Source organism: Ammospiza caudacuta, chromosome 9 (genome assembly GCF_027887145.1).
Source record: "Ammospiza caudacuta isolate bAmmCau1 chromosome 9, bAmmCau1.pri, whole genome shotgun sequence".
Taxonomy (NCBI): Eukaryota; Metazoa; Chordata; class Aves; order Passeriformes; family Passerellidae; genus Ammospiza; species Ammospiza caudacuta.
The window spans coordinates 16,111,845-16,241,552 of record NC_080601.1 but is presented as its reverse complement, the minus strand read 5'-3'; the positions used below and the strand labels follow the sequence as shown (position 1 = coordinate 16,241,552).

General features: G+C 38.5%; 1 protein-coding gene across 1 annotated transcript; it reads right to left on the bottom strand.

Moving 5' to 3' along the window:
* Positions 1-20,633: 20,633 nt before the first annotated feature.
* Positions 20,634-117,799, bottom strand: DLG5 (discs large MAGUK scaffold protein 5). Its single transcript, XM_058810178.1, has 34 exons — positions 117,499-117,799; positions 81,975-82,043; positions 70,739-70,904; positions 65,515-65,658; positions 63,797-63,980; positions 60,294-60,553; positions 58,877-59,189; positions 54,888-55,118; positions 53,657-53,841; positions 52,915-53,040; positions 52,119-52,251; positions 49,361-49,488; positions 48,495-48,670; positions 47,875-47,978; positions 47,019-47,111; positions 45,139-46,158; positions 42,019-42,157; positions 40,088-40,235; positions 39,467-39,588; positions 38,297-38,386; positions 36,914-37,082; positions 33,822-33,899; positions 33,001-33,163; positions 31,983-32,116; positions 31,239-31,403; positions 30,680-30,863; positions 29,618-29,766; positions 29,182-29,352; positions 28,662-28,858; positions 27,839-27,982; positions 27,524-27,651; positions 26,635-26,744; positions 24,780-24,889; positions 20,634-22,483 (listed from the first exon to the last, which is right to left on the bottom strand). The coding sequence occupies exons 1-34, from the start codon at positions 117,797-117,799 to the stop codon at positions 22,380-22,382; spliced, it is 6,138 nt and encodes a 2,045-aa protein (XP_058666161.1). The 3' UTR covers positions 20,634-22,379.
* Between the last annotated feature and the right edge of the window lie 11,909 nt (positions 117,800-129,708).

Here is a 129,708-nt window from a genome sequence, read left to right as displayed (position 1 = left end):
CATTCTGTTCACTGCATTTCCAAGGGCAGAAATACCCTAACATTTCAGCTTTCCCCTGGCTCAAGCCTCGGTTGGAAGCTGAGAGGTGAGTGTGCAAGAGGTACCTTGGTGGTTTAAGGTAACACAGTCAATCAAGAGACTTACCTAAGCCCAGCCAAGGGACAGTATCAAATATTCTGAAAGCCCCAGAAGCAGGGATGTCTATCAAAGACTGCTTACTTCTGGTAAAAGGCAAAGACAACTTCTTCATGTGTTCTTCATGCTTCACAGAATGAAAAGAGGAACGAGATCTAATGGAATAGGGCTTTAACTGGCTCACCAGTGCTAATGAGACCTGCGGTAATTATCATGCTCAATAATTTCTCACAGGATTTGATGTAAAAGGTTGAGTACTTAGATTCTCCTGACATACTGAACACAGGTACCACACCGAGACGAGCTGGGCCCTAAGCAGACCACAGGACATGTGAACACAGACTGTAGCTGCTTGTTACTATAGAGAGGACAGTGTGGGAGGCAAGCTGTAGAGTTTTAAATAGGTTTTTAAGACCTAGAAAAAATGCCTGAGTCAACTGCAGAGAATAGGGAGAGTGAAGGGAAAGAAAACTGATAATGTGAGATGCATAAGCAGATTGGCAAGACTGGTGACACTTGGTGATTTCCTTAGAGCTTCAGCTTTTAGAATAAGGGACTAAAGAAAGAGATTGATTTAATTTAATATTAGAATACTTTTAGCTCCTGACCAGGTGATTTCAACATTAAATTTGTAACAGCCTCTCTGAAATTACACATTAGTGAAAACAGTGAATCCTTTAGAAAGGGGAAAAAAACATTCAGGAGCTGCACCATTTATACAACTTATCTACTGAGAAGTAAAGTGTTCTTAACATAAATAGTCTTGTTTTGTTTTGAATGTCAGTACTACTTGTTTTGTTTTGAATGTCAGTACTACTTTGACAGAATCACATGGAAGTATGAAAGGAACCAGCAAAATTTAGGAGCACAGAGGGCTAAATGAAAATAAGGTAAGAAAGTATAATGTTTTCCTTCCATTGTAGCTGCCTTGGTTTGCAATATTTAAAGGCTAGCTTCAAACTGCATAGTCCTGTCCAAAATGAATCTTGAAATCATGGCAGTTGGAGCTGGAAATTGGAAGGTGCACTATAGATATCTTCTTCCCAAGGAATAACTTCACCTTTTCTATTATAAAAACTTTTTTCTTTTAGAATTCAAAGAAATAAGAAGTGGCTATATCCATGGCTGCCTGCTGATCACTAGGACAGCTCTAAGGCTCCCGAAGCACTTTGGAAATACAAATTCTTTCATTCACATGCAGGCATTGCAAAACCAGCCTTATAGCTATGTTTCAGAAGAATAAGTGGTGGTGAGGGCGCACCACATGACAAGCTCAAGGTCACACAGTTAAGGAGGAGCAGATCTTGGAACAAACCAGAACAAGCCTATAATTCCTGGTCCCTCTTGGCTGGCATTCTTTCCTATTCCTATGCTCAAGTCTGATGACTTTACAGCACTGTAAATACCAGCCAGTCCTTCAGTACAGAAGGACAGGGTTTGCTTTAATGCTATTTTTAGTTAAGCAGATCCCACTTTTAAATCTGCAACGCCTTCATTTTCAATATCGTGATTATGTTTAATGTTCCATAGGAAGATGAGGGGATTAGTGTGAATCAGAAAGCACAATGCAGCGTAGGCAGTACCATGCTGCCTTCTGAAACACCGGCACAGAGCAAGCAGGAGCTTCGGAGGGGGCTCTGCACAAGGAAAAGGCATTAGGCAGCTGGACATGTCAGCTGGGTGCCTCACCAGGCAGCTGGTGCAAGTGGAAGGTCAAGAGCACATTTACTGTTTACTGAGTTTGTAAATTACTAATTATTCAGCTCACTAAGCAAGGCAGGCTTATTGCCTGCGCGTGATATTCCCCCTCCTGTCAAGCCTAAGCACATATGGAAGAGAAGGAAATCTCAACTATATTTTGATAGATGGAAGTCATTAAAGCACCATAATAAAGGATGTAAAGAGCTATAATGTGTAGGTCACCAGTAAATACAAGCACACTTCTGTGTTGGTCAGAGAACAGGTGTACAAGTGCAGCTGAGCACTGCAAACAGCAGTTCTGTCTCTGCAGAGAGCTCTGCAGGGGCTGCCTGGCTAACCAGGAGCTGGTAGGATTTGGTGTCTGTGTCCAAGGGAAGCAGTGGCCTAGGAGTTAAAGAGTGGTCGGCACTCACATTCCACTGTGGGAGACAGAGGCAGTAGCCAGGCAGACACTGCCTCGGAGCCAGGGAGATTTCAGAGGTACTGGCCAGCAGAAGCTGTGGGAGCTACACCACAAAGAAGGAGACTGCCAAGAAAGGAAACAAGGAAATAGTCTGCAACATGAGGGTCAGAAAAAAAATTGGTGTGGTGGGCCTTGAACCAAGAAAACAGATTTGTTCTTCCTGTCCTGTCAGAAAGAGAGATTACTTTGGAAATGAGCTACTCAAGAAATTGTAAGAAAGAGACCTGAGACAGAGTATACCATCATCTCAACTTGCAAAAAGAAAGAACTCTGATGACTTTTAGTCTGCCTACATGGGGGCAGTCAAAGATGACTGACATAAGGATGCTCGTGGCAGCTCCAACTGAATAAACCTAAATGAGAGGAAAACATGATTAGGTTAGCCAAGTGGCCAAATAGGCATGTCTTCTGCAAAAGTGTATCCTTGCACAGGGAAATATCTACCAAAAGAGGAATCAAAATGTGACACTTCTGGAGTGAGTAGGACTAAAGGATACCCTCTCCACCCAGTCTTTGGGTATATGCAATGTCTACCAAGACCCTTTATGAAGAGGGAACAAGATTTACCCTCTCCTGTACTTGACTGCTCAGACAAGACTAGAAGCAAAGATTAACAAGTTACCAGATCTTCCCTGGGTAAAGACAAGGAAGGTCAAGACAAGAGGAATTAAATCAGTGTTTGGCATAGAGGGATGGAAATAAGGGCCAATTATAGCAGACAAATGAGGCAGTGCATTTCTCAGCTATTGGAAAAACAGAAGTAAATACTCCAGGTGGGAGGATGGACTTGAAAACAAACAAAATTTAAAAATCCGAAAATGTTTATGCCAGTGGAAGAAAAAAAAGCAGCAATGAAAATCAGCCATTAAATCCAACAGAGATACTTTGGATGAACTGTATTATTTCAGAAGTTCTACACCAAGGCCCAAGCATGCCCCTCAATCTATACATATCACTAGAAGCCAGGCTTTATAGGCAGTGTTCAGGCACTGGTAGCAGGGGAAGTGAGGTAATGCATTGGTGAGAGGGCAGTGAAGAGTATTCTGCTAGATATGCCAAAAAGAGCTGCTTTTGTGTTGGCAGCTTTCATTTCTCAATTCTGGCTGAGATAATTCTGCATCAGAAAAGGGATATTCACCTGAGATAACTTGGAAATGACAACACTACATAGCTTTCTGGGTTTTTTCTTTCCTTATTTTTAGAGTAGGACTACTTTAATACAGACTTCCATGGAGACAGTTCAAGACCTTTTCAATCACAGTTTGATTTCCAGACCCTGCATTATCCTGAAATGCATGAAATTGCATCTGACATTCTGAAAGATCTGTTTCAAAAGCAAGAGGCACTATTGCTTCCCAAAGCACTTAATGCAGCTCAATTCCCAGTGGACAGGTGGGAGCACCAAGGGGCTGCCAAAGCACATCTCAAATCTTGCAGCAAACAGAAAATGCATATACATCTCCTGCTCTGAGTATATGTGAAGATGTCCTCTAAGCCTTCTCAGTATCATTTATTATATTAATATAATGTAATATAATATTATATTAATATAATAAATGTGTATCTCAATTGTTTTTGTAAGTGCTGTTGCAAGTTATGATCTCATGTCCACACCGGGTTGCCTACCATGGCACTGTAGTAAGTGACCTTGGCGAAGTTTAAATAGTCCTGTAAGGAGTGGATCTTTGAAGGAGATTTGAAGAACTCCCTGAGTCACGATGAGATGCTGGGCAGCACATACCCAGTTCTTGGAAAGCGTTGTTCCTACACGACTGTGTACTCGCGGGGTCACGGGTCAGCAGGACAGGGACCCCGTGTGGGAGCTGACTCTGAGGGGCTGGGAGAGGAGGCAAGGCAGTGGCTTACACTCTGCCTAAACAAAGTTTTATTTTAACTCCTACTTTAAAAGCTGTCAGGTTATAAAACAAATAATATTCCCAAAGAAATTACTGAAGAGAACTACGGGACAAATTAGGCTGGCACAACTACTGCGGAATAAATATGGTGCAAAAAGCAGAGGCAGAAAGGCAGACAACTATTTCCTATGCACAAGTATGGCTAGAAACTGCTTCTCCCTTGTTTTCATCTTCTGTCAAGCACAAAAGGGCTAGGTAAAATCTATACAGACATAAACATCACACCTAGCAGGCAGTGTCCATATACCCCTGGAGTCTGAGCAGTATCTTGACTCCCTTGTGCTTTCCACATTTGTTTCTTTCTGAAATACATTTCAACTCATATTGTCTTTGGAGCTAAAAAGAATAATCAAGAAGTGAAACTTATAAGTGAAAAGCAGATGTAGAGATCCTCAGGCTGTTAAATAATGCGATTATGGATCATCAGTTTTTGGAAGGAGCAGCAAAATGTGATGCATTAGGTTGCAAAGACTTTAGCACATCTTTTCAGCAAACTATACATGTGTTATACTTTTGATCTGCTTTCTACAGATCAGTAGACCAGTCACTCCCATCACAGACTGGAAGCTTCTTTTGAAAAAAAAGGGCAAGGGTGAGATTTGGAGTTTGCATGAACTGCTAGTGACCCCCTGTGCTGTAGTGTCAGAGGCTCTGCAGCTCTGCCTCTGTGCCTCACCCATCCCCACACTGAGCTTTCAAAGGTCTGCTAGAAATCAACTGCAGAATAATTACTGCAGAGCTTGGCTCCAGATCTAACTTGGAAAGTGCTAAGTCATCAGCTCTACAAGATATAAATTACCACTTCTGGTCAGTTTCAGTGAAAAATATGAAAGTCACAGCATCTTGAAAGAGCATCTGGACATAGCTTAAGTCCAGTCCAAATAAAATAAAAACACATGAAGGAAATGTGTAATGCTTTCTGCAGTGGCTTGTGATGCCTTTAGCACAAAGGGGCAGACAAGGATGGCTTTGAGACTGAGCAGTACTTGTGCCACCCTGTGTGTATTTATGATTTAAACCTGGTCTGAAAAGCCAGAAAGATTTTTATCGTGCAACTTCTCCATAATCCTAAAACAAAACAATCTTGAACACCTTCCTTTTCAGAGTTCCATTCTTAGTGCCTGACTGTAAGGTAAAAGTCACATCTAGAAAGAACTACTGGTCCAGGAGATTAACACACTGGAAAAAATACTTTGGTTATGAATTGCTATTGAACATTTTCTGACTCTCACAGTTACCAATATTCTCTAAGTGATTTCCGCAATAGGTTTTCAAGCTAAAGACTAAAAAATTTAACTTAAAACCCCAGTCTTGCAAACCACTTGATGAATAGCTCATGTGAGCTGTTTTCATTAGAGTGAAACCAGACTGCTTTCACAAACAATTGTCCTAGAGTTCAACATTTGCCTTCTTTAAATACGTGTATTTGTCTAAGATTAGCTCTTTCACAAACATTTTTTTGCCATGATTTCTTCAAACTTCCTTGCTAAAATACTGCTAAGATGAGAATGCTGCTCATAGATAAAATTCTCCATTTTCTTAAAACAGAGACAAAATGTACTTTCAGTTATTTGTTGTACTGTGCTAATAGGATATTAATCAAACTATTAAGAAACATTTATCCAGCTGTTTTGCAGAAGCCAGAACTAAGTACCTCACAGTCTTATCCAGAAAACATTTCTATGTGAAAAGGGTGTACCAATGCTCCTATTTTATAGCCTAAGAGCAAGGCCTGGAAAGGCTGAACAACCTTGTAAAGATTGCCCAGAGCCTTTGAGAAAAAGGAAAACATAAACAGGCACTCCACTGGAACACCCTTCCTTCCCTGAATAAAAAGGAAAACTAACTTACCAAATGACCCTCCTCAAACAGCACCACTCAGTCACAGAACACTGATGCTTTTTGGATTCTTTTAGGAATATTCCAGGCATGAGTCTTTGTTTTAGCTTCTCTGACACTTCATCTAATTCCTGAATCCCAGTGGTATCGAGGTAGGATATATTTTGGCACACCATAAAAAGTCCTAAGCTATTGTGAAAGATTTACTTAGATAACTTTCTGTAAAAAATGCAAGAGTCATTACAAGTATCCCATTTACTTCTAACTCTGAAGTTAAAAAATCACAAATGCTTTAGCTAGCTAAATATTTATAATAGCCTGTCTTTATGCATGCAATGCATAATGCCTTCCAAGTACTTTAACAAGCTAGAAATAGAGAAACATCCAAAGCTGAAAGAGCCATATTTGGGGTGAAAAATGGAAATTGTTTAAAAACATCACATTCAGTTAGAAGAGAAATGACACATTTTAATGTATGGGCTATTTTGAGTCAAGCAGGCGGTAAGGATTATAGTTAGAATTTGGCCAGAATATCAGACCAGGATATCATACTTGCAAAAGAGAGCAGCTGTCAGTAATAAAAGTAAATAAGCAATAGGAGCCCCCCAAAGAAAGAGACATCTGTACCCATGGCCAGCCTGGAGGCCGAGCTCAGGCATGACCTGTGCACAGCAATTTCAGTGCTCCTTCCTGCAGTGCCCTAGGTTTCCTGGTGAGGAAGCATTCCTTGAAATAAACACCTACTGTCCAAAATTACCCACAAGATGCCCAAGGCATACAGTGTAGTTGCACTCATTTGTCTTGCAAAGATCTTGGAACATGGATGCTCTTCTTTCAGCATAAGTTTTTCCTCACTCAAGCAGCAGTGCTCCCTTTTCTGGATTTCCTCCCTGAACACCCCAGCCCTTTGATTTTAGCCAGCATAACAACAATGGCAACAGGTGAAAGCCCTGGGTTCTTTCCCAGTCTGTGCCTACAATTGCTACAGCTATAAAACATCTCTGTGAGAGGTTCATGATGCTGGCAGGGACAGCCACAAGATGGGCATTCCAGTGATGCTACAAGCTGTCAATATTGCCACTCGACAGCAGTTGGCAGCAAAGCTTGTCACTGCAGGCCTGACCTCAGCCTTCACTGCTTGGGTACTTGCAAATCCAACTCCCACGTCACTAAATGCTATTTTCATTACTGGGAAAGAATGAAGGGGGACACATTTGCTCTGCAATCAATACATTTATCTGTGCAGTCAAAATTTTGGATAGGCACACAATTAATTGCCCAAAGTGCTTGAAAATTGGCATTAAATTCATTTATATTTATTCCATTAGCCAGTTTTCTGCAGTTTATCCATTTATGTATTAATCGTTATGTGTACCTGCAAAATGCTTTATTCTCAATAAATCAGAAACTGCATCTTGACACTTGTGCCCTTTGGTTTCTTTTCTGCTTTTAAACTCTGTTTGCCAAACGCTGTGGTTTTGTTTGCTGAAGCTTCATGATAGATGCAGACTGGCAGTGCAATGAAAATGCATTTGACCATTTCTGTGGACTCTCAAAGAGCTCAGACCAGAAGGGCATGGGGGAAGGAGAGCAGGGAGAACCAGCATTTCTCTCATGTCACTCAGCTGGGCGCTGTAAAGCACCGAACGTTCTGTGACCAGCAAATAACACTCCCTGGTTTGTGTCTCGGTTTCAGCTCCAGCAGCTCCTGCCCCCTCCTTTCACCAAACAGACATGCTGTCTAAAAGCTGTTACATGAATGCTTTCTTCCATGTATAACAGTTCTGGAAATTTTCCTATCTGGGTTGCTCAGGGGTCACAATGAGATCCTAACCTCTTTCTACAAGGTTTTATACAAATTTACTGATCAGAAGCTAGAGTCTGAAGTCAAAGGAACTGTCAAGGAAAGAAAAGTGGTGTTATTCTTCACCCAAGTGAGACAGAGAATGACACTTCTTTGGGGTGAGTCTCCTTAGCCTAGATGGCCCATGAAGAAAACATACTCCAGAAGATATAGACAACCTGGGGCAAAGTTTCTGAATTTGAGGTAGATTTATTCTAGTTCAAGGTTATTATTACTGTAATATTTTTTCCTTTCCTTTCAGCTCAGAGATTTTCACAGAATATCTAGTATCAAACCAAGCCGACTTGCCTAGGATAATAAAAGGCACCATTTCCCAGAAATGGGAGACAATTTTCTGAATCCTCACCTAGTACCTTATCATACCTTCCTTCCTTATTTCTGCATCTTTGAACACCACTTCCAGTACACTGAATGCAACCTTGGCTCTGGGGAAAAAAAAAATCTGTTGTTTAGAGACAGAAAAGCTCTATACAGGAGTCTGTAAGTGCCTACCCTACCTTTTTCTAGTCAAGATACACATCAAGGGCTCTGAAAAGGATGGAAAAAAGTACCTGATATAACTTTCAAAGCTATGCGACTGACAGAAAACTGCCCCATAATAGAAATATGATAAATATGTACAGCTACAAGCGAGCATCTCTTTGGAAGCACACACCTGACAAATCCCTTGCAATCTTCATCTAAACTATTGCAGCTTCAGATGCACATATTCATCCAAGACTCTGCATATTCACTGACTCTCAGTTAAAACAGAAAAGCAGCTACCATGCCAAAGGGAGATGTCGTGAACTGATCGCGGCTGGGAGTCTCATTTATGCAGCTACAGAAAGGCTCTGAAAAGCTGCACATGAACGTGAAACACAAATGCTAACAGGGTACAATGAGGCTGTTCTCACAAATGTCTCATCAATAAACATCATAAAGGACTTGCATAAAGAAATAGTACTCCATCTACACTATAAGCAAACCATAACAAATAATGAAAAGATAAATAGGAGAGCAATAAGGAAGGCAGGCAGAGAGTACAAATGTGACTACTGAAACACAAATAGAGCAGCAAGGTTACTGGTGAAAACAGGATATTTTCTATATAGGAAATTGTGCATATCTTTCTGCTACAATAGACATCAGTACTGGGGTGAGGATTAAAACACATAAATTTATTGTTTTATCAAGATGTTGGAGTACAGGGAACCAAGTCCTTTGTGTTTGCAAAGAGTCACTTGGGAAAAAGTAATTTGAATTTATTTGTAAGCGAAGCACTTGCACATCTCACATTGCAATGTGAATCAAAATTCAAAGAGCTTTTATTTCTGCAGTGTAACTTACTTCAAAAAGCCTCTGTTCTTGAATGAGTATATACACACAGTCCATTTTGGTTTGTGCAATCAATGTTGAATTCACCTGACTAGATTAACTGTCTGAAGCACCTCCACACAGACAGACAGTAAATAAGGAAGAGAGATGCACCATAGACAAAGAAAAGAATAAGACAGGGCTACAAATCTCATTTTATCTCATGCTGCAGGCAAAGCTTGTCTCTAAAGGTATCAGGTAAGCGCAAATGGAGTCCTTAATTCATCCAACAAATTCACAAACCACATTAGCACAGAAAATGAATAACCTAGCATTCATATGAGAAGGCTATTGAAAAACTAAGTTGAAGATAAAAATTGGAACCTATTTATTCTTGAGCTCTTAAAGGATAGGCATTTTCTTTAATTAGAAGCAAGCATCCACGTAACAAATGCAACCTTGTAACTTTTAATAGCTGGAGCATAATCATAATCAGTTGTGATGGAAATTCCAAATTGCATGCTCTCATCTCTTGACCTTGGAGTCACCATGTTTCTCCCTATCTGTAATTAATACCTTTGTATTAGGGGGAAATGACTTTGTTGGGAAGGTCAATAAATACAGGCAGTCTAACGCCCTTCACATTGTCACAAGAGCCACAGGTTGAGTCTGTGTTTGAAGCTGCTGCAGCCCAGCAGCTGCACAGGCAGGGCTTGTCGTTCTGGGCAGAAAGGACAGACCACAGAAGGCCAGGCAGGTGCACACCCCATTTGCAAGCACAGTGAGGAGGGCACTGGAGAGGTCCCCTGCACAGCTCCATGCAGCTGCTGGTCATGGACTCCCTCCTGTCAGCAAAGAAAGGGATGGGATGCTGGCACACAGAGCCTGCTGGAGATCAAGGCTGTGATTCAACTGCCTTTCAGATGTCCTGTATGTAAAACTGGAGCTACACAGCAGTTGCATAACAAATACTGATCTTCTAGCACCAAGTGGTGGTAGAGCAGAACAAACTGCATTAACAAGCTAAGAACTAACATGGTCCAGACCTTTCTCCTTCAAATTGCTCCCTTTGTTCTACACGTTTCACAAAAAGGAAAAGCCAAATATTTACATCTTGTTGGAGAGAGGGAGTTGTGTCCCTCTCTGCTCTTCTCCAGGCTAGAACTAACTGATGACTCCTCCAGCTCTGGCTGGAGGCCATGGCAACATCAATTATGTGGGACTGCTCAGGATTATACTTGAAGAGAAACTCAATTTTACTTCAAAAAAAAGTCCCACGAACTCTAAACACCCCCACAGACACAAAAAGAGAAGGAAAAAGGTTAGAAACCAAACCCCCGCAAACAACAGAGCAGTCTCTCTGCATTAAAAAAAACCCAAAAAACCAAAAAGTTTGCATCCCCTACCCCCGCATTCCTCACAGGTCAGAATTGTTGGGCCGCTGAAAAACAACAAAAGGCAGCAACAAGTTTTGCCTTTGAGCTGCAAAAGAAATGCTCTTGGCCTTCAGCATCACTTGGGCATGAGCTCAAACTCTGTTCTGAAAGACCAGAAGAAAGAGGAGCAGGATGATGTGAGGAGTAAACTCAGAGAAATGCTGATTGCGAGATACTGAAATGTTATTTCCTGGAGTAATTATTTGCCTCAGTGAGTACCCAGAAATCAGCTACACTTAAGGTAGTTTGACACTTCACACAGCTTTGTGTAGCACAGCTCTCTGGAGAAGCTACATACTTAGAGCTCTAACATGCCTCTCCTCTTTATGGCATCATTTAGAACCTTTTATTAGCCATATTTTAAAAATCCCACATGATTTCTTCAAACCTGGTCTTTATTTGCCTTGCAACTTTCTGTCTGTAAAATAGGATGCAACTTCCTATCTGTATGATATCTGTAAGAAAACATTATGCAGCATAAAAAGGATTCTATAATCTTCTGGGATAAAATACAAGCTCTTTCAAGAACCAGAGGCACTCAAACAAACCTCCCACCCCTGCCCCTGCAATCACATCTGGGAACATGGTGCTCTGCCTTTCACAGAGAATTTCACTGTTAAAGAGCTTGTTTTAATTATTTTCCTGTTTGAAGGAAGAGTTAAGCACTCTTTTACCCCCCTGCCTCATCCCTTCTCTCTAATGTGAGATTTTGTACTAATGCAGACAGGTAAGACACCTGTAAAACACAGGTAATTTTACAGCACATCCATTGGGTCAAAGCAAATGAAAAAGTAAAGTGTAGCAAATAGGGGCTCTGGGGCCTCTAGCAGGGTGATGAGAGAAGCAAGAAACACAGCCAGTGTCTCAGTCCCTTCAAAAGCAGCAGCCCAAAATGTACAGAGAAAGCACAGCAGGCAGAGCTGGAGCGCAGCCACGCTCCCCCTCGCGCAGAGCGAGCCTGCTCCTCGTGCCCTTTGATGGCAGAGGTTAGCACTGCAACAGGCACACACAGCTTCAGAACCTGCACACAGAGGTGTCGTCTGTAACCTGAATAAAGAAACTCCAAAGTGAAAGGTCACGGCCCAGCACAGCTCACAGAAGGAAAGACACGTAGAGACTTCTCGGGAGGCACTGGGACAATTTGCATGCGCTGGGTACAAGACAGCAACACATGGCAGAGGAGCTTGTTGACAACTTAATGACTGCATTGCTTACTCTGGTGGCTAAACAAAAGAAGATGCAACTCTGTAGTTTTATCAAGTACAAGGAAATTCTGTAAGTCTAACTTTGGAAGCTGGTACCTGAAAGCGTACATCTTGTCAGTGGGAAATATGCTGTTATCACTGAATTCTGGACCTTGGAAATTAAAAGCTCAAGGTCCAAGTAACTAGAAACTGGTATGTCAAACTTGTGCCTCAGAGGGCTTCCTCTGTAAATTTGTATGAATACACTGTAAAGGACTGCAGAGAGCTCTGAATGTCATAAAAGGAAAATGCTACTCAAGCTGTACATGTTTCCACAATGAGAAAAGCACTGTATCTGTGAAGGCTTATACAACAGTGACTTCTGCTGTGAAAGCCTTGTCAAACCAGCATATCAGTTATGAAGGTTAAAATTGCCTGCTATTGCTTCCATTACTCAAAATACTGAATATACTTTAGATAGAACTTCACAATATGCTTCTGACAGGGGCATTTGAAGTCTGATGGGCTTCAGCTCCTGTTCTTGCTCCTATAGCAGGGAGCAAGGTGTCTGTTTTAGTGGGACAAGGATGCAGACAAAAATCCAACCATTCACTAGTCCCAAAACAGAACCAAAATCTTTTCATTTTCATGAAATTGTGAACACTTAATTTTAGTCACAGGTGGATTCAAAAGTTTTCAGGACTTGCATCTGAAATCCTCATCGATGTCATTGCATCTTACCTGAGTTAAAAGCAGAGGCAGTTTTAGTGAGCTTCTGTTGTGCCTGCATCCTAGGAGCACCTACAGGCTTTCCTTCCAAGGAAGAGTGCAACAATATGTTTGAAAGTCTCTGCCTCTAAGAAAAAAACCAGAATATAAGTAACTAACAGGATTTGGAAGCTTGAAAAAAATCTCCTGGTTCTTCTATTTTTTAAAAAGTTTAGTGGTTTCAACAAAGAGCTTAACTTAAAATAAAGAGCTCATGAATCCTCACAAATTTTAACACAAGCTTATCTTCTGGAAAAACAATTACTAATGAAGAAAAACCATCTGTTCCCCATAAATTAAAACTGGTTAAATATTGGAAAGTATTTATTTGACTAAACAAAAGAACTCTCTGCACCCCTCTATGTTTAAAGCCAAATATTCTAGTTCGTGTATTCACGAATAGGTGGAAAATAACTGTCTGCACAGGCTATACACATTAAGTTAGTCTGCATAAACTGTCACAAAGGCTTTCCATTTTAAGTCATACCTTTTATAAGAAGGACTTGACACTAAGCCAGCGAGCCTGATGCTCTCTCATGCTTTTTGCATACTTGAGAGACTAGATTATTATTGTCTGGTCTCAACTAAAGGTCCGTGGCCATACAAGGCTTAGTATGCCTTCATCAATTTAGAGTGATTGTTGTAAAATAGCCCATAATAGGTGTCTGAATTTAACACACTAGAAATCTTGGATCTACAGATAAGCAATATGCAATACTTCTCAATCCCCTCAGAACCACCAATATTTGAAATCCCACTGATTTTGCATTATAGACTGCCACATACATTATTTTAAGATTCAGTTACTTTGTTTTTCCGTGCCTTGTCTGGCAGCTGCTGATTTAGAGTCTTCACTAGGGCTGCAAGTTCTCATCATCGATTTTGCTGATACTTTCTATCTTATGGAAGAAATTGTCTTAGAATACATACAATTTGATTTTCATAAACCTAAGCATGTTTGTGTGCTACTTTTTTTTTGTTTGAAGGTTTTTTGTTTGTTATTGAAGTACTTCATGATTTACAAAAAAAAAAAAAAAAAAAAAAAAAAAAAAAAAAAAAAAACAGAGAAGAATTTACTGCCAGGCTTGTGACCTTGAGGAAGACAGGTTGAAAACTCTGCTCTTAATCTTGCAAGAAAAACAATCAGTGCTATATCCAGCATGAATTGACTATAAATGAGATGTTGTAACTCTAAAAACGAATAGTGTGTCAGAGGTGTTTGATGTGTAAGTTTGCATCAAGGGACAGCTTCTCAGATTTTAAAAGAATAATTTGATAAATGCAAGTCATACTCCACGTGTTGCTGAAGAAATAGTTTTTAGTGCTTTTTCTTCTGTTGTAGTTTCTGCACTGCTGTATTAGCACACTGTGAAAATAAACATTTATTCCCTCTCACATACCAGAAATAATTTTTTTCTCTAATCACTTTACTTTCTGTACTACACAAAGAAAAAATCCACCAGCGCAACTTTGAACAATGAGTAATTATGTAGTATAACTCCTGTTTTCATTAGCCTGCTTGAGGCATCTTCTAAAGGGTACTTTCTTTTTCAGAAATTACTGATCTTTTCTCAGGAAAATAGTAAATACCAAGATGGAACAGAACGGCTTTCCTTTTCAGGAATGTCTCGTTTCAATGCTTATTAAATGAAGTATCCCATTCCAAAGCTTTCATTTTCCAAATGTAACTTCCAGGCTAATAACACCCTTTTAAGGCAGGTATATTACAATTAAACACATGGCTAAATATTAGAAAACAGAGCATCAGGGATTTGTGGATTTCATGTGACTCATCAGCTTCACTCTAAACTATTTTGCCATGTTTCCTTTCACAATGATTAAAAATCCATATATTGGTTAATTACCTATCCACAGCGCCGCTGATTCTCAAGACACATTCTTGAGGCGTGTGGTATCTGCAGAATTAGATTTTTAAAACTTACCCCAAAAAAAAAAAAAAAAAAAAAAAGAGAGAAAAACAAACGCTCCACTCACAAAACACAGGGACATAAATACATTATATGGGCAGTCCCACATTGGCTGGCTTAGCTGGCCTAACTTTTTTCCCCACTAAGATGCTTCAGCTTAGAGTGACTGTACAACCATGGATTCACACCATCAATCTGGATGATGGGTTATGATGGAAAAAACCCTTTATTTAAACAAAAAACCACATCCCATAAATAGCAGGGGGTAACAAAAAGTCATAAATCCAAAATCATTGAAATAGATGAGGCTTACATCTGATAAAACAGAAGTTGAAAGAAGTCTACATAATGAAGTACATACCCTGAGGCAGAGAAGCTAAAATAGTATTTTCACAGGAACAAGTATTAAGGAGCCACAGATGCTTTTGGTTTGGACATCAGATTTTTAAAAATAAGGGAGACAGATATTCAAAGTCTCATTATAAGAGCACTGAGAACAAGAAAGAAAATAACTTTGAAAACTCTGTCTTAATTGTTTCAAGCAAGGATTTATCTTTCTGAGTGGCTCCTTTTACAACTAAGAGAACTGAAAAACGATTTTAAGGGCCCATGACTTGAAACATTAAATAGTGGTTTGTTGCAGCTCTTGTTCTTTCCACTAGATTGTGTATTACAGACTACCCGCATCTTAGAAATGGCTGACATTACAGAGGGTGTAAACTAAAAGCTGGGCTTTAGGGCAAGAGTAGGGTGGAAAAGAAACAAGACAAAAATGGCTACTTCTGGCAAATTTCAGTGTTTCAGAACTCTTTTATAAACTGTCCTCTTTTAACTCCCGTAATATTCTATGTGATAGCAAAGCAGGTTAGAATTAGACTAATATTAGTTCATTTCTAGTGAAGGTCAGGCACCATTTGTGGATCTCAGTAATTTGCAGCAAATCAATTCAGCTGTATCTCCGCATGCCTTAACAGTCAGTGCTGGCTAATCACAGAATCTGAATAGTGAATGGAGAAATCCAAATCAATCCAAACACTGAAGCCTCTGTAAGCCAGCAGAGGTGACACAATCTTAAGGCAGGTTTGTGGACTTTCTCAAGCTGTCTTCTGTGGCTTACCAAGTATGTCCTGCTACAAATGTACTGCTGACACTGCTGGAAACATAGCAAGGCATCGCTTTCAGAAAGTGCAGACATGCAGACCTTGCTAAAACATTACCTGAAACTGCTGCCTGCTGAATGCTGGAGTGGATCAGCCACTGCTGCTCACGAGATCATCAACAGCGAGGACAAGAAGTGTTTAAAATCAAACCAGTGATTAATACACAACCACATAGTATGCTTTGTGACTTTACATAATGTCCCAAAATACTTCAGCATTAGATAACAGGGCGAGGAAGGGAGGGATTAGGTTGCATCAGCAATGGAAAAAATCTTTGAGAGTTTAGATGTGTAAGTGAAGCATAAAGCAAGGAATGGGGCAAACAGAAAAAGCTGCACTGGGTAAGAGACACACCTTGAAAGAAGATTTATCTACTAGAGATAGAAAGACTAGAAAGCAAAGGGAAACTAAAGCCACGTGTAACAGTAAAAGAAGGGGAAAGTTTGTGATGTATCCGTAACACAGCTCTCACAAACTACTACAACCTCACTCCTAATCTGAGAACAATTTCATGGAACACTTGATAAAACTCAATGTCTGTGTATGGTTACATAGCAGAAAAGGGACTGCTGAAAGGAAAACACAGCAATTGCCCATCAGAAATCCCATTTTGGCTCTGGAAGGCACAGAACTGCCCTATGGAGCCAGAACTGGAAACATTTTGCTAGATTTAACCCCGGCAAAGACTCAATGCTTCCTCATCCCACACTGTCAGGGAACAGCTCTGATCACTGTGCAGGACAGTAGAGTAGTGTCAACATCAGATGAACTCAAGTGAACTCATGGCAGTTCAAGACTTGCAGCTCTGAAGGAAATTGCCATGGAAAGACCAGGAGGAGGGGAGGATGTCCAATTGATTTTTACAACTTCACTTGAATTATTTTGCAGCTGTAAAACAGTCACTCTAGCAAGAAATATGTGGTGCCACCCTGACAAATGAGTTCTAAATAATTGAACTGAAAATCAGTCAGAGCAGGTTTCAACAGATCACATTATAATTGCAGCTATTAACAACACATTTTTTAATATAGCACAAGTTAGGGTATAAGTATGAGAATTCATCTGAATGCTAGAAATATATTCTCAGCCAGAAGCTCTTCCAAGGCCATACAGTTCAGCCAACCCCAGATAAAAGTGATACACATTTACCACCACGGGACCAACCCTGGCAGTTGCTGAGGACATGCAGTTTTCATCACCTTTCTAGAATTCAGCTCCATGTGTTTGGTTTCTTCAGCAGTTGCACTTACTCATCTTTGCATCACAAACCTACTTGTTACTATAATGATACGAGCAATTGCTGGCACTCTGAAATCATATTTTCACAGCAGAGGACAATTTTCTCTCTCTTACCTTAGGTTCTTTTGGCTGACTTTGCTGGAATTATCCTCTCAAAATGTTATAACTAACAGTTATTTTCATCACAAAACTATGAAACTTACAATCACATTTAAACTCTTTGCACGTATTTAGATAAAAAAACCAAAGCAGCATTTTCAGCCTTTTATTTCTTATACCAGCCAAAAAGACAAGCTTGAAACCTAATACCTTAAGTTTATCCCAGTGGGCTACAAATATCATCTCAACCTGGTTAAAAAAATCTGATGATTGAGCTAACTACTGAACTCAAATGTAAGCATTTGTGGACCAAACAGATTTGTCAAATGAAGGAATAAAGATAATTTTAATTGATTGCTGTTATTGCTAACAAGATAAGATTAATATGCAGCAAAATGAGGTACAGAAGTTGAAAAAAAAAAAAAGGGTCACTTACTCTGAAGATCAAAGTCATCATCTTCAGAAAGCTGATCATTCCCTGCCTTCAGAGGAAGGGCATAGGGAATATAACATAAGGAATGTCATGAACATTTGCACCAAAAAAAACTATAAATTAAAAAAGCTATTGCAAATATAAGTGTCATTTTATCAAGAAATAGATTTTTTTTCAAGCTGTTGAAAGAATTTAACATTTTTACGGACCTGTTTCTAATTCTGGAGAAATATGAAGTATGTTTGTGAATTAAGAGTAAACTGCTGTCTTTCATTTTATATTAAATTTTCACAGGTCTTCAGGAAGGCAGGAAGGACATGAAGTCATAAAAAAGCCAAATTGGACACTTTGGACATGGGGTTTGGTGGGAAAGAAGTTGTTTTGTTTTGTACATTGGGTTTGGCCGGGCTGGGAGGGCATTGTTGTTTCAGGCTCGGGTAGTTTCTTTTTCTTAACTAACAGCAGCAGCGCTGTTGGACACTTTAAAGTGTGAGCCAGTGAAGGAAAAGGGTCATAAATGAAGATACTGCATCTTTGAAAGCTTCCTCAGCCCTAGGTGCTATTTTCTTCAATATGATAGACACAGAAAATACGTCAGTGAACACACACATTCAGTATATGATGTACTGTTAATAAAACATATCAATGACAGATAATTCACCATAATATGAAGTAACTAGGCTATATAGTACTAAGATTTTATTATTTGATTCTTGAAACAGTTATTATATCTCTTCCACTTTCCCTCCTACATTTTTAGAAGACTCATATTTTAAAAACCTGTGTGTACATCTGTGTTAAAAAAATCACCTAGAAATTCACACTTCACACAGGAGGATAAAACCTCTTCATCTTTAACAGGTGCATTTTGTAGAGGAAAATTAATTAAAATTGCTTAATTAAATGAGATCTAAGGAAATCTGAAAAAACTTTAATATACCTCTTCTCACTGTTTTTCAAGTGAGTTAAATAATAAGATTAAACAAATATTTAAAAAAAATTAAATCATCCAAAACATCTTCCACACTGGAAGTCTACAAGATAACGGCAGAACTGAAAATGTTTTCAATTTCTTTAGTCACAGTCTGCTTCCACAGTTAACCACAGTTGATCCCCACAGTTTGCTCAAGAAAAGGATCCATGTAGACAGACAACTGATGAAGTTGTCTAAATATAAAGTTCCAGTCCTCACCTAAAATTATAGACACTGTAAAAAACAACTACTCTTACAAAAACTTGTAATGAATTGTTTGTGAAAACAGAGCTGACCAATCCCAGATTAAGCTGGTACTTTCACACTTAAGTAATAGGATCCCCTGTTCACCTGGTTTTTGGATTCATGCTCACATCATCAGTGTTGTGTTAGCAAAAGCGTATCTTTGTATTCAAAGAGAAATGATAAACTGAACAGCTAAAAAGTTTACTACCAGATGTTATCAAAAATGTACTTAAAAATGTACTTTTTCAGCCATTTTCTAAGCAAAACGACACACAAGTTTACATTGGAAAAAAACCCAATCGAATGAGTAAGAAACTCTCACACTCACGGGCAGAGCAGCCTAAGAAAACTTACAAGAGGCCAAGCACCCTTTTTCTGCTGTTCAGCTTCTGCTGCAGTTCTGGAGCCTTCACTAGCTGTTGCACAAGACCAAAGTCTGCTCTATTGGGTATCTGTACTTCTCATAGCATTCTCTTTAGTTTCCAAGCCAGTGCATATTTCTCTAGTGTCAGTCTACTTTAACAGAAGCTGTCCATGTGAAGTGCAGGCACAGAATTGTAGAAATTACATGAAGCCTTGAACCTAAGTCTAGAAAAGATTACAAGATGGTATTTTAACCACGAATACATCCACCAGAGACAGACCTAGGAGAGCCGTTCAAGACTGCTTAAGGCAATGTTTGCATTCACAACAAAGGATTAGGATATGGCCTCCAGCTTCATCAGGCACTGAAAAAGAACCCTTGTCTGAGGCAGAGAGGTTGGCAGCTGTCACAGGGTAATTTTGGATCAGGCAAACACTTGCCCTGCAATTCAGGTCAATGTGAACAGAATGTAGAGATTTGAAAGGAAGTAGATGTTTGTCAACAACAAATCATATATATGGGCTGCAGTATCTTCAGCCATTTTATGTCAGTTTAGCTGTGGAAAAATAAAGTTCAAAGATTTTTATTTCTAGTTAATTCTACCTGCAGCCACAAATGCCCAACTGTGGCTTGTAAGAATAAGGGTGAAATTTTCAGACTTTTTGTTTCTAATGTTACTATTTTGCAACTCCTTTAAAAATATCCACATAACTACATTCTTTATTTAAACACTCTTTCCAGAACAAGGGCTAAATCTATGTCTGGCATGTTATTATAAAAGAAAACAGTATATCAGGAAACTCCTGATCTGAGCTAAAGGCATCTCCTCCTAGTGTTCACTCATGACTTCACTTCTACTTGGTTGTGATCAGAAGATATGCAATGTATGGCTGTCACCTACCTGCCAGAACCTGCCTGTTCTCATTTTCTTCATCCCCTATTAGATGCTGTTACTGTGGTGTGGCTTTTTCAGGAGCAGGTAAGGTGCAAGTCCTTATGACTAAAGGCTATTACTAGTTATGCAGATTACAAGACTTGTCCATCCACAAACTGGGTTCATGCTGAAGCTGACTATCTGGCATCTGAGAATAAAGAAACTGATAAAGCAGAAAAGTTAGTACATAATTATCTTCCCTAGGCTTTTGGATAACTCAGTGAACAAAAGAGACTGGACTGTCACAAGTGTAAAAACTGAGAGCATTCTACGATGTGCCTTTGAGCAAATATCCTCACTTTTCCCCAGTGACACTCCCCTGAAAATATCAGTGATAGACTCATTCTTCAGTTAAAGCCTCCATCCAAATCAGCTGCATTTCCATTTGAAATCCTTAACACCAATGAGCCAGAACATAAATGTTGGTTTGTGTTAACATTTTTTAACTTCTCGTGTCCTACAGTCTGTGAACATCTCTGGTATTTATACATCCCAGGATAGGCAACAGCAGAAAACAAACTTGTTCTTCTCAAGGTGGGTATTCGAAACTATCAGGTGGGTATACCAATTTTAGTCAGAAATTCAAACCTCATATGAGGACTCAACTAAACAGAGTTAAGAAGAGCATGAGCTCTATGCACCCGTTATACACAAGTGAAGTTACAGAAATTGACCTTTATTTAGCAATCAGTTTCTTTAACTTTTTTTTTGATACAAAGTGACATTTTCATTTAGTACAGAAAAATCCATGTCAGAACAGTACCTGTCTGTTTCAGTTGTACCACTGGAGTCTACTATGATCTCGAACTTTAAAAAACAAACAAAACAAACAAAAAATTGAGATAAACAAAAAACAACTTCTGTCCCTCACCATGAGAAGTACTTCAACTACTAATTACCCCATTCAATTTAATATTTTTTAATTTATATATACAGTATTATAATAGTATGGTATAATACTATATATATTTTAGATGTTTTTATAGTTCAGAATACTGTATATAGTGTATAACTACATAAATACTATAAAAAGTACTTTGAACTATAAAATACCAACTGTAAAACAGAATTTAAATTTAGGACCAGATCTTTCTTGAAGAACTGTGCAAGAAGAATCCCTTTTTTAATTATAAAAGCTGCAAACAGAAGCAAAATTACAGCCCGTAGTGTAAAATTAGAAACCCTACATAATGAAATGTTAGAAACAGTGACTGAGAAGTGAGTCTACTCAAATAATATTTTAAAAACAATTAAAATACAGTACCCAGGAAACATGGCACAAGAGACAGAAGAAACAGGTACAAAACCTGTGTTAGGAACACAGAGTCAGAAGTGCAAAAAACCAAAAAGGGAACCGATATAATAGAGTTTGGTACAACAGGTAAATAAGTATTGCAACCAAAACTAAACCATCACTTATTTTTTGACAGTGAAAACACTAACAATTTAGTACCTTTCTAAAGGCTTTTAACCAAAGCCCTAAAACTGGGTCTGCTCTTAAATAAAAACAGTCTATGTGAATGCTACACACTGAAGTACAAAGCTTAAGAATTACCCTGCAAAATTGCACCAACATAAGCTTTCCATATTTACAGTATCTAAAAGTGACAGAACACAGCATGCTAGGCCTAGTTTATAACTCTACCCCACCTGTACTTAATCCAGGCCCAACAACCAAAAATTATTACTTGTCAACACATGTTAAACTTGGATCGTTTAGATACATTATGATGTTTAAATACTAGCTTCATGCATAAAACAAGAAACGATATCTTTGACAGACAAGCATTGACAGGATACAAACAGTGGTCTGCCCTGTGCAGGGGTCTACTTCCTTTTGAGCTTACTCCCAAGACGTACCGATTGAATCCCACATTATTACCTGGTTGTCAAGTCAACAATGTGCTTAGAAATGGTCAAAATTGTAACTAAGAGTCACATTGCGCATAAACCATCCACTCATTCTAAGAAATTTCACTCCATTTTGGAGAGTTACCTCATTAAGTGAAAGGACACAGAGTTAAAAAAAGAACAAAACAAAAAGACATTCAAGTAAACAGCAAGAACCAAATACTTTGAAAAGGTTTTTGTAAACGTGTCATTCTACAGGGTTTTGCAGCATTGTTAAATTCATTACTCATGGACAAGTACACACAGGTCACCGCCCTCGTGACGACCTGTCAAGTGTACACATACGATGTGAGAGACAAGCTCGGTGAAGTGATCATCTACCCTTCCCACATGCCTCGTCAGGTCCTCGTGTGTTCAGTGTTATCATTCCCCTTCACAAAACAGAAATCACTTATGGATATCTTTATAAAGACAGAAATGAACTGAGTCCGTTGGGTAGAAAGTTAGTTGGTTATTTACATCTGGAAAGTAGTTTCACAGCAAAATAAATCTACAGTGGGCCAGCTGGGATCCACAGGACCTTGTTTTGTTCTTGGTCGACAGTTGTCATAATCTGAGTGCAAATGCTTGAAAGGGCTCCTCCCTGGACAATGCCTGCAGAAAAGGAAACCCCACATACAAATGAGATGAGAGCAAACAGTTATGAGTAATTACCAAGAACAGTCTTCTGCATTTATATCCGAAGTGTTTATCAACAGATCAGAATTAAGTAAGTCAGCTCACTATCTGACAGATGCATGTCTCTATTTAAAAAAAAAATAAACAGAGCAAAGAGGTCAAGCATTCAAGGCACAGTTTCTTCTGCTAGCTCCTAAAACAATCCAGGGAAGTCAAGGAACTGATGGCTATAATCAGCTAAGACAACTGTTTTGTAAGTACCCTCCATGTACTATTTTCAGAGGCATCAGGTGGCAAAGTTTAAGTCTAAAGATGGTCAGAACCTGCTATAATAAACCTCTGTTCAACATGTGGTGCTAAGAGTTTTATATTTACGGGGTAATATACATAGAGACTATAGCTGTAGCAACTAGACACTATTTACAAATATTAGAAGTAAATTATGAGCAGCTCACAGATCGTTGAGCTAAATAAAACAGCAGTGGTTGCTACTCCAATTCTTATCGTCAACCAGATTCAAGGAACAAAACGCCAACAGCAAGCAACTCCCTGAAAATCAATTCACAAGATAAATGAAAACCTTTTATTCTATCCTTGCTAAACAAAAAGTAAAATGCCACCACTGACATATGAGAGGACAACATACTGTCCTCAATACTTAAAAACAGAGGAACTTTTTGACTTAAGAAATATGTCAGCCAGCAAAGCCTCTAGCTACAGCTAACACTAATGCTGAAAAATTATGGAAAGTCTTACACAGCTTAAGGCATAATTTTTCTTTTTGAGAAGAGAAAATAGGATGTCACACAAATATATAATGTCTGGCTCTGCAATATATACTACAGTTAATCATGTCAGGTGACTTCGGATACAGAACACAGTAACTGAGAAGGTCTATGAAAAATGACAAATGGCAAAAGAAGTGATTCAGATTACACACTGTATTCACAACTTGGTAGAGGAAACAAAGCCAAGTTGAAAGTCATTAGTCAAAAACTGAACTCCATGAAGCAGTTAAAGAGTATGACCTATAGCCCCATGACTAATAGATAAACCACGCCTATATCTATCTAGATACTATCTACAGGCTTACTTCATGTACAGTATTATAACTTCAATGTCAGTGCAATTTGAACACCAACTCTCTCTGACTACCAGCATCTGGAAGTGTTGATGACAGCTGGAGCCCACAGCACAGAGGCACCAACAGAAGACACACATAAGACTCTCTCAGACTAAAATGCCACAAATGCCTAAACAAGAAGCAGAAGATAACATGTGGTGATGTAATTTGGCCATGTTCATGTCAAGTTCTCTGTAGGTTTAGTATGCACCATGTAAGAAACATTTGTATGGCTAGTATATAACATTTGTTGAGAACATGGCTTCTCTCAGGATCCACTGAGAGAGCTCTAAACTAAAGACACCCTTTTGTCTCTCCGCATTGGCAGTTATGCCTCAAAATATTTTTGTAAGAATTCCATTGTTCAGGAGATGAAAAGTTAGGTTTTGGCTAATAGGGTGTTTGTTCTTCTTTTTAAATTTTGTTGCCACGAACATCAAGATACATTCAAAAGAGTGGGGATAAAATTCTAGGTATGTGGAACCACAGGGAAATATACTCTGAAATGAACAGAGAATCTCCAAACACTGTTGTTTTTTTTTTCTCCAGTAAAAATACTACAATCCAAGACTGATTTCATAATTTTATGAAGTTAAAAAGGCTTCTAAAGTTGAATTTAATTATTTCAAATTCCAATGCATGCTCAAGAAGCCTTGGACAATTTTTTTTCCATTGTTGAAACATTTAAAGTATGTCTCACAAATCAAAATCACACAATTACAGAAGGGAGGTTGAGTTTGGAAAGGACCTTTAGAAATCATAATTTGTTAGTTTAAACTACCAGGAGTTTCTGCTGTTTTGATTGATTTTTACAATTTAGAAAACTCTTCTACTCCTTACATGGTATAACACTGACCACACTATGTGAAATCATCAAATCCTGACCACACTTTCTATACTACTGGCTAGTAATGAAACCTTTTCAGAATCTCTTTAGATCATAAGATTCTAATATTCAGAACAAAGGAGATTTCTATCTTGACATTTCCTCTTCCGGTAAAATAAAATAAGAGAACAAGAGTTAGTCAAAAGGGAAGGCAGAATGAAAAAACCAAGCTGCTCATTGAAAGGACATTGATCTCTTGAATTCAAATGCAAATGGATTAAATTACCACTGTGTTCCTACTGAAAGTTTTATTAAATACTAACCTGTAAAGTACTTGCTATACTCCTGTTCTATTTTTTGAGCTGTCTCAAATTGTTCTTTGGAATGCTTTTGTGTAACTTTGTCCCTCAGGAAGATTGGGTCTTTTTGCTCTCTGAAAAAATAAACAAACAAAAGAGAAAAAAATAAAAAGAAACACCTTGTATGAGAGTAATGTTTTTTTATAGACTTGAAAAGAGTGCCTCTAGTTGGGCAAACAGGAAAGGCTAATTCACATGCAAGCAGACTCCTAGGCCCAGAGTGCCATCTACTGTGTCTCAGCAGCATCAACAGTCATCAGGATCATTTCAGTGCTAACAAATTTATTTGCTCTCAGACCAAGATGGTATTTCTTTAAAGTTTCAGAGACTGGGAGGCAGTGGATGAAGAAAGAATATAAGTTTTCCCATTTCATATGAATTGGATCATCATCTTATACACATGCCAGTACTCCTTACACAAAGCTGGGCACAAGCATCACTCTTCTAAGGGCTTGTGAAGTATCAAGCACCAAGTAAACTTAGTATTCTCACGTTATCATATCTATTGACACATTTTTGAGATGCCTCTTTTCTATTATACAAGCTCTTGAAAATAAAAGATGAAAAAACAGAGAAATACAAATGCCAAAATAATTATTTAAAAACATAATTACTAAACTAACCTATCATTGCTGTGGTGCATTTCAGAGAATGCCAACTTATGCTATATCAAAAAGGGTGTTTGGACAAACTTTTGGTGCACACAACAGGCAGACAGAATGTGCGACTTATACCGATGACTGCCAGAAATCCTTGCTTGACTAGTTTGACCATTATCCCTTTGCAAAAAAAGGAAACAGCTGTAATGGTCACAATTTCACTTCCAAAGGTGGTCAAGCCATGACAGTTCCATTTATCACAATCCTATAGTGGTAATGAAATACACCTCATTGCTCTATGTCCTGTTTCTACATTAAAGTAGTGATACTTATCTTCTTTATCAAATAGATAGTAGTCAAATTTACCTACAGATTAAGAATATAAGGAGTCTTCAACTTTAGATACAAAGACAGCACAAGTATAAGATTTTTTTAGCAAAATGTTCCTCAATATTCATGTTGGGAGATGATTTCCCTTCTTGCCAAATCAATCTATCAAAATATGTGAAGGCTTTTTCAAGCATCAGGGGAGAGACTGGCATTTGCACGTCCTGTGCTTTATTCCTGGCTATATTCAAACAGGAATTTCACAATTACTGAAAGAACACAGCCTGAGAAGACCACAGTATTTGCACTATGTGGCAAAAGGGGACTTCCCTTGCTTTGTTTACTGGAGAATGAAGGTGGGAAAGCTGAGGCTATGAATCAATTGGCACTGCACCCATACTCTTGGCCCTTCTAAGAAGATGAAGAAAAGCTCTTTCTCATGGTCAACATGTCAATGGACCTCACTCACATCAGTCTTGCAATGTACCACAAAGGTTAGCAGGAAAGATCCTCCTAGAGGAAATTCAGTTTGGTCTCCATGGATTTCTTTGATAGATTCACTTAATTGTCATGCAACCCAAATGAAGTTAAGACCCTATACCTCATAGTGGGTTTTATAAGGACTATTTTCCCCATTTTACAGAATCTCAGAATGTTCTGAGTTGGGAGGGACCCAGAAGGATCACTGAGCCCAGCTCTTCAGTGAGTGGCCCATACAGGGATAGAACCCACATCCTTGGTGTTATTAGCACCAGGCTCTGACCAAGTGAGCCAATCTCCCTGGATGTCCTAAGAGATTTAAAATGGCTAGGATGAAATAAACAATAAAGGTAAACTTAGACTTATTTAAAGGTAGAATAAACATCCCTGAACTATACCCCTCACAGACTTACTTGATTTGTTTAGCATTTTTGTAGCGAATAAAAATTACAATAGGGTAGATATGAACACTGTGGAGCCGTTCGATGGCATGAGGAGCGATGTCAAGCAGACAATGACAATCCTAAGATCAAATGTAAATGCAAAACACTCATTCAGTTAAAAAGCACAAGCACACATGCCAATCCCCCATTTCTTCCCCCACTTAAATCATAACCCAACAATTTTGCCAGACATATAGCATTTTGGGACTACTGAGCAAATTGTACCCGAAGGATTTATAACAAAAGATAATAGATGAAAAAATGCAAGAAATAGCATTCATAGTACCAAAAGCATGCACTGATGGAAAAAAACATACTTGAAGAACTTATAGCATGAAAACTTAGATTGAAATATATGCATTACACTTTTTCAAAGTTTAAATATTCCTATTAATTTTCTCTTTCAGAAATCATGAAAACACAAGTGTTTTCATGCAAACACAAGTGTTAATAGGACTTTCATGTGGTTTGATTGAAAACTGTAAGCAGTGAACAGACTTCAGGTAAACATCTGTCTCCAGGATTATGATGATGTTTATAATCTATAAGACTGCATTAAATGCAATAGTTTAAAAAATTAAATCCTTTTTTTTGGAGGTGATAGAGCATGGAATTTAAGAACATTATTTCTAACTTTATTTAGTAATACTGTAAAAGAATAAGAACACTTCTAGTTCCTATAAAGGTGAGCTCATTTTAAATAGTCACATGCAAAAGTAAGCTAAGTTTTGTTTTATTTTATTTAGCAACCTGCAGAACAGTTCCCTGAATATCTTAAAGGATAACACTAACATAATTTCCACCCCCCAACATAAGTATGTAAATTGTACAAAGAACTACAGCATTAAAATTGACTCACCTTTTCTGTTATCTCTTTTATTGAAGCTACAGTTGTCACATCGAAATGTCCACTCCTCCGTTTGTAATCGATGAACAGACAATCCTTCACACCCCGCTCTATGGCTTGCTGGGAAGCTTTCATAACCTCTGTTGCACAGAAGAGAGCCCCTTTCATTACTGTTCCTTAGGCACAGAACAAGGCTGAGACGACAATGTCTGCAAATCCAGATTCTTGGGATGTTATCCGTCTTTGTGTTGACATTTTGTTGATTTATACAGATGTTACTACTGTGTATTCTAAGCATGGGTAAAATAGCTGTATTGGCATACTTACCAAGGGGACACCTGCAAAATTTTCCAGGGGATTCTTTGACCAGCATGTCTTTCACAGCATCAAGTAAAGGTCCTAGAATGAGGACAGGCCTAGGGGAGGTACAGTCCACTTTCTGGACACGCTGATAAGCCAAACTTGCAGAATCTACACACACAGAAGATATTTATTTGTAAAAGCATACATTTCCAGGCATTCCTCAAACAAGCAGAAGCATCATTATAGGAATTATGAGAAGACCTCCTCCACAAGGGATGGCAAAATACAAAATATGGTCATTATGGAAGTTTTTCCACTTGACAGCTGAAACTAGAATTTTTTCTAACTGAACCTGTTGTTGAATTAAAAAAACTGAAATCCTCATCTTCCCCAGTCATCCCTAAAAGTGTAAACAATACACAATATTTGATATATCTGGCTTGATTTGTTGAGCTCTTACAAGGCAGTAAGCATTATAACTAATGTGATTTTTCTAAAGGAGTGAAGAAATAAAAGAGAAGATTTTGAGTGGTGCACAGGATTTCTGTCTAGACTAAGCAACCTGGACTGAAATTCAATAGTTGAAAGGAAGATCAAAACCATGCATCAAAAAGAATCTCTCTCTCCAAATGAAATAATAATGCTAATAGGTTCAGGGAGAAATTAGGAAAATATTTTGAAACACACTGGCCTGTAATTTAATACAAAAAAAAATTCTTATTAGAGATAATGATCACCATTTGTATTCAGAGCAATTAGAAAGTAACATTATTTGTTGCGCTGTGCTACACCTTAAAAATGAAAGAAGTAAAGGCAAAACCCTCCCAAGTATAACAAAGGTACTTGCCATCCAAGAAAGGAATCGAGTCTGTACTGATTGTATCCAGAGCCAATAAATCTTTTCCATCTTTGGAACCACTTCGCTTATGTTTATGCCTTCTTCTGAAGAATGACCTCCTTGCTGCTGCTGACAATGTCTTAGATGAACTGTTTTCATCTTTAGCCTCAGACATGCTGTGTCTCCTGTAGAATTCCTGATCCATCCTAGAATAAAACACACAAAATGGCTGGTATTTAAAGTTATATTTTTAATACTTCTGACAGTATCACAGCTGGTGATGCTGTGCCTGATGTGCCCCAGGACATTGTCATTTCTAGTTTACTATTTAGCAGCATTAAAACCAACTTGATACAGCAATATATATAATTCAATGTATATTAAAGAATGCCATCCTTAAAATGGCATATCTAAGTATTACAATCTTCCAGAAAGAACAGAAGCAAGCAAGTCTTTTATGCATCTCACTAGTCAGACTTGTAAAGACAAATACTTTTTAAAGATGAATCCTGTAACTGAGGTCACTTACATATATTTACTGGGAATCTGTCCTCTTTCCAGCTTCTGAGCATTCTCATCTAGCTGCCAAGCCATCCAACAACCAAAATTTCCCTGTGGTAGAGTGTCATCCACATACAAAATGTCATCTTTCTTAAAGCTTAAATCCTGCTCCATCTCTGCCACACGGTCATAAAGTGCTCTGGAAAGGAAGACAAACAGGCTCTGCAACTGGTCTCTATCAAATCAAGGGAAGAACACCCCTTTTTTGAAAAAAGTTAACAGATTAGTGGCATTCTCTACATCTCAGGAATACATGAGTGAAAAGTGAGAGAAAGACTTGCTATACTAGACTGTGTACTTGCTGTGAGGGAATAGCTGGATAAATCAGTAAATTTCAAATTTAAAAAAACATGGCAGTAATTCCTAACAGCCTTATGTTGTCATTACCAGTCATGCTCAAATACCTGATGTAGAATCCATCTCCAGGAAGGTCTTTTATCTTATTAAACTCTTCTATCCTATATTGAGTCTTTATTTTGATATTTTCTCCAGGCTTCAACATTTCAAGATAAGCTTCCTCAGCTGTTTTATTTCGCATGTCAATGGACCCGTACTGCAAAACACAAAAATAAACCTTTAGAGGTGAAATTGTATTCAACAAGCCATAGAAGTAGGTGAGCTTGTAAAACATGCACAATTAGTTTGTTTTTCTCACTTGCAGTTTCTATATTTGTCTTGTCACTTAAAACTCAACTACAGTTTGCACCTTCAGATGTCTAGCAAGAGACTGAGACATTATAGTGGAAAACAAAAAACTCAAGTGCAAACAGCAGACAGGTACTGTGAGAGAGCATTTCTTGAGAAAGTTTTCCAAGTGTAAGCTGAGAATCATAAAATTCATACTGAAAAAATTATTATTTTTAGGGGTAGCAAGTGGTCTGAAGGAAGTCAAACATGATTACAAAGCAAAATCTGGACACTAGAAGTTCAAAGGGAGAGTCTCGGTGCTCACTTGTATCTGGAAAGCTCATAAACATTTAACAGTCTTGACAAGTAGATAAATATTGTCATTTCAGATACAGACAGCAGAGTCAAAGACACATTACATGGTTTTCCCTAAAATCTCTTTAGAATTTCATAGTGGTAAGATCAATATTGTTCTCTGTTTCACAGTGTCTTTTACATCCTTGCCTCTCTCCTACATACAGCCATGGGATTCAAAGCTTCCCATTTAGATGAAGGGAGCTGTTGTTAGTAATTACAGGCAGACATATGTGAATCCTTTCAACTTTGAGGCATCCTGTGCCATCAACAGTGATAGTACTCCAGGCTCACATCATTGAGCTCCTCATGTTCTGCAAAGCAAAAATTCAAGTTTGCTTTCTGACCATTCTTACCTAGGTTTTGGGGCAGGAACTCCACACTCACAGAACATTCCACACTGTGGGACCGCACAGCACTTGGCACCTCCCTCTTTATGCCATCCCAGCCATTAGTCAGTGCACTGCAGACAGTGCACTGCTTACCTCAAGTATCATGTCACCCAAGACCAGTCCATCAGGTCCTTTTGCTGGGCTGTCATCATCTACATCTGAGACAAAGATTCCATACAAGTTTCCACCACATATCTGGATCCCAAGATCAACTTGGGATTTTTTAACAACAACAATTCTAGGTTCAGGGGTCCTTTTGTTTGTGTCCACAGGGCCCCTTTTGACAGAAAGAAATAGAAATAACATGTACTAGAATTGAAAAATTTGCCATGCATAAAATCAACTTGCCATCTGAAGAATACATATTTATATAAATATTACTCAGAATAGGTCACCTACAGACAGAGTATTCAAAAACAAACAGCACCTTTCCAACTAAACCAATCTTGCAGAAAGCTTTCTTCACTCCTTGCAGATCTTTCAGAAACAGTCTGAAAACATGTACATTTCTATCCTGGGGTCCACTTAACTTTTCTGCTGACTTATTTTAACCAGACACAGCATTCACAGGAGTACACTTCCAGATTTAATACCCTTCATATCCCAATCATGACCATTTATTTTCCTTTAAGACATAAGTTTCGCTCTCTACCTTAAGGAATTCCGGGGACTTGTAGTTGGAGTGGTTTGTTTGGATGGGGGTGTCATTGTCCCTTCGTCCTGCTCACTCACAGTGTCGATCACGGAATGATTGTCAGGCGTTGCAGCTCCGCTGCCTTGGGGGGTGGAATGATTACTCACAGGTTCCAAGCGAGAACTAAGGGGAAAAAAACCAGAAGAAAAGACTGGGGGGTAATGCTAAATATTTTCCACTCAAAATTTTTAATTTGGCTGTAAGTCAATTTTAGAGTAACAAGAGATAAAACCCAAACCCTATAACTCAAATGGGCATGACAAAAAACATATGTTCACCATAAGTCTATGAGAAAGACAAAGCTCTGTTTTGAAGTGTGATCACGCATCAAAATCAGATGGGTAATTTCACCAGGTCATTTGCCTTCTCTAATTAACATTGGAAATTCTGATTTTGGGGGGAAAAAAAAAAGTAAAAAATACTTGAAGTATTAAAATTTCATAATCCTAGGAAGAAGTCATCTTGGATTTTATGTTAGTATATTTAGGGATTATGCCCAAATAGAAGAGAAAATATATTTTGATGCATCCAGCATTCTTCTTTTGACAAACATGCATTCACCAATTATTTTTCAAAGCAATCACACTTTTCAGCACACGCGTGCTTGCATTTGCAAACATATTAAGTGTACAGAAGTTAGCTATCAGCTAAATAATTGTGTGGACAGGAGAGCTGTCTTTTTCCAGGTCTAGCCAGCCTTACCTTGACCGTGAGTGATTGCCAAGCTGATACATGTGTGGGTTATACTGAGCCAGAATAGTGATGGTGTCGCACTGCTGCCCAATGATTAGTCGAGCTTGTTGCTCTGTAGCATTTCTCAAATTAATTCCATTAAACTATGGGAAAATTGCACAAACCAGAATGTCAAGTTTGCAAATGGAAACCAGCAAGCTCATTCTTTCAGTGTCCTAACTAGAGTAATGTCTAAATGCTCACTTATTCCCACTGGAGAAAACAGGAGAATGAAAATGTTGCTATACAGTGAGTTCTAGGGTTTACTCCTTGGAAGTAATAAGAAAAGATATTTCAAATATCTTGTAACTTGACAAGGAGTTTAACAATACTTTCACTCTTACAAGACATACATATTCTGAGCTGTGCTATGATTTGATACAAATTGATTCAGATCACTAATATGAGTAAATTCAGAATTTAAAGATAAATTCAGATCTATTCAGGTCTATTTTAGTATCAGAAACACGCTGTGCAACAGAAGGTGCTTTAACACGATATTACACTTACAAAGCAGTTCTGTACTTTACAAAAGGCTACTCCATGTGTTTATCTAACACAGTATGCAGAAACATCATTGAGCCTACATAAATAATTGTTAACCAGGTATCTTAGCTAAGAATATGGCACAGCAACAACAGCATGAAACTTGGTAAAAGCCAGCTGCTTGAAGATGGACTCCCCTTACCAGGCAGAGCATGGGATTGGGACTGAAGTTTAAGATTAAGGATGGAAACTAACTAGCTTAAAATTTAATTACATCTGTATAAGACAAGATGAGGATATACCATCAAAAGACATGATTTTTACCATAAACCCTGAAAATGTCACAACAATCACAATTATGGACTATTAGAATAGAGTCTACCCTTGGCTACATCTCACAGTGCACAAGGCTTCACAACATACTTGTTTTGGGCAAGGCAGATATGGCTGCAGCCATACAAGCAGATTTATCAAACCTTAGCAATAGGAAGCAAACAATTACCTCCAGTAACTGATCACCATATTCAAGGCCAGCTTGATGGGCAATGCTCCCACCTGTTACTTTAGAAACAAATATTCCACCATTTTCTCCGCTCACAATGGAAATCCCGAGTGGCTCAGAACCCTTCTGCACTTTAACATGGCGTGGCTCTTCCATGTAGGGCCTTTTAAAAAGAAATTTAAAACTGAGTTGGAAAAAATTGCACTTGAACCATCACAACACCAAAGTTACATGCAATATTTATGCCTGTCTGAACTGTAATAATAAAACAGCTTTGAACAGTTACTTAAAAAGCCCCACTAATTGCCAACAGTCTTAAATGCATTCCTTTATCACCATGCAATGTACAGTGGCAGAAGTAAGTGTACACCAGGTACATGACTGCTCCAAAAATGATGGCAAATATGAATTATAAACAGAATGGTCATGAAGTTGATAGGAAAGAAGCTTCCAGATGCATATTATATCAAAGTAATTGAACCACTGTATATAATATGTCATTGTAAAACCATATTCCAGAAAGATATGTTACAAATACAAATGCTGGGGGTCTTCATTGCCAGTGAAAATAAACAAAATGAATAATAAGGTGGTAAACCAAAGGACAACAAAGCACAAATATAATATTTCATATTTGTATGCTGGGAAACACAAATTAGTAATGAAAATTAAGCAGTTACAAACTCAAGCCATTGGGACAGCAGTTTGCATGGTAGCATTACAATTACCATGCAAATTCTCCTTAGGGCAATTATCCAAACGTAAAAAAAGCACAAAGTGCGCAATACTGCTCGAGAAGGACAACCTTAGATCAGGCCAACCTCAAACTCCTTAGTGATGAGAACCTAGGCCTAGGAGCCACAGGGATTCTCAGAAAAGACCTATTACGGAACAGATATCTGAAAGATGCAGAAGATTTGAGAAGACAAGAACACTTAGAACAAGACAAACAAGTAAGACACTAGTAAGTATAACAAGAAAAAGGCTTATACAAAGAAATACCCTGATACCTTCCCCTTTTCTACCCCCATATTTGGGATATATCCACCTGTACAAATGAGGCTGGTCCATCCATGATGTGCATAAACCAAGAGTAGCCTTCTAAAAAGTCCTGGTTTTCACTATTATAAACTTTAAAATGTCTACACAGCAAGAAGCACCACCAGGCATTAACAGTTTAGCTCAGTGCAAATGAAATAGCTTAGTGGTGTATTTTTTATTTTAATAACTCTATACTGCATTTGGCATGCATTAATTTGAATGCTTTCTTTCCTAGCATTTCATTATGCCACATAGATGGTAGCTAAATTGTGCCAACTGCTTAAACTATTTTATTGTGCTAACTTCTTAAACTATTTTATTGTGCTTTTCAGAAACAAGAAGAGTTAACTGGACTTCACTGACTACCAAAGTGCACGAGGCTGAGGAAGGGTATTTTTGGGAAAAGTAGGATTTGGGGCTGGGGACAGAGGGAAGGGGACATTGTTTCATAACCATGCATATTGCCAGTCTTTGAAGGGATCTTTTTGGTAGCCTTCTGCAGCAGAGGCACAACAGTTTGCCAGCTTATTAATGCATATGAGATAAAAACTGTTGGCTGCTGACACAAATGCAAGTCTGGAACTCAGCCATCTACATCACCATTAGAGGTAATTCCCCCAGCAATTGCTTACCCATGTAGTGAACTTATTACTGATACTCACATTTTTTGCATGTAACCTAAATTAACTAAATTCTGATAACTTGCAGAAAACTGATTTTTTTTTTCACTCACTTATGAGCATGTAAGCAATATTCTATGAAGTTTCTTCTTGTCACAAAATTTACCAAGGTCTATTCCTACACTAAAAACTAAAACTGCATCTTTTGGAGCTTTGTTTATTGTATCTTTCTGTTTTTTCATCCACCACACCCATTATTAATTTGTTTCAGATTGGAGTAAGAAGGAATCAAACCTTTACAAATGTATCTGAGAATTCTAGTAAGAACAGAATGACAGATAATTATGCCTGTACAGCAAAGCACTAATAAAGTAAAAAAGGATAACATTAAAAAGGTATTTTATTTGATAAGCAGTTTTATCAAAATCAAGTGAAGCACTTCCCTATAATATTCAGACTGCCTGCCAGAATCACTAGACACGGAGTAAAAAGTCCTTATCGATGAGATCTTGTAATTTTCGTTTAAATTAAAATAAACAAATAGAAACATTGATTTTTTTAAAATCTATTTAATTATTAATTTTATCTGGGGAAAGGCCAAATGAATTATTTGTATTTTGTGGGAAATGGAAAGCTTATTACAACCCCCCAAAATTCAAAAACTTCTTAAGATAGATTTAAGTAGCTACTTTCCTAAACTGAGAACTGTTTAATAGTTTGTTTTGTTTTAAAAACCCACCACCAAACCTTAGAATTATACTATTTTTAGAAAATCAATTCAGACTATGGTTTATACATAAGCACAGCAAGAGCGATAGGGCTGGAACCCGGATGTACTTCAATAATATGATCAAGAGTAACAAAAATTGTTATTTCCCAGAGATCAGAACACGTATCTTGTGCTCTAAGACACAGAGATACAGACTGCCAAAACCCCAGCTTGTTCAGCTGAACACTCACATCATTAGTCACGAGAAAGAAAAAAGACACTCGGAATTTGTAAGTGACAATCAGAGAAACATTTATACGAGAACAGAAACTGAGTACATGTACTACAAGTGTCACACTGAAGTAAGAATATAAATACACAAAAATCTCTTTATGTTTCCCTTCAAATAAAGCTGTTCTTTGTATACAAGACATTCTATAAATGCTGCAATAACTTAGTCACAAATTCTTCAAACAAGACAAAAGTTTCAGGTAGTATTTTATGAACAACTTTTTATTACCACCAGAAAAGTTAAAATACAGAATATCCTCACAATATTATCATTCACATTTTTATGGTCAGTGTTTTTACATAAATTAGGCATACAAAAGTGTCTCGAAGTTGACATAAATCTGATTTCAACACATCAGAGCTCTTTTACACCGCCAGAATGGCACTTAGCTGTCTTACTGGAAATAAAAGTCTGATTCAAATTTGTGTCTTACTATTCTATGCTTCAAATTTGTGTAAACCTTTTCATATATTCAATCTAGCCAGATTAAGATCAAAGGAAAACAGATGTCCAAGACTTACTATAAGCAATGTAACTTTGAAATATTAATTGTGAGACATAAGGTCATTAAACACAAAGCACATGTTTTTAAGAAAGCTATCATGTTAGATTTCAATTCTGCAAGCACATACACATATACTAAATGCTACTACTAGCAGTGGTCCAGGTACAGCCAAAGGGATCAGTCAGAGCAGTGAAATTGCATCTGTATATGTTCTGTACTGTTTGCAGTAAAACTGCATCTGTACTGTTCTTCCTCAGTTATGTGCTCAATTTTTCATGTTATCTGGTTACATGTAAACAAGGCACAATGGTTGGAGCATGTTTTCTGCCATGCTAAGGCACTTGATATTTAGCTAGGTTACTACTACAATATCAAATGTTACTAGGTCTTAATTTTGTTTAGATTTCTAGAATATAGAACAAGGCTATCATAAATAAGCATGTGAGGTAGTTGAACTGAAAGGGTATATTCCAATTTAAACTGCTCTTACTTAGTGTTACCATTGGTCTAACATGGAAGAAACAAAACAAAACCTTTATGAAATTACCTATTCTTAAAATCCACAAAAAGATCTCTTACATACTTTCTAAAGAAAAAGACATTCAATAACAGGACCTGAGATGCACTTCTACATCTCTATGTTTTTCATTTAAATTAAATGTTCACATTCCTTCAGACTAATAAACAAACACACAAAATTTCCTCAGATACATTAGTATTATAAACAAAAAATGTGGGGGCCTTACCTATCTTTTCTACGTTCTCCGACAGATACGGGGCTAATGGAAATCCGAGGTAATGTGGAAAGGGAGTTCTGAGACTGGCTGCTGGTGAAGGAGGACGTTTCCAAGTTCAGAGGTGACTGGGGAGGAGTTATCAAGCTGGGACTGCTGCATTCTGAGTGTGACAAGGAGCCTAGGAAGAGGCAACAGTTGAGTGTTAGTGTCCTGCATCTGTCATGGTTGGCAGATCTACACAGACACAGTGAAAGACACCACACACACACATCTGAGACGTGAAAGAGGAGGTAATAGAGGTTCACTATCTATTAGTCATGGCTTAGGAAGACCAGGTAACTCATTTCAGACAGTGCAAACTCACTGTCAATGACTGTGTTAAACCTGTCCTCTCCAAGTGCAAACAACTACAGCCATTTTCAACAGGAGACAAGCTTACAGACAAGCTACAACATGAGCGTGTCTGAAAAGCATTTTAAAGAAAAACAAAAGACAGGAAAGAAGTAAAACAAAAATCTAATATGTAGGTTTTTTTTCAAACAAAATATTTCTGTACAGCCCTTCCCTTTACATAGGAGGTACATTATGTGACACCTGAAAAAGACAACAGAAGTCAAGCATGCATCCTACACAGAGACAGGAAAGCTCTGAAATTTCAAACAAGCTTGACATGACTTAGATTGCATCTTTACCCTGGTTGTAGCCTTCCTAAGTAATCTATAAAACAACTGCCCTGACATTTTGCTTCTTTTGAAAAGCTACAGAAAATAAACCTCAAATTATTAATCACAAATGAAAGTGATTTTTCAGAACTCTCTCAGCTCAGTAAGGAAAAGCACTGCACACAATAAATTAAGGCTGCAGAAAATTTGAGCAATGATGGCAGCAAAGAGTTGCTGATTGCTGTCAGCCAACTCCTGATTCTACAGCACTCCAACTACTGCTTGTCTTGAACCATCTTCCACTAGGCAATTTTGCGTGAAGTACTGAAATATTTTCACTGCATTTCAAAGTATAACTTACAACCAGTGATACAACAGTAAGCAAATCATATACTTAAAGAAACAAGCAAAAAAAAACCCATGTCAGCTCACTGTTAAAATTTTCAAGGCATCATTCTAGAAGAACAACTACAAAAGATTCAGCAATGCTTATTCTTACTTCTGTCTGCACTTTTACTCACTGTGCCAGTACTCGAGTCAACCACCAGAAAAAACAACTTTCACTAGGAAGTTTCTTTTCTTTTTTAACATTTCTCTGGCAAAATGTAGATTTTGTAACCTTAATAAAATTGTCCTACTTAGACTGTGGCACAACCTGACTTAACAACTGCCAGGGCTTTGTTTTGGTTCTGCTGAAAACAGTATAACTAAAATTACTAAAATAATTCACCTCTGTCAGAGCCCATCATGGACCTTGGATATCTTGGTGTTAAAGGGATCTTAATTCTTTCGGTTCTGTACTGCAAGTTAGTCGAAGAACCTATTTTTAAACAAGGAAAAAATAAAAAGACAAAAGTAAAAGCAACTACAATTAACAAAAAAGTACATTTAGATTGTACTTCTTCAATGAGCATTAAAGTGACCTCTAAAGGATCAAGATAAAAACTTTGATGATTACCCTCATAAATGTGAATACCTCAATTATAGCAAATTATCTTGATTACACAGTCAGCATAAACAGAACACAATGCAGGTACACAGTATATAGGCACTATACATTCTTGTACAAAAAAATATTTTTAGTATTTTCCTACCAAATTAAACTTCACTCCAAGTCCAAGCAAGAATCCAAAATGCCTGTTCACTAAGAATCCATGGGACTTTGCAAAGGGCATTTAAAGTATTTTGATTACATTCTGCTTGGATGAATACAGGACCACTGATACTGGTTGCAAATGGTTACATCCCTATTTGCTGTGCTTATAAAGCTACCATGCTCTACTCAATATTTGATGGAACACAGGAACACAAACACAGATAAAACCCCCAGTTATTACATAACTAAAAAATTAAATAAATCTAAAATATTAAAATGCTACCGCTATAAAGCATGCATTTGCTTTGGTATCATTAGGCTAAGCATAACAAAATATTTACATGTCAATCAACTAGACATAAGTATACTTTATTTTCCAAGAATACAATTTACATTTGGCCATTACTCATCCTTGACATTTTGTTCAAGGGGCTCTCTCCTTTCCTTCTCACCAGCTCATTGAACCTCAGCCTTTGGCCCTGTGTCCCAACTCTCTAAGGATACTTTTAAAGGGTAACAGGCATGGAAAGGAGAATCCCTCACACACAGAGACCATTTCAAAGAGACTGTAAAGAACAAATTAAACACAGCAACTTCTAGGGAACACCTTTAGTCATAAATCCACATAAAAGAAATAAAGAATATTATTTTCTTCATCAAAAAATGAAGCAAAGGAACACCGGAAGCCTTCAGGCTTTGCCAACCATGAGAATCCCATAAGAAGGGTATTTAAGGCGTTTTCCATTTATAATTTTTTCCAGTATACAGGAATCCCACAGAAAATAAATCCGAAAAGTTGGTTACCAAGTCTGGCACTAGAGGGCAACGAATTTGAGCCATGAGATGCTCTTGTACGTGAATTTTCAGGGTAGTCATTGGAGTGTTTATGACTTAGGTCCAAACTCAGGCGACCTTGATGCTGGGAACTACATCAAAAGAAAAGTAGAATAGTGCAACAGTTAGAACTGGGCAAAGAACCTCAGCAAACAGAAACTGGCCAACAAAAAATTTTGGTTAGCCCATGTATGGAATGAAATGAATGCTTCTTTCATTTACACTTTCACATTGTCCCACCATTTTATGAACTATTAGAAGCCAGAAGAAAAATAGCCTGAAGTACTATAAAACAGAAGAAAGCTTTGTTTGTTTTGGCAGTGACAAGAAAAAAAATGAGAAATTAGTTCACTAAAAAAATTAATTTCTTTGTCAGTATCAGTCAGTGGGACAGAGGAAAACCTAATCCATCAGTTACTGACAGACATGAAAGCAACTGGCACATCATTTATATGCCATAATGGTTTTCAGACCAATGGATCAAAATAACACACACGAGCAGCATATTTCAGTCTGCACTCTACCAAACTGCTAGAAGCAATTTTACCCTAATGAAAAAAAAATTTTAGGGAGACATAAATTTTAAAACACCTGGGATGCAGATGCTGATGACATATCTGGCTGGCAACTGATGGGCAATTGCTGGTGTGAACTCTATGGCTCCAGGCAGTATAGATTGGATTTCTCATGACAGCAGTCACTGCAGGACACGGTGCTAAGCTTCTTGGTACTGTCCCTGCTTCAATGATAGAAGCATATTCTTATCAACATTATTAGCATATAAAGTCCAGATTTAAAACATACCTTAATATTTTATAATTATATATTTTAACATTTACACTTATGATAAAAATATTAGTATACAAATACATTATTATGCACCATATGACACCTTTTTGATAATACATGCATGTTTAAAATCTTCTTTATAACTCTGCAATGAGTCAGTAATAAAGTGGATTGTATTACCAAAAATGAAGGCACTCACAGAATAGGATTTTAATATGTGCTAGTAAATAAAAGATTTTCTGTTTTCAAGTACAGAAGTTTTTCAGCGAGGAATAGAAATGCAGAATTTAGTCATCCAAGCAGCATGCAAGATTTCATTTGGCACTTGAACTGACTGCAGCTACAGTTATTCTGGTTCCTCTCTTTTGTTGCCTCAAAGAGTCCCACTTCTATTGTGACTTTAAAATCTAATATTTATTACTGGAATTTATTATTCAAGCTGCTTTAAGTATATTCATCCTTCAGTACTAAACAGAAATCTAACTTAAAATTTCCTCTTAAATGAGTTGGTAGCATAGAACACAGTAGCAAAAATTTCAAGACAGACTCATATTATCTAATATTGTCTATAGTAGGCTTGACTTGACTCAGTTATTGTGCAAAAGTATCATGCTAAGATAAAAGTTAACTACAAGGTTAGACATAATACTTTTAATACTATTGCTGCTGCAATTAAGATACAAAGTGAGAGAAAAGTAAAAGAAAGCACAGAAGAGCAAAAGCTTCTTGGTCTGAGCTACTCTTGAGCATGTCTTTTCAACTGATTGGGGCACCATTGCTTGAAGCTGTCCATTGTTCCAGATACACAGATTATTACCTTCATGTTCTCCAGTAAGAATAAAATCTTCCACAACTTCTAGAACTTAGAGGAGGAGTTTGGGGGGGATTTCACAAGAAGAGAGGATAAACTCATAAAAATCAGTATCACCTGACTGGAAATATAATATACTACTGCTGAAAACTGAAACCTAAAACTAGACACTAAAGACTGAGCAATCTATCTAAAAAACACATTTACCAAATGCTTGGCTATAATATCCTAATTACCTCCTTAAGCACTCCATTTAGTCAGTGCCAATTCAAAACCTGCTAACATGAACTTCAATACTGAAAACTGTTCTATCAACTGAGACAAAATGCTGTTTTCTGTTCCACCTGATTATACTGATATATATTGAGCTTCTTATGAGTCCCCTTTTCAATATCTTAATATCTCAAACATACTCACATTTAACTTTTCACTTTGATAAAGATCAGAGCCAGTCTGGGCACTCAACATTAGATACCCCAAATGCTTCAAACAGGTAGAACTTAATATGTTTCAATGCCTGAATATCAGATTTTTTCCTTGGAAGAGTTTCAGAAATAAAGCAGCTAAACCCTGGGATACCTTCATTTACTTTCAAAAATACTAAAAATCTTATTTTTCCTCCTAAAGGACAGGCTACACCTTGTTCTGCACTAATGTATTGAGAACTCCTCTGCACAGAAACTGATGAAACACGAATCCTTCAGCCAGAAGTTGCTCAGCTTCCTTAGTGATTCTTAACCAGGCTTCACTTCTTTACAGTCCAAAATCTGAGCACACCATGTTCAGACTACAACAGACCATGGAAACAGGTTTGGTGAGTCGAGTTTCTTCTGTACTCAACACAACTAATCCCCAATGTTGTCCAATGTGGACAAGTGCCTTGGGGCACTCCTCGAAAGCAGTCTGGAGTTCTGCCACTCACCTGCTGACATGCTGCCAGGGTATAAGGCAGGAGGCACAAAGCCATCGCTGTGCCTAGCAGAACGTTTGGGGGAATATGGTGCCCACTCCTGTAGCTCTGGAGACAGATGCTCCTCACTAGCTGGAGCATATTTCTGCACCTACAAGAACAGAGAAATCGGATTACAGGAAGTTAGAGATTTAAAAGAGTAAAACAGCCAAACTGTGGGACTATAAGCAACATCAACTTCCAAGCAACGGTTCCAGAATGTGCCACCAGAGTGCCTCTTAGACATTTGTCTTTCAATGATGTCCTTCTATCCATTTTTGCTCCATCCTACTTTGTTACTATTTTTTATTATTTTGTAATCTTCTTAGGCCAATATTTGCAATTTAACTGATATCTTTTGCATCAATGAAACACCCAGCATACAGTTACGTTTTTCTGCTTTCACAGGATATTTCAGCTGCTATTGTCATGAGTGGTTGCTACAGAAAATCTGGCTGAAAAGTCAGAAAGCATTTTCCTCTAAGCCTGCATTTCCAGATACATGTAGAGTAACCTCTCTTCAACAAGCAATTCAACTTGTTATTGAACAACAAGTTCTTCTTCACAACTTCTGTTCTGTATATAGCAAGTAGACACTGGTGAGTTAAGAACATATACAAGAATAGCTCAGACATTGACAGAGATGCAGGAGAGCTGCAAATGCAGGGCTCAGCACGGGGCGTTCACACATTTCACATGTATAATACAAAATATGTGATTGATGCATGAAAAAAGTGAAAAATAATTATTGAAAATGTACTTGAAGTTTTTATGATAACAGTATTTTAATTAAATGAAGAATTACTGAGAACACCAAGACTCAAAAAGGCAGAGGGGCCTTCTTAGAACAGTACTTGATCATTTTCATGTCTTCACTAGTAATTGTTCCACCTACTATTCAGGAATTAAAGCACACCTAAATTTATCAACTTATGAAAGTAGACAAAATTAGCTATGTATATACACATCTAAGAAAAATTACAACACCCACTATGGCTACAAATTTTGCCATTACAAATACTACTTCAGGAGTGAATGCATGCTGACTGGGCATCACTGTCACAAACAGCGTGATGTAGTTGACACAGACAAGGGCAATTCCACCGGAAAAAAAATTTTCAGAGTGACTAATGACTACATTTTGAGGCACAATATCACTTGTGCTCTCTGGCCAACAACTTCAGAGTTACAAAGCTCTGCCTATTTTCTGGGTGGACAGGGGAAAGAGAAGAAAAATTAAAAAGAATCATAGAAACTAGTTTTAACTTAATCCTAAAACCAAAAATTAACAAAGACAAAGTAACCTTAAGAAAAAAAAAAAGTCATTGTAATTCTATTATATAATTTTCTTTTTTACCTCAAACCAACACCTACCTTGCCACCTGAAACACAGCTTGGCAGCACATTGAAGCAAATTCAACATGTCCCCATGCACCCTTTGGGTCTCTTCAACAGTGAGTGCCAAAACCACCCACTCTGTTCCAGCTAACAAATCTCCTGGGCATAAGTCCCCACCTACATGTGTCCTTCTCACAACTGGCAACTCTTTACACATTACCACAATTATAACCAGGGCTGTGCATATGCCCATGACAATGCACTACAATGAAGAATGGGCCTATCAGTGCTAATGGATCGACCTGATATTCTATATAAAGCAAACAGCACCTACTCAAATGTGTTCAGTATCTTGATCTTGTTTTGTTGTTACACACATGCTAAAATATGAGATCACAATACGCCCTCATTCACTTCGTGCAGTGCCGTTCTTGTGACCCCTTCTCTTAGCCATAATGCTCTTCAGACCAAATCTGCTGATCACAGCTACAAAATTAAACTCTTATGCTTTTCAGTCATTTGTTGTGCTGGTTTTGGCTGGGACAGAGTTAATGTCCTTCATAGTAGCTATTATGGACTACAGGGTTTTTGATTGTGTAATAGAGGTGTGTTTCATTTTTTGCTGAGCAGTGCTGACACAGGGGCCTAAAACTCTCCGTAACTATTTTTCCCTAAAAATGTTTGGAAATGCATAAGGAATGGAAGTAGACAAAACAAAATGGAAGCAGACCAAAAAAAAAGGCATAAAAACCTGCCAGGTGTTCTCTTACACCAGTATTTTTGCAGGATATGGCTCTTATCCTGCACTACTGCCAATTCAGCTCTGCCATCTGTATTGCTTCTAAAACTCTGTGAACTGGGTGGGATTACCCAGGTATAAATAAGTAAGGGAAAAGAATATGACCTTCTTAGTCATTATGATGTAGTTACACTTAAAAAAACCCCACTTCTATAAATTTCTGTTTTCAGTTGGAAAATAAAAAAAAAAAAAAAATCTCTATCTGCCAGCTGAGCAAATCTGAGGCAGTAGACCTGAAACAGCATTATTGATTATGTCAGTTTATATAATGCACTCATCTAAATAGGACCTTCCCAGAGCACAAAAAGTTTTTCTTCCATCCGTTCTGTCAAGACATGGCCCACCATTTTCTCAGCAGGGTTCTTTATTCTAACAAATTATATGCTGATTTTGAACGTGCATCATAGCCTAATAAACAGTTCACCTTTATAGTGTAACGGGCCTAACATCCTTTGAATTTCAGATAAGATGTACAAAATTATTTTGACACATCAAAAGAATTTGAAAAAAACAATATCATGGGTGGCACACCTTAGTCCATTAAATTGTACAGTGATCTGGACAACCAATATGACTTAGTAAAACCTCAGAAACCCTATTTTCAGTTTTTCTAAACCTGATGCTTTGTGGTTTTATTTATATCTTTCCATATTGTCAAAAGTATACAAGAGCCCAGATGTTCCAACAAGCAGCATTAAAACTCCAGGTACGGCAGCCAAGCAGAACACCATCTTTCTGTGTGGTGGCCACCACTGCCTGGTAAATACTGGAACTCCACATATTGCTTTTGTATTTTGTGCTACTGCCAAGGGCCAACTGAGCCTGAGTTCAGAGGACCTGAATTCTGAGGATGGGCTATGCTTCTCCTGCTCTGGTACATAACTGGGCACCCAAAACCACACTGCTAGTACACTTCAAGGTTTCTAGTTTTGTGCTTCAATATACCAAGATGCTACCTGAGGTGCAGGATTAGGAATGGGCACAGGGGTCATTTTATGCCTCAGAGCAGGAGCCGATTTTGGCCGTGGTCTTTTGATCTCTGGCTCTTCAACTCTCTGAAAGCCAATGTCATCTTCACAGGATTTCCTTGAAGCCAGGTGAGTGCAGTCAATTCCCTCCTCCCGATAATAATGCCCAGCATTCCTGCTGCGCCCCTTGAGAGTAGCAGAGTCCTGTTTAAGTGCCAAGGAAACTGGAGCTTGGGCAGTGGCTGGGCTGGTGGGTGGTGATCCCGTTGTTACCGTAGACTCTGATGCAGAGCTTGCCTGCTGTTTATGTTTAAATTTGATGGAGTCACTTCTCTTAGGAGGAGTTGGAGGAGTTGAAGCCACTTCAGCTTTTGATGGCTGAGGTGAATGGCCTGTCACCTGATTAGGGGAAAGGTAGTCCAGTTTGGGAGGAGTTGGTGGCCTTTTGAAAGTATCAGGGTCAAAGATAGATTTCCTTTGTTTTGGCTTTTTATACACAGAGAACTTCTCTGTTTCTGTTGCTGAGATATTAACCATGACTTTTGGCCAGGTACCACCACTATGCTTGGTTCCATGTCCTTTGTCAAACGCTGTCTCAACCATCACACAGTCAGTTCCTGTTGGTTCGTAAGGCAGCCTCCTGTTGTCCAAGTCAACAGCTCCATAGCCTTGGTCCCCATAAGTCTCTGGGCTGAAGGAGCTGAGACTGTGCTCTGAATTACTATGGCAACTGTGCACTGTGTTCCTACGAGAGTCAACTCGTAATGTGTTACTAGGGAAAGGTTTGTGATCACAAAATGAAGTGCTGCTCTGATCGCTCTGCTCCTTCTTGCCATCCATGATGTCTGGATTGAAAATGTCAGTTTGGGTTGAGCTGTTGAGTTTCAGATTTCTTTTATTTTGTGCTTGTATCTCTGATGCATGAACTCTACAGTTTGACATTTTTTCTGAATCCTTCAAATTTTCAAATATATTTTGACCACTCCAAGATGAACTCTGAGGAAAAACCTAAAACAAAAACCACATGTGATCACTTTATTATTGTGTTTCATTTGTGTTTAGTATGAGTCATAGCCTAGCCTCCTTGATCTGAATATACACTTAATATCTTATCTAAATATACACATAGTATCTTACAATTCAAAACACAGAACATCAGATGAAATGAAGCAAGAAAAATTATTGTAACATTTTCAGAACAATTCCAAAAGGGCACATGGTGGCAAAAGTACTCAGTTGAAAGTGAAGGGCCTTGCATTCTACTTCTGCCTCTGATAAGTGCTGCCAATAAGATAAATTTCATTGCCCACTTCCTCTCAAACATTTCATCTTCTTACTTTCTTAAAACCTCAAGCTCTCTAGATCTGAAATTACAACTCAAAATCCATGCAACAGGGCCAGAATAATGGGATTTCAAACTCAAAAAGCAAAACAGAATAACTATTTTATAGAAAGAAGACTGAAAATCAAAGCCTTGTACTTAATCATCATGGTAGCAAGAGTTGAGCTTTGTGCACAGCTCCCTCCTGACTAAAAGAGGGAGGCAGTTTATCTTTCATGTACAAAAGTGCTGCAGCTCTAAAGCAAAACCCAAGAAGCAGCAAGCAATTGTGGTAGCACTCATTTCATGTAACCACCAAATAAATGGCAAAGAAGACAGCAAGTTAGTCTAACTTCCTACTAGATGGCACAAGAACCTTACTTTGGAAATAACTGTTGAGGAAGTGTACCACCAGAGAAATGCATCCAGATGGTTGTCTTGTTCCCATTTTGATATACTCATTCCTTGCATGTACTCTTCCTTGAACAACTACAATAATTCTGCACAAGTTCAAGAGAATTCTAAAAATTTAGCTTCTGCTACTCACCTTCATGAGTGACAGAGTAAGGGAATCCCTACAGTTTCGTAGCAGAGCTTCACATTCAGTGAGTGACTTATTATCTAGTGCAATGCCATTGATCTGCAGAAAAAAGAAACCACAACAGACATCTGTAAATCAAAGCTAATAAGTAGGGAGGATTTCAGGTAGATGATCTCTGAGACAGAGAAAACACTAGTCTACATATGTATATGTGACTCAAGTCTGGTTGATGTTTGTGCATTGTCAGAAGTGGAAAATGAACAACTCCTAAATCCAATCTGCTACTCCTGCAGGGACACAGGGTGACACCACCAGTTCACTACACCCTCTGTGCAGTTGTACCAGTAACAACCACCCCCCCTTTCATAGTGCACAAACCACACCAATCCTGTAAGGCTGCAAAGGCTGCAGGGACAGAATCCCTCCCCAGAACAGATGACAGCTATGGTACCAATAGGAACCTCTCATTCAATGAAGGGATGCCTTTTTGGAACTGACCCTTCCTAGTCAGTGTAAGAATGACAGATATATATATGTGTATATATATATGTGTGCGTGTGTGTGTGTGTGTATATACACATATATACGTATATGTATATATACAAGCCAAGTATAAAGAATAAGTTAATGCTGCTGACAAAAATTCTCATATGAACTCAGGAAATAAGCTGCACGTTATATTCATCCCTCAGCACACAAAAAACATTAATTTAGAATTAATATCCAGTGAATTTACAAAAAGGATTTAATATTGCAAAAGTAAAAATTAATTGGAACGTTTGGCATCTTAATAAGCAGCACCAATGATAACACTACAAAATAAATAAAAGTTTAAGAAGGCAAATGGATTTTTAAGACTTACAGCAATTATTCTATCTCCCACAGTAAGGGAACCCTCTTTGGCAGCTGGGCTTCCGGGCACAACAGCAGCAACAAATACTCCATTTTCTAGACTGAGCCCACTATCTGAAATAGATAAAGAAGAATTTGATTCTGCAATTCAAATATATTGCTCAAACGGCATGTCTGACATGTCTGCACAAGAAAGAAATATGACTTCCAATCTAGCTGAATTTCAATTTCTGAAAACCATTTCAAAGAAATAACAAGACAGGGAAAACAAGGACTCTGAATATCCCAGAAATTAATATCATCACACAAACATGGGGTAGCTGGGTTTAACAGACTTTTTTACACTCCCACAAACATTCCAAACAGGCAGCCAACTAGAGACAAGTATTTAAAAAAAGAATCAACTAAAACCCACCCAAGGACAAAAAGAAAACCTGTACGTACAAGATGAAGCTATTATCAATAACAGCATTCTTGGTTTTCTTAAAAAAATAATGAAAACTGCCCTCTAGGAGGCCATTAACATGTAAATGTGATTTAAGCAAAGGCTCAGAGAACATGTACCTTTATGTCAAGCCTTATTTGCTGAACAAACATATGCCATTTACATCCATTCTTTTTAGTCATTACCTTTATGTCCAGAAACATTGATGTGAAGAGGTGTTATCACTCGCCCACCTAAAGACTTCCTTCTTCGAACCACCATATTAATAACACCTCCTCCATTCACAACAGCTTTTATAACTTGCTTTTTATCCTTATTGGTAAGATCCACATCATTTATCTTCAGCAGCCAATCATTCACTCTGGTAGATATACAGAATTAGGCAGGTCAGTTATAAGCACACTTTGCTGGACACAGCACATGAATAATATTCCATGAAAAGGCATGCAACAGAGCTGATCTCAATAAAATCATCCTTCATTATCTGGAGTTATCCATTCCTGAAAAAGCATTAAACAGCAGCTAGATGAAAACCAGAACTACTAGTTTGCTCTTCACCAGGAAAAGAATAACCTCAAATCACTAATGACTACTTCTTCTTTAAAAGAAATGCTTTGTACTGAGAGGAGTTAGTAAAAAGCTTCTATCAACACCAAGAATAACAGATGCTTCCAAACGACCCCTTGCTCTACTTCCCTTTTCTCTTGCCCTCCCTCAATAACTTACCCTCATGTCTTTCCCAAAATTTAAATAAATATAGGTTTGAGGGGATTATAATAATGGAGTAAACAGGGCACAGCACAACAAAAGAACATTTCAAATTCTTTTGAGTTTTGAGTGCTGAGTCAAACAGTGTTTAATTTCTGTAATGCTTTTAGGCATCGGTCTTCTCAGTTTGATTTCCCAACCAACATTAATAATACACACATGGCAAATGATAAAGAAAAAAAGAACTTAAAAAATGAGAACAATGATGACAACTCCCAATATGCTGAGATTTAGTTTATTATGATCAAAAAACCAACAGGTATCTTCCAAAGTCAGGGCCTACCTTAACCGACCATCAGCAATACTTCCTTTGTCTACTTTGGTAACGAAGATCCCGCAGTCTCCAGGGAGGTACGGCTCGTTCACACCTTCTGCCACATCAAAACCAAGTGCTTTCAAGTCCATATCATCCTGGAAAATATTAATAACAAGTGATACCACTGCACTGTTACCAAGAGGGATTACTGCATGTTTGCTCTATGTACTTCTATTTACAGGGTTCCTGCATCAGGTAAGGTTTTATTTTTTTATATATAAATATATAAACTCCCATTTCCATTAGTCTTCTGGCATTAGAATGATCCTTCTCTCTCAGATTAAGGCTTAAATAATACAAATGGGAACTTCGCCAAGGAGGAACAGAAAAGCAGCTGAGCATGTGAAAAAGCCCATTCAGACTCATATAACCTGTTGTAAGGTACAATATTGGTTGTGTAGTAGGAAAACAAGGACATGTTTCCTAAGAATGGGGGAAAAAACAACTGGCAAGGTAAGCAAACAGCATTGTCCATTAGTGATGAACTCAGGTAGATCTCTGCTGTGGTATGACTAGAGACCAGAAATAAACAAGAAAAACAGCTCTAACATTATGGGGGACCGTTTCTAAATAGAGATTTAGAGGTGATATTCTACCTAGCCTGACCCAAACTAGATCATTCTTGACATGAAAAATTACAAAAAGCTTTAAAAGATTGATGATTGAACAAATCAGGGAAATTTTCATGTAGTTCTTGCTTTGGTAAATAATAAGGTCACTGTAAGGAAAAAAACTGATCCAAAAAATAGCACAATGGTATCAACTGACCACAAACTGAATTATTATTGCTTTTTTCACTGTTAAATAATGCACTTCTAAAAATTAGAGAACTCTACTTGAAGCTGTCAACAGGATCAACAATCTCAGCATAATGAAGGGTGATGGTACTTTAAGTTTAAAATCTAATATGAAAAAAAATCCTTATGATTCTTCAAAATGTCCCATGTAGGACAAAAACTTCATAGAGAAGACCATGAGGCTGCCATAAAATAAGGATCAAGTAGAGATCACAGTATCATTACGCAGCATCAGGGCTGAAAAGTGAGCATTATTTCAGTTTTGAGCTGAATGACTACATATAACACAAGTTTAATCAGATAGGTGAAGTTTAAGCAAAAATAAAACGACTGAAATGTATTAAACTCTATAGTCTTGACTCTGGAATTCAAATCCTGGTAGGTCAGCAAAGATTTTTCCCTATATTTGATCAAGGTTGGCACAGTATTATTACTATAATTTGATAGCTGCAAGTGTAATCCCTATGTTTAAAAAAAGGAAACACATTGAAATGACAAAGTGCACATATTTGATCTCAGTGATGCAGACATGTAGAGCAATCTTTGAGGTAAAGAAAAACTAAATAACTACACATGAAGGGAAAATTCATCACGCTGCAATGTTGTTATGCTTGACTTACTACTTAATTAAACAGACAATGGAAAAGTGAAACTACTAGTTATCAGTTAAAACTGAGGAGATGGCAAGGAACAAAACTGATGGAGCTGATCAGAAGTGCTGAAACAGCCTGGTCAAAGGGGAATTATTACTTCAGAAGCAACTTAAAGATGGTCATTCTGATGGATCAACATTGGTACTCAGTTCATCTTATCTTTCCAATATGTATTTCAAAATATAATAATACTAAATGATATTTTTTGTGTCAAAAAAGAAACATACCAATGATTTTGTAGACATGCACTGTCAGAACGTAGACAGATTGGAAGAGCATAAGAAAAGATGACCCCTGAATACCGCAGTAGAATAAAAGGGATTTAATTGGACAGAATTTAATCACTAAAGTTTGTCATTCAGGAATGACAAAGAAATTGTGGTATATACAGAAGCTATGATAAATTAATCACAATCTGGAAGACCACTGCATATTTTATATGTTCAAAAAAGTTACCATTAACAGTGGGATGTACTAACCAAGCATTTCACAGAGAAGAGCATAAAAGAATTACATACATTGAAGCAAATAAAAATTTTAGACTACAATAAAAAAAAGCAAAATTATATAGAGAAAAATACTACTAGGATAATAAGAAGTAGAGGTTATCTGGATTGCTAAACTTAAGCACCTTACTTAATATGCCAATATAGAAAAGAGATTAAATTTCCTCTACAGACAAGCAAGAGATTAGCATTTCCTTTCATCTCAGATTTTCAAACTGAACAGTAATGTTGCCCTAAAATACATGTTCACCATGAATAAGTACTTTTGATACTTTAAAATTTCTAATCAGCATATATGAGCAAAAGTAGGATAAATAGCTTAATGTAAAACATTAACTATTTTATAAATAGATTTTAAGGGTTGTTGCCAGTAAAAGATTAGCCTCTAATATCCCTGTTTCCTTCACATTTTAAGTTTTGTCTGCCTTAGCAATACCATGTCTGCACTGAATCACAAACTTAAAGACCACTATATTACATTACATGGACCTGGGTACCCTGCAATGTTAGATGCAGGAACTATTTTTATTTATCATGCATATGAAGAAAATTATAAAACTTGTATATAACAGCATGGTTTTATCAACTACTTTCACATAGCTATAACTGCACTTGTTGCCTCCACGTGCACCCATACGGTTTTTTGTCAAACAATAAAGAACTAAAACAACCAAAATCATATTTTTAATCTTAACTAGTACTTAAAGATTATAACTGGCTTCAGAGCTATCCAATACACAAGACAATGCAGTGTATGATTTTTACTTACTCTGTCTTTTTCAAATTCTACCACTTCTGTTTCCCATTCCAGAGAATCTGTGTCTATGGCTGAGTCATGGGAACTGTGGGCCATCAGTTGACGAAATCTGGCCTCCTTTTCCAATTGATTTTCCATCTTTTCCCTAGGCAAAGAAAATTATTACTTGCAGACACAGACAACCCCCTTTTCAATAAACTGAAAAATAATGGTAAGATTGTGATGGATATTATATTTGGTTTTCTAAATCACAAATCCAAGCTGTCAAAAATTTCTTTCGGCTTCTGTCTTTCCAATATTTTTGGTCTGTTCTCAAATTGACTTTCCATTTCTATATACTGTCTTAACATAGTCTTACATTTTTTGCAATATTTTTACATGACTAAGTGCACAACTAGGTTTATCACATCTTCCAAAATGCATTTAATTTACCCTCAGATGAGATTCATTAGTATGTAGGGCATGATAAATACCAATGGCAAAACATCTCCCATAAACCAGTGAGTAAACAGTTGAGAGGAACTAGGCTGCAGTTGATAAGACTTCAGTGAAAGGATACAAATATTGCTTAAGTGCATCTCCACAGCAGGAAGTTTACACTAGGAGTCTCATTAATAAGATAAAACAGATACTGTCCAGCATAATAATTTCCATGATAACTAAAAATATAGGCATTGTTTCCACACACAATAACATGAATGCATGCTGCCTACAGCTGCAACAACATATGGCTCTCTTAAGAACACAGCTAACAAACCAAAGTTTTCATCACCAACTGTAATGCAGTTTGGTCATTTCTCTAACATACTTCAGTTCCTTCAGTTCACGAACAGCATCATTTTTCTGCTTTCTCATGTCATCCAGGTTGCGCAGAGCTTCAGCCAAGTCGCTCACAGCTCGGTCTCTCTCCCTTCTTAAGTTGTCACACAAAGTTCTTCAAAAGAAAAAGGTTTCAATCTAGTTACTTAAAATCTTACTGAAGTAAATGGCTTTACCACATTGTATAGTTAATGTAAAAGTTCAAAGAGCAGTTTCAAAAGGTTTCTATCTGCAAAATAAAAAATTATAAGGAAGAAAAAATGACATATGCTAGGTGTTAATTCTTCATCCCTTTCAGAATCTTATTTCTATTTATCTTCTTTAAACTAGCAGAAAAAAAACCTTATTTAAGTATTTTTCTTAGTTCCTTAGATATATTTAGTAGCAAATTTGTTGGATACTTTTGATGCATGTCCCCACAGGCAAAGAATTACGTGCAAGACTAGAGCTACAACAGGATTATTAGTATAGCATGCCTAAAAGATTGCATGATTGGCTGGTCCTACACAGCAGTGCTGATAGACTGAAGGGTATTTACTAGAGACATTTTGGTTATGAAAGCACAGAAAATGACAAAGATCTTGTAAGGTGCCCTCAACATTTTTTAAAAAAATCACCATGTGACAGCTAATGCAGAGGAAGTGCTGGCAAAATGCAGCCATCCTAGAACTGCATCAGCTGTGCAGCCGGTGTTACAGAGATCACTCAGGTATCATCTAGCAGTTGTTTACCGTATGCTTTCCCTTTCTGCAACAATCTTATCCCGCTCTTGAAAGGCCCAATCCCTCCTACACTTGGCTACTTCTGCTTCCTGGACAGCTTCCTTTAGTTCTTGTGACATTGCCTCATATTGCTTCCGAAGCATTTCAATTTCTTTGTTTGCTCTTTCTATGTCTAGGGTAGCAGAATCTTGTATCTAGGAATTAAGAAACAGATAAGTATTTTAGGCACAATTTTTAGATACATATGCACAAACAGCTTTTGCTATCTTTATGTTGCTGGATGTATTAAATTCTTATGATTTAATGAAAAATATTAATTTATTTCAGCAACAACTTTGGGAGGGTTGAGAGGAAAGATAAAACCTGCTGTAATGCATTTCATCCAGCAGCACACAAATTGGTACAACTACATGAATAAGAATCCTCACTTGAAAGTAACATCAGTGAATGTGTCATATTTCAGAGATGGCATTCTGTGCTTCAATCTTGATCTGCTTAGCAGACAGGAGAAACCTTCAAGTATGCTTAGAAATCAAGATACACTACCATATGCAACTGCATATAGTATATATATATATATATATATAGTATAGACAGACACCACATATTTCCCACATTAACGCCTATTATTTACCCTGAGACAACAATCCCAATACTTGGAATCCATACAGGTCCCTTAATTCCAAAGCAACGAAACTGAAGAGCAATGGAATTGAAACAAAGTTTTTCTTTAATGCTTCTTGTTTTAGATAAGAATTACTTTATTCTTAAGTTAACTTGTCCCTCCCAAAACTCCCTATTTTGAATAAGAGAGATGGTGACAACAGTAAGACAAATACACAAAGAAAACTCCAAGCTTGCAGCACAATAACACAAGCCAACTACAACAGTACAGCCCATCAGAAGCTGTGGGCTTGCAAACAACTGCGTGTGGTTAATTTCAAGAATGTAAATGAAACTAATCAATCTAGACGTATTGACTTACAATTTGGTTAAAATGTAAACTTTTTCTTTTCATATTTACAAACAATCTTAACACAAAGCACAACCACATTTTTTCCAAACAAGAATTTCTGTCAGTATGTCTTGAAGAACATACATGCACATGTTTGTATTTTAGAGTGACTTGAGAAAAAGAGGGAGGACTCCCAATGTGCCCAGACCTTTAATGTCTTGCAAGTTACTGACTTAACTAAGGTAAGAAAGAAAAAGGCATCATTAAAGGCATCACTTGCAATACCTGACGGGCTTGATAATATTCCCTCAGCAGATGGTCTCTCTGGATGATAGCTTCTGTTCTCTCTTTCCTGGCAACATCTCTTTCTTCCTTCACTGTCTCTATATCCTTGCAAGCTTGATCAAGTTCCTTCTGGGCCTCAGCTTTGTCCTTCACTTCATGACAGTATTTTTCCAGTAACTCATTCCTCTCACAAATCGCTCGATCTCTTTCCACTAGAGCAGAGTTTAGCTCCTAAAACAAGATCCATTGTTTGTAGTAGGTTAAGTTCAGAAGGAAATAGTTCATCTTTCCAATTGAATACATGTCATGACACCTTGAAAGCCTAAAGATTTACCACTAATGTTCTGAATAATGGGGGCAGATCACATTACATACAAGTAAGTACTACCAAAGAATATTAAATGTGGTATTAAAAATATCACACCATCACATGAGCACAGTGCTTTGTCAGAAGTAAGCAAGATTCTGGGAGCACTGATAGGTTTGAGGAACCTAAATGAGAAAAGGTTATTAATCAGACAGACTTGGTATTTTTTAAAAAAAATGTTGTTAAATATGTCAAAGGGTAAGAATACATCACAAATATTTTTTAAAAAATGCTTCAGTTTTACAGGACTGAAATAATGTAGACAATTTAGCTACGTAAGCATCTTACAGCTTCTCTATAAATTTTAAAGGAACCTTAAAGTTATATGCCATTAAGATAGCAATGTGCTACAGAAGGTTGAAGATAAAACTACAATATTCTATAAAGTGGAATGACAGTACATCTTAAGTGTGGAATTCAACTGCATTGTAATAAAAAATATAAGGCAAATGTAGTAGTGTTCTAAAATAATATCTGCCCTTCTAGAATTATTTAAATTAGACATCCCATTAGAAGAATGGGTCATTGAAACAATCCAATTTCATGCCACTACATTTTCAAGATGGCTCAGGTCTCTAGAAGCATTCAGTCAATGGCTACAAAGCAGTCCTCCTACACATAGGCACTCCTAGCTGGAAACTACTGATGTTTTGATTGCTAAGAGCTCACCAGAGACAGCTGGCATCTCAAAAGCAAAAGAAAAAGTTGAAGTGCTTAAGGATAGAAAAACACTATGTCAAACTGATTTTAATCTTATTTTCTACTACAGTTTGCAAAGAATAAAACTGAATATTTAAAGCGCAGTTGACAATTGCATTTTGCCATACTAAGAGAATTGTTTTTGAGATGTGCACCTAAGTAAGGCTAGTCAGACTTTTAACAATGACATGAAGAGTGTCATTTCTGCTGTAGAGTGTAGATGAGCACTGAATTAATGACTCATTCTGTAGGTGAATCTCAATTACCATAACACCCAAGTGCTTTCAACACCAGTGAGACCTTCCTTGCTCAGTAATTCTGAAGAGAGAAAAATCCCTGAACTGTCTGTTGTTGCAGGCTAATTTTAGTACTGAAACCAGAATTTTGCACAGTTTAACTAGAGATTGTATAAAATCTGCATTCAAATGTGTGTATAAAACTTACACAATAATATTAAGTCTTTTTCCACAAGCAGTTGAGATAAAATTCACCAAGGCTGAGAGGAAGTTCTCACCAAGACCTCCACTAAACAAGAATTTACAGTCCTTTAAAGTGTTTGGAAAAAAAACCACACTATCACAGTTTAATTCAGCATGCTCAATATAAACTATCTGAATAGGAGCAGGCATTGCCTCTGGTGGTCAGTGATAAAATTTCACCTCTGCCTTTTTCCTAAGACATTTGCACAAAATTACAACTACACAGCACAGGGGAATGCACCACATTTGGCACTGACTAGAACAGCTTCTGCTTGATAACAGTACAGCAGTTTGAGTTGAATGATTCTGAATTTGTGAATTATTTTTATATTTTAAGGAAGTTCTCACACCTGAATAAAACATAAGGACAAACTATAACAGAATAGTTAAACTGAGGGGAAAACTGACTACCACTGAAATGAAACATAACATTCTAAGTATTTGCCAGAGTAAAAAATTATGCTAAACAAAAAACACCATTGGAGAAAAGAGAGGGGGAAACCTGTAACATCCAACCCCTGGCTTTGATTGGGTGAGTTCATTAGACCTTAATCCTAAATTGTCCATTAGCGGAAAAATACTGAGATTTCTCCTATAATTTATAAATACCAAATTTGTACATTTTAGATGTCTATTAAACCAATAAGTTTGGGCATGTGTTACTAATAAAAGCTTACATATCTAACTTGGAAATTAACTGTGTGATCTCAGCAGTAGCTGCTCAGATATAATGTTTAAAAAAAAAAAAAAAATCAACCTCTTCTCCATTTCAGTTGCTTTACAATTTCTCTAGGATACCAAAGATGCACTAGAAAATACAAGCTTCAGGGGAGAAACTACATTTAAAATTACCTAAATGAGTTCAGTGCTGTTTTTAACAATCAATGAGCACTACATTACAGAGCACTTAGAGGTGCCATGTATCACAGGCAAAGTGAAAGTCACTATGTTGCCTTTTCAAGGAGCACCAGAACAACTATGCACGGAGAGGGCAATCCCACTTACAGGGGACACACTTCAGGATACTATTTCAAGTCAATTGATGCACTGATTGACACACTTTTTTAATATATCAAACCTTTTCCTGGGAAGAGTCGTGGCTACAAGAAAGAAAAACAGGAACAACAAGACAACTCAAGTATGGCTATTTTACACCTTTCAGAATATTACAGCAGCAGTTATTTCTGATTTCTGAAGGGCCACTTCTGGGAGTGAAGAAAAGTACGTGTCTCCGCCTTGCCAGCACCACACTCCCCAGTCCTAGGTTCTTGCTGGTTCTTGTTCAAACACCCATTTAAGTCAATACCCATGCATTTAAAACTTTAATTCCCTATCCCTTAAGGCACTTTGGCAAATTACTCATAGTGCCACAATGACAGATAAAACAAATTGGAACAGAACAACTAATTGTGGCTATTTCTGTGAATATTCCTAACCTACCCAGATCCCACTGAAATCAAGAGATGTTTTGATTGGCTTAAATGCTTTGATGAAAGTAGAAGAGGTATGAAACATATTAAAACCTCACTCACTGTAGAGCTGAATTACTGAGCTGACAAATATGCAGGGCTGGAAAATATGACTTCTAAGCACCAGAATTAAGTCATACTTAGAAGCTCTGATGCCACATGTTCACTTATGTTCCTCAAAAAATAGTGTTATTTATTTAAAAGAAAGCTCCACCTTTAATTTTTTGTAAGAATATTTTGTTCAGATGTAATGCTATGAAAAGACTAAAGTAAGATTTATAGGTAACAGAATACATTTGCTTGTACGTATTTCATGCTGAATTAAGTATTTGTAAACCAAATAGTAAAGTGAATGCATGTCAGCAGAAATGAAACTCAGCAGCAAACTGTTCTGCAAATCATAACACCTTCATTCTGACATGGCTGTTAAACAAGCATTTCAAGAACATATTGGAAAGTTCCCGTTTTACACACTAATGCATGCCTAAATTCTAAAGAAAAAAAATCTTGAAAATATCCCTTTTAACTTAGAGGCAGTAGAAAGGCAAATGAGTAAGAACATGCATGTCAGCACAGGCTTTGCCTAAGCATTCAAGATTACTTGATCATGTACTGTCTTAAGTCACAGCAGAGAGTATCCAGTGGTTCCTGTAGAGGTTAAAGGTTTAAAATAATGGACATTCAGAGCTATATTATTATAGATAGTATTACTTAAGAAGATTTAAAAGACTAACATAGCAAAGGAAAAGATTTATAATATGCAGGACAGAATTAAGTGTATAGGAAATTTCAGCAGGCAGGTACTCTGTTCAAACACGGAAATTGACAGTAAAAAGGTATTGTATAGGAAAACATCAGAACACAATTCCCTCTTTGCAGTGGATCCTGTTTTCCGTTAATCAGTGATACATTCCTGGTTCCAGCATCAACAGCATACACCCATTTCCCTTCCCCACTAAGACAATAGCTTAGTACCTGTCTCAAAGCTTCCATCTCTTCACTGGCCACTCGCTTCTCAGAAGAAGTGTTCTTCAGCTTGGACTCAGCAAGCTCCAGTTCTGTTTGCAGCTTATCTACCTCTTTGATTACTTGATCCCTCTCACTCATGATGAGGCGGTACTCATTGAAAACTGAATCCCTCTCTTCCTTGTATTTTTCTGCATCCTTGGCTGCTTTCAGCTGCATTGTTTTGAACCTTGTCACCTCTGACTGTAATCTCTCCATCTCTCTCTGCAACTCTTTGTTCTGTGCTGTGGCATTGCTTAGTTCCTGCTGTACTGATTCAAACCTGAAAACAAGCAGAAACATCAGTAAGACACTTGTTACTCATTTTCGTACATTAAGGATTTGGCTGGGTAACCACACGTGTCCATGGATAAAACATAACACCAGAGGATTTGTTAGAAAATGTATTCTCTATGCTGCAAAATAACCACTGCTTTAGGAATGTTAGCGAACCTTAAGGAATAGTACAGAACCTATTTAAGGACTGAACTGTAACAATTATAAGGAACCATTTACGAAAGTGGAGAAAACCATTTTTGGCTTTGGTCTGTGGGAGTTGTGTATCACCCCTAACAGTCAATGAAACCATTCCTAACACACCCATGGATGCTCTCTGCAGTCCTCATGCGTGCTGATGTCCTTCCCACCCCATATGGTTAACTGTGCAGGCTTGGTACCAAGGAGCAGAGTGGGGGTAGGTGTGCTATGAGTGTCTGTGCCCTTGTATTTTAACATGTGTGCTGCTCATAGCAGCACCTTCTCAGTGAAGCATGACTCCCAAACACCTGCAGCCAGAGAACTCTGCTCCTCCCTAAAGCCCTGTCTCACAGTCCTCCACAGTCTGCAATTCTAACACCATGAAAAGTTAACTTAGGCTTGAGATGATCTTCATTTGCGAAACATCTGTAGAAATTATATTCCCTTACTGATTTGCTTTTAGTATTTAAATAAGGACATATATACACAGGCTTGCCATGAGTTAAAGAATTTGTTTAGAACAAAGCCTGAGGTTTAACAAAGTTCTGGTTATATTTGACTCACGTATCTACAACTAAAAATAAACATAGGTTGAAAAGTAGAGTATGCCTTCCTCACACAAGCTAAACAATGGTTAAAATTCCTCATACAATTCCAAAACTGTAAATAGGAAACCCTTTTCGTAAGAAAATTTCTCCACCAATTCTCCAAATTAGCAACCCCATCACACATTCTAGGATCTTCCAGAAAATTTTATATAAATACACATGCTTACTCATCACAGCAAGATTACATACACTAGAGGAAAATTTTAGAAAAAATATTAGAAAGGTATTTATGATTCTAGCACAACGGAAGTAAGATGCTACATTAGCATTGATAAGTCAAAGGTATGAAAATTCAGTTATACCTCCTAAGAGAGGATGAATATTGCTGCTGGAAATGAATTGCTGTGTCCCTTTGCTTCATGAGCATGTCAATCTGTTTCTGCAGACGCCGGTTCTCCTCCTCCGCCTGCTCCAGGCGGCTCAGGTCCGTGTTGTGGCTCGCGATCTTCTCGTTGTACCGTTTCCTCAGGGCGTCGTAGTCCTTCTTCACGCCCTCCAGCTTGTCCATGGCCGTGTCGTAAAGTTTATTCAGTATCTCTGATGATCCATTTTGCTTCATAACCTTAAAAAAATGCCAGGAATCAATAACCTTTACTGTTAATCAGTTCAAGAAATTTGATTTAAAATGTATACATAAGAAACAGAATTAGAACAAAAATATATAGACCAATTTCAATAATCTTTTTTTTTTAATGACTAAGGAAATACTGAACTTCTTTCAAGTGCCACTGTTATTCTAAGCATTATTACATCTGCTTTCTGTTGAGTTAAACATCTGCTTTATCACAAGAGCACAAGTGTATGAAAATCTCTCTTATGGCAATTGTTATGAACACCTATTAAAACCAAGTTGTTTTTGAAGAACTTGTAGTTTTAACAAGAGGCAATCACTACTTGATCACCAAGATAACAGTGGCAATTCAGGAGATGCCCACGAGGTGGCATTCATGATAGGTTGCCTGTACCCTCTGGCTTAATTAAATAATTAAAAGCATAATGAAAATAAGATCTACCCAAAATATGTTATACACTCGGGCATATTATTTTAATATTCATACAATATTTCATCTGAGAACTTCCCACAGAGGTCTGGGTTTCAAAAAGCATACAAAAAATTTGAACAGGAAGAGAAAAATCCATTTAAACATGAATAAAACCTGACCTGAATCTTAGTTTTAAATTAATTTACATGAACGTAGGAATCTTGCTGTAAACTGCAACACTGATGATACATGACCAGCAGCAACATAAAGTCCTAATGAGTGTCAGCAAATCTAGTTCTTGTTCATTCTCAAAAGGCAAAAAATATGCCTGAAATAAAGCAGTAAGTTTTTTGTTGTTGTTCTATGCTTCTTTTTTCTGGTTTTGTCTTTTAAATTGAAATCTGGCCCTGATGGAGCAGTGCAAAGAAACAGGAATACTCTATATATAGAGAGGTGCCAAGAATTATATAATACTGACAATTAGCTTACAGAGGTATCCCTAACTATCTGAAAATAAAATAGGATTGAAGAACTAGAAGGAAGACAGAAGAAAACATGAGCACTGTAAAAATTTGAAACCAAACATGCAGCAGCTATGCTGCACAAATGGGCTCCTCATCTTTTGTAACTTATATTTGAGTAAGGACCAGTTCCTGAACACGGAGGAACCTGGATGCCTGCAGACCAGAAGGGAAGGGGAGAGCAAGAGCCTGCCCACTCTTCACTGCCCAGAGGTGAAGGCTAACAACTGTCACTGCTAATAAACCACTTGGCTACACAGGCAAGATTACAGAACAAAAGTTCTGCAGCCTGACACTGGTCTCCTTTAACCTGCCAGGATATATAAAAGTGGCCCTGGAACAGGACTGCACTTGGGCTATTTCCACACATATCAAAATCCTCAATGGATTCAGCAGCACAACCCACACAGAGCTGGACACATGATTAGCCAGCATGCTTCAGTGAACCACTTCAGATAAGCTGAACACGTGGTAAACTGTAGGCATATGTAAAACGCAAATACATAGACTTAAACCCAAGAAAGCCATTTTCCTCAAGACTACTTCCCAAATGAGTTTAAGAATAGCTTTGGCAACAAATTATTTAGCAATTCAAATAAACCACTTTTCACTGTCCAAAGCATATATAGAATGTCTTTATGTTGAAAACACACTAAATAATTAAAGAAGACTTAATACACAAGAAATTTGATGGAATTCAGTATAAACTTGCTAACACAGACCTACCAAAGGAAGATGGAGGCACCAGTGCAATAAACATCTCCCATTCAAAACCCCAGCGAAAGAAAGCAAATAGTCCCAGCTGGCCCAAGGAACACAGCCATGGCAACATGAAACTCCATATGTGAGCAGCACAAACTTAAGCTGGTCAGCTGCTACACAGCAAATCCATGACAATCCCACACAAAGAGCAATTTGATCAAAAGCTTGTGCTCTCTGAGGCCACCAAGATGCATTTTGTTATGGCCTGACAATGAAACAACACGTCAGAGGGATCAACAGAGAGTTAGACTAATTCATATGAGAAATTACAGGGACAAGATAAGACTTTGGCACCCCTTCAAGACACCATGAATCACTCTGACAAGCTGAGAAATGGAGTTAGACGATTTTCCCACTAAGAGTCACATACATCATTTTCTTTAAAGGTTTAATCATGATGTTGACATAAGACTGGATTTCTTTAAATCAACCCTGACAATGATACATCAGCCTCCTTCTGTCCTTCCAGATAATTCCAAGCTTCAGGACAGAATGGCAAAGAAGAACAGCCTTCTCTCAGAGGTTTTGCATCCTTGCTTTGCAGACTGGGAAACTGAGGCACAGACTAATTATGGTATTTGCCCAGGATGACACAGTAAATAATTTCTGCTATCTTCTGAACCGATCCACTAAACAGTTTCACACCAGAACTCACAAGCCAGAACTCATTTATCCAGAAAAATGGATAAAAAGGAAGAACCTATCTTCACTCCTCCTTGCACATCTTCAAGCACCTCCTAAAGTACCATTCAGCACATCCAGCTTGCTTTGACCTTTGCCCCTCCTGCCCTAGCAAATAATTATTTTGGCTTGCATAGATTTTGCTTCTGAAGCCTAATGTTTGACTTGCAAGTTTGCCCTGTGATTCAGCCTACACACAGTGAACCCAGATACTCTGTTTAACCATTCCACATGCTACTGTAACAATTCTAACTAAATGAACAGACTTTTTCCTAGGTAACAGTGGACCTGATACAACCAGTTGCTCCTTAGCATTACTGTTTTTTAAATTTCTAGAATATGTGAACAACACTGACCTGTAAACAGCGTGTGATACAAATATCTGAAATGTCCAACTCTTCCAGTCCTGAAAATTTTGTCTCTTTTTGTTTCAAGTTCAAAAACATGAAACAACTTTTTGTGATTCTTCCCAAAAAATCAACAACAAACATTGCATGCAAGTTTAAAGTAAACCCTGTTCCCATAAAAATACCTTAGGAAAACAGTAATCTTTTTAATCACTTTGCAGCTTCCAGTTAGGTTTCTGATGCCTTTCTACCCATTGAAAAAAAAAAAATCATGCAAATACCATCTTCATGTACACTTTTTCATCTCTGCATTTAAATACACTTTTTTTTTTTCCAGTTAAACAAAGAAAATGAATTAGTAATCACAATGTCATTATCTCCCCAATACTGTACAAGGCAAGGAGGCTGTTTGGGACCCATTAAGACACTCTAAAGGCAGCAATGCTGCACAACCCCATTTCTCTATGGAAGGAAGAAGCCAGGATCTCTTCCAGCACAGGCCGTGGCTCACCTGCTGCTGCTGGCTGCGCAGGTCTGTTATCTCCTTCTGATCCTCATCGTGCAGCCTCTTCATCTCCTCACAGGACTGCTGCAGGTGGTTGTGCTCCCTCACCAGCTGTGTGTTCTTCCTCTTCAGGGTGTCCATGTCCTCCTTCAGCTGGGACTGGTCGCTCAGCAGCCGGCTGTGCAGCGTGCTGTCAGGGCACACAAAGAACACTGAGAGGCCAGCTTGAGCTTGCAAGGACAAAGTCCTGGAGGAATTCATTTCAAGCATGAGTTTCCTACCAAGAAAGCAGGTCAAACTAACTCAGTTCTGCATATTTGTGTATTCCAAGCACCAGGGAAAAAAAAAAAAAAACAATCAACGAAAACCAGAAACCAACAGGGGCTTAAGTGTGAAAATACACAGACATACACAGCACCCTTAAACCTCATCAGAAGAGATGATGGATTTATGCCACCTGTCAATGCCATTTCATAGCCATTAAAAGCAGGCAGACAAACACAAATGTCATAATATGATGATTCTTGAGATAATAGCCATTATCCCACCAATCATTTCCACTTTGTCTTGAGCTCCTCAGCTGAACAGCAGCTAAACAAAGCACAGATGAAAATGACAAAAATCTCCTTGTGTGCTACTGTTTCAAAAACAAAAAACCCATTAAGTTATAAAAAAAACTCCACAACCAAGAAAACCATAGTGTGTGTGTTTCAACTACACTGAAGATAAAAATTTCCTCCAAAGTTCATTATGGCAGCTATAATTATTGAAATAAATACACTCTCACTTCAACAGCTGAGAGCCACAGGAGGAGGCTATCATCCAGATTAAAATTCAAGCTGCAAGCCTAAAATTATACTAAAGCAATGCTGAAAAACAGCAGATCAGTCAACTGAATGTATTTTACTACTACAGATCAAAACTTAAGTTTTGAATACTGACAAGTATTTTTATTGTTGAAACAGAATGATTCCACTTAAACTCTCATACTTGCTGGTAAATATTTAAATATGTATTTATATATAAAAATTTGTGTTCTAAGATATGTTGCATTTCTTTCTCAGGAAATGAAGTACTAATCCTCCCTGCATAGAATGACCAAAGCATTAAAACATTTTCCTTAAAATTAGAACACCCTGCTAAAAAGAAAAGCATTTTCACAAGTTATATTCCCAATTATATTCCCACAATCAAGCAAATGTAATCTTTGCATGCAGATTACTAATCTGCTGTCATTCAGATTGCAGTGCAAATGATAAAGTCTTTAGAAGGCAAACATTTTTTTTAAAAGAACACAAAGGTTTAACAACTACTGCAGGAGAGAAGAACAGCTGAATTAAATCTGTGTTATAACTTACACAGATTGTCACAAGAACTACCACGATGTATTAAAAGAGAGTAAGAAATTCCATTCTCTTGGATTATATTCTGCTCTCTAGCTTGACAGTAAAACTGTTAGATTGCAACTTCAAATCAGTAATCAGGCTTCCTTTTTTGATCCCATGAACACACTGGAGATCCTATCTCAAACTCCTAAAAGTAAAACAGGCAGGCCATACTTGTTCATTTCAAACAGGCCAGAAATGTTTTATCTTATGGATTTTATCTATCTTGCAATTTAAGTGGAAAAACAGCATTAAAAAAATTGATTACCACATTCTAATACTGTTTGATAGGGCACAGACTGGTAAACTCTTACCTTGAACAGCTTTACTAATACTTACTGATAAAAATCTGCCTCTTTTGCTGCTTCTTCACACCTTTTCAGTGTCTTGGTGTGCTGATTCTGCAGAGACTGTAGGTCTGACATGGCCTTCATACACTGAATCTTCAGCCTTTCATAATCATGATTTGGTTTTGGACTAGGCCTACCATAGAAAAAGAATATGGGATCAAACACCAGGTACTAAAGTGAATGGAAAGCCTGGGAAATTATTATCCAGTAAAAGCGTTATCACACAACTGTTGACACTAAGGTTATAATGTGCGTTAATTTAAATACTGACCAATTCCCTTTAAGATGCAGCTACTAATAAAAAGTCACTGAGTTGAACTTACATTAATTTTATATTGCAATGTAACATCCCATAATGGGATGATTCTGTCTAATTATCACTAACATGGCCAAAAATACTGAACCTGCATGTTCCTCTCTTCTGAGCAGCAACACCAGCACAGAACATGACAAGAACGAGCTCATCACGGCACACTTGGCTTTCCTGGGCCACCAAATTCAAGTGGCAGTGACAAAGCCCAGACCTGCAGTGAGGGCAGGGCTGGAAGAGGCTGCCAAAGTCAGCTGGGTGTGAATGGAGGCCTAGGCTAAACAAAGCTTCTCAAAGGCAGCATCTAGAGGACCTTGTCTTTAACTCCCTAGGAAGGACAGTTAGACTTGAGACAAAGACTTCCAATGGAATATAAAACACAGACATCTGTGCTGGCAGAGTTTGACCAAGTCATTGTGCTGAATTACACACCTGTTTGTGTGCTACCATATTATTTTAAGCTATGATAAATCATGGGAAAACATGTCAGTATCTACCACACATTTCTATAAGATAATTATTTGAACAAAATTTGGGTTATTAGTAATCTCCAACACAATATAATCTCTGACAAGCATTTTTCAAAATAAATGCCAAAACCTATCAAAATAAATTTTTTTATTCAAATTTCTTTTGGATGATTGGGAGAGCAATTTTCTAAAACAATCTACATGGTCAAGCAATTGACAGCATAGATTATGTCTAGAATGTACAGTACTTGTACATGATACCTTTTTTGTAGATTAGAATTAATTAGATTTGTATATATGCTAGAAACTAAATTAGCAGGATTATATCTTCTTGCTTTGTAGCACTAAGCTTCTAAGAGACTGAATTGAATTGTTCCTCCTCTGTACAGTCACAGGATTTTTCACACCATTGAATTTTCTAGTTTCAAAATGAAGCTTCTGACATCTGTCCTTGTATTATCTCCTGAGTCTCTTATAACCCCACAGGCAATGAGAAAAAAAACCAAGCAAACCATAAAAAGAGGAAACTAATGCCTCCAAAAGAAAACAATTGCTTTCTAATTCAACTCTGCTTGTTCTCATATCAGATTTGCTCCATTGCTGCACAGATCACTCTTCCTCCCTCAAACCTCAGACTCCTCCAAATGGCTTCTCTGTAAGCACAGCCTGAAAAGCAATCAGAATTTTCTTTGCCTCATACAAAAACCAGCAACATGGATTCTGGAACTGAAATGCAGCTGGCAATTGAATCAAAATGAAAATGGTTTTGCACTACTGAAGTGGTAACAGTTGTTAGAAAAATAATAATAATAAAAAACTAAAACCTAAAAAAAGAAATGCCAGCCACATCTGGTTCACAGATTTTCTGGGAGTGTGTGTATGATATAAGGTACTTTTTGGCAACTCGTTGCTGAATACTGAGGCCTTCGAATGTAATTCCTCCTTTTCTCCTTTCTCTAGAGAAGTGCTTCTGGGGAGAAACAAAACAAAAACTCCCTCCTTGATTAAAAACTTGACCAACAATTAAAATCCAAAATCACATAAATCAAATGTTCAAGTCTTGCCTACAGGGGTGTCTTTTATGGTATTTTTAAATTCATTCTTGATGGGTATCAAAAACTGTATCTTGCTCATACAGTATTACACTTATCACTGCAACTAGTGAAGGGTTATTCTTTTAAAATACAGATGTAGTTAGCATAAGTTAAACTTGATTTGAAATGTTTACACCCTTGACAGAATCATTAAAACCCAAGTTACTGATTTAAATTAGACCTCAGGGTGAAATTATTGAAAGTAGATACCATCTGTCCACCACAGTCTTAAATGACAGCATTAACTGGAGTACAGTTTTACTCTCAGCTGTGACATCAAGCTTACTGCAACCTATTAACTGTTGATGTTCATATTAAACTATTAGGCCAGTCTGAAAGCTATGGTGAAACTTGTTCTACAAGTCTAACATCCATCATGTGTGTTTTATATGTTGTTGAAGTAACACTAATAGTATTTAAAAAAAAAAACCAACCAAACAAAAATCCACAACCAAAACCAACCAACCAACACCCAAACCAACATTAAAAACCCAACAAACCACCTATGAACATATGCAGACCACGAAGGTAACTACACAAGTTAGCCAACCTACACAGCGAGGAAAGACCAACAATGCCACCAACAACATTCTGCATTCTACCTCACATACAAGAAATAAAAACCACATGGATATCCTAGGCCATATGTTCCACACTGCTGTTCTAAGGCTTTATGTCTCAGCAAGAAAAACAGGAATAAGAGAAGAGGGAATATTGGTGAGAAGTCAAAAATCAAAACTGTTGCAAGACAACACTCAATTCAACTGCATGTAGTGGCTGACTCTTGTTTAAGCAAGACCACCAGAATTTTATGCTAAAATGCCCCAGAAAATACTAAAAGTTACAATTTCAATAAAGGAGAAGTATCAGTTACTACTTTGGAAGTACTTGTTCAAACATTAACAAAACTTAAAATGCTAGTGTCAAAGGCCCAAAATCCTTCATGCTATATTGGAATTACCCTGGCTGTAAAACAAAGTCACAGCCAGACTGACATTTACATATATCTGATGCTCACATAAAAGATAATGCCACCCACAGGTCCAATTTTGTGGGCACTCATACCTAACACTTTCTAAGGAGTTATCATTTACTAATGTAACTGCAACAATTATTACAGATAACACACAAAACAGTCTCTTATGAAACACAATTTTCAGGGCATTTCTTCATGGTGTGGTTCTCTTCTACTGTTACTATTATGTGAGTAATAACAGCAGGTTTAAGTCTATAAATTGTAACTTGAGCATGCTAAATTACTTGGTCAAACCTTCACCTAATCTCCAGCACACATGCACACATACAGTCACTGTCAATCCACAGGCAGAGCGTGAGCAATCCTACTCCTGGCCAGCAGGATGGCACATGCTGATCTGAATCAGCACATCACAATCCACTGCTGTGGCACTTCTGCCACTGCTCTAGACTTAGTCAACATTTGCTTTGGAAAACAGCTCTCTGTTTTGCAACCTCCTCAGCCAGCACAGTCCAGACTCAAATGTGCTGTGAGCTATTGTGAGACATCGAAGGTGACGTGCCAAGGTCTGCCTCTGCACCACCTGCGTTTGGTACAGCCATAGTTACAGCAGCACACACAGCCAGGAAAATAAAGCCAGGGTAGTAAAAGTCACCACCCACATCATCATCTCTCAGCTTTCACACTTCAGTATTAACATTTTACCAAGTCTGAGCTTGGACTCCTGGAGGGATGAAGATTAATTTTATAAGAGGAAAGAATTCAAAAAGTAAAACAAATACCAGTAAGATTTCAAAAAAAAGAGATGTGTATGCAGGTGGGAGCAGTAGTTGCTTTTACACTGAAGAAAAAGTAAGTCAATAAAAATCTTCATTCATTTCCCACTCTTGAAATGTTTGATTGTTTGGAAGCCAGCATTCTCCATCTAACACCTACTCTGTCCAGGGACTGCCCAAATGCAAGGTTTACTTTGATGGGCTGTTCTGGAAGCTGTAAACGTTCATGTTTTATACAATATACAAATCCTATACTGAAAGTAAAGGATTGATTTGAGAAAGGAAAACTAGGGCAGGCTAGAGGACAGCTCATCAGAACTTTATTAATAGCATCCTGGATTATGCAGAAGATTATTGTGAGCTATAAAATCCTCTATGCCTAAGCTCCAGTAACTTCAAAGAAGAAATCCTTCTATTTAACTAACTGGAAGCTGAGCAGAAGATGTTGACATTTGACAATCTTTTCCTTTGCCATCCCCACAATGCTTTGAGATGGCTACAAAGAAGATGATGCTCTTAAAGGAGCCCTCAGAACTCAAGGAGGGAGGAAGGGGGCATTAAGATAAGAAGCTATCGAGTTTATAAAACCTCCAGATTCTCTCTATGCCAGTTCACTGGTTCAAATCTTAACCTTCTCATACAGACAAAAAATCTAATTAACCACCTGACTGCATACAGACAGCTGATTAAGTAACAAGCAGCAACAACATTAAGGTACAGAAAAGTTACACAGGATGGCAACACCTCCCAGAAAATTTGTTCTCTGCTCTTATTTCAGACTCAGTGATACACAATTTTTTTCCAAGGTTCTATACATGTACAGGCAAAAAGTTCTCAGTGTACCCAGACACATTTAAACATTAGCAGATCCTTAACCATTCAAACCAAAATAATTATATTGCCTATCCAATAAAACCTTTTTTTGATAATTAATTCATACTTGGACTACTGTCTACCTCATAATGTCAGGCCCCAAATTAGAATGAGCTTGACAAGCCTGCTGGCTGTTAAATGACGTAAAAAGCATGTTCAATCAAGGAGAATTCCTTATTCTCAACATATTTCTGCTACAAGTTCCCCAACATATGTATACCAGAAAGCTGATCTTCTAGAAACTACTTACTCCACTCAGCAGAAATCCAAACCTCTCTCTTTGCAGGAGCATAGGAATAGCTGAGATTTTTTTTCGTCTCCTTATTTCTGTTCTCCAGCCAAGTATTCTGAGCTATTTCCCTTTCTTCACTCTTGTTTTCAAAACACCAAATACTTCATCACTGTCCTTTTTCTCTTCCTACAACAAAGCCCATGAAGTCTAAGCAACTTTTTTGCTTTCTTTTCTCAAATAGAGATGAAACCTTCTCCCCTCAGTCCCACAGAAAAAGTGCTGGACAAAGTGGGATAGGCACTCAACAGGAAGCTCTGAAACATGGACGTAGCCACTTCACCAGGATGCAAGGAGGTTATAAGCAACATGTATACATTGCAAGCTCCTTGATGCTTTCCAGGCAAGCAGGTGCCAAGGCACGAACACTATTATTTCACTGGATCAAAGCCTAAATGCAAATGCTGCATTTCCTCCCTGTTTACCTGCAGTCATCGAAGGTGGAGCCAGGAGATGAAAGCGCAAGTTGCTTGCGCAGCTCGTCCCTCTCCCGAGTCACCTGGCGGAGCTGATACAAAATCGTCTCCAGCTTCTCACTCATCTGTCTCGTGTCTATCACGGGTGGTGGAGATGATGCTTTACCAGTCGTACCTGATGAAGAGAGAAATACTTGGCAATGAGCAAACAGCTCAAAAGAACAATACAACTTCACTAAAGAAGTGAACACTAATGTTAAAAAATCCTGTCTTTCTGTCTGCAGAATCCTGTTCAAAAATGAAGCAATTGATATAAGCTCTCACCAGCGAGTTGAAAGAAGAATAACTCCAGTCAGATCCCTTGCTAGCAGAAAGGCCCTGTGTTGCGAGTTCAGTTTGCATGGGCAGGTGCCTTGCTTACTCAGGAACTTACAAGCAGCTCAAAAGGCAACGCAAGTCAGCAGTAACAATTGCAAAGACCTCAAACTGACATACTGACAGAAGTCAAGTTCCTTGAAATAAAGGACAATCCCCATGCTTAAAAAAACCCCAAAAAACAGTAAAATTGACATATCAGCTTATTCCAGAGATAGCAAAGAAACTACTACAGCACAGGGGCTCTTCTCCCCTTTGTTTTTCTAGTAGCACAGAAATACCATTCTGCCATGGGCTACAGAAAACATTTACTTTTAATGCAATTCTGTGTCTTCATAGTTCACAATTTCTTAGTCTAGTATGTGAAGTTAAGGATTTCACTTAACAACAAATCATGAAAACAGGGCTTAATTTTTAACAACACTGGCTAACACAAGCACATTACAATCACTGCAACTGGACTAGACATCAAATTTCCTCTAAGGGGCAGTCATACTTTAAAGTGTTTTGTGGGACTTTTTAATTCTCAGCTTTCCTAATATCAGAGTTGAACAATGATGGCTACTGTCCTCTCAGACAACTGTGAGAGCACAAGGTTGTCTCCTTCCCAAGAGAACAGAGTCTGGTATATCACGTCCTAACAACTGCTGACAAGTAATTCGACTCTAATTTTAGTTCTGCTCATTTAAAATTAAGTTGTAAATGTAGTTTTGCTCATGTATCTCTCAGACACATGAAAGCAAACCCAAAGATACAGGTCACAGATCTGAAAGTTAAAGGCTTAAACATATACAGGCAATTATTTTCTACCCAAAAGAGAAATTTTAGAAATAGTTTGCAAAATTATACAACTCAAACAAGTTGCTGACATATGTATTAACTTGTCAAGATGTACCTTTATTAGGCCATTTTTTAGTTAATTAAGCAACAACAGAATAGAAAAACAATGCTCTCCACTCATTGTCCTTTCAAAGAAAGAAACTCAAAATTATTTCACTGGATCAAATGCTAATGAATTGTAAGGACTGGCTTTTTATCCCTAAATCCAGTTCATGAAGGTAGTGCAGAATGTAAAAAACCCCTCCAACTTTCCAGCAAAACTACCTGTGCTTTGAAGTTCCCACACCAAAATAACTGCAGTGTCAGGACTATCATATGTACAGCATCTGCAATAACAGGATCTCTGGTTTTATACCTTCCAGCTGCTACTGTAATGACAACTTATGAGCACAGGCTGTTCTTTTAATCTATTTCCTAATAATATATGCAAACACACTAATAGCAAACTGAAGAAATAAAAAAAAGAGCAGAAAGAAGGTACATTCTGGAAAAAGACAAACTCACATCACTCTGAAGAACTCTCAATGCAGGCTGCTTTTCTTACTATTTTGTTTCATTCCTGCATCTAGACAAAGCCCCTTCGTCCATAACGACTAAGGATTTTCACTTCCAAAATGAAGTTAGCCTTTCGTTTAGATGAGAAATATTCTACATATTTTTATGGCAAGAAACCAGTAATAATACACATGATACAGGCGATAGAGAGAATAAAAGAAGGAAATAACTAAGTAGATACAAAAAGGCAGAACACAATCATTTGAAAGAGTTTAGACACATCGATGATAAAGGAATTTCATAAACAATCTAAAAGGTGAAGGCAGACAAATCAAATTCAGGTACTGAGAAGCTGCATGGTCTGATAAATTCAGCAGCAACCTGCACATCATCTCAATTGAGCTGACACATCAGAGGATGTGTAACATGGAAAAAATCCCCTTCTCATCCTTACAGAGAGGTTCAAAAGCTTATGTCATCCTGAGGCTGTTTGCAAGCAAAACAGATGAACAGGATGCAAGAGGTCAAGAGGAAGGAGGAAATGAATCAGGAAGGCTACTGTGCTATCCAGGGAGGAAAGGGCACTGGAGGAACAATGTCCATCACTACTATCACTGCTAACCCCATGGCAGTCCCATGGACAATGTCTGCTACACAAGGCCTAGACAGGCACACAAGGGCTGCCCTGGGGACCTTTAAGCACAATAAAAGCAGGCCAGAGATCTACCTCTGCTCCTCAGCCTCCCCTGACAGCTTTAACAGCATCCAAGTGACAATCTTCTTCAGGCAAGAACATTTGTGCACAGACCAAAACTGTGCCAAGAAAGAAAAGTCTCCTTTAAATAAAGACAGGCTAATTAGCCTTAGGAAAGAAGCTTTTTTCACAATTGTGAAACCATTTGTCTTAGCACCAAAAGGGGTTATTTTTCATTAACTTGTCAATTTTTACAAGTACATCAACAGATACTTTCGTCTCTAATGCAATGATATTTTTGACACGAAATATCAGCCACAAGATGTATACCTCTTAAGTGCGGTAAAAACACGGATCAATATAATGCAGTTCTTCCTACTCCTATCCTTAGAAGGAGACTCAAAATTTACCTCTGCTTTATTTCCTGACAGGCTTCCATTTTCAATAGTTGTACAAAAGGTCTTATAAAACTTAAATCAGATTTCTGAATGCTTAAAAAATAAGCACACACATTCAGTAAAATCCTTTTTCACCAGAAAAATTCCAGTCTTGGTTTCTTTTAAAGGAGCTTTTAGAGCTGAATGCTAAAATTCTTTTATTGCATCAGACATCTTGATGCAGCAGAAGAAAAGTGACCTGTGCTTCCAGCTTCATATTCTTTTTCCATTTGACTGCGTATTTAACGCACAAGTATTTCCTTTTTGTACTTCAACCCATCACACAGATCTTAAAACGCAGGAGCCTGAAGGCTAAATCTCCATTATCCAAATTGTGCCACCTTTCAGCAACTCGCCTCCTTTCTCCGACAACCTGGATTTCTGAAAAGGCATTTACTGCATATCCTGCCAAGTGTAACTCCTTCATCTGCTTCGATGAGCCCCACAACTCATTCCTGACAGGAGCTGCACTTGGGTTCTGAGGACTCAACTCTCTCAAGTCACACCCTGGCCAGTCTCCAGTGAGCAGCACTCACCAAGCCCTGGAGCAGCTGGCAGCAGGGATGTGTGGTGTGGACAGAACACACTTCACCCACAATGCAGTACAGTCACTAAGTCCTGACCATGCACTGACTTCATCCAAAGTGAGATTTTGCAGGATTTCCATCACAGGTTGTATAAAAGAAAAGCCTTAAAAACAGAAGCTGGAGCAATCCTATCTTCCCTGTTACAGCCCAAATGCTGGACTCCACAGAAACTACAAAGATCCATTACTGTAGGACATACTGAATAGAACTCTTGATGATTAATCAACAATGACTGAAGAGATGATATATCCACACAGAAACTACAGCTTAAGAAGTTAACTTCATATGTGAGGAAGAGGTAGCATATTTTTTGAAGAATAAGAGAACATTTTAACAGAAACAGGGTTGAAAAACTTAACCTGACCAAACTGTACCATAACACCAAATATGTGCTGTAAAAGTAAGTTGTGATAAGAGTAAGTTGTGATAAGAAAATGGGTACCAATGCATAAACAGCCAATTTTAAGAAATAACATAAACATATTTTGAGTTATAATAAAATCTTTGGTCTTTGAGAAATAAACTTGTACAACAGATTTAACTAATTCAGAAGGCAAGCTAACAGAATGGCTTATTTTTACAATGATTTTTCATAAACTCATAAATTTGTGCTCCTTCCCGCTTGAAAACAAGCAGGAGACTACTCATGGTACAGTCAAGCCTTTTGCATTGTTTTCTTTCATAAAAAAAGAAAATGAACAGAGATATTCAGGATATTATTTCTTCATGGTCTTGTAAATCATGATAGAAAGTGCTAAAAAATACTTGCAAGAGGTATTGCAAAGCATGATCAACAGGGTTTCTCTCCAAGCTAGGGAAGGTATTGAGAGTAAAGACTTGTGTAAGAAAACTGCATTCTAAAATATTTACTTTCTTTCAATAATTTATGAGCGCTAGAAAAGGGTTAAAATCTAAATTACATTCTAGTTATCATTTAGATACATTTCTTCAGATGTACCTTTTGAATTGATCACGGAACAGCAGAGAGCACAGAACAGAATTGCATGCACGTAAATAAAACTTCAGAAAAGACAAGCAGCAGTACATTGAGGAAAGAAAAATGAAAGGTAGAATAATGAACTGTAGAAACAGTTTCATCTGACAGACAGAAAACCTAACAGATTATGAAAGCAGTGACAATCACGTAACATGCAAGGAAAAAGGATGGGTAGCATTTCAGTATATAGTTTTAATTCAGAATATAAAAACCTAAACAAAGCCAGCAGCATCTAAAATAAACTTTCAGCCTCAATACGTTTAAGACTATAGAAAGAACTGAACAGTGGTTCTAGGAAAGTCAACATGAAAAAAAATCTACAACTTAAAACTAAAAAATAGCAGAGATGGGGCAGTGGGGAAAAGGCAGACACATCAGTTTGAGAAGCCCTTGCAGAATTTTGCTGAGCTGAAATACAACTGAGAGTAAAATCTGTTACCATGACCAAGGCATATACACCTGGCAGCTTCTGAGTTTGAATTTACAGGAACTCCCTGGCTCAAATCCCACCTTTGTCAGGCTTAAAACTGTGTACTGAAAATATAGCCTACATTGAAGTTTGCTCACTGAACCCAAAGGGGACAGTGACAATGGTCACCAGCTGCACACCAACCCAGGGGATGAGGCTCCTCCAGCACTCCATCCTCCACATCTTCTCCTGCAGGAGCTGCGATCACTGCCTCACCACATCAACTTCTCAGCTCCAAAAGAAAACCACAGTCACCAAAACGATTTCCTGAATGCACAGACTGATAAATGGTCTCAAGGAGCAGTGAAAGACACCATGCTCCAGAGCTGCTGTCTGGAGTGCAGGAGATGGACATTCACATACACTACTTCCATTGAAATCATTGCAGACCAACCAAATCTTCAACAATTCCTATATGGAGCTGCCAAATGTTAAGATGCTATAATAAGCAAAACACCAGCAAGTGGACAGCTCTATTATTAGTTGCTCTCTCACCAAAAAAAACCCACTGTCCCTTTTTCAAGGGATTTATACTGCATCAGTATAAATGAAAAGTCAACCTTTGCATTGTTATGTTGCATTTTTAAAAACAGGGCATGATGTTCATGAAGCACACTCAAGTACCTTTGAAGAGAAAGAAGCTGAGAGAACCTTGTGCATGACTAATATCAGACTGCAGCTGCCTGAAAACAGACACCAAAGAACATAGCAATAACACACTAAAGCTATTCATAATGCTTATTATTTACAGGAGATATTTATTAATAAGCACACTAAAAATCACCTAGAAATTAAGCATCAGTCTTAGAGACAGTTACATGATTTGCCAACAGTAAAACCAAAGAGTGAAGTTTACTTTAAGTGTGTGGAAGTGTTTATTTCCAAGCTGAAAGTCTTGCTTCCAGCAAACTAAATGGGTAGTTTACTACAAAGGAAATAAATCTAGATGAAGAGTTTTAATTCAGTCATTGAGACCAAGGAAAACGACTTCTGAACAGAAAAAGGGATGGATGAGGAGGCAGAACATCAAAGGTAATTACTGCTGTACAGAAAAGCAGTATGATGTGACATCCTGGTAGTGTCCCTAGTATCTCTCCTTACTTATTCATGGCCTTTCAGCAAGTGTAATGTCACCACTTTTTCCTTTGTGTTAGCTGTTGAGGAGTCTTTAACAAATATGAACATTTTGTCAGTAAAAAAAAAAAAAAAAGGCAAGAAATACAAGGAGAGACTACTATGGGTTGTCAGGAAAAATAAATAACTCTTTCAGACAAGGATAGAGTGTTTATTTTAGACTAAAAGTGCATCATAAGCCACACCTGCAACTGAACCGTTCCTGTGAATAGTGAAAACAATTACTTTGTTACATCCAGCTGTAGAAAGTATGAAGCAATAAACTGAAATCACAACAACATGAAAGGACACTTGTCAAAATGGCCAACATGAAAATGAGGAGTGAAAGACTAACATTGTTGGGAAGGAATCTGATGGGAGGGTAGGAATGTTTGCTTTGGAGTAAGAATTAAGGCTCTCAGATTAAGCAACTTGAAGTGCAATTAGTGAAAAAACCCAATTTGTAAATAGCCTGTCAGGCTGATAAGCTAAACAAGTGTTAAGCAAGGAAATACTGTCAGTTGAAGTCAAAGTTGGACAAGTTGGTGCAGACAGACATATGACCACCTGATGGCTGCAAGGAAAGGCATAAAACTGTAGAGCCAGTGGTGGTGGCTCTACATTAAACTGTAGAGCCACCACCACTGTTAATCCCCATAACAATCTACATCTACTCTGGAACAGAAAGCCTCACCTCCTTCTGAGAATGAAAATTCATTATAAACTCCAAAATCCCCATCAGTCTAAAAATAGATTTCTACTTCCTTACCTTCTTCCCCATTGCACTGTTTGTATCATGATCTATCCTACAATTTGCAACATTATATATAGCCTCAGACCCCTATATCACAAAGCCCTATATCTATGTAAGCTCCCACAGCAAAATGCAGCACAGTGATATGAACTGAGAATAAGAAGAAACACTTTTGATGAAAAAGATGAGATACCATTTGCAAAGAACTGAACAGCTAGAAAAGTAATAGTCTGTTAAAAGAGAAAGGTGCTAATATGCTATGTGGAATGAAGAGGCTACAAGATTGACAGCTGTAATCAAAACAATGCAAAGAGGTCCAGCTGTGGAAAGAAGAAATTTATACATGTGAAAAGACAGAAGGTCTTTTCCATTCCAAAATTCATCTAATTAGGAACTCAGTATACTTTAAAAGAATGGAAGAGTATGCAATGCCTCTATGTTAAAAACTATTGTAATAAAAAAAACTAGTATGGAGCATCTTCCCAGTCACAGCCTGTCACCTGCATGCAAACTGCTGTGTTCCATTAAAAAACATTTCCTAAAACCAAAGCAGAACAAACCTCAAACATCTGAGCATTGAGGACAGGAGGAAAAAAAACATTTTTATAGCACTAAAGAAAATCTCTGAAGCTTCATTATGGTACTAGGATAGGTGAAAAATGGCTTGATTCTAGAAGCCATAATCCTGTCATGGCATCAAATGCCAAATTACTAAGTGCACTAAACAAATTGACACTTTTTAAAATCTTTGTTTTTTAAAAAGGGCCTTGATTTTTTGTTCTATTCCTCTCTGTTATCATGACTGGTCAAGTGGAGGCTTGCCAGGGACTGTCCCACAGAGCTGTGTTACTGGTTTCTATCCAGTTCCCAAGTGACACTGTTGTTCCGTGCTTGGCACGGCAGGCACTGAATCTCCATAAAAAATTGTTCTGATATCAGAGACACAGGACTTGAATTCTGTTCAGAGAGTTTGCTGGTCACAGCGAGTGGGCAGATGAAGGATGCTTTTATTTACACACAAAAATCTTTGTCTTGACCAAGAACAAAGGGAAAGGATCTACAGAGAAAGACCATGACAATTTAACGAGGATTTGTTCCTTCAAGGGGACAAAGCTGGGGCTGACAGCCAGTGCCGGTATTACACCATTACAGCAGTTTATATGGTACCTCTTTTGGAAATAAACTGTGAGTATTTGCTCACCACACCACCAAAACCACCTGTTTTACACTCACAGAATGAATTTTATTAAAACATCAGGAAGAAACGGAGGAAAGCAAAAGAGGGAAAAAAAATATTGCCATTTAAATAATTTTGAACAATGAAGAAAATACACAAGAAAAAACTGCTATCACTCAGCATTTTTATTTACATACAGATACAAATGAATAAAAAGGCAGAGTTTCTTCTTCAAGTCTGCTAACCTGCCATTACACAGGGAGGGAAACTGGCTTCCACTCAACTGCTTATGCTATCACATGTACATGAGGATGGAAGTTCATTTTTGCTTCCCTCATGCTCTGCAAGCCACACAGAGGCAGGGAAAGAGAAAAAAAGCTTGGATGACAACAGAGTACTCAGAACAGACTAGCCCTAAGCTTATCCCTGAGTCACATTGTGCAAATTGCATCACTCTCTGCTCTACTTTTATATTGACATTACTGAAGACTGAGAGAACTCAAAAATAGCCATTTGCTCCCCATAAAGAAGCTGCTGGATAACTGTTCATTCATCTATGTTGCTGCTCTCCATGCTGATTGCACTCTTGGCTTTCAATGAGAGAATCAGAACTGCAAACACCCAAGACTTCAGTACACCATGGTTTTACACAGTGATCAAATGATGTAGTCTTATCTTTCTCTCCTTTCAAAATACTACCACTAGGCTTTATTTATTGGACTGAGACTGAGCCCAAGTTCTCAGAACTAACAACAATCTTAGTTCTATTTAAGATTAGTTCATAGATCAGAGTCTTTTTCTGGAAAATAAGCCCATTGTTATATACTATAGCTTCATAAATTAACTCAAACCCAGGATAGCTGTAAAATGTATAGCAGCATCTCCATTTCACAACTTCCTGACTTACTTGGAAGTATTTCAGAAAAAGATCATGCAATTAAAAATGCTGGCAGCAGAACCATCTCTAACAATAGCTAGGGTAATTAAGGCTTGGGAAGAAAAGAAGCACATGGACATATGAGTCTCTAGTTACATTTATGAACTATGGAGTCTAACGACTACATATGAAAGATGGTATTATCTCTCCTAATTATACGATGCTAAGCTTAATTATCTGAAGATTTATCTGGGTGTACTTAGTGGCCCCAAAACCTTTAGCATTTCCCCTAAAAAGTCAAACGTGCCCATCTGTTTCTGAGCTACTCAGCAAACAGAATCAAGGTATTAATTTTAAACCAGTGTTTTGAACACAGCTATAATAGAATAGATCCCTTATCTTTCCCGTGAGGAAGGTCTGTGTGAGCGGGGAACTAAAAATACTCCTTTATATATATGTGTGTGCACATATAACTACCAATGTCAAACTGCACAGATTCAAAACCTTGCACTACCTCCAAAACATGACATATTTACCTCTTTTCACTGATGCATTCATTTCATAGTTTAAACTTACTATTTCAACTGCACAGAACTACCCTTGTGAAAATTATTGGGACAGAGAGGGGGCAAGATGTATAGGAAATTCCTCAAATGCTACAGCACCTCAGTATCTGTTAGGATTCCATTCAAACTAGTCATATGAAGCCTTAGGGGAGCTGGCATGCAGGCAGATTTAGTTATGATGGTTTGTCATTCAATAAATCCATCAGTATTAAAATAATCTTTGAAGTGACTTGCAAAGATGTCTATTAGTGTATGTCAGTTATTAAGCAATTTTTCTATTGATATTGGATCAGAAAAAATACTGTCTCTTGTAGAACAACACATGAGGGTGACAAAACAGTTGGAGCAAAAATCAGACTCATTAATAACAAGTCTATAATCACACCATAAACAGTTTCAAACAAAGAACACGCCTGGCTGTTAATCTCTTAAATATTAAATACCCAGCATTCATTAATAATTTGAATAAAACAAAATAATGGACAATAGTAGCATTTAATTGTCAGGTCATAAAACAACTTCAATCACTGCAAACTCCAAAGACAAACTAATTCTGAGGACAGTCTCTTATATCAAATCCATAGATCCAAATTCAGTATGAACTTCAGGATCCTAAAATATGAACAACACATAGCTTGTGGGAAATAACATAAAAAAAGTAAACAAAATTAAGATTTAAATGTGCCACTCCTTTTTAAAATGAAGAACATGGAAGTAGACAGTACCACCCACATTTCTCCTGTCTCAGCCATCACTTCATACAATTATCCCACAAACTTGCTGGATTTTGTTTTAGAATAACTACCTTCTTTGGAAGGTGCCTTTCTGATAGTCCTAAAAATTTAGTAACTTTTTTCTTTCTATTTCCAGTCCCCAGTTTACTTGCAGCAAATGAAATCTACCCTTCCTTCAGGCAGTAGCACACAAGTGTGGTCTTGATTACAATCAAACTAACATGTCACAGCTTCCAGTATTTTCAGTAAATAGTTCATTCAGGCCTAAAATCTTGTTCCTGCTTGCTGGAGTTAAAAGTTCAACTCAATGACTGCAACAGATGTCTACCCACATCCTTAAAAAGACAACTGACTTGCCTGGTGCGGTCAGGGAAGTCTACAGATGCCTGACACAACATTGGAACTTTAAATATGCAAGAGCCTGCATTCCCTATTCAGGGCAAATGACTTCTATACAGATTTCACAACAGAAGGTATTTGTAAAAGTAAAGATGAGGAAAATAATAGAGCTGCTTGAAGAGCATCTTGTGGACAAAACACCTCTAATACTGTTTCTCATACCTCAAATTATTTTCCTATTTTATACCTCCAATTTTATCTTCCCAATGATTTTAAAAACAGAGAAAATGTAGCAATTCATTGAACACAGGGGAAAAAATGCTAAAGCTTACAGCCACTGTCAAAGGTTTAGAAGGCTATGGCCTTGGCTAACATTATAAATAAACTTCCATGATGCTTTTGACTCTCATCATAATTTTCAGATCTACAGAAATTCATACACACACACATGCTTAAATATATTCTCATATGTTCAGATTTGTATAAACACAATGTTGCCACTTTTACACCATTTTACTAAGTAACACAAAGCATAGTTACATCATTTAATATATCCAAATGTAACAGATTTTACATGCAACAACTGCAGCCAGCCATGACAAGGCTGAGCTTGCACTGCAGGAAAGTACACTTGTTCCTGGTGAAGATGGATGGTTACATCTTATAGGCCAACTTGTTTGATTTTATGACCAGGATATCTCTCTACTCTTCCCAGAGGCAACCTTAAAAAGTTGTTCTCCCAGTTTCCAAAAGACACACTCATTAAGTTCCAATATCAATGCTTTACTCACCAATGCTGCTCAGAGAACTGCTGCTTTCTGAGTCAGAAGGCATTATGGACAGCACACTGTAAGTGGACCCTAGAATCAGGAAAATAAAAATAGTATTAACTTTTTCTCCCCTTTTCCTCTCTGCAAAAAAAGCTATGATTCATTTCCTTGATACTGTAGATGCCAAATAAATTAACTAAAAATACTAAAATTATTCAAATTACTAAATCAGAGAGAAGACACATCACTGACACAAAAATCTAACAGGCAAAGCATAACCTGTAAATGAACACTTCACTGAGCACTTTTTGTGGTAGAACACCATTTTGGATAACATGGTAAAAACGAGTTCAGCAAAATATTAAGTACATCAGTTATTTCAGACAGACTGAAAACACAGAGTTTCAAGTCTATTACAGAAGATTAGGAGTGATACTTGTGACAACAGTAGCAATCTCTTTTGGTTTCTCCTGTCTTTACATGTACCAACTCCTAATTCATGGTGTAATTACTTGGTATTCTTCTTCTCAAACTTCATTCAGACTTAAAAATTTCATTTAATTTGTAAATAAAATTTGCTTGCATCCATTTGCAACTTTCAGTATCTGGTCTTAAGAGCAAGGACCCACAAAGCAGCAAGTTTACTTATGTATTACTAAATCAACAGACAGAGAAGCCCTTTATTTTAGCTATTTTAGAAGTATGCCAGATTTTATTTACCAGAAGAACAGGTCCTACTTCAAAACATTAACCAAACAGCTCCACCATCCCTCACAGACAGAATAAACACACCATGGTAGAAAGAAAGGCAATGATTATGTACAAAAGCCATTAAATCTAGGCTATTTTCAGCACTTGCCAGGATGAGAGAGCTGTGCTCACAACAGCCAAGCCCTAAGGCTGCTTCAAAAAATTCAGGAGCTCCCTTTGCTAGAGTCCCTCCTTCTTATATTTCAATATTTCTCTCTTATAGTTTCTTTGAAATGAAGAAATAAAAACTGAGAAGAAGCAGGAATAACTGCATGGAATAGACTGAAGGAAGGATAGGCTAGAAAATAAAAAAGAAATTAGTTTTTGTTCATCTCCTCTGCTTCTTACTAGAGAAGAGCATGACATCTGTAACTACATGTAACTATGATGTTAGATGAATGAAAGCCAAGATTTGATAAAATAATTTTACAAACACAAGTAATAATGGAAAAATCAATTCAAAAAAGAAAAAAATTGAAAATAAGCAAGAAATTGCATCTTGAAGTAGACTGTTTAAACTGAAAAATCTCTATGAAGAATGATTTAAAATATATTTGGTACAATAATTCTATTCAATTGTACGGGACCTAATTTTTTTGTTTTGTTCAAATTCTTAAACAAAATACAATAAGTACATCACTGACACACTGGCTTCAGAAAAAGTCTGCTGCACCTTTTTGCTTCTATTTCAGACATTTTCAAATAATAGCAATTTAAGCTGTATTCCTATTTATTTAAAGCTTATTAAAAGCTAAATAATTTCCACATTAGTTATACTTAACCTCCTTGCATATTCTAAACTCATATGCCTTGCAGTATTTCTTGCAGTCTGGACCTAACTGACTAGAATCACAAGCTGAAAAAAACAAATCAATATATTAAACAGAGTAGGACATCTTTATGATAGACCACATGTACTGAGATTGTATCAAAACCGTGTGGGACTCAAGCACAACGAAATCTTGTACCAGGAAGTGATATTTAATTATGCTCAGCAATTGAAGGCAAAATCGCCCAGTTCCTCTAAAAGATTACACAGGAGTCCCACACCTAAAGAAACTTGTAGCAATTATTAGCTGCTTTTGCTTTTAAGAGAGAAGAATTAAAAGACTCAAAAATCTCATCATCTTAACTGATCTTCATTTCACTTATCTTCAAGAAACTAATCCTCTCCGTCTTCTTGTCCAGCATTACAAGCCAGAGACGGGACTTAAGATGAGTTAAGTTCTGCTCTCTGGAATGGACAGAAAGGTTTTGTGAAGCTGACTTCATGAATGGAAATATATGACTCTCCAAAGCCATGTTCTTAAAACATTAGCTCATATTTGTAGACACAAGTTCCGGTATGCATGGCATGCTATCAAGAAAACCGACAATTGTGAAGAGGGGAGGAATCATCTGACCCGTTCATAATTCCTCACTTACAATAACAACAACAACAATCTAGTCACATTGTCTGGTTTTGTTTTGTTTTTAAGTTACACAGGGTACAAGTTCACTATCTGTAACAAGTGCCACCTTTGTCATCAGAAGCATTAGTATTAGTAAGCATCAGAAACAACAACCAGGTCCCTACACAGCTGTCACAATATTAAAATTCATCTTGAGGTACTGTCCTGACATACATCTTTGTATTAAATCCAGGCTAAAGTGGCATTGCACTTGGCATATTTTGCTTGATCAAGCTAGCAATATATCATTGGTACCTGCAAATGCTTCAAGCAATATTTCCCCACTCATTAGAATGCCTTCTTACATAAATGAAAACACTCAAAATCATCCCAACAACAATTTAGATACAGGTTTAAAAAAAAAATAATAATAATGAAAGAAAAAGGCACACGTCAGTTTCTACAACCAAAGGCACTAGAACACCCTGATTATTTGTAAGCTGCACAGCCATGGTATTCTAATTAACTTGTTGAAAATTCACCTTCCCCCAAAAGAATTTTCCACTTTATTTCCTGTTCTTACTGTTTTCTGACTGTCCATCTTGTCAAATTGCACCAAAAGAAAAGAAAATCTGAACATTAAACCCATTAAGAAGACAAACACTTTTTTAGATAAAGGTTGAAAGTGCTTCACACCTAGTTCACAGGCATTTCATCACACTTTTCCAAATAGTTCACTTTAATATTTTTCTGTTAGTATTCACTTTGCATACTGAAATCCCCCAGTGGTAAAACTTGCTACATTTGATTTCAATTCACTGATTTATAATAATTGCTGACATGTTCCTAAAGTTTAAGACCACACTTGCAATGACAGGATTCTGAGAAACACAGTAGAACCTATACCCACTTAAAAATAGAAATAAGAAAAAACTCTAAACCCAACAACTACATCAAAAAGAAAACCCCAAGAAGCACAAGCAAACCAAAACCCAAGCATATCTTCTACAGATTCACATGGCGAGGGAAAATACATGACCATCCTGTCCTGACATGGCAGACTTGCTTTCTCTTTTACTTATCCAGACATGAGCTTTGGATCAGCTCCTGGCTGTATTAAACAGCTTTGGCAGAGCATAGGGATTTAGAAACTGCTACACTATATACTTGAGAACCTTAAGAATCTAATTTCCTTCTATTTTCAACAACTAGAGCAAGTCAAATTTCTTTAAGTTATTACTGTCTTTATTAATCAGATTACAGGAAGGCCACTTGAGAACTCACAGATTCAGGAAAGGAACTTGTTGTTTAAGTGTGGAAGCCACCTCCAGGGACAACAAAGAAGTGTGTTCCAGTTTGCCTTCATCTTTCACACAACAGCCACACAGAAGGAGTGATATGTATTTTACTTGACAAGAAAGAAAATGATGGTGGAAACAGGGAAAAAAAAAAAAAAAAAACAGAAAGAAAAAACCTAAAGAAGAGTTACACATCCTGAGAAGACTGCAATTGTCTAACCCAGAAATATCCTCATCAGGAGTATCAAATCAAGACTGGTGGAATTAAACCAATCATACAAAATGAAAACAGAACTTTTCTCTCTTCTAACTTCTGAATTGTGAAACACCATGTAACACTGGACATCACCTGTTCTTAAAGGAGAAACTACAAAAAGCCAAGCCAGCTGTCTCCAAATAATGTCTCCAAAACAAGCTTGAACTTGGTACCTTCTTTAAGAAAGTAGTACAAAGGATCAAGTATGATATCTGAATGACTTGTGAGAAAAAATACAGTGTTCAGATTAAGAGAACTAAGCTGTCAACTGGCAGCACTACACAGAAACTTCTCATCCTCCTCCTCACAAATACGCAGGCTCTGCTCACAGCTCTAAAGCACAGCGTATCCCAGGGGACTGCAGTGGCCAAAGAAGGGACAGGGATTCACCGTGGCAAAATTCATTGCACATATACCTTCAATCCTCTAATTATTCCCTTCCCCCCTTATCTTACAACTCGACTCAAAGAAGGCTATTTCATCTTGCAAGCTTCATTATATGAACTAAACTGTGTCACAACAGCTCCTCTCTCCGACAAACACCCTCAGCACAGGGCCAAAGAGACCAGTATAGTGAACCTGCTTCAGTGTGTGAAAAACAAGGGGGTTTATTCAAGGAGCATGAGCTGTTTTATCTCGCATGATGGGGAGTGCTCAGATCTTGGCTGCACAGCTCTGGGTAGGTCATCCATCTTTAGGGATGGCATTTACATCTGCAGTATGGTTGACTCCTAAATTAGGCACAATTTCTAACCAGGAACACTTAAGTTAATGTAGGACTGAGACTGGAAGGAGCCTTTGCCCACACAAATTTCTTTTGCTACTTCTCTGTGTTTAAGGATAATGTTAAACAACCCTCCACGCTCCTCAGCTACAAATTGTTAATTGAATTCTGCTCCTCCTCCCACCTCCCTTTGCAGTGCAGTGACTGCCAGCTGATTCAACTTATTGTCAGCAAATGATTTTTCTGACGGAAATCCAACGCACCGGATGAGAGGGCAGCACAACAAACATTGCTTTATCCACATCTCCATGCACCAAACCAAACAGACATTGGCAGAACTCCCACGTGCTGGGGGAGCAGTTGTTTGATTACAACTGGAAACAACCCAAAATTCAATGTTCCCTTTGCCTTTACAAAAACAAAACTGCCCAAGGAGCTCAAGACTACAAGGATCTGCCCTGCTCTGTGTCTGAAGCTATTCTTTCCATGGCAGCCTGTGCACCCAGGTTTGTCACAAACCACAGGACATGGTCACTGCTTGCAAGCTGTGTGAAATTCAGACACTAAATTCTGATCTCATACAAAACCTTCAATGGAGTATTTGCTTCCACCTGTGTCACACTTATTTCAGATGTTTCACAGCCATTTACCCAGAAGGATATGAGCAACTCCAAGAACAAAGGTACAAACTTAGCAGTAAAGGTCAAACAGAAGTAGATGCTATTTCACCAAAAGTTAGCTATTTCTTCCTTGTCTGCTTTCAGGCACAGCTTTGTTATTTATTCTGTATATCTATTTTTAGGACACCATGAAAACTAAATGAACATGAAATGGCTTTTTAAATAATTAAGCAGCTAAAACTCCACATTTTTTTTATTTCCCAAATAGCTTGGTCTGTAACAGTTTTACAGAAGTGGTGAGGCTCAAAAAGCTTATTTTCCTTTTCAATAGAAAAAACTTTTTATAACAAGGTATTAATGAGATATTTAGATATTAATATTAAAAGAGCTGTTTGGGAAAACATAGCTGCTTTACTGTTTAAGTCAATCTGGAATTTTAAGTGATTACAAATACACTCTTGTTAAGGACAGAACACTTAACACATGAAAAAGGACTGAGGCACCTTTCTCTGAAACATTTAGTAAAAATGAACCTAAAGTCAGATTTAAGTAATAATCATGATTTAACATGACAATTTATGTTAAGGCCTAGATTCAAAAAGTTGCCAGAAGCCAGAGACATCCATAAAGATGCCCTGAATTCAGTTCCTAGCTGTCAGTCAGTACAGCATCAGATCTTCAGCTATAAAAAACAATGCTAGACAAATATCTGTAAAATTGTTATTTTCTTAGCAACATCTGAACAAGAGAAATATTTACTTCCATAGGCTTATGCACAAAAGGCAGAGAAAAGAGTAACTGATTATGAATTCTTCAACATCAGTATTTAGTGCAGATGGGAAAAATTTGAATTTAAAATCAAGTTTTAGTAAAAATGCAGTGCAGGTACATGAAGCAAATTATCTTATACTTCAGCTTGTGGATTGCACATGAGCTGATTATTATCAATGCAGCAGTGCTGTCTTCTGTTCTAAAACATGATGTGGCACTACAACTATCTTATCAAACAACTACAAATTTCTTATTAATTATTTTAATTTTTGTTTTTAACACAGATGCTTTAACAATTCCTATTAATATATTCTGTGGAATCCATTCCACTTGACTGGTAAAAAGGCAAAGGCATCCATTTTTTCTTCCTTCTAGCTATCAGGAACATTTCAGTTGTCTGCTGGATCATGTATGATAAACCTTGCTGGATTATGTATGATATGCTGGATTATCTATGATAGCATCTCCTGATACTATCTACCTTTTTAAACTCATTAAGTACAACACAATCTTATAATACTATCTATTTTCTCTGAATATCCTGATTTTTATAACCCTAGCACACTGACATGGGCCAACTGACAGTGGCCCATGTCAGTGTGCTAGGGTTATAAAACTATATAGTTCTAACAGTGTTCTTGTTAGAACACTGACTTTGTTCTAACAAGAGCCAGAACAAAGTAGATGGAATGCTCTTCTCAGAAAGCAGCCCACTACTACTGAAGAACCAAACCAGCAACTGACTGAAGAAGTTACTTACACAATACCTCCTCATATGAGCCTGATGTTTCTAGTCTGGAATCCTCATTTTGCTACAAGTTACAAACCAGTTCACATCCTCTGCTCTTAGGACTGCAAGAGACCTATCAACACAACCAGTCAAACTTGGACTACGTGGGAGTCACTACTAAATGTGCCTCCTCTGAAATTACGAGTCATGTTGGGAGATTTGACTTTTCCAACCCATGCATCTCTCAAAAGAGTGGTTCATGTTACTTGTGTGACATCTGGCATAATTCTCAAGAAGCTTCCTTGCAACCTTGAAAGGAGATGCATACTCCCCAGCTAAGCCCTAAAAAAAATGAATTCTCTCTATATAGCTCTTCATAGCATACTTCAATACTCAAGCCTTACTCAGAAAAACACAAGGGGAAAAAAATGTCCCCAGATGGTTCCATTAAGCTATGTTACAGAAGGGTTTTAAACTCAACTTTGTTGTGTTGTTACAATGGAAAAAACTATACACACTTTCATACAGAAGAGCACTTAGATCCAAGCTTCGTCTGTCTCTGTTTATAGCAGTTTTTACTTAAAATGCTAAGAGAAAAGATATATCTAAGCTAAACAATTTGATTTGAATCTTCTTGTCACCTTGGCAAGTTAATTTTATTCCTTGACACTCAATTTCATTTAAGATAGCACAAGTAAAGAAGAACAAAAACCACAGCTTTTTCCCCTCCCAGTGCTGTAGATAAGGAAATCCTACTGCCAGTAGTAATTCCATATTAAACACAGACACATTTATTCTGTAGGCATAGAGTACAAAACTCTGCTCAGTAAGAGAGGTCAGTCCTTGTCACCTAGAGACTTCAGGCCCAAGTCCTTTTCAGGACATCTGCAGTTACAGGAAGGTCATCAGAACTGTGTGAAGCTACTTGCACACACCAAGTACCACAGACAAAGGAAAAGTCAAATCCATGGCCAAGTGACCAAGACCCTTCTCAAAACCCAGACAGATTGGAGCAATCATTCTGTGTGCCTCCATACAGGATCTTCCCAGAAATCTATCAGTTTTCACAAAGCTAATAGCTTCACCAGACAACTCTTCCAAGTTCCAAGCACAGCTGTGACCTCAGAAGGGGCAGAGAAAGTAACAACATCAATTAAGAATATATTTGATCCACAGACTGTATTTTTTCCAAAGACAAACACACAGATATAAAAAAGAAACTACACCTATACTCTCATTCAAACAACACAACGAAGTATGTCCTTAATTGCTCTGCTGTACTGAGTGATTATTACAGGAGTCTATTACCTATGAACTATTTACAAAAATAGCTTGTTGCAGAAATCCCCAGGCATGAACTTCATGCCTCTTCTGGTTACAGCTGCACCACCCACAAGAACTGCCCATCCCTCACCAGAGGTAACCTTTGGCTGTGATGGGGCAGCGACAGCCCGATAACCTCAGCCACTGGTCGTGTGTGAGCAGATCTCTCCCTGACACACACATGGAATACACAGAAAAACAGTGCTTAAGCTTCCTAAAGGCAAAAGTAACACATGTAACTAAATAGAACTAAAAGCCATCTTCCTCCAAGTAACAGAGTACTCATGCATACAAATGCTCACTCTACCTAGGAGCTGAGACTGCTGGAAAAATAGAAACTCATTTGGAAGCAATTATAGCTCCAACTCCTGCTTTTTGCCTCTTCTCTGGAGGACACCAGTGCTGCTACTTTTCCTTCTCTCTCAGTCATGGCAGGACAAGGAGGAGACCATGTTCCCAGCCTCTGCTGTGGCTTGATAGAGTGGGGAGGCAGCCACACAGTGCTTTTCACCGTCAAAGGAGTTTCCTTGCTTATACACAGATGTTCCTAGTGGCTTCTTAACAACAAGACCCTGTATGGAGACTAAAACCATTTGAGTATCTAGAGAGGATGTTTCCTACATAGCAAAGGTATCAACATACTAAATTGGCCTTTGAGCTTTTTTGTAGTTATTTTGGGAGAAACGCAACTGCTGCAAGTGTAGCAAGTCACCTAGTGCCTAATGACTTAGTTAGGACCTTTTAAACCAACAGGTCTGGGTTACCAAGCAATCAGTTACTGTGTGTGTACACAGCAATAGGTGGGAACTTGAGGCCCTAGTGAGAGGCAGGCAGATCTTACTAAGGGGAGGATTTCTAGAACCCAAATTTTCACTGTAAGAGCAACTTTAAGGGCGCAGGGGGGAAAGGGGTGGCAATGCCTGCAATATAGGCAGCCAAATGCTATTGGCTCTATCAATTCTGGAAAAAGTTTTAAAGCTTAACAGTGTACTGATAAAAGCCTGAAATCACACTCTGACAGGAAGCAATAGCATTAGCATTACTTGACACCACACACTAAGCTATATGGAGTGCAGCTGACTTCCTTGGGGTCTGTGGAAGAGACACAGGCTAAAAATTCAGCACATGCACTTGATGTCCAGCATGCTACTCCAAATGCAAGTATAATACCCTAGTCCACTAAGACAGAAGTGACAAAAGAAAAGAAGAAAGAAAGAAAACAAGACTACAACACAGAAGAAGTAGAACACGGCGTATTGGACAGCAGAAGTCAGAGCTGTTGAGGGGAGAAAGAGTGGCCTCTCACCCAAGAGAGGTGACTAAGATAATAAACAAGTCAAGGCTTGTCATGACTGGGAAGTCACCTGCCTGAAAGAAAGGTCTGGTTTCTCCTTAACCATCTCGCATCTTCATTTTGGAGCAGAGGAGCAAATAAAGAGGCTACCTCCCCATCAGCACCACTTGTGAGGCATGAAGATGGAGTGGGGACAGTTTTAACATTCAGGTTCACCTACTGATGACAGCACAAACATGCCCTCAAATATGCCAGGTGGTTTGGCATAGCAAACTGCAACACTGTGCAACCTCTTCATTTAACCAAATAAACACCCACATTTCATTGATTCCACATCAGTAACAGAAGAGCCAGTAAATGTTCTGTCTCCAAAGGTAGCCTTGAGCAAGCTTTGCTGTGCAGGCTTCATGGCTGGCTTGGACACTTCTCTTCTACCGCCTTTCATTACATCTTTTTTCCTTGAACAGATTCTGCAGATATTGGAGGTTTTCCTAAAGGAGATGGCATCAATAAAACTAGCTGCCATCAGGATCAAGTGTTCCATTGTGCTTCCCATTTCAGCAATAGCTATGAGAATAGTGATGTTAAGAGTGCAGAGGACAGAAAAAAACATGAGAATGTTAGTGGGTTTAAGGAAAAAAAGGTAAACATTCATTGCATCCAGTGTTTTCCTCACATACAGCTTCCAGCATGAAACACTGACATACAGTTAAGCACTAACTAAACTATAATCAAAACCAAGTCCTATAAACTAAGAAAAAGCTTCCCTCTAAAAAACCCCTCCTAAAGCCTGAAGTGGGATGAATTACAGTGCTACTGCACCCACAAACACCAAATATTTGAAAGACATTACAACGAAGACCAAATTCAACTACTCTGTAACATGAGAAACTGCTTAGGAAATAAGGACGACACAGGTTCAGAACCATCACCATTTATCACAGTATTAAATCTCTCATCATGAACTACAGCCATCTTTGTTAGAGCAACTCTTCTCTACAAGACATTTTCACCACTTTTTTCTTTATCCTCTCATAGTACCGCTGCTGTTACAGAGATATTCTTATTCTACATTGCCATTACATAAAACAAGAATATTCAAGACATTTAAATTACAAACAAGTGGATTACATTCAATGACAATTTTCCCAAATCCCAAATCCTTATGTTGCTGCATGATTTTACTGTTAAGAATACAAAGTAGTAAAAAAAAAAAAAAAAAAGGAAGTCTAATTGTGTAAACAGAAGTATGTGAAAGCAAACAGGCGACTGGAGCTCAGCTCAACAGTTTCATCTTTCCTAGGAGTGCTATAAACCACAAATTACTCATGGGAATATTCAGCCCTACATCTTCTCTCTGCTTGGATAATATCTTCCAAAAATCGACATTTTGAGTACATTAGAAGATATGTAAAAAACAACTATGAATATTAGTTTGGATCCATTAGAAAGCAGTTCACATTTCAAAATCCACACTGCAACAAATCTCAAAAGGGTTTTAATTTGTACAAAAGCATATAACTATCTCTTTCTTTCACAAATAACATCACAGGAAAACTTCAAAGAAAATTTAAATTCTTCAACTAAAAAGAGGATTGATAGCATGTAGCTCTTTAAATCATTGCTTTCCCTTCCCTGCTACCCTTTACCCTGATGGGAAAACAAATCCTGCAACTTTTCACTTAAGGGCTAAATTTGCTTTTTAATTAAAGATGCTTGTGCTGATTCTGTTTTATTTAAAATGCAGAGATCCTCCAAAAATGCTTAATAAATCATTACTTTAAAAAAAAGTACAGAATTAAGATAATTGAAATAAGTGAGGGGAAAGAAATCAAGCCACTAAAGAGATCCTGAAGGTAAAAAAAAAAAAAAAAAAAAAAAAAAAAAATCAACCAAACAAAAAAGCTAAACAGCCGGCAACTTGTTCCCAACTAGAGGAAACATTTATGACTTCACAGACTTTCACAGAGGCTCAGACTTTTTTTGATCAAGAGCAAAAGTCAGATTACCTACATGCTGCTACTATCTTCAGTATGAGGACAATGGGATGAACCAGAAAGATTTAATCCCATGAGCACTCTTATTTTTTGGCATGTTCTCTGTATGTATCCAGTTACATCTCCTGACAGGTGAGACTTGGAGGTTGGTCATATTTATTTATTTTTCAGCTTCATAAAGCATGCTTCTCTCCATTCTCTGGACAGATTACCAGAGGGAAGAATCTCAATGCACAAATGTATATTGTTTGAGAAAACAAATAAAACCCAACCAACCCTATTCATCCACCCAAACAGAGCTCCTGTCTCAGCCCCCTGCACTATTAACAACTCCAAGCATCAGAGTTCTATAATACAATAGGCAATACAACAAAGTTGTTACCGTCAGGTAGGCTAATAGAGAAAAAAAAAACCAAACAAAACAAAACCAAGGAGCTGATCAATATTTGCAACTACCCAAGATGCACCATGCAGAAACACCCTCCCAGGAATACAAAGAACTTTACAATTTAAAATTGAGCTCAGTTTGTATATAAGATCATCTAGAACCTGTTCATTCTACATTAAGAAGTTGGCCCATCAAAAAGCACAACTGGAAGTGCTCATTGGTGACACCATCAGACAGCAACTATCACACATAAAGAGAAGCCATCAGGAAAGTTTTGAAAAACTGAACCCTGAATATCTGAGCTACCATGGCCCTTTGAAGAGATGAGCAACAACCCTTTACTAAAAATCTGCATCAGGGAAGTATGTTGTTCTGAACAAGTCAGAACAAGCCCTGCCTGGTTACAGAACTTACCTCCTTCCTGCTACTGTCAGGCTGAACCCCTGTAATCATCCCTAGAAGTGCAAATACTAACCATGACTATTAATCACTTGACATTTAGGCACAGCAGACCAGCATCATCTGGTTTTCAAGGCAGGATGATTCTAGTCACAACTTAAGTGTTTTTAAAATGTCACCTCCCCGGTTCCTCAGCTCGAGCAAAAAAGGACAAGTATTTGCACAGATTAAATGATCATTCACTGATTCATGCCTGCCTGGCAAGTAGTGCTCCCTGGGCAGAACTCATCAGAAACAAAGTGCTGGCAGATTGGGAATTGAGATGCTTTGTCACACACAGAAACACAACTGCACATTTATCACCTACACAAAGTAAGAGCAGATACAAATAAAAGCAATATACAGCAAATAAATAGCAGTGACAATGGACAGCTAAGGAGATCACAAGACACAATGATTCAAAGAAATTGTGGAGATAAACATTCAAATTGAAAGACTATACACAAAACAACCATTATGTTTTACTGGCACATCTCATGAGGGACTAGAATTTGCTTTGTGTTTTCAAAATAGAGTGGATCTTACAAAGCATCCCCCTTCTACTGGATGGGAAAAAAAAACCCCAACTACTAGAATCAATAGAAACAGGGTAAGGAAATCCACACTGCACCAGCAAAGTTATTCTTGGTCCATGAGGGCAATGGAAAGCAACAAACACACAAGATGCTCCCCCTAGTAGTACAAGTCAGAGCCCTAAGGAACCTGCTGACTCCTGTACTAAACAGATCTCTCCTATCTTTTTATCATCATCTTTCACAGCTTTCTGAGACACTCTTCAGATCTTCATACTGAAGCCAACCTCTATAAATTTTCCTACTTTTAATTTTTTGTTTGTCTTAGCATGAAAAAGATTAAAAATTTGATTATTGTGGGGAGAGGGAGCTCTTATGATTTGTATTTTTGGGGAAGAGAATGAGAAGCTGTATTCTGAAAGCAAAGAGACCAACATTTACAGGGCCAGAAACACCTTAGCACGACCTTGGCTCCAAACACACATATGATAATCTTTCAAAACACACATCACCTCATCAACATCCCTGTCTCCTACCTAGATATCTAGTATTCTATTTTCAAAACCAGAAATCAAGTCTATCTCTTATACTTTTCAAGAAATGAGGTAAGGAAAACACTTGCATACTTTTGGTTTGGCTTTTTTTTTTTAATATAGAATACTGTACCTGAAGTATGTATGTTCATTAAGCAGAAAAAAACTGAAGTCTTAATTGGCAACAAGAGGTGCACAAACACAGGTGGATTGCATATTTAATTCAATTTACCAAGGTGGGCTTTCTGTGTTATGAGTTAAACAAACAGCTGTCACTTGGAACAAATGACAACAATTTTCTGTTGCAAGCCTTGGCACAGAACAATAAGGCAGCTTGATTAATTTCTTTAAAACTAGATTTCTTTAAAAAATTAAGAATGTCACTGTTAATACACAGAAGCAAGATTATGTTTAGGCTTACCTTCCCAAAACGATGACCTATTAAAAAAAAAATTCCGACTCCTATACCTGAGGTCAAGATCAACAGTATCTTATACTAAGTGCTCTGGCCTACATTTACAGGAGCATGAATACAGATCTAGTGATGACTGAAAGCATTATTAGTGGTTTTAAAATTTCTGATTACAATTCGTTAAAACACACCATGTCCATAGACTATACATGTATTGTTCTTCCCACAAACAATGAAAATAAAGCAGAAAGATAACAGATGGGGTTTCAACAGCCGGACATTTTAGCCAGCAATATTCAACATAAAAAAAAAACCAGAAATCAACCTTAACAATTGTTAAATTACTGTTTATTTTTCCCAAAATTAATAGGAAGCAGAAAGCTTCCTGAGAAACAGAACACTCATAGTAGCTCAGTCTGTTCTCTAGTGGCCATCCATAAACCACTGCATTTTAGTGAGTGGCACAGGCATAGAAAAAGAGGATAAAGAATGGGGAATAGGGTATACACAATACTACCATGCTAATTAACAGCAGGAATAGGTTTGGACAAAACGCTGTGGTGTGAAAGGAAATGTTCACCTATCATGGAGTAATACCCATGTTAACACATGCTTTAGTGTTTTGCTTCCTATGCCAAACTTCCAGGGCACTTGACACCTCCTGTGTCCCTGTGAATAGAAGGTCTAAGCACAGATGGCATGAAGTGAAAATAACGCAAAGAACAAGGGCAGGAGGGATAAGCAGGGAAGTTTTCTCGACTGCACTCTGAACTGTGTTGAGGCACACAAGCTCTCCTGCCTCTGTGATCTCATTGTGACAGCTCAGCCTGAAACACAGCTCCCAACTTCATACACCTACAACAAGAAGCAGGTATGGTATAAGAAAAATCCAGAAACCAAATCACAGTCATGTAAAATATGATAAATCTTTAAAAAGTTGACACCTTTTTCATGTAGTTTGGTATTAAGTCAAATTATGTTAACACCTAGACAAAAAAAAAAAAACAATTTGAAAACCAAAAATTAATGCTAGCACATTGACTTTTTTCTACTAAAAACTTCCAGCAAACTCAAACCAAAAGAATATCCTGGATAGAATGCCTACAGTTACAATGTAGTATGCATAGGTTCTCTATGGGTCTAGTCAAGTAACACTAAAGCTCTAAAAGTGTGTTTTAAGAGAAGTAAGATTCATGACCCAGAAGCCCTGTTCCTTCTGTCCTGTGTTTAGTTGTCAACAGCAGAATATCTGTCAGCATGGCTTGTACACACAAAGAAAACCAGAATGACACAACCCACTCCTATTACCAAGACAGAAGCTCCAGTATGGCAATACTGTGGTTGTTAAAAAGGCAGGCCAATAAAATTCTGCTTATTGTCTGAATGCAAATACTGAAGAGGAATGTTGCAAAAATTTTCTGAGAGGGATGCTGAAGAGCGCTTTTAAATTGCTGGACAAAGGGATGAAATTGAAAACCTGGAGAAACCTGATCTACAGTCAGAGCCAATGCTCACTTGTCTCAATATTCCTGTTTCCGCTCAAAAAACAAATGCTCTAATGTGAAACAGCAAAAGAAAAAAAATTACTTCCCACATAAATTCTATGTCTCACATAAATTAAGTTCTATATCAGTGAAGCAAGCAGTAAAGGCACATTATTTCTATCGCTGTATTTCCCTACAGACTGAAAAAGCTGCTGACCTCAAATCTTAGTCTTCACACCAAGCTGACAGAGATCCCCATTCTGTTCACTTTTCATCAAAACAGACAGAAGATCTCTTTATAACTTGCAGGAGACATAGGCTCCTCAGAAGCTGAGCCTCAGCACAGCACCAGCAGAAGACAACTGCTGTGCACCATCTAATGCTTATTTTCGTCCTCAGGGACTTTTCTTTTGGTGTGGAATAAGAAGCTAATATGCAGGATGAAATGCTACTCATGTTTCCAAAACTTTGAACCTTGTTACTTTATTGCAATTTGCTCATTTTGAAATCTGTTCTCACAACTGAAATACTACAGTAATTATTGCACCAGTTAAAGAACTGAGCATGTGTAATATTTCAGCTTCATACAGCCACTAAAAGCATAACGTCCTCTGTCAGAATGTCTTGCAGTGGTGTACATTATAGATGTGTCTAGGAACCTGTGTGTGTACATATAGGTACAAAAAAATCTGGAAAATGTTTCAACATCAACTACACATCTCACTCTTCTAATTAAATGTATTGTTTAAAACATAAGTTCAACTATGAATGACAGTTTCATAAAAAAGCAACACCTCTGAACTGCAGCCCCACTTATGCCTTCAGTACACCAGGTCTTCTGGAAGAGCCAGGAAAGCTTCAGAATCGATGATTTCAGCCATGCCCCATTTGACACAAACTATGCAGAACCAACATTGTGCCAATCAACTTATACAGCAGAAACTATGGCACTCACTTCATCTAAAATACAGGCTGCAGAATGTCCAAAATACAGCAACTTCCCCCTGATTCTGCAGCTGCCACAGCTCAAGACTTACATACACTGCCAATACAAACTCTGCCATGGGATTTCCAGGAGAAGTTCCACAAGATTTTAAGACAAGGAATAAAATAATGGAGGGTGTGGGAAGGATGATACAGAAATGAAAAAACCATGTCTGAGTACAGTGACTCCCAAAACCTCTGTTCACATACAGGTCACTTGCAGAAAACCCTGATGTCCAAGCCAGATTTGCAACGCTTTGATTTTCCAGCCTCACCTGGTAGTAAGACTATATCCTCTGTACATGATGATAAATGGAGGAAGTTATAAATTGACACATCACACTTGCACACTCATTACTTCAACATCACACTTACAAGGACCCTTCCCTTCTACCAAATTCTACATGACACATGTGGACCAATAACTTGCTTGAAATTTTTTGACATGCCAGTTTAGCTCCTGGCAACCTGTTACCAGAAATCCCTTAGTTTGTCTCTAGAAAAGCTGACTGCCTGGGAAGCCACCCAAGACCTGAAAAGTTATCCAACTGCTCCAGGTTCTATACAAAACTAAGAAGGCAATGTGGTTCAAGAAGAAATTACTTCTCAGCACATATATGGCAATGGAACATACATCCTGGGCTGGGAGGGACACAACAAAGACACACACTCGTCTCGGAAGGAAAAAAAATAATTCTTTTCTCCCACATTTTGCTTTTAATCAGTCTCCACACGAACACAGGAAGCCGAGGTTGTGGGGACTTGAGCTGAAGAACCTCCCATGCTGCCGAACACTGAAAGAGGGAAGTAGGTTTTGACACTACCACAACCAAACCACTAAAATACTCTGATTTTGGCCACAGAATGTTTCACTTCTTCATGCTGCACAATTCTTAATATGAACCTTATAAAGCAAAAGCTGTATTGAATATTTGATTTTGATTTCTCAGTCAAAATATTTTTCCTTCTTTAAAGGAATTTTGGTAATTTATTTCCATTAGTTTCTGCTTGTAAACAGCAATTAGCTCTATTTTACAGCCAACTTACTCAAAAGAATGGCTGAAATAAAGGTATTCACTGTTCATCTAACCATAGATAAATGCTATGAAAAATCAAATCCTTCAGAAAAGGAGAAGAGTAACATAAAGGAATTATAAAAGGAAAAAAGAAACATTACTCCAAATTTTTCGCAACCTTCAACCATTTCCTTTTCAAAACCAAGCAGAAAGCCAGAGGAATACTAACAAAGAGCCCATAAAGATTCTCAACAGCAATGCAACCACTCAACTTTCCCATACCTTTCAGTGAAGCTTTACAGTAATGCATTTCTGCTTCTGCTCTCCTCCAACTCATCTTCCTTCTCAACTCCAAAGATTACAGGTTGATTCTACAGACAGTATCTCATATATGCTGCTCCCAAATCCTCCCAACCGGGCTAAGCTTTGTCATTATCACGTTGTTATTGTCTTCCTCATCAAGTCCGTGTTCCACAAACATGTCTCTGATTAAAGACAGACAAGTCTGCTTAATAACCATAGTCATTATCACCTGGTTTCAGGTGCTGCCTGCATAACACTTCATTTTCCTTATTTCTACTATGTTATAGCTATAATTGTATTTGTTCCCCTCTTCAGCATTGCTTTCGGGATGAATGAGATCAGCAAGCAAGCCCATAACATGAAATAAGCCTTAAGCTTAAGTTAATGCAAGCTGGAAAACAAAAAGTTGGAATAAGAAACTAGGTAAAAAGCACACAGGAAGCATTATTACAAGCAAGCATATTACTTTTGCCAAGCACTGCATATGTACCAACACATATACTATAACTATGATCAAACAATTGAGCTCAGTCTCTGTGATTTAAAAATATAAGTCAATGCTGTGGTGTGGGGGCCTAAAGAAATTACAGTTCTGTATGCCCAACAACCAAGAATTACTGGAACACTGCAAGTCAAGTTTCAGAATGAATTTATACTAAAGTGGCAAGAAGCTATAAAATCAGCACTAACAATCCTAAGAGCACTATCTGGATAAATAAAACACAATTTCATGTCTGCATGCCAATCAGTTTAGATACAGGTTCAAAATACTTCATGCACATCCTGGCACGGCAATATTCTTTTAAAGCAACATCTCTGTAATCACTCAGATTTTTGGTTCTCCAAACACTTGGAATCATGAGACAGTGTGTATGTATCAACATTTTTCTGTTAAAAAATTTATTCTTGATAGCAGAACATTTGTCTGGAGAAGACATTCCAGCATTAGTTTTAACTGTAAATGAGTAGAAGTCTTTGCCCAAGAGCCGCTGAAGAGAAGCAGTAGGAAAAAAAAAACCAAAACAACAAAAACAACAAAAACCGCACCCCAACTAACCAGCCAAAGAAACCCAAACCACTTTCTAGTAAGCTTTTACAAGAAACTCCACTGGTATAAACTGAAACATAAGCAGATTTCCTGCAATAGCACGAACTGGGAAGTCGGCTAAGTCGCCCAGAACCGACAGCCACATTTCAGGCGCTACAAGCCGCGCACAGAGCAGATCCCTTCCCGGCCAAAGCCCCGCAGAGCGCCCCGCAAACACCGCCCGGCCTCGCTCGGGGCCGGCCGGGGCAGGGCCGCCGCGGCTCCGTCCCGCGCACAACAAAGGGCTCTTGTCCCACGGCAGCGGCAGGCGGCAGCTGAACCAGTTGGCCCAGTACCCTACCGTGCTCTGTGGCACATCAAAGGCTGGCTGTGACCTAAGCAGACAATTAGGATGTGTGGGTGTAGAGTTACAGAGTTCCAAGAGGTCACTCACGGATGAATTTTAGCGCCGCGGTACAACCCCTTTATAAAGCAGTATTACTGGCTTTGCGCAACCAGCCTTCGGGCTGACCCCAGATCTAGGCAAGGGACTGCAACGCTGCTTGATTTCTTTTCTGTATAAAGTTTACTGCAAAATTAAAGTGCAAATCCTGAGATGAGCTAAATAACTTAAACATATGTATAACAATTTTAGTTTGCAAAGATACTGTGTTACCTCCTCTTAAAGAACTATGTAACCAAGTTAGCCAAGGCACTGATGAGGGAAGGAGGGAGCAGCTGCAGAGCAATTAGCAAGGACAACAATCACACCCCATTGCCACACACTCAGGCACAGCAATAAGGCACAACACTCCAGCACAAACAAGGCTTGTCAGTTCTGTACACATGGTACAAACATAAACTCAAGAGATACTTCCTCACAAAGAAACCCAGGCATGGTTTGTTCTCTGCAGAGGTCACCACCAGCATTAACACCATCTATCCCACCACACTGCACTGCCCTTCTCACCACTTCCATCCCAAGGTGCTGTCACAGGACTATTTCTCCGCTCAGTTCTGCTGCTCCCCCAAACACAACTCTCCTCATTTAACCACCAGTTCCAAACATGCATGCCAAACTAATAAAGACATACTCGAAACAAGAAAAAATTGGGGCAAAAATCACAACACATCTATATCATGCCAGTAATTTAATCATGAAACGTCACATAAAGTCGAAAAGTTCCTAGATGATGCAGTAATAAAAATATCAGAACAGATGCTTTCCTTCTTCACTCTTAGTCTGGCTCTAGCAGTATGACTAAAAAAGATCACTTGCTAATCAGAGATGAGTTTGAGTCAGGTACTCTAAACAGTTACACAGCCTTGTGGCAGACCTTCATGCAATCCTGTACTTGGGATTCACAATGACAACAATCAGTACACAAATCTGCATATTTTTGTATTTTCAAAATACATTATGTTTGGGTTAAAAATCAACTTCGTTTAAAAATTGAGAACATGATCTTAAAAACTATTATCCCATGATTCAGGTGCTTAACAAAAAGTTTTAAATAAAAGCAGTGAAATCCTGAGGTTTGAAAAAATATCTTAATGCTTTAGCTTCAGTCCAGCATCTCCTTTCCCATTTAAGATGATATCTGACAGCAAGGAATCACCAAGCTGGGCATTTAACTTCCAAATGCTGCCAAACTGGAATGCAACTGACACTATGAGAAAGCAAATTTTGTTTGCAAATTATCATATCAGGAACTCAGGCACTGGTTTAACAACATGAGGGTCATACTTAATCATCTTAACTCATGCAAGCAGCAATATCTGAACACAACCCAAGAGACAAAGCGTTCTCTTGCTAAAGAGGAGCATATGCTTATGCACCTCGTTAAACTGAATTTTTCAAGTGATGCTGTTTAAGGAAGGTCTTTAGAACTTCCTCCTTTTTTTTTCTTCTCCCTCTTTTTTTTTTTAAGACCTAAGAGATTAGTGTATAGAAACTCACTTCAGCTGAAGAAAAATCTCTAGGGACCAAACAACTGATTTTACAAGTTGAAAAAAATGAAGCAAACAAAACAAACAAAAATATCTAACACCAAAGTTACATTGTAGCACTTGACATGAAATTAATCAAAATGAAACATAAGCCTGTATTTTCCTGCTTTTTCTCTTACACAACTCATTGAACTGACAGAATTTTCTCTGTTTTCACCAAATTGCATCCCGAGAGCTCTCAGAACGTTGTAATCATTAATTCCTACACATTGAATTAAATACTTCCAAACCACAACTTGTAGGAACAGATCTATTTCTGTCAGGACACCATCAGAACATAAGAGTTAAGTGTAACAACCTTACCAAGGATAATGCAATCCCTGTATGGTAGTTCAACAACTGAACCATATATTTCTGAAAAACACTCTATTTTACAGAATAAAATTTGATTAGTTACACTAATTAGAATATTATACACCCAAGTCAAAGGGACTTAGTATGTTCATGTCAGAGCTATGTTCAATAGCAGTGAAACCTCAAAACACAGAACAGCACTATTTTTCATAGCATTCAATAACCTTTGAAATGTTACTGTGATCACAAAAGTAATTTCTACTGCTTTTTCCTTTAATTAAAAAGCCAAAGAGCAATAAGCAAGATGACAGAAGCCAAGAGTAAGATGAAGAGAGAAATAAACCAGATGGCATAGGAATATATTTATATATACTTAAGTTATTCACAAATTAGGAAAAAAGAAATATCAAAATCTTTTCATTTGCCCTATAATCAGTGTTTTTTTAAAAGAGTTTTCAGATATTTTTATGTAAAGAGGATTGTGAATTCTAATTAAGATATAGCTTTAAGCCAGGCTCCTCCATCATACAATTAACCTTAAATCCAGCCTCTAGCCAAGCAGGGTACAGATGGAGATAGACAGATGTAATTACAAAGTCCATCAGCAGTAAGCCACTGGGAGAGGTTACAGGCTTTCCTGTATTTCTACTTTGTATTTGGTAGGCTATTTTTATCAAAATACACCAGGAAGACACAGCTACTGTGATATACTTACAGCACTTTTATATTAGCTTAGGCGTGCATCATATACTTTACGGCACTAACTTTGAAAAAATTACAGCTGCACTCTCATTTCTGCAGGCTGCACGTCTCACAGAGCACTGGAGAAGGTATTGCACTCCCAGCTTCATTTCTACCCTTCAGAATCAATTCCTCCCTCCTCTACTTCAAACCTCTCCAATTGTAAAACTCTATTTTACCACCATTCTGAATCTCTCAAGTGAGATTAACTGTATAAAACACATGATTTTGAACCTAAATTCAAAAAAAAAAACCAAAAAAAGTTTGAAGTTGGACCTTGGCACATCATTTCTGGTTTTGTGATGCATGTTCTGCTCTGCCATCGTGTCTGGATGCACACCTTGGTTTCCTCCAAATAATGAGTTGAAGGCTTGTGGACAGGTTTCCATCATTGTCACTAAAGCCATGCATTCATGGAAGTTCACAACTGTTGTCAATTTTGAGATAAGAGCCAGCAACATCACGATCCATTTAACAATCATCTAAGAATCAACTTTTCACGTGAATTTCGTAATCCTACATCTAAACATGGTATAGCAACTAGAACTCAACTATCATTCTATAGTTTCTTATACCAAGAGTATTGAAGAGGAATATCCAATAGCAAGGCATAAAGCATGTAGTTTGGCATTTTCCACTAATCACAAACCTACAGTTTCTGCTTCGTGTCTGAAAACAGTACTAAGATTGCAAAATGTTACTAAGTTTCCATTTAAGATGTGCAAGTAGCATTTAAGCATAGCAAAAAAAGAATACTTTATCCTCACATAATGCAGAAAATTCACATCCCACCATAATACATGAACCATTTGTTTATCTGAAAGCAGCAGCAAAGATTAAATTTGCATTAACCATTTTACCAGTTATCCCATCCAAGCTGGGGAAATCAGCTACACCTCCCATGCACTGCAAAGGGCTTTCTTGAGGAGTTTTACACAGGAATTGAGAAAGGAATCACAAAATAGACAGATGTGGCTTTCTTGAGGAGTTTTACACAGGAATTGAGAAAGGAATCACAAAATAGACAGATGTAATGGTAAAGCGTTCAGACTCCAACTATTAACTCTAGGGTCATGAAGTGACACATTTAAGAACAGAAGAATTAAGGGTATTCATGCACATTTTAATTATGGATCACTGACTATCTGACCATGCCAAGGACCTGGGCAACAAATATCCTGACCTTGATGTTCAAAATGATTTGTCAAAAGCAGATGTACTTCACTAGAGTGGCAACTATAACAGCAGCAGTGAGCAAAAAGCTTTTAAACATTTATAATGCGTGGCAAGGAATTCTTTGTGCAAACTCTAACCTTTAGTGAGGACAATCTCAGCTATTTTAACTGACTTCATAACAAAGCACCCAGGAAAAGCTCACAGCCACCACAGCAGAGGTGGCTGAGGTGCTCTCACTTCTCTCAGCCACATTCTACACATGTCAGCCCTGAATCCCGAGAAAGATCATGATCATTCCACTCCTGCCACAAAGCTGAGAGACCCTGAGCCCAGGCTGGCTGGTTTGCTCTCCTCTGACCCCAAGCTCACAAAACACCTGATTTACAAGGCAAGTTGAAAACACTTAAATGCCACCCCAGCCTGAGCCCATCAAAGGTCACTTAGGTCTGCCAACAAATTCAGAGCTTAAGCAAGCACACATAATTTCCCACTATATATTTTTTTTTTTGCTCTTAGAGAACTCCACCTGATTTCTATCATTAAAGCAGTCCTTGTGATCAGTTGCCTCATGCTTCATTTACAATGCATTATTCACATCATGCTCTGAATACACATCCTTTCCCTCTTCTCCACAGCAGAGAAGTCCTTCAGAGATGATCCTTCCATGACCAACATTCTCACACTTACCTACATGATGTTCCTTCTTTACTTTTGCACTAGGAAACTAATGCAGAACAATTACCATCAGTAATGCTGAATGTTCAGCTCAGACATCCAGAAAATGGCTGAAAAAAAAACATCAGAAGGCAGCTGGCAAAAAAAGCTTCTCTCTGAAGTGCCATTTTTAAAGAGCATTATTTGAAGCTGAAATTGTTTTTTATGATGAGATGAAATGAGCATTTTTAACTTAAGCATTAGCAGGTTTGCTCTTAATGAAGTTCTTAATGAACACAGCCCTAGAGCTGCTTGGAATACTGAGAATGGCATCATTTCCCCATGATGCCACTTCCAGACAAAAATGAAGATACACACTATATTTTGTAGTGTGTACAGAATAAAACTGTCTAAGACTCCATGTTACTTTATTTAAATCCTAATCTTGATCTGAAAAAAAATTACAGGGAGAACGATATATTTTTCATTGTCTTCATTATGATAACTAGCCTATGCTTACTGAAAACTAGCCTTGGGGTAATTCCTCTTTAGACAAAAGTCTGTAAATTTCTTGAGGCTGATATAAAATTAAGACAAAAAAGCACGACAAAGCATTTTCTTTGACATGTTTTAAAAAAGAAGGAAAAAAACCCCTGAAAGTTCAGCAAGATCTCTGATAGGAATAAACACTTTGGCAAAACCAAATTTTATATTCAAAATGCTGCAGATACATGTATTTAAGATGCACTTATTAAAACACCCACACAACATGAAAAAACTGTTGGAGCAGAAAGGCTACCTTCCATAATTCACTTCTGTACTTTAATAAGAGAACTCAAGAGAAATTTTATTTCTTCAAGGACTTTCTAAATCCTTTCAGGAAATGCCTAGCCCCTGGTATACCCTGCAATCCAATCATCAGACACAGACAATTCATTTCCCCTTTCCAACATGTCACCTCATGTATTAGCTTTATTTATAAATGCTCAGAAAAACTGCATTAACCAAAATAAGTTTGTAACATGAACATCAGAAATTCGTGTTTTAGGTAATTATAACTTTTGAGTCTCACTGAAGAAGCTGTGCTTATCATAAGGATCTCTCTTCAGAGTTATTTCTCCTATTAGGCTCTTTCTCATGTTTATCTTCCACAAAGCACATAGGTAAACAGAGAGAACAGGTCCTCTACCACAACCATCATGAACAGACACTGAGTACTCAGCGGGAAAGCTGAGAAGCCTGTCTTCACAACACACCACATGTGAACTGAAAAACACATGAGCACAGCAGAAAATCGAGAACAGAGATTAGCCAGCCAAATGAGATTCCACTCCATAAGCTAACAATGTTCTGTTGAAATCAAGCAAATGAAGCACGCTTTTGGTTATTTTCTGAAACAGATCATACAAAATGCAGACACTATCTACATTAGGCACTACTTAGAATTAAATCAAGGCCAAGGCTTCATGATCTATTCCATAAGGTCAGAAATCCTACAGCCTCAGTGATCCAAATTCACCTCCTCTTACTGTCATAAGACATGGGAATTATTCTGAATATTTATTATCTCTCAAAAGCTATTATTTTACTACAATGTGCAATAAAATGGCTTTAGCTATTGCTGTGCATTTGCGTCTTGCACAGTAACAAAAATGCATGCAACCACACTTCAGCAAAGCTTAATTTAGGGGTGCACTGTAGGAATAAGTCAAAATATTTTGATAGGGGAAAACTAGTCTTGAAAAATATTATCTACTTTCAATACATGTTTTTTTAAAGTATTTCTCATTAAAAAAAAAGCATGTACTAAAAATTTCCACACACAAATGTACCCATATAATGCAATTGATGAGATGAATGCTTAGAACTTATAATGTGGATTTCCTCCATCAGCACCTACAACCCTCAGAAAGGATCTGGCTCATGTGCCCACAAGAAAGCTGAACATATACAGGGCCAAACAAATCAACTCCAAATTGTATTGTTGCAATGCAGAGCTGCATAAGAAAAAGAACTTTTCAGAGCAGTACCCAGAAATTCCTTACAAGAGAACACAGTGCAACAAAATGCTCATGACTGCAGCCAAGCAATAGCCACTACAATCCTTCCAGCTCCAGTCTGCCTTTACCTTCTGCTTATCACTGGTATGGAGGAAATCACAGGCCCCAAAAGACAAGCTCAGAATCAAAACCACACTTACAACTTGGCATTTTGCAGCACTGAAGAAATTTGCTATAGTTGGCTCTAAAATTAAATTGAGATTTGACATTCTAGACAATATAATGAGGTACTCCCTGACAAATGAAATTTTATGCAAGTCATGTATGCACAGCATATCACTGAAGATCAGCTCAGCCAGGGATAGAAAAACAGCTCAGCATTTACACTGTGTTTCCTTCCAGTCCAGCACACACCACACACAGGTTTCAGCCAAACATTGTTGCACAGAACAGGATTGCCACCAGCCTTGACAGACAAGTTTCTCTTGTATGTTTTTACTGATTTTCATATTAATACCCATGCTCCTGATACCCTACCAAGTCCTAAAATTCTGAGGCAGAAAATACCTCTGACCCTAGGATCTGAAACTAGGACTCTGTGTTATCAAGGAACGTTCTTTTCAGCCAAAACACTGCTCTGACACTTGCAGCATGCAGCCCCTGAAATACTCCTGATTACCTCAAAGGTGCCAGGAAAATAGGAAAGGTTCATGAACCAGGATAACAAATGAATATATCTGAAATACAGCATACTTTAAAGTGCTGGCCTACACATTTTCAAGGGCAGCAGTTCAGAAAAATATCTCACTACATGTCTCTCAAAGTTCATGTCTTCAGCCTATATTAAGTCAGCCTTTGGTTATTCAACAGGGAGGGAAGCAGGGTTAAAGCCTTGAGGCAAACTAATCAGACCCTTAACCAAAAGTAGTCAATGCATCTTCCACAAAGTGTCCTTTCACAATATGCCCTAAAGGTAACTAGAAGCCTCAAAACTTTAAATTTCCCCATCAGAAAAGCAAAGACTGCTTGTGCACAGCAAAGGAAAGCTGTGAGAGAATACCTAAATAGAGAGAGGAAAACAGGCAGCCTGAGCAGCCTATGGTTGATTGCCACAGAAAGCAGAAAAAGGATCGAACAAGTCAGATTTTCAGAATACCCTTTATTAAAAGAAGGGAAAAATACCAATACCTCAAGGTGAAAATAATAGAACTGAAAGTGAATGCCCTCTTGAGACTACCTCTTCTGTGATCTTGAGAGGATTTTGTACTGCTTTTTGTGCTTTCAGTATTGCTAAAATTCAGGTACACCTACAGAGTTTGTTCAGAGTCCAGTCTTACTTACATCAGAAGCACAGGATGGAACAGCTGATGACAATAACAAACCAGTTAATCAATTACAAAGGGAAGCCTACTGTTATGACTTGTTGTTTGGTGGGGAGTTTTTTGTTTGTTTTGTTTTTCTTTAAGGCCTTAGCATTTCATATTCTTTTTAACCACACCTACTTAAGTCAAATGGCCTTTAAACTGAAAGAGTAAAAACACATCCTACATTCAATTAAAGCTTAAGCAAGCTCTCAAATAACATTGCTCTCTCCCATCAAAGTGTTCAGAAAAGAAAAACCAGACTGGAAATTCATGACTACTTTAAATATTGAGAAGTGAAGTTAATAACTGGGTATTTTTGTTGTGCTGATGCATTTAGCCTCAAATAAAACCTTTAGATAACCTGATTTCACCACCATTAAACAAATACACTTGCTCACCACCTGAAAAACACATCATCATGACCTAAATGCGAATGAGACCTTCTTAAAAATCACTGCAAGCGTTCACAAGATTATGCATGAAGTGTTTAAGAGAACTTTAAAATTAAGTATCAAGATTCCCTGAAAGAAGTTATTAAAACAACATCTGTCAATCTTGTGTCACTTTCTAGTTGAAGAACTCCCAACAACTCAATCAACCGCTCTTTCTGCAAGAGGATCATAACTCTGGAAGGCAAACTCACATTATATAAGTGCTCCAAAAAGAGCTAGATCACATGGTTACCCAAGTCTCAAAATTCCCCCTACAATGATTTTTCCACAAAAGCATGCAACAGAGGAAAGCTAGCCACAAGAAAACCAAATACAAACAAGAAAAACAAACAATAAAGATAATAAATATAGTTTTGTGCTTATTAAAAACCCCCATGAACACCTATGCAACAATTCAGACTGATTGGTAGTTGTCTACACCAGCTTTATTTCCCCAACCCACAAGTTCTGATTCTTCTACAGAAAACCATACTTATACTTGTCAGTTGGTCAGTCTCAGAAAAAGAGAACAGAGTTGAAAGGGGATTGTGGTGCACTGACATCAAAAGAACACAGTTCACTTACACCAAAAGTGAGTTCACAATTCCCACTAGATTTTACATCCATCCTCAAGGAAAATACCTTCCTACCTACACCCCAGCTATCTCTTCCCACACAAACTCCATTTTGAGCATTACTGAGCAGCAAACAACCATCAGCCTCACTTTCTAAGGTACAAGAGGTACTTTACTGATGACATTGCTCAACCCAGGGAGCTCAGCATGCAAGGCCTGGATTCTGCCAACATTTGCACATGCCCAACCTGATACATATAAATGGGGATTACTCACATGCTGGAAGGTAAGTACATGAATAATAAACATGTTTGTGAATCAGCAATTATGTGCAGGTAGAATAAAAACCTAGAGCGAAAGGAGAATTTTTTAGGAAAACTGATTTTGAAATTAGTTTAAAGAACATTGGCTTTGAGGGTTTGAAGGTGGGGAAGTAGTTTTTTGGTTATATCTGATACATAATAAATTGTCAACGACATAAAAAGTCTCCGAAAATCCAACCCCTCAACTCTCCAGTTGAAACACTTAATGGTTTTACAGTCTCACTTGCTTCTTCTCTCCAGCTGCAGGTCAGCAAATCTTAATCAGGATGATACAGGCTATTTAAAATACATTGCCTTCATCAGCCAGCTAGAAAAAAATTTATGATTTTCAAAAATACAAAGACCAGCTCACCAGAACAAACATATTAATGCTGTGAACAAGCAAACTGCTGAGCAGCTCAACCCATGAACTGTGAAATTAGAGGTTTTGAAAGCTGTGAGGAAGAAAGTGGTGTTATATATATGAAACAGACTGCCTTTAACTTCCTCTGACACCAGTTTGGGTAAGAAGGGCTTTCCAGTTGTAGGATGTTATTCTGTATGCCCAGTAATCATAGACTGTCTAGAAAAATGTCATTCAGCGTTCACCCCAAGTGGCCAAGTACTTCCATCAACTTCAAGGGCCATCAGTTCTTGCTATCACGAGCTCCTGATGCCTGGAAAGGGTGTCCCATGGAGATCACACTCTTGCACAACAGCTGGCAGCAGGAGCTCCCAGAGTTAACCTTATTTGTTAGCTACAAGAGGAGTGGATGCTGGTATTACCCCATCAGCACCAACACACCTGCTAGTACACCACAACCCATGACAGGCATATATTGCACATCACACTGTGCACTGGCTTTTTTGAATTAGTTTCTAAGTAATAGCACTACGGACCTCCTTCAATATTTTAGTAATTTTGTCTCCCATTGACAAGAATTAATATACCAGAGTATCACTGAAAACTCAGAAAAAATGGCCCTTCTGGAAGAGCCAGGCTCCAACATTTGAGACAGACTAACAACACCGGTCTCTTCAGAGGACAGCACCCCTCTTGTCTGCTTCTACTAGAAAAGCATTGTTAGCCTCAAGCCAAAGCTCAGCCACTGCAAACTTGCCAGCTCCTCCATCAGAATGATTCAGTTCTAAATTGCCACTGTTCCCAAAAAAGCAGCCAACGACTTGCATCTTGAAGGTCACAAACAATGTTTCACCACGAACTACTCAATATAGCTCCATAACCTAGATGTCTCATCTACGTGACCACAGCTCTTTTCACAAAAAGTTACATCCACTAACAACACGTTTTTCTGTCTCCATCAACACTATGAACGGCTTACATAAAGAAATGTTTTAGCATTACTATACATACAGCATTTTTCAATTCCTCTTATGAAAAGAACCCACAACAGGAACTAACTGCTTCACACTAAAACCCAATATGTGCTGGTGGCTTATCATGGTTTAACCCCAGCCAAAACCATGATAGGACTGACCAGCTCTGTCCTTGGGGTTTTACAGAGTAAGGAATCCTTACAAGCAGTTTATCAACACTTACTGGTATCTTTCTAATAACTGGAATTCTGAATAAGGAATTTTAATGCTATAAAATAATAATTAAAGTAACAATTGATAGGAGCAAGGAAAAATAAGAAGCAAAAATAAAGAAATTAAAGTAAAAAACTAGAAAGTGGCAACAGCAAGCAGCAAATGGGAGAAAAAAAATACTTAGCTCATATTAGAGACTGCTGAGAGAACTGGAAAGCCCAAAGTCAATATCTGTGTGGTGGATTGATTTTCACTAGCTAGACAAGGGGTCCAAAAAATCTGACAAACTAGGATTGGTTACAGCTGCAAGAGAACAATGAGACTGAGAGCAGTAGTTAAAACCAGCTAAAGATCTGAAACCTCTGAAACAGGCAGTCTTTAAGCTTTAACAAGTAAGTAAGAAGCAAGTTACAGAAAGCTGTTGGCTTTCCTTAATGATCATGTCTAATTTTTTAAGACACCAAGTCCTGTGTGTGTCCAAAGCAACTTGATAGCTGGACGCACCAGCACCACCAAAATGGTTATTATTCCCTTTACTCTGATGAAAACAATGTCCCTGGGAGTTTACTGTGGGCAGCTTTCTTTCCACTCCCTCCCTGAGCACAGCAAAAATGTAATTGAGAACTACCACCCTTGGGATTTATGAACTACTACAAGATGCATTTCCTTCTTTGGAATTGAGAGCCTACTTCCATGAACTTACCACTATTAGACATTTCATTGGGAATACCCATCCGGACACTTGCCAGAATCTCCCTGCATTTCTTCAGCCTGGCAATTCCACAAGATAGCAAAAATCTGAGATCACCAAAAGACACAGGTACTGCTAAACTACTGCCAGGTGTTTTATCAAGGTTAATTGCTGCTCAGTGCTGCTGAGGAGCTGCACTGCTCCAAAGGTGACTTCTGAACACTGCCTGCTTTTTCATCAACACGATTTAAGAAATCCTGCAACACGACTTGCATAGCTACCCTGGGAACTAATAACAGGTCTGGAAAAACCCAAACACACTGCTCTACTTCTCCCACTCTTCAATTTTCAGTGACAGAAGGGAGTATAAATTGTACTTAATTAAAAAATTGCCAGTTCAGTCCTTGAGTCAGTAAATCATGTTTTTACAATTTCTCCTCATTCTCCCCTCTCTCCGGGAACGCACACTTACAGCACTAATTCTCATCTCCTGGAGAAGGGTGTCTGCTCCCCTTTGTTCCACCTGGCTCCTACAGGAGTGTCACAGCACATGCCACGGTTGAGACAGCCACAATACACAGAGTGTCACCACACAGTATCAGAAAGCTTTAAGCATCCCCATACAGAATAAGACCATACCACTTTAGAAGGCCTTAAGCTTCTACTCTTCTTGTTCTTCAGCCAACCTTTTATATTCCTCACCCTGCATGCTTTACACCTGTGTGCCCTCTGTTCCCTCGGTGGTTGGTCAGCCCCTGTGGCTCATTGCTGTCAATGCTGCTCACCTGCCTCTCACAGCTGTTTCCACTGGGGATGAGGCTCAGCCCACCCCAACCACCACAAACTGTGTGCCTGCATGGAAAGCACATCCTGCCTCCCCATCTCACACCCTTCCTCCAGAGTCTCTCAGCTCTCAAACCCTCTCCTTTAGCCAGTCACCAGCCAATGCTTAGGGGGGATCAGTCAAGACTTTGTGAGAGATGGGAAAAAAGAAACAAAATGTCGATGTCCCAGCACCAGGTCCAAGCAGCCATGATTCCAGCTCTTCAAGGTCAACCCTGGAATTACTGCATTTCCTGTGGGTCTCCAGTGATGCTGTCAGAGAAGTGGGTCCCAGCTGCCTATCTCCTAAATTTGTACTTACAGAGCTTAACTTTTGTGTTTGGTTTTAAATATGCTGAAAAGCTTTGAAATATCTAGAACTTTGTGATTTCAAATCCCATATTGTCCAAAACAACTTGGTTCATTTTTTCATATACAAAGCAGACAGAGGAAGTTGAGATAATCCCTCCTTTTTTCCCTACTCTTAAACATGTCCACATTTACTTTCTGACTGGGAATTAACATTTTATGTCGGACCAAACACAATTAGAAAAAAATAAATCTTAATAAATAAGAGAAGAAAAATTTTCAAAGTCAATCTACAATCATCTTCTTTCTTTCCTGCCCCTTTAAAGATATTTTTAAATATGCAATCAATTTTGAGTTCTAAAACTTAAATTCTCATCTTGAAACTGTTAAAGAAAACACCTTTAAAGCCTAACACAGTCAGTCTGCAGCTGGAGGAATACAGAAGACCAACTGCTAATAGGAAAGAGAACTCTGAACCTAAAATATTATTAACTGTGCAAGCCATAATGAAGCTTTTGAGTTCAGCAATTGACTCTGCTTCAAGATAAATTGCATCTCTGTAGCCCCACGTGTTCATCTTGGAAACAAATGCCAAGCTCAACAACCAAACCTGCCTTTACCCATCTTTGTAGTACCACAAAAATGTAAGTACAAAGCTCTATGTTATCTGAAGCAATTTGAAGACTTACATAGGTTCCTCAGATTTCCATTCTGGTCTTTTAATTACACGTAAAGAAAATATATTTTCATAGCACTTGTCACAATGAAGCACCTTCCATTGCATTATTGTCATGGACTCTTTATATGACATAAAATTCACATGCAGCAATAGTAAGAATGAAACATTTTCTGGTAACCAAGATATCTAAGAGACAATTGAATGCTCAGAAATCATTTATTTTGATATCATAAAGGATATGTACTTCTTTAATCAGGATGAGGATTTCCCAGATGTGTAATGGAGGTCATTTGCCAAATCAAGTATTTAATGGTAATCTATATGTTGACCCCCAAGTAAATAAACAAAAAACATAGCACACTACTTAAAGAATTCATCCATGTGCAAAACACTAGGAGATTTCAAAACAGCCAAGCAACCATTCTCACGTGGGCAGAGTCAATTTCTCTCAAATGTTTACAAAGAAGTACAATGTAGTAATCAAAGGTTTTACTTAAGGAAGAACTAAAGTCTCCAAACATGATTAAATGAAACAGAAAATCCCACTTGGTTTTAGCTTCTGCTTTACAGAAGGTAATTTCCTGTTTGATCTTGCCCTCTTAACTAACATTAGTTTCGCATACTATGCTTTATTTCAAAATTGAGAAAACTTTAAAAACATACGTTTTATTGAAGAAACTATACAGTTTAAGATTTAAAATCAGCAATTAGAAGTCCCCATAGAAGACAAATCTCTTTAAATGGTGACTGAACAGGGGGAAACTCTATAAAGATAAAAAAGCTCTTTGTAAAGTAGAGAAAGAGTGAAAAAACCTTTCAGCAGCTACCAGGACCCCAGTTATTTCCCTTGAGCAGTCTGCCCAGCTGTTTACCTCCCTCTGTGTGGCACAGATAAATACTTATAAAAGTGTCAGCTCTACATTGTCCAGCCAGTCACAAGAACTGCTGGTATAAATAACAACCAGAGTTCCCATCAGAGTTCACACATCACCTTTAAAGCACAAAAGGAGGCAATATTTAAACTGAGAAGAAAGAAAACACAAAGTAATGGTACATGTTAACCACATCAAAATGGATGAAGAAACACTCATCCTACTGTAGTGAGTGGTGTGTAAGCTGATTTCTGAAACTTTGAACAAAATTATGTTGCTAAATTAGCTTCTCACTTCCCTCACAACAGCAGCATACTGGAAAAAAGAAATTCGCAAACACCACTACAAGACATTATTGATTACAAATAGTTTTCATCTCCAACAAGCATTCAGGTGATATGCATTTTATTAGCCTCCTCTTCTAAACAATATTAAAATTACATCTACCACTGTAAGCTATCATTTCTACACACACTACTGTATGTAAAAAACTTATTCAACTCAAACTTATTCACCTCTACAGGTTTAATCAAAGGGATGTTTGATATATATATTTTTTACTTGTAAGAATAAAGGCATTTTACGTGACATGGGCTGTTTCACTTTGGTATTTTAAATACATAATCCAGCACTTCTCACTGCCACATGTACATCTTACTTCTTGCCAAAAAACAAAAAGTGACTTGACTCATCCACCTCCAATATCTCCAGTGAAAAGGAGTAGAACTCCCAAATGGCACAAGAAGAGCAGAGGGGTGGTCAAACTTCCTAGAGGGAGATATTGGAATAAAACTGATTACATGTTCAACATGAACCTTTCCATCACAGTTACCCTCAAACATGAACTCTTTGTGAAACACATCCAGGACAAACGCACAAAAAGACCAGGATTACCAGAGATTTTCAGTGGACACAGAAGCAGTCTCATGACTAATTATCATAACACCTCTTCAGGGGGGTGCTGGAATATATGCACCAATATTTGAAGGCTCAGGTCCACTACCTTTCTATGGTCTACTATTAAATAAGCTCGCTGTCATCAATCTCCTGTGAACTAATTTTTAAACATGTTTATCACAAGAAAACTCTCAAAGTTAGCTTTCATTACCATTGATAAATGAAAGCAATAACATTTTAAAACTCATCACATTAGGAAACACTATTCCCCACACACATTAGTTTAACTCAGATTAAGCCTCCAGAACACAGTCAGTCAAACAGGATATAGCTCACTGTGACAATCAAACTACTTTTCCCTGGAAAATTCTGTGTTGTGAGACATTCTTCGATTCCAACTTGCATTTTAAAAATTAAGACTATTACTGCATCCAACATACACTTTATTTTTTTTCTACTTTTCATACTTTACACCTTTGATTTTAAGCCTGGGGAGTGCTGGTAGCACAGTACCATCAATTCATCTTCTCAACAAGACAAGAATGAGCTTTACTCTAACCATACAAAGCCATCATGGGTGCCATTCTGGAAGGCAGCGAGTGCCCTCATCTCCCATTGATGTCAGACCACATAATGTTTCAAGTATTGAGGTCTATTGTTCAGTCCATTTCTCCCCCATCTTGTGAGGTCCTGCCATATATTCATTAGAAAAGGCCATACACTACACTACACTGAAATAAAACAAAACCTAAGACCCCCAAGCATTTGCATTTACAGAACTCTTACCATCCACAGCATCATTCAAGCAAGGGCACAGTACACAGTGCAACCACACATGCAAGGACTACTTTCCAGACAGAAGCAGCTCTTAAAGGGCTTTGTTTTCTTAAAGAAATTGTATCATTTGTAAGAGTCAGGAAGCCCTTTGAAAGCATTTCTTTATGTAAAATAGGTAGTGACACTGTAAATCCTGAACCCAGTAACAACAGTGGAGAGACCCCACATTTCTGAATCAGTCAACTGGGTCGCGCTGGATAATGATACCTGCACATCACTTTAATACAGAATTACCATTTACTCCAATTTTTTTTTTAGAAACAGAGCTGCACTTGCAAGACCTTATATACTGTCAACTATTGTAATTTTAAAGCTTTGGTTTGTACACATGAAAGTAGGCTGTGACTTGTTTTGGAGGGAGGAGAACAGGGAAAGACCTGTGGATCAAAGCCCAACTTACTTAAGGAGGTGTTTTACACCCAAAATCTTCTCGTCTGGATTTGCAGTTAAATCAATGTTCTAATCTGTTATAATCAATGTTCTTCCCTTTTCTAACCGCCAAGAAGAATTACTACAATATAGCCTCAAACAAACACATGGCTGTCCAGAGAACGAGTTACGAGATTTACTCCAAGGCACATGTGCTGGAGCCCTGCCCGCCGGCCAACTCCGGCAGAGTGGCTGCACGGGGGAGTTTCGGCTCTGCCCGGCCGAGGAGCGGCTGTGGAACACCACCGGCGTCGGTGCTAGGGGAGAAAACCCCTCGGGGTTCGGGTTTCCCGGGTCCCCAGCCGACAGCCGACTTAGGGGAACGGCAGCAGCCGCAAGAACCGGGCTAGCCTGGCCTCTCCAAAGGGCAAGGAGCAGCATCCGCGGCACCTCTCGGGGACCAGTACCAGTGCTCCCGCCAGGACAGAAAGCGAAAGGGTCGGAAGCAGAAAACAAGCATCGAGAGCCCAAGAGCAAACACGGGAGAGTTTTATTCTCCACCGGAAAAGGAGGACCCCCGCCCGCTCCCTTCCCACCTTCGGGCGGGGGGCCCGAGGGGCCCGCGCTGCCCCGGCGGGGGTGGGCGGGGGCAGCCGCCGCCTCCTCCCGCTCCCGCCCCGCGCCCCCGGCCCCACTCACCGCCCGTCTCGGCCGCGGCCGGCGTCCCCGCCACGCCGTTCAGGTAGAGGATGGAGAGCAGGTGGGGCTGCGTCTTCTCCAGGGCCACCCGCAGGTCCTGGAAGTGGTCCCGTTCCTTGCCCAGCAGCAGGGCGATGAGCAGCTCGGCCTTCCCGCCGCCCGCCGCCTCCAGGTCGCGCAGGTCGCGGGGGCCGAGGGCGCCGGCGGCCTCCAGCAGCTCCACCACCTTGTCCACCTCGGTCATGGCCTGCGCCAGGCTCTGCCGGCACTGGGCGAGCAGCTCCTTGTGCTTGGGCTCCATGGCCGCTGCAGGGCCGCCGCCGGCCAAACTTCGCCCGCCCCCGGCCCCGCCGCTCCGCCACCGCCGCCCCCGGGGAGGCGCGGGCCGAGGCGGGGCGGGCGCCGCCGGCCGCCCTCCTCCGGCACCCCGCGCCCCCGCAGCGGCCCCCGGCGAAACTTCGTCCGGAGAGGAGAAGCGGAGCCGGGACAGGACCTGGGCCGAGGGCGGCTTTGCCTTCTCCTCTTCTTCCTCCTCCTCCTCCAGCAGGCGGGGGGCGAGCCGCCGTCAGGGGCTGCTGCTCCTCTTCCTCCTCCGTCTGGCGCCCCGCTCGCCTCCTTTCCGCCCCCCCGGGCGGCGAAACAACTTCTCCTCCTCCTCCTGTCGCCTGTCCGCGGGAGGCGACCGCCGGGAGCAGGAGCCGCGGGGAGCGCCGCCGCTTCCCGGCACCCCGCACCCCCGCGGGGCAGTCGGGATAACTTCTCTCCGCCGCTCGCCGCAGCCACACGGCCGGGAGGGGGTGCGGGGAGACGGGCTCAGCTCCAGGCGCCTCCTTTCATCGGCGGGCGCACGCAGCCATATTGGCTACACAAAGCTGCCGCCTGCGCCGAGACGGGGCTGCGGCATCGCATCGCCCGCCCCGCGCCGCCCGCCCGCCGCAGCGGCCGCCGCTCCCCCGGCCCGCTCCGGCCCGGCCCGGCCGCCGCCCGCCCCCGGCCGTCAGTCAGGGGCGCCCCCGGTCCCCGTGCGGCGCCGAGCGGGGCGGGCCGGGGAGGGACCCGCGGCGCGGCCTGCCCGAGGTTCCGCCGCTCCTCCCTCCGGGGCTCCGCCGGGCCAGGACGGGGTGCCCGGGCCGGGTGTCTCGGCGGCGAGACAAAGGCGGCGCTGCCGCGCTGCTGACGGGCCGGGGCTGGGGCCGGGCGGGCCGTGCCGCTGCCCTCTCCCAAGGCGGGAGCGGCCGCCTGTTGAGGCTGCCGGAGTCGGCACCGGGCGGCAGCTCCAGGCGGCAAGGTTTATTTCGTCCTAAACCGGGAAAAGCTAAACGTCAACATAGTAACAGACTGCTTACGGGCTTTGTCCATTAGAATTTGCAAAAACAAAAGTTTGCAAAGCTATTACTAAACACTAGTAATAGCTGCTGGCTCATCTCCCTTGTAAATTTCTTCAGCGTTTTATGAATGACCAGAGACCATGCAATTGACGAATAGAGTACAGATGTGTCCGTAGTCAGCCGTAGCAGGGGGACGCAATTGTTTATCAAAGAAATAGGAGAGTAACAACTTTTCTGTCTGAAAGTAAAAGGGCTGCCAACATCACTTGCACCATATGTTAGCTTAATTTGCAAACAGACTGCAGAATGACCACAAACAGTTCTCATCTTAAATTCACATTTCATACATTTCAGTTAAACTGAAAGGGCTTTACTGGTTGTGGTGGTAACCCAATTATATCAAGAAAAAACTGCAATTATCTGACAGTCTCCAGTCCCACTAACCCTGCGGTTTATTTAATGTCCAGAGACCTGGACTCAGTGAGGTACAAAGGACAGCCTTTGTTGCCTAAAATTTCCTGTCAACGCACCTGGTGGGAGAATTCAGGTCCTGAACTGAGTTTCAAGCCACTTTATATAGCTCAGTAGATGATGATTTCTCTCATGTGAAAACATGAGAGAAATGCAATTGTGCTAGGCATTCTACTTCTGGCAAAGGCAGACAGAGAATAAGAGGAGTTAGGGATTGTTTTCAACCTTAAGTCATTATTTACAACAATACTTGAAACTACGGGGTGATTTTGAAATAAGTATCTTCGCTTTTGGCCTATTCATTTTTATTTTTTGGTCCATTCATTTTTATTTAATGCTCTTGTAAATTAATTTCTTCTAATTTTGCATCCATGTTTTTTTTCAACAACTTTCTTTGCTATGCAAAATACACAGAGGTTACCTTTGTTGTCTAAGGACTAATGCTACAAATTCCTGCAAACTATGTTAGTTCTAGTCTATTTGAATTTATAAGAAAATCTGCCTATTTCTCTCTAGTTAAAGCTGGGCAGTTTTGCAGGTCAAGTAATTGCAGAATCCACAAGTGCTAGGTAACTGGAGTGCATTAATTGCTGGCCTCCCAGCACGGGTGAGAAGTGAAAGCTGCCTGGTGTCACCCACTAAGCACACCTCCCTTGGCCAGTGCCACAGCAGGGCCCTCTGTGCCTGCCTCAGGACACTGTGCAATGCAAAGCTTTTGGAAGGCACATGCACAGGGAGACTGAAGAAAGATTGCACAAGTTATTCAAATATGTCCTTTTTTAAAGACTTTCTAATCTCAGCTAATCTCCTTTAACAATATTATTGTACTGTGTATGTGCTTAAACAGTTTCCTGTAAAGGAAAGGAAACATGCCATCAAATTTCATTAAGAGGCATTATGTTAAGAGCCCTGCTCTAGGTCGATGCAGCTGTTCTCTGCTACTTGAAATAATAAAGACAATCTTGAGTTCCCTCCTCTTCCTGACTGGGCACTGAAGAGCACCTTTCACCAGGGGTTACAGTAACACAGGAATGGTAGTGTTCAGGCAGGGCATAACTTGGCTATTTGAGTCTCATTTCAAAACCGAGAGGGAAGTGGTGGCTCTAGGTACTGCTGCTCCTGCCTCTCCCAGAAGTGTGTCTTAGTCCTTTGCCTTCTCTGCAAAATAAAACATTGATCTTTTCCTCATGCCTTGCCTGCTGATGCATATGGCCTGTTGCCCTTCTCAGGCAGTGCCAGGTAGCAGGTAGATCTCTGTTGTACCAAGTTTCTTTCTTTCTTTTTGGAAATGCAGTTTCTACCTTTTTGTCGTATCTGAGTCTCTAACATTGCATTTGTCTTGCAAATGGTAAGTCTGCTCTCAGAAAAATGCAGGTAAATTTCTCATTGCACAAATGTCTCTTCCATGGGTCCAGCCATCAGAGCCTTGCCTGTCTAAGAGAGGGACCTTGCTGTTACCTAACTCAGTGTAGACCTTCTCTAGCAAGTGCAGGGAAAGTTTTCATAAAACATGGGTATATTTTGAAGACTCAAGTTAGGAAATGGAGGCAAATTTATTATGCCAAAAGTTATACAGTGACCCAAATTCAGATCACTACAGTATGCCAGAATGCTGATATTTTCTGATAGGACACCCTTTAGATTTATCTAGGCTTTAAAACAGGCTTATTATACTCATTCTAATGGAACTTTTCATTGGACAGTAGTCTTCTGTGCAAAATTAGTTGTCACTCCTCAAACATTTCCTTCTTTGCTTGCTTACTGCTGCCCAAGTCACAGCAGCAGCTCTGCTGCTGTAGGTTTCCTGGTAAATCCCCTCCTCAAAATCCTTAGTTTGAACCAATCACACATTCTAATGGCCAAAACCAGAGGATTTTCTTCAAGATTAGAGGATTTTAAAATTTAGTTTAAGTACATGGTAGACATTTCAGTTGCTTTTTGGTATTGGAGCCCTTAGGATACAGGTCTTCAGGCTCCAGTGGCAGTTGTGCATCCCAGAAACAGCTTTGTAACAAAAGCCACACATGTAATCATGTGATTCAAACCATCAGATGAAGGTTTAGAGAAAAATATTGAGAAATTTACCATAAATTAATGGAAGGAAGGTTATGCAATCTCCAAGACAGGCATATGAAAAATACAAGAAACCACCAAGATTAGAGCTCTTTAGGTACAACGTGAACACCACAGAGACTTGGTCATGGGTGTAACACAAAACACTAGCAGCTAAGCAGCTCTCAACAGCAGCTTGTTTTTTTTATATTAATATAACTGATAGACAATTAATTAGCATTTGCAGGATAGTAAGGTGCTGCTTTAATGTGCCAGCAGATCAAAGGATCTCATTTAGCCATTAAAAAAAACCCAAACCATAATGTGAGAAGTCTGAGCAGTGCCCAGGGAAGATATTTCACCTGGCAGTATCGTATCCAGGAATGGGCTATGCCCATAAATTCTGAGCTCCTCAGAGCTCCTGCTGCAGCTGCAGACTGAGGGAGCTGCTGTTGGACACTCACAGAAGCACAAGGATCATTTATCTTCCCAAAAATGTGTAACTGTGAACTTCAGGAAATGTTTTAGCTCTTTCTTCACTGAACATCCGTGACATACCATATGAGGGAAAGCAGACCAGAGGATTATGTTGCCACTATTTTTTTTTTTTTTTTTTTTTTTTTTTTTGGTAGCTATAAAACCTACTAGTCACTTCATCTTATACTGCACTAGGCAGTTTTCAGATAGAAATTATTATGGTCTTTTCCCACTCTGGGCAAATGAAGATGAGACAGTTATTTGAGTCAGCTTCAACAAGCTTCAACAGAAAGCAAACTCTGTTTGCTGAAGGTTTTAGATTCCCCCCTGGGCTGCTCAAAAAGCAAATAAACTTGTTTTACTTAATCAGCTTGTTAAAAGAGAAAGAAAAGGCCTTCCTCAAGAGCAGAATAGCTGGCAGGAAGGGTATTTGTTTGTTTGGGGTGAGGAGGGGGAGAAGAAAATGGTAGGTAAATCATCTCCTCCTGGAGCTGTGAATACATGCAATCACTTCTGTTTCTCAGACAACTGCTTCCAAAAAGAGGCAGCAACAGAAAAGCAGAAACCCTGTGGTGGCAGTCCTGCAGGGGTGAAAGGATTTCAGCTTTTATAAGGAAGACACTCTGCAAGCAAATCCCCAGTACCCATCTGCTTAGAACAGACCAGGGGCATGATTTAATTTTCTTTGGGAGACTGGGCTGGCTTGTGATGTGGTTAACTTCTATAAGCAAGCAGATGTTAAACAGCTCCTTTGAAAGCTGTTGCTTGCAGCTTGTTATTGGTTCAGTTTCTAGGTCACTTTTCAAGTCAAGGCAAAAGATTATTTATACCAATCATTTGCTTTTACTTCTTTTAGCACTAACAGGGAGATAAAAGCAAATGGGTGCCCTAAACATCCATGGGCAACTTCTATAAACAAGCCATGCAAAAACTTGGAGCTTGTAGGAAGAAAACCCAAACTGCAGTTGAAGAAGATAGTCAAATGTAATAGTAAAGATTCCAGAGAATGCCTCAGTGCATTTTCACCATCTTCATTGGTTTTGTCAGCAATGAGTATTTTCAAATGCAACTTCAATCTAAAGGCTCTTGAAGAAGCAAAAGCATTTCCTTATGTTGCATCTCTTAGCTCTAAGAATGACATTTGTACTTTTCACAGCAATAGCTGCCCTGCTCACTGACGTACAAGGGTTTAAGAGTTGAATCCATGTCAAATACAAGGTAAGTTTTCCAGGGACTCCAGGGGCAGTGCTTTGATCATGGCATGACTGAACTCAAACAAAATGGCTCCAGAAAAGTCAATATACCTCCAAAATTCCAGGGTAGTCCAAGTGTCTCTAGTCCAAGCCCAAAGAGCTCCCTGAGACAATAGACAGGTGTGCATGCAAGTGTGATTCTCTCTCTAGATGCTGTGCAACACCTGTCTATCCACACATGCCTGAAGAACCCATCCCACAGCTCATCTATTTTGCAATGCTGAAGCCAAGGGGATAAGAGGTGGCAGCCCATTTCTTAAAAAACCCCAGAACCCAGCACATCCACATTTGGCAACAGACCAATACTCAGATGGGGTTGAACTGCAAAAGCTCCTCATGTGTGGAAGAAGAGAAACAGGATTGTAGGGAGCTGGAGGGGATTTATTATTATTGCTTCATAATAAATGCTCTAGCATTCTGAATTCACTTGGTTTATGAGAGAGGAGAAGCATTTCTAGTGTACTTAAATGGATTTTGTAGAGTTTTACAAATGCTTGTGAAAGCCAGACAAAGGTAGATGGTCAGAACATTGAAAAATTTGCATCAAATCATGTGTCATACTCATGCTAAGACTTGAACTGCTACTTGACAGTGACACATGGATTTCTGTTTACAGAAATACCACATAAATTCGATATGCTTCTGATTGGAGAAGAAATTTTTACTTTTAATATTGCAGGATATTCCTTGGGCAGGAGAGGAAAAAGATTTTTGTAGGAGGAAAACAAAACATTGGGATGACAGTGAGAATAAAGTCAAAGAGAAACCCTTGTACAACTTGCTGTAGTCAATTTGCTCAGACAAAGCAGACCATGGACCAAGATGAAACTTAAAAACTGAAGGGTGGTTAAAATGACAAAAATACTGGACTTAACTGAAATCAGTTCGGCAAACAGTAACAAATGTGAAATGAAGTAACACCTAAATTACACTCTCATTTGAAAGGCAAACGTACTCCAGTCTCCGCTTCAGCCTACGTGCCTTGGAGGGATGGGAAAGCCATCAGAGAGTTCCAGAATGAAATAATGTCTCAGCTTGGCACAGTGGCAGCTGCATTACCAGCTTCCACTAGGTTTGATCATCCGGCTTAAAACAAACTACAGATCTTCAACCTGTCTTGTATTTTTCCCACACATAACACAAATGTAAAAATTAAGCATTCAGCAATTCAAATTAGTTTTTTTAAAAGAAAAATAGCACAAAAATAATTTAGAATTTAAAATTTTACAAATACCAAGATTTGTCAAAATTGAACAACGAAAACAACTCCCCAGACAAACAGAAAATGCACACCTCCATACAAAATGGAAAAGAGCATATTCAGCACAGCCCAGAATAAGGAGAAACATCTGAGACAAAGGCCTGAGTGGCATAGAAGCCTTAAAAAGAATTTAGGTTAAAATTATTCTTTTTGAATCAAGTCTGCAGCAGTTTAGAGAAGTGTTGTTCAACTGTTTGAAACTTATAAAGATGGATTAACTGGTGGGAGTTTGATGGATAGAAATATTTAATATAATGCATATATCAAAGCTCATCCAGTTCTGCTGAGATCTCTAATTGGTTTCCAGGGGATTTGGATTAAGCCCCAGTTTGGTAATAAAAAGACTATGCAAAAGAATAACCAAAATAAGAAGTCTCCAGATCTGCTAGGGATATTTCATAAAGCACAAATACACTTCATCAGCAAGGCAAGCCAAATATCATCCTTTTTACCATGGGCTATTTGTACTCCTAGAATTTTTTCCCCCTTAACTCGCCTTCAGAGCTGCCACCCTCCCCTTCCAAGATCATTAATGGCAGCCTAGAGCTTCACTGCTTTGCCCTCTCCTTTTCCAGCTCAAGTCAGTGTCTGCCTTGCAGCTGACTGCAACAGCACCAACTATTAACCTTTTTGACTTTCTTTGGAAGATGAAAGAATGAAAAGAACTACACACAGCAGATGGTAATCACATTCTTTAATCCCCACATCCTGTCAAGTAAGTACTCCTTATAACATGTATGTTTTCACAAGCATTGTCCCTTCACTCACCTTGATGATTCTCTCATCTGCTCTCACAACCATAATGCTCAGGCAAGACTATTCTAATTTAAGTCTTTCACAGACTGAATCTAAAGTACAGAGTCTAAAGATTTCCCCAGGTCTTCCTAAGTCTGTAGCAGCAAGAGTTCACTGATTCTGCATTTGCCAGTGACTTCCCAAGCTGCTGTGCTGCTCATCCTTCCCCACATTTATTTTCAACAGAACACATACAAACACACGCAAGGCAGAAGATATTTGTGCCAGCTAAGTAGGAAGGCTGAAGAAGAAAGCAGAAACAGGCTAAAAACAAAAGTAAATGGAGATCTAAAGGCCTGAATACAGTTTTTAGCGCTTATAAAGAGCCACATGAAGCAGGGATGCCTTTCATTTCAAAGTACAAATATATTACCTTATATAATAAGGTCATTTTTTTTTCAAAAGTTATTTGACCATAGCTGTAATTTTGATGGCAGTAGATTTCATGTCCAGATGTGCTGAGGAGATGTTTCTTCCTTGAGTGGTTTAATTATCCTCCAGGCAAGTGTTCACAGTAACCTTGCATGGCTGAGCTGAATCCAGCCAGTGGCACAGTATGGTTGACATAGCACTGCTGCAGGGAAGCAGTGTCACCAGCAGTGACAGTCACTACGGGTCCAGAAGGGAGGAATCTGTGGGAGAAACAAGGACAAGGAGACAGAAATAAATGCAAAGGGAACTAGAAAATGCACAGCAGTAGCATTAGTCAGAAGAACTATGTATCTTCTGAAAAATAAAAGTTTAAAGAAAGTCTCTGATGTAACTGGAAAATATTTGCATGAGTGGAAAATCTGGAAGAATGGCATATGGGAAAGGGAGCAAGTTACTGTGTGGGCTTGTCAAGGTACCTACAGATACAGCAGATATTTTAGCATCACTGAACTGGAAAAGTGCAGGGATCAGGGCAGAGTAAGGGGTGAGGTGTGTCCTTCCTACCCATGAAAGAGATTCCCTACCCACTGTGCCCTAGAGAAAGGAGTCACACACTGTCCCTGCCTCAAGCCTGCACCATGGCATGGCCAGAGCCATCCTCATCACTCCAAACACCATCAGCAGTTTACCACGGGGGTGCTGTCAGTCAACCTGAGCCCAAGAATCCCCTCCCTGTGACACATCAGGATGAATCACACTACACTAATTAACTCCCAGAAACCAATGAACCTGGAATCATAAATCAAGAAAAGTAACTTCAAAGTCTCACAACTAATTCTGGCATTTTCTGGGACTCGTGACATTTACCAACACAATTTCATTATTGCTTTAGCATTTCTTGGCAGTTAATTTTCTTTATTTTACTTCTAAAAATCTATATAATTTAACATATAAAAGAGATGCCCACTGAGAAAACTGCCACATGTATCAAAAGATTAAGCAACCAACCTACACTTTCACAAAAAGGAGAAAAATATGCCTGTGGTCAATAATCCAGGTACCTGCTGCTTTTGCAACAGCTTCATTTCAAGCCAATGCTATCTCCACCAGGCAAAACACCTCTGTCATGGAGAAGAACTTGGTATGAAATCTGGAGGGGTACCCCAGCTTTCTGTGGATCCTAAAAGCCACAGTGAGAAAGTGCAGAGGAATGGGTAAAAAAGGACCTGTGGGTGCCTATCTAGTTCTAAAACCAACCTTAAAATTAAGACAGCTTGCAATGAGTGTCTGCCACCACAGGGCTATGATCAACAGCAACACAGAATACATAGAAAAGCTTTGCTTCACAGATTTCCTTGAATTACCTGTCTGCTCTTCATATATATTGTCACCTCTCCTCTAGGAAGAGACACACGAAAGGAACTGATGTAATCTGTAATTGAAAGTAATCGATGTAATTTCTGTCTCTTGTCCCAGTAGCACAACTTACATCTTATTAAAAACACCTCAGCTAAGGATTTTCTAGGATTATTTCTGATCTAACTGCAGGTATTAACACATTTTAAAAGATTCCTATTTGCCTGCTAATTATAGTTAGAATTTTCCACATGAGCTGTACCAGGACCCATCAGGAACAGCAGTTTTTACACTTAACAGTAGCAATCACTGTAGTTCAGCAGCTGTAATTATACACAGTTGGTTGAAAGAGCTTTATAACTAAACAGATACAATACCTGAAGGATTTAATTCAGGTTTACTGCTCATTATTAACAGTCATGTACAAAATTAGTGATGATTTAACTACCATTTGTCACAGCCACTAAGAGCAATCCCCAGGACAAATGACAAAATCGTAGTTCTCAGGAATGAATAAATACCTGCCCTTTTCTCAGCTATTTCCATTACTTCACTAGGACTCCATGAAGAGATTATGAGTATCTGTGTGTCACTGTACCCAGCTGCCATCTCTGTTTCTTCCCCAAGCAGACCTGAATTCCTACTTCATTTTCACACACACTTGCTTATTTCTGCACCTCCTGTCTTTTCAGTTTTCTTCCCTCTATCCTCAGCACCTGCAGAAACCACCATTTTTGGTACAACATCAGTCCTATCTACTGTCTTAGGTTCTGAAAGAAGCATGCAATCATTCCTGATCCTGAAGGCTTGGACTCACAGGACAGACCCTTTGGATAAAGAAACACCTTTTACCATCTGATGCACACAGAAGTAAAGGTGGTGGTTAAAGCAATGCAGTATCAGAGCAGCTCAAGGCCCACAGAACTCCTAAGCACATCCAGCCACTGCCAGCTTCTCACAAATCCAATAGGAACTACCAAACTACAGGCATCCTTGTGGCTTTCAGATATTCATGTGGAAGTCATCTTCCATAAATCTTGCTGGTTGCAGCTGTCTATACACAAAGATCACCTGTTTAATGTTATTTCCAGTCCTAACCATTGGTCTCTTGCATCAATAGCATCACCTTCAAATGTTTTTAATGCAGCCTTGCCTTGGAGTTGTGCAGCAGCTGAAGGATGTGAGACACTCTGGAGGCAGCTGTCAGAACTTCACACTTCAGAGCAGCTCTGGGAGCTGCATTTCAGTGCCTGCTGGAGAGGCTGAATGCAGACTGAACAAGCTCAGCTGCATGGAAAATGCTGCTGCAAAAGACACGTCCCCACTCATTGCAGATGCCTGTGCTGTCACTTTACAGGAGTAGCTCATGACACACTTTTGGGAATGATTATAGCCTTTACTGAAATACTGCTTTTTGGGTGTTTGTTTTTTAACCCAGATAGACAAGTGATATGAAAGTGAAAATTCTACTAATTAATGAAACAGCATATGTGGACTCTACTCTCTCTCTCTCTTATGAAAACACAGTCCCTTCATCTCCTTCCTTAGGTACATCACCTTAACAGATAAATGTAACTGTGATAGGGAAAGTTATGTCCTGATATTGCAAAAACCCCATTTTCAATAGAAAAAATAAGTTACCCAATACCTCTTTCCTCAAAAGAAAATGCTGCTCTCTAGTGGAAGATGATAGTATGACCTAATTCCATTAGAATGAATGTTACACAATTCTCATTTTAACAGTCACAAGAAATTTGGATTCATCTTCACAAGCACTGAAACACAAAAGTAGCAGGGCTTGTTTGCTTTCTATGACTCTTTTGGATTGGCCTGTGAGATTTTGGTACTCATTCTTCAAGATAAATTTGCTATGCATTTATATCAGAACCATAACCACATCTAAATAACCTGCCAAGAAGTGGTGCATTAAAATATTAACATATATTTTAATTTGGTCGCTTTCAGATTGTCTGTTCTTAGACAATATAACAATAAGCCAATTGCTTTTGATTTTTTGAACATACTGAATTACCAATAGACTTTCCTAGGTCTGCACTCAAAGCTTAGCCAACCACTTTGAAGATAGGTTAGTTACTGGCACAGAATAATTTAGGCAAAATATGCAAAAACTATGAAAAACTGTATCCCATATCCTTGCTATGGGCTTCTAAAGACATTGCTGTCTACAGGCACAGTGATACAAAACTGAGGCATTGCTACTGCAGTGATTCCTTCAACTTCTACTGAAACAGTGACAAATGCTCAGACATCAAGGAGTCTTTGTCCTGAAACAAGCAATTTTTTTTCTACTTGTAGTTAATTTATAAAACACAGCATTCATCTGCTTTCCTTTGTGCTTTTTTTCTTTAAGCATAGATAAGCAAAAAAGGGAATAGCCCTCTATACTGAATTTCTTCAAGTTATGGACCAAGGCAGCACAGCTCTGGATTTACTTCCAACTTTCCATAGTCATAACAGAAAACCTATTTAGCACACACAGCTGTTTTCTTCTCTCTCTGCAGATAAGAGATGTGTTTGAAGTAGTTTCCTGAAAAACACACCAACAAAGTGCTTCATTTATTAAAAACGCTAAATTTGTTTTAAAACAGATGGAAAAAATTAAAGCAGGATACAGATATTCAAAATCAAAATTATTTCTTGAAAATTTACACTTAACTAATTTTAATTAGCACATTAATTGGAAAAGAGGGGAAAATGTAAAAATAGTATTTATTTGTAAAAAATATTAAACCAAAACTAGGGCTAAAAACTTTATTCAAAAAGCCAATTTTAATACTACAAAGTTGCATTTCTTGACTGTTAAAACTGATGCTTAAAAAAGCCT

What these genes read in the sequence shown, in the direction of transcription:
- DLG5 (XM_058810178.1), bottom strand. Translation starts at nt 117,799, where the DNA reads ATGGAGCCCAAGCACAAGGAGCTGCTCGCCCAGTGCCGGCAGAGCCTG. An exon ending in ATTGCTGATGGTCGGTTAAG is followed by an intron (nt 48,671 to 49,360) that starts GTAGGCCCTGAC and finishes TATATCTACCAG; the next exon opens with AGTGAATGATTGGCTGCTGA. An exon ending in GTATAGCAAGTACTTTACAG is followed by an intron (nt 22,484 to 24,779) that starts GTTAGTATTTAA and finishes CCTTTTCTGCAG; the next exon opens with GCATTGTCCAGGGAGGAGCC.